General features: G+C 41.3%; 3 protein-coding genes across 4 annotated transcripts in view; 2 read left to right on the top strand and 1 right to left on the bottom strand.

The window, feature by feature from the left end:
* Nucleotides 1-15166, bottom strand: part of VKORC1L1 (vitamin K epoxide reductase complex subunit 1 like 1) — a 25448-nt gene extending 10282 nt beyond the window's left edge. The window contains exons 1-2 of the mRNA XM_075195021.1: nucleotides 14880-15166; nucleotides 3413-3522 (exon numbers count right to left, since the gene is read on the bottom strand). Coding sequence (XP_075051122.1) covers nucleotides 3413-3522; nucleotides 14880-15070 — 301 coding nt within the window. The 5' untranslated portion in view covers nucleotides 15071-15166. The remainder of the gene's footprint in view (nucleotides 1-3412; nucleotides 3523-14879) is intronic.
* Nucleotides 15167-73491: 58325 nt separating this feature from the next.
* Nucleotides 73492-80890, top strand: CHCHD2 (coiled-coil-helix-coiled-coil-helix domain containing 2). The gene is made up of 4 exons (XM_075195020.1): nucleotides 73492-73642; nucleotides 75490-75736; nucleotides 80276-80429; nucleotides 80572-80890. Exons 1-4 carry the CDS (start codon nucleotides 73596-73598, stop codon nucleotides 80577-80579), a joined length of 456 nt encoding a protein of 151 aa, XP_075051121.1. The 5' UTR covers nucleotides 73492-73595; the 3' UTR covers nucleotides 80580-80890.
* Nucleotides 80891-89568: 8678 nt separating this feature from the next.
* Nucleotides 89569-143792, top strand: PHKG1 (phosphorylase kinase catalytic subunit gamma 1). 2 transcript variants are annotated; one of them, XM_075195019.1, is made up of 11 exons: nucleotides 89569-89698; nucleotides 109356-109394; nucleotides 114247-114361; nucleotides 123527-123702; nucleotides 132448-132502; nucleotides 138301-138366; nucleotides 139359-139522; nucleotides 140145-140235; nucleotides 141182-141335; nucleotides 142016-142141; nucleotides 142828-143792. In XM_075195019.1, exons 3-11 carry the CDS (start codon nucleotides 114279-114281, stop codon nucleotides 143077-143079), a joined length of 1167 nt encoding a protein of 388 aa, XP_075051120.1. In that variant the 5' UTR covers nucleotides 89569-89698; nucleotides 109356-109394; nucleotides 114247-114278; the 3' UTR covers nucleotides 143080-143792. The 2 variants fall into 2 exon arrangements, with proteins under 2 accessions (XP_075051120.1, XP_075051119.1); XM_075195018.1 differs by lacking the exon at nucleotides 109356-109394.
* The last annotated feature ends 387 nt before the right edge of the window (nucleotides 143793-144179 follow it).

Raw genomic sequence — 144179 nt, 5'->3', positions numbered from 1 at the left:
TCCCTCCCCCCCCCCTCCAGCGCCTGTCTCTCTGTCCCCCCCCTCCAGCGCCTGTCTCTCTGTGTCCCCCCCTCCAGCGCCTGTCTCTCTGTGTCCCCCCCCTCCAGCGCCTGTCTCTCTGTGTCCCCCCCCTCCAGCGCCTGTCTCTCTGTGTCCCCCCCCCTCCAGCGCCTGTCTCTGTGTCCCCCCCTCCAGCGCCTGTCTCTGTGTCCCCCCTCCAGCGCCTGTCTCTCTGTCCCCCTCCTCCAGCGCCTGTCTCTCTGTCCCCCTCCTCCAGCGCCTGTCTCTCTGTCCCCCTCCTCCAGCGCCTGTCTCTCTGTCCCCCTCCTCCAGCGCCTGTCTCTGTCCCCTCCTCCAGCGCCTGTCTCTGTCCCCCTCCTCCAGCGCCTGTCTCTCTGTCCCCCTCCTCCAGCGCCTGTCTCTCTGTCCCCCTCCTCCAGCGCCTGTCTCTCTGTCCCCCCTCCTCCAGCGCCTGTCTCTCTGTCCCCCTCCTCCAGCGCCTGTCTCTCTCTCCCCCTCCTCCAGCGCCTGTCTCTCTCTCCCCCTCCTCCAGCGCCTGTCTCTCTGTCCCCTCCTCCAGCGCCTGTCTCTCTGTCCCCCTCCTCCAGCGCCTGTCTCTCTGTCCCCCTCCTCCAGCGCCTGTCTCTCTGTCCCCCTCCTCCAGCGCCTGTCTCTCTGTCCCCCTCCTCCAGCGCCTGTCTCTCTGTCCCCCTCCTCCAGCGCCTGTCTCTCTGTCCCCCTCCTCCAGCGCCTGTCTCTCTGTCCCCTCCTTCAGCGCCTGTCTCTCTGTCCCCCTCCTTCAGCGCCTGTCTCTCTGTCCCCCTCCTTCAGCGCCTGTCTCTCTGTCCCCTCCTTCAGCGCCTGTCTCTGTCCCCCTCCTTCAGCGCCTGTCTCTGTCCCCCCTGACGCTGTCGGACGTGATAAGGTCACGCCCAGCAGCCAGTGAGAACAGTGAGGAGGATCCGGTGGTGCTGGATGGGTAAGTTGTTTTTTTTTTTTTGGTGGGGGGGGGGGGGGGGGGGGGGGGGGGGGGGGGTTTCTTTTCCTTTTATTTATTTTTTTGGAGGGCGATCGCGGCACCCCAGGGAGCCGCGGCGCACACTTTGGGAACCGCTGCCATACGCAGTGCTTTGCGACCAGAGAAATACATTCACATCAGTTGCTACCCAAGTGGAGTTTACAATTCCTGCAACACACACTAGACCTAATTCACCTGTCACCACAATTTAGGACTGACATAACTGGAGCACATCCAAACAAACAAGGTCAGAATCAGACCCAGGAAACAAAGTATTGTACATTTTAAAAAAAAAAACTAATGCAAAGACATTTCAGGAGTATCCCTTTCAAGCAAATCTTAGATTATTACAGAGTAATGAATTTATACTCCAGCTGTTCACATGTACCCAACATGACCAATAAAAGGAATGCCCATGCTAAAAAATACATACAAAAACCACCTGGGTGAAAACTACACTGAATAGACATAAGATGTCTAATAAACTTACTATTCGGTCACAAAGTGCACACCACAAGTTGAACAGAAGGAAACCAGTATACAGATGTCATAAGAAATGGCCCAATTCTGTGCAAACTGAAGAACTTAAAATGGACACCAACCTAAAATATGTGCTTAATTTGTATTTACTGCAGGGGAAATATATACAATGGATAATGTTATGTTAATCCTCTGTGCAGGCTATGAGCAAACTTATGAGCTGTGTCTGTCAACTACTTTTGTAACTTTCTGGATCTGACCACACACACCAATGATGTCATAATCCCACCCCTAATTATGTCACATATCCTTTATAATTAGAACATGCCCCAACGCTATTGTATTGTGAGACCTGTCAGAACAGGACTATGACAGCTGTGGAGTTAAAATGTGTATTCTGGGGAAGAGCAGGTAAACAATGGAAGGGTACAATAGAACTGTACTAAATAGCACCATGGGAATGTTGTACTAATAGGGAATGACAAGACAAATACAAATTGCAACTACATTTTATATATCAGATACAAAGAGGAAGCATTGCTCACTTCAAAATAGATCAGGAAATAAAAAAAAAACTGTTCACTGGTAAGCAATAAAGAAAATAGTACAGTGCTGAGAGTTGTCTAAACCTGAACTGAAATTAAATCACCAGCACAGATGTTTGCTGTATAGGGAGGTTACTTTTCCCTTGTATAGCAGTGAGAGGTGGTTAGCCCACTATTGGAGTTTGGTGATCCAGTAGAAATTATTTATATTGATTTCATTATTATTATTATTCATATACAGTATATTTGCTTAATTGATTATTGGGTCCCACGGAGTGCCAATAGGAGGCTGCATGTTGTGTGTCCACTGGTAAGCAACCGAAAACATGATACCCCTATATAGAAAAACTATTCGGATGTCCGGCACAAACCCTTATTCGCAGCCTTTTACAACAAGGAACTCATCCAATAAAATCCCAAAGCTAAACATACAAAAATGGGCTTATTATATTACTTATTAGCGCCACCTTTCCACTTCAGTATGTTTTTGTAAACTGAAAACATGATTCTATCCCAAGGCATGCTTCATTTGAGAAACCCTAACAAAACACGGGACAAATTATTTTCTCTATCCAAGTATTGCAATCAGTTTGCACCTTAGGCCAGCAAACATTGGAGATATCTATAAGAAAGAAAAACTTGGGAGCAGGGGGAAAAAACAAAACAAAAAGACCCAACAAAAAACCAGCAAGCGGTCTAATCCCTTTCTGCCCAAGACAAAGAATTGGGGGTGTTACGTCAGAAGAGTGTTTTACGGACAAATGCAGGATTCCAATTAGCTGAAGGCCTAATGTTCTCTTACCCTTCTGATGGGTGAGGCTCTCTCCAGCTCTACTGGTGAAAGGGAAGTAGAAGTTATATTTTGCTGCAATTTGTTAGAATTCCAGGATGATTTCCCCCTTCTGTCAGCATAAAGGTTTGAAACCCTTTCATAAATCTAGTGCATAATGACTGGAGAAAGAGTTATCTAGGTTAAAAATACATTACACAGTTGTTAAGCTCAGGACACCAGCAAGTGTAAATACATATAAGCAGAGATCAACTAAGCAAAATACGACTTTATAAACTAATTTGCATTTCAGTAGACAAACGTTCCACTCATTTTAAGTTTACCAGTTTATGTTCAACCCACTTGTCTTCATGAACCTAACATAACCTAAACCTAACAGCAGTTCACACGTTATTCATAATGGAAAATGACATTAATAAATCATTGTTCAGCATTTCTTTAGCCCATTACAATACTATGATCATTTTCCCCCACAATAGTGTTTATATTTCCTTTTAAGTTTTACCATTACCCTATGTCAGATTATGCCAACACCACTCATACTGTAAAAATGACTAAGCTACATTTAACTGTACTCACCCAGCAGCATCTGTAGTAAATAAAAAATAAGTCCAAAGACACTGTTTGGTTGATTCATTACACTATCAGTTCCAAAGATGGAACCCAAAAGACCAAATCCACGACCCCATCTGCAGAACAGAAAACAAAAGCATAAGTTGAGCGGTCCCCATATTCTTTTAAGTGTGCTTAATTAAATATAGATTTTAATTTTTGTTACATACACACAAGTTATATTTATTACATACACACATTTTATTTTATATTCAAACACAAAATGCACTGCACTGAAAAAAACTGATCCAGGCATCTGAGTGAACAGGTTAAGAGAAAAGGGACCGTAAGTGACTTTGTTAATTTATGGCATAGTTTAAGCAATCTGCTATAGTAACAAAGAAGGTGACAAGCCACATGATTCATTGCCCTACCACATCATGTTTAAATTTGCTAGTTTTGCCCAAAAAGTTTCAGAAAGTTGACAATACAAAGATGTAAATAAGATGATTTAGTTTAACTTAAAGGACTGACAACTGGAAGCAGCAGAACAAATTGAACAAAGTAAAAGTTATACACTTTGGAAAAATATTATGGAGCAGCAACAGTAAAACTACAAAGACTTGGAAGTAATGTCAGACAATTCAAAACGAGTGCACTGGATAGCCAGCACAAGTTATTATTGGCTGCAGGGGCAATAGTCTAGCAACAATAAATGAAAAACAATACAAAAATATCACTCAAATATAGTCAGGTTCATTACAAGAAAATAATGGTACAAAACTTAGAGACATTATAACAGATTGATAATCCCAATCAAAAGGGTTTGTTCACATGGGCATTAGATAATTTGCTAATTCTCTATGATTATATTTTTTTTTATTATAGTTTTTTGTTTTTTTTTACGTGTGTATGGAAGAGAGACAAACTCCCAGAGGCGTTCACTGATTTCTTTGGAGAGATGTCAATGCAGTGCCCAAGTCTGTTTTAACAAGATGTGCCGGAACAAAGAGAAACCTGCAGCATGATCTTAGCTAGGAATAGTGACCGTACAATCAACTGGTTTCATACTGACTCATCTAAAAAGTCATAACTATGACATCACACCTAGCTAAATGATATATAAAAGCAGCCATATACCTGCTGATCCCGCCACTCAACCTTATATCGGATTTAGTCACACACGTGGCCAAATCTGAAAGATGCGGCTATCCATAGCTATTAAAGGTCTGGGATCAACTAGGCATCATTACACAGTGCAAAACAGTCAATGCAACGTTGAATGTACAATCCATCCCAACCGACAGCATCAGATCATGATTGTCTTTTTGGTCCCATACATCCTGCAATTAAGGCCTCTGGTCATGAGCAGCGCCCTATCTATTCTCTGTCTCACATCTGCACCTCCTTTCTTCAACCTTATATACTTGCTCTGTTTTTATTCATAACTGTGATGCTGCATATTATCAAATATAACAATGAGGTGGGATTGTGAGCTATCCTTTAGTAAGTCTTTTTTTATGATTCTATTCTCTTTGATAAGAATTTTTCATTTGATCGTTCGATTTTTATTAGTCTTTGTCCCAATAATTGGATGAGCACAAGGACTATTGATCACTCTGAAATGCAGTCAGACTAGTGAGAGTCAGAAGCAAAATTATTTTTAATTACACCACCACTCCAGTGGCAAAAACCAAGTCAGAAACAGAATGGAACAATAGTAACCGAAATATTCACTGAAGACAAGTCAAGACTGATTTTGTTTGAAATAAGGCCTGCATAGAAAAGGGCTAAAAAATAAAAAAAAAATATAGAGCCAGAGTCTTCAAAACTTTTAGATTAGTTGACAATTTCTCCACTTTTTCATCCGCACAAATGTTTGATAGTGGAGAAGGCAATGTCCTTTATGCTGGCTGCGTACAGTGAAATATCAGGCACTTGGCCTCAATGCCCAATGAAGACCCTATAAAATGATCAGGCTAGTAGGTTAATGCAGGTGGACAATGACCACCTGGCCTGGGTGTGGTCAGCTGGTGGCCAAGCATTAGATATGTGGTGCACCAAATTGGTCCCCTCACACGTGTAGCTAAACTGAACATTGTTCCTAAATATGGCCAGCTTTACCCCCGTTACAGTTCCTGAAGGAAATCCCACCCCCCAGTTTCCTAGCACTGCAGTGAAGTTTAAATGGATAAAGCGTTCAAGTCTGTCATCTGATCTTGCATTATACTGCTGTATAAAAGAGTCCACCAAAAACTTATCTTGGGGTAAGAACACTAGTTGTGCTCAAACATTCTAACAAAAAGTGCACAAGTAATTTCAGCCCGGACAGCAAAAAGAAAATGACACAGCGATGCTCCTGCAGAGGGCATGTCTGCTTGTTCTCATCACTGCGTAGATGTATCTGGGACTCCACAATCCAGGGCTGTTGAAACATGAAACCCCTGCCTAAATAGCGAGACCAAAACTGTCCCTTTCAGTGTATAGTAAGGATGTTCACCGTGGAGAAAAGGACATTAAAGATTCCGCCCCCAAGACTCAATCGTTTCAATTAACTTAAGTGAAATCTGAAACACTGAATTGTACAGAGACAGCAGAAACAGAATGGTCAGTATTCAACAGCATGAACTGTGCGTACCATTGTGATTAACTAAAAAGCTGTAGAAGCACTGTTCAAGCACACCAAACATTACACAATATGCAGCATTTTTTATTTTTAAAGACACACTACACACCCAGCCCACTGAAGGTGGACAACTCTGCAGGAGAGGTACATGATTAATACAACATATTAAGCTTGTAGCTCACAGAAGGTGGATGTGTCCTTTAAATAGCCTTCACACTGTGCAATAAACCAAATAGGAGGTATCTACAATCAAAACCCATGCTAGTATTTTACAATATTTAGAACCCTGTACTGAGAATAACTCTCAGACTGAGACATAAAGGCTCTGCTTAGTTCTGGAGGGCTACAGTAGAAACAGAACCCAGCCTCAGAGAGCAGATGCATATATGCTCAAATCAGATAAGTATAAGTGAACATGACTGGAAGAGGTTTTGGAGATAGGATCATTTACTACCTGCTAAACACTCCAACAAAGTAATAAAACTAGTGTTTTCGAATAACTATTTACTCCTTGTAATGAAGCAAAATAAGACTAATGGGGTAATATTATTGCAGTATTTTCAGCTTCACAGTTGTATTAAAACTTCACACAAATTTCAAAAGCCATTTTGGCTCAAAATCACTTAGGTGCATGGGCCTATAATGACCAGCAATGTTGATCAGATACGTATCATAAATGCCTGAAAATTCAGTCAGTCAGTTGATTATCAACATTTAACATCTGTCAAAATCTGCACACAAGACCATGCTCCCTGAGAGCACAGGCTAAGCAAGTGGATTAACCAAAATGTTGGCAGAGCCTAGCACTCCCAATAACACCAATGGCATTTGTTTTCATTCCATTATCTCATCCCAAAGTTCTTCTGTCAATCTTACTCATGTTTAATAATCTTCTCACAATATAGTGTCTTAGCAGTGTAGCCTAATTTTATGGTTATTATTGTAAGCATGAAATGTGACAAAAGGGATGCAGCCATAAGCCCCACAGATGCTGAATAACCTGCACAGAGAAATTAAATTATGGCTAGCATATACATTCCCTGTATCAAGCATAAAACAGTAATGTCAAACTTTCAGTTGAACACTCCATAGGGACTATGAAAACATCACAGCTACAACATATGCTTTTAAAAAGCAGTTTTTAAGTTTAGAAAAAATAAAAATAAAAACAAAAACATTGGTGTAGTGTCAAATGAACAAATCTCTGTAGGAGCAGCATGAGTAATCTAAGCTTAAAATCTATTTATCTTATTATGTTAAATAGTGAATGCCCTTAAAGGATAACTTCACCCAAAAGTAACAGTTGTAAGCTGTATGCACCGTTCACTAGATCCACCAGCGTCCCAAATGGCTGTACTCCTGTCTATAATCAACAGTTATAGGTAAAATGTTTGAAATCTTCTAAAAAGAAAAAGTGGAGATGTTGCACACAGCCCAGATACTAGCATTTTCTAGAATGTACTATATAAAATGATAGCTACACTCTGATTAGTTGCTATGGGCAACATCTCAACTTTTCCTTTTTAGAAGATATGATGATACATTTAGCCATTTGAAAAAGACTAAACAGGCTAGGAGGGTGTGTTCCTTCCCCATGAGCTTTCCATTAACGATGAAGGGAAATTCAATGGAGGAGCATTGCCACCCATTCAGCTTGCAGCTTAGAAGTGGAAATGTTATAACCCAGCAAATTTTAGTTTCATGTCCTCAACCCAAAGCTTTCAAGGTATTACTTCATCACAAAAAAGGAAGCTATTCAGTTGATCTCTGCACATTACAGCAAGAAAATGATAAAATGTCACAATGCAGAAAAACTACACAAGAACTCTAGAAACACCATGCATGCAATTCTAGTCAGAAAACAAACGAAGACCAAAGGCACAAGCTAAACTTAGACAACACTGAAGCCAAAAGTCTCATCCATGTGAATATGACTCAGCTGAGCTCATGGGAAGGAAAGTGTGTACAGTTGATAAACTAGCTGCAATGTTCACGTATACATTGGACATAAGAACACACCTTTTATATAGAGGACTTTGAACTAGTGGAGAGATTAGAATGACCAGGAAACAAACATCCAGCAATGAATGCTAATTTACTGATTTCACACAATTTCTTATATTAAAAAGAAACATCATGTAAATATCTAATCCAAACATACACACATTATAGTTGACTGCATAATGGATAACCAGAGGTCTATCCCTCATTTTACAAATGTTATGGCCTGCAATATTCAAGGGGTGCGACTATACAATATTGATTTATACTCTGAAAAGCACAAGCAAGGTTCATTCACCCTCTTAAGCCTCATATACATTGAAGTTTGTTTTGCATTACAAAAAAAATGAGTTCAAATACCAGTGTAACTGCATGTCAAAAGCAACGGACGTCTGCAGCAAATGAAACTACTGCAGTGCTCCCAAATGTGCATGACACCACAGACCCATTTACTTGCGTTGTACTAGGGTATTATAACTTGCGTTGTACTAGGGTTGACGCCAGTGGGTATAAGCCCTTTTCATGTATTTGATTTGGCAGTCATTTTGTTCTAGTAGGGAAACAAGACACTAATTGCCCTGCTGTTCAAAAGTCCCTGAGAGACAAAAGTCTAAAAGCTCTGGAGCCGACACCTACATCCTCCTGGGTCTGTGAGATTAAGGGCTAGATTTACTAAACTGCGGGTTTGAAAAAGTGGGGATGTTGCCTATAGCAACCAATCAGATTCTAGCTATCATTTTGTAGAAGGTACTAAATAAATGAAAGCTAGAATCTGATTGGTTGCTATAGGCAACATCCCCACTTTTTCAAACCCGCAGCTTAGTAAATTTAGCCCTAAGACCCAAGTGTACCAAGCAACATAATGGGAGTTGAAAAAAGGTTTCTGTTTTATTGAAAGCCAAGAAATTAATTTTCTTACAATGCATATAAGCCATTATAAATATTTTAGCTTCATATTATAACTTATGCAATTAATCATTTATTTGCTATGAATGTGATATATTGTGAGAAGGCAAGATCTGCAGGAGAGACTACTTCCATGCATCAATTACTACATTTGCACAAGTTGTAGCTCAGTGTTTATATATCTCCCCTTTCACTCTCAGCAAACAGGTGCAAACAGCATCTTGAATATGGAAACAGTTCCACAGTGCAAGTAGTGAAACACGGATTTGCAGATACCAACAAATTAAATATACATTTCAAAATGCTACTAGGATGACCAAACATCCTTTTACATAAGACGTGTCCTCCAGATATTAAAAAAAAATAATTAAGTTGTGAGGATTAAAGTACGAGTATATTTTTTCAAAGTTCATCTGAATCTAGAAGTCTTCTGCTTCTATAAAAGAGGCTTCAGAATTTCCTCACAAAACCAAATATTGCATCCAATTGTACACAAAACACTCAATATCTTCATTTATAGGCAAGGTGACACTTAAGATCAGAAAAAAATGTGACCAATCTCTTGCAGGAGGTATATATTCTGGGACACCAGCGTTAACTGAAAACACATAATAAATGGAAGCTTTTAAATTGTAGTGTAAGAAAAACAGAACTTGACGTCTCCAGGATTCAGCAGCCGAACTTACGGGAGATTCTAAAGCCAGTTTACGCAGCAATCACAGTATCTCAAACAAACAGTGCTCTTCTCTCAGACAGTCATATGGTCCAGAGAAAGCCACCAGTTGTTGAGAATCAAAGTGTCACTCCTCCAACTATAAAAGGAGGAAAATTTGGTTGCCAGGGGTATAGCAGAGTACCATTCTGCATTCCTGGACCAGATAAGGGGGCAAGGCCTTTGCATGATACAGCATCTGAGAACTCTTGCTTCATCATCACCATTTATATAGCGCCACTGATTCCGCAGTGCTGTACAGAGAACTCATTCACATCAGTCCCTGCCCCATTGGAGCTTACAGTCTAAATTCCCTAATATACACACACAGCGACAGAGAGACTAGGGTCAATTTTGATAGCAGCCAATTAACCTACTAGTATGTTTTTGGAGTGTGGGAGGAAACCAAAGCACCTGGAGGAAACCCACGCAAACACAGGGAGAACATACAGACTCCACACAGATAAGGCCATGGTCGGGAATTGAACTTTTTAGGTATTAAAAATGTCACTACACCACCCCCATAATACCAGATAGTCAAAGTACTACTGATGCGCTCAGAAGTAAATCACATCCACCAATTACCGCCATAGGAGCACGTGGGAGGTCATCAGCCCACCAGTAAGAAGAGTATAGAACAGCCTGATGCATAGTGTACATTGTTGCTCAGCCTAGTGCCTAAAATGTGCTTTTTGGACACTAAATATGCCCATAGCTCACTTCACTCTTTCAAGTAATACAGTGCAGATATAGGATTACAACAGCTTGTCGGAAGTCTCCTTATAGAATTATTGTTTAATAGGTAAGCTGCTCTGGTCACAGGCAACCAATAGTGAAGCTATATGTCAAAAATTTAGCAGGAAGAAGTAGTGAGTCAAGAACTTACCAAGAGTACCAGTTGGTAAGGAATATTTGCACTAGATGTGCAGATTTCTTTTTCTTAAAGACTGATTAGTATATAAAATTAACTGAAGTACATGAAATAAGAGGAGAAACAAATACTTTGAGATGCTTATCACTTAGTACTGGGCAAGTATTATGATACAATTGGGGGTTAGCTGACATTTATTAAAACAAATATGGCTCTGGTGTAAGCTGGAAAGGTATGAGAGTAACCATAGGCAATACATTCATTTTGAATTTCCCTGAATCACAGAAAGCATCCGTTTTTAAACTAAACCACTTTTTTAAATGACAAATCCACTTTTAGAAGTGTCACAGACATTGTGTCTGAACCATTGTCATGACAAATGGGTGTGTACATGTGGGGAGAAGTTATTTCAATCAAGGAGCTGAACGCACAGTAAGCATGAATTCATACAAATGGGGTTTGAAAGGAAGGATATTGTCCAAAAAGTGTTGCATCCCTTTGAAATAGTGATCATCTGCATATTTAGATTTCTCTTGTTCTGCAAGTTGTAGAAAAATCTGTATCTGCTTTTATTTTCTATATGTGGACTACTGCAATTCACCAATTAGCTGGTTATGTATGTAATTCTTGGTGTCCATTTATTTAAATATTTATGGTATAGGACAGAGGTTTCCAAAGCGTGCGCCGTGGTTTTCTGGAGGCGTGTGCACCGTGGCCAGTACAGAAAAAAAAAAAAAAAAAAATACCAATCTGGCGGCACCCGGGACCCAGCATTCTCCTCCCTGAATGTTGGCGTAGTGTCATCACGCCCAACATATTCAGAGAGGAGCTGCGCAGAGAGGAGCTGGAAGTAAGAAGATAGAAGAAAGCAAGTTAAGTAAAGGAACGGAGGGGAAATAGTGATAGGAAACACCAATGGAGGGCGAAAACAAAGAAGAGGGGCACAGTGCGATCATTTTTGTACATATGGTTTTATTTTGTTACATCTTATTCTTTTTAACAATAGCTGTAAAATGTCCTTTGATAGAAATATCATTGAAAAAAATACTAAAACATTTTTTTCCCTTGGATTTATGTATAATATTTTTGCAAACAACTTCATAAGTATTTCTGTCCTGACCTAAATACTTATAACGTTATTTTGACCCAACTACTTATAAAACGGGAATTATTTTGGAGGGGTTTGGGAAGCACTGGAACAGGAGCATTTAAAAAGTAAAGAAATTGTGTTATGCTCATGTCCATAAGTCCAGGGGAGGGCTGGCAAATTTTAGCCTAGGGAACAAGACTAGACTCAGCCTATTTTAAAGGGAAAAATGAAGGTGGCCCAGTGTCCCAGCCCGAGGACTGATGCCCCCCCCCTGCCCCAGCATAAGTCCATTGCAGAGTGAAGTGTTCATAAATAGTATTTAGAAGCAAAAATCTTCCTCAAAAGTATTTTTCTATATTTTAGTGTCTGAAACGTAGTAGGATCTTTTTTAGCAGTTTCTAAAGCTACAAAACAAAAGCAATTGCAGTCTTGGCTGTGGTCAGCACAACTCTATTGTCTTGCTAACAGATAGTTTATCTAAGAAAGGAGTACATTCAGTTCAAAGCAAGAGTTTGGAAAGATGAAGTGAGAAACGGGAGCAGCTACAGCCACAATACTCAGAAAATAGCTCACTTATTTTACACTTTAAAATGGTCCCAAACAAATTCATCTGAGAAACTTCCAGTGCTGGGAATGTCTGTTAGTTTAATGTTGCCTTGAGTAAAGATAGGTGCTTGTCTTGATTGCTTCCCATTGCAACCAGGTCAAAAGTTTGAAATGACTGCCTGGTCAGCTAGTGTCTTGATAGGGCATATGTAATAACGACTTACTACTGTAACTTTCTAATGTTTCACCTGGTTGCAATGGGAAGTAATCAAGACAAGCTTACCTATTTGTACTCAAGGCAACATTAAACTAACAGACATTCACAGCACCGGTCCCTATTCATAGCTGCCTAGCTGAGGCTTAACTCTTTTCCCTGGCTACCAGGAGGAACAAGGTCTGGTCAGACAGTGGTTAGTGGGAGCAAATTATCTTATTGTACAGGAATCCAAACTTAAAACATGCCTTGTTTTATTCACCATTAGGAGTGCTTCAAACAATGTTTTCTTAGTAAAATTAATAATGCTGCTACGTGACATTAATTTAGAAACAATGAATACTCACTCCAGTTAAGAGGGGTATCCATTTATGTAAGTTAGTGATAAAATGTTATTTTACATTGACTTGCATCATTTCTACAATCTCAATTTTGCTGACAGAGCACAGCAATGCTGATCTCCATCAATGGCAGGAGGGGCAAGTTATTCTATATAGACTTGTTAAATGAAGCCACTATACAATTTTACATTAGTCTTCTCTTATTTCACTGGCATAATGTAATGAAAATATTTCACAGAACAGTTATCTATAGTAATTTCTACATGAATAAAGCTTAACAAAAGGAAAAAAAAAAAGACAAACACTCCCTATTCTTTAATGGCTTGTTCACACACAAGCCCTGGAAAGTATAAATGCATTAAAACTATCATGCGCTTACCACGTTTTCCAAGCAGTCAAATATATTGCACACTGTGTGTCTCAATGCAAGAGGGGTAGGCTATGCCCATTTCAAAATTTTAAACAGTTAACATTTTAGAATGCAGTGGTAAGAACAGCACTATCCACTTAACGTGTACTCTACAAGTAACTGTTTATTCTGGTGTTAATAAAACCATGCACACATTTTACTTAATAGTACTAGAGGTGGAAGTGGTGCAAAAAATAGCTAAATATTTAACAAAAAAATGAAAATTCTGAAGATAGTTTGAGGTATCGAGATTTCTCCTCTTATAAAGATCCCTCAAAATGTGTGGCATGATTGAACTCACACAAAACACTAGCACCACAGAGTACATAGATACAGGTGACGGACTTCTACCTTAGCTTTGTTGCTGCTGGTCTCTATTAACAGCATAGTGAAAGGAATGCTAATGCCTATGTCAAGTGGAAAGTTGATTACCAAGTTCTCACATGACAAACCTTTGACACTATTTTGGACTGTCAACTTTAAAAACAAAAATAAAAGTTTATTCATTGTATAACACATGCAAAAACCTGAAAACTGATCTAATTATTAAGGCACAATGGAGCCTAGATGCAAAAAAATTACATATCAAAATTAGGAAATTCCCCTTGGTGGCAGATGTTAGGTGTCAAAGAATAAACATGAGCATCTCTAAATGAAACACTAAAGAATAATTAGTAAATTAAAATCATGTAAGTCGTCATGCATAATTGTACACGCTAAACATGAATTTTCTAAACCTTTTTCTCTTGAAGTTCACAAGAAAGCCTTAACAAGCTCAGTAATTATTAACTATCGATATTATAAACTAGAACTGTGTATAGTGACAGTTGTATCAACTGTTTTATATTGATTTATTTCTAAAGCAGAGTTGCAAATCAAGTCAATGCACTAAGATTACTTCCTGCTTTGAAGGTATTAGGGGAAAGTCCAGTGTACACACAATATGTGGCTTCCCTAGAAATAAATGCGGACATCTCCAAATAACCTGTCTAAGGGGGTGCGGCTCTACGTGGCACTAAGCCAAGACAACGTGTGTTCCTCCTTTTCAGCACATCTATTGGATCGGATGACACTAAACACTCTGGAATGTAGATTACAGCATAGGTCTGGGAGCTGTCATACAACGTGCCCATTCGGGTGGGTACACTGGTGAACCCAACAGGAAATTCCACATCCCTAATAAGACCTTTGCAACATTATTAATACAATCACCACCTGCCCGGGGGCAGAGGTCACAACACTTATCAGATGACAAGCTTAATATTACACAGAGGGACACTTAGCTGTCGTAAAATATACAATAGAAAGACTGGCTACGTGGCCCTGATAGCAAACCCACTCAGCACTTCTGACACTTGGCAGCTAAGGCACGCACTTCATTGTGATTGACAGTGATATCTATATTTATACCCCTAATGAGACATGTCCAGCCCCAAACCCACAAAGTGTACAAGAAGCACCTCTCTGTCTCCAAACTGCCCCCATTCAACGAAAGTCTCTATAAACATAGGAAGTATAACACCGGACATAATGACATTACATACAACGCCTACAGGACTAGATCCCGTCACACCCTCCAGTGCCAGCCTCAGTGCCAGCTATCTATGTGCCAACCAGATGTAGTGCTTCCCCCCACTGACTCATACCCCAGTGTGACAGGAGTAATGAATGAAACACACATCTAACCCCCTTTGTGTCCAGTAACACATAGTCCCCTCCACGGGCTGCTCTGCCCCTCTACGTGTCTACCCGGTGTATGGTGCCTCCCGGACCGGTACCTGGAAGACAGGACTGTGGAGCAGCGCATCCACTGGATGAGGTCGCACATGGCCTGGTAACCGGGGTCCTTCTCCTTCTCTCTCTCTACGTGGAAGGCGTAGAGAGACAAAACGATGCCCAAGACGCAAACCGCGTACCGGGCCCCGCTCTCCCACCGCGGCACGGACACTCTCAGCACGGGCGCCGCCATCTTTACCCCGGCCAGCTCTAATCTCGCGCGGGAGCGAGACACACGCAACGCGCGCTCCAGCTGCAGCAGTGACGTTTCCACCGGCTAGTGGACCGAGGGGCGGAGCCGAGACGCGAGACAGAGGCAGGGTCACCGTATTAAGCAGAGCCAATGAGATGCGGCCTGCTCGGTGACGTCACGGGAAGCCGATAACAATGTAGTTAGTCTGTCATAATGCTGTGCGGTCGGGCAGGGCTGCAACAAGTTGCCTTTTCCAGGATGGAAATACGTGTTCACACATGTTAACACCTCTGTCGCTCTTGGTAGATCAAATGCCGCTAAATAAAGCGTTGTACTATATTCATGCACACTTTATTATCTACACTTGCTTTAATTCACCAGGACTTGAAACATTAAAGGGGGTATTCAATTGTTAGCGAGAGCCGCTAAAATCCCAACTCGAAAAATATTACCGTTAATACGGTAATATTGCGCGTAAATACTGTTAATACGGTACTCAGGGAGCTGTGAGCTGAAATCCAGCGAGAAATTACCATATTAACGGTAATATTTTCGAGCGCGGGACTTTAGCGGTTCTGGCTAACAATTGAATACCCCGTATTCAATTGACGGCGGGATCGTCGAAAATCCCGCGCTCGATAAATATTACCGTTAATACGGTAATCCTCAGGGAGCCGCGAGCTGAAATCCAGCTAGATATTACCGTATTAACGGTAATATCTTTTGAGCGCGGGATTTTCGGCGATCCCGCCGTCAATTGAATACCCCCCTAAGGGGCATATTCGATTGTCGGCGGGATCGCCGAAAATCCCGCGGTCCGCACACAATTACCGTTATTACGGTAATTGTGCGCGGAAAACCAGTTAATACGGTAATTTACTCGCTGGATTTCAGCTCACAGCTCCCTAAGGGGCATATTCAAATGTTTGTTTTCCGCGCCGCATTAATACGGTAATAGCTGGATTTCAGCTCGCGGCTCAGGGAGCTGCGAGCTGAAATCCAGCGAGTAAATTACCGTATTAACGTTTTTTCCAGCACACGATTACCTTAATAATGGTAATCGTGCGCAGACCACGAGATTTTCTGTGTTTCCGCTGAGAATTGAATATGCTCCTAAGGGGGTATTAAATTATGTATCCGGTACGCGGTAACGTGCGTTACTGTGAAAAGTGCGCAGTATTGACGGTAATACGGTACCACAATAACGCAGATTTTCCTTTTCAACCCTAAGGGTTGAGCACGAAAATTCACATTATTGCAGTACTGTGGATTGCCTTCGCGGCCCGTTCCTGCACAAGAAACCTAATTGAATACCCCCCTAAAAATCATTAGTGATGCTTGGATCAGGGCAGGCACTACCATTAGCCAAAGGCAGGGGCTGGTCCCATAGTGGGCCATCTTAGGCAGAATAACTTGGTAACCTGCTTTTTTTCCCTTTAAAATAGACTAATGAGTGGAGTCTTGCCCCCGGGGCTAAAGTTTGCCAGCTTCCCCCCCTGGTTAGAGGGTGTCTGAAATACTGAATAAGTGACATAATGTCATTCAGTGATTTTAATGTCCCTTTGGTGTCACCACATGAAGTACTGGACTGACATAAAGAAGAATCAGCCTGCACTTTTTACAAGTAAATCTGGTTGCTTCCTTTCATGTCAAGCTAGGAGTGTGGTGCTTGGCTATGATGTCAACCGCCAAGTATCATCCTCCAGTCTGAGGAGCAGTGGATATACCTCCACCTGCCATCTGAGTGTGGGAAGCCATTTGCGTGTGTGGGGTAGGGTTCCCTAGGGGCTTGTCCCATCTCCCTTTTGGATATAGAAATAAGACCTTGTGAAATATAAGGGCCAACAGTATTTCTACTGACATATTACTTGTTATATTAAGACTGGGGGGTTATGTTTAGTTGGATTTGTCTGGTTTTTTCTTTTTTTATAAAATGCACATTTCTGTATTGTGCATGTACACCAAAATGTGCATGCATACATCCTTATGCAGTTTTGGTCGCATCAATTTCGACTCCTCATGCTTGAGATGCCAAGTGTAGTCCGCGTACAGTAATGGCTTTTCAATCTAATTGCAACTTAGGTAGACCTGGATGCGAACACATACAGTCAGCAGGTCTATTGTGGGTGCTGGAGGGCTGGTGTCACGATATGCGATTATGGTGATGACAATCAGTAGCACTTGTTAGCCACTTATTAGTAAATCTAAGAAAAAAGCTTGATATCTGAGTCCTTATGGTCTATGAAGTAAAAAATATAAATTAGGAAGTTAGCGAACAAAGGGACGGAAGCGGACAGGCAGGGGAAGATGTGAATGTCTAAGGTATGGTATTAAATATAGTGTACAGTGTATATAAACCCCTCTTGTAAATTGGTTACCTTAAATATATTATTACTTAAGAACAGTATGAAAACAACATTTAAGAGAGCTGAGGCTCTCTATGGGAACTAACGCCACAAGGTCATTAAAACATTTGATTCTCACTACTATTGTTCAAAATAAGCAATATATAAATAACAGTCCAGCAGGAAAATATCTCTAGATCAAATCCTAGTAAAAGGATTTAAGATAAGAAGAATATCTCATATACAATATACTGAAGCTATCTTCTTTTAAAAACGACTTTCAAATTAAAACCACAGTAAACCATATAGCAATCAATTCTATCAAAACTTGTAAAGGATGCATATAAAGTTAATTATGTTTTCCAGCAGTTGTTAGAATTCAATATTGCTTTGTTGAGTCCTGATCAAAGCACAGAGTGAAAGTCCTTAGGTCAAAGCACTCAGAGTAATCCTTAGAGCTTCATGATAATTCGTTGTCTTTTAATGATCTACAAACAGAGTTCCTGATCACAACACAGCCATGCTCCCCAATGGGCTCGTGACTATGCAGAGGATGCGGACATGAATAGATATGGACATGCAGGCTGTGGACGTACAGTGATGATGCAAGCCCTTTCTTGATGTTTCTCAGGCTTCAGCAGCTCACCACCAGCTTAAGAAAATAGGGTATGGAGCGTTTTTTTTTTATACAGTACTTTTTATACAATGCTTCACGCCTTTTAGTTTCGGACGGCGGGTGTCCTGTTGCTAAGCAACAGGCATGCAGTGTCCCCAGCCCCCCTCGCTAGTGAACGGGATGCTGTCGTTGTTTTGGCAGTCAGTGTGTCTAACTGCACACTCCTTTTCCCCCAATTAGATTCACAATTCCTCTATTTAAACTGTGTTCCGGCACTATTAGGATACCAGAGTATCAGGTCTCCTGTCTCCAGCAGTGTTGTTTGTTTATTGTTACTTCCTTGGTTTCACCTGACTTTCCTTGACTACTCTTCTGGATTGTGCTTGTTTCTGCCTTCTGTTGTGACCTCAGCTTTCTGACCATTCTCCTGGATTGCGCTACTCTCGTCAGCCTGTAGTCTGACCGCTCTTTGGATCATGCCCTCGTACCACCTCCTCCTGATTTGGCTAGACTCGGACAGTCCTTCTCTTATCCATCACTACACTAGTAACTGTCTTGGAGGACCGCAACCTGCGTATCCCTTGCAGCCAAGTCCAAACCTCCTTGCAGGGTTCCCTGGTGAATACTCCGCACCTCCTTGTTCAGTAGTGACAATGCCAGTTAATTGTTCCTGCTTATTCAAGAGTGTGACAGTTTGACCTAGCAATGGTTCGCAATACATCTAATTTAATCTGGTTTCTCTTGTAACTTGGTACATTCAGGTTCAAGAGTGTGTGTTATCTCTCTCTTTCTTAGAAAGCAGCTTGAGAAGACTATACCTTCTGCAAACTATTAACTCTTATTAACTCTTTAAGCATAAGTATATGTACACATTTATTATTTATATTCATCCAAGCTCCATAAGATTCATAACAGTCTGTCCTCTGAGGATTCTAAACAAACCAAGACCTAGTCATAGTAGAAGTGACAGGTAGGTTTAATTACATGCTCTTACACAATAGAGGTCCTACAACAAAGGAGGGTAGGGAAAACAAACAATGCAAGGAGATGGGTGTGTGAAAAGGATTGTTTGCTTGTGTTAAGATCAGGAGACAAGACAATGATCCAATTCATGGCAGAGCCCATTCTGAGCCCACAGTAGAAGCCTGTTGCTGTGTGAAATTTCGGGGTGTTATATCCCCAAAAGGGCCTAGGTGGTTTCTTTTCATCATCTACAGCAGAACTGCGCGACTCTTGACTGTCTGACAGGACCTCATTCAGTTATAGCTGCTGGTTTAGGAGTAGTTACCTTCTTACAGTAAGAGGCATGTATTCACATCAGCTTCTCTTTAACATTCACAGTAGTTGGTGACATCAGTAACACCTGGTATGGTCCTTCCCATCGATCTGCTAAAGAGCCATAACATAAGAAACTTCATATTATTACCATGTATCCTGCTTTAATGGAGTGGCATGTGGAAGGCAGCTCTCTTTGTGTGCCTATGTCACACATTGCACCAGCTAACCTGCATTTTGGTCACTGTTCTTACCTGTCTCCCTTGGTTCTCACTCCCTGCATGCACTTGGTCTGAACTGAGCATACGCACAACTGGTCTTTTCAAAACTTTCTGCATTCTCTTGATTGGCTAATTGCCTGTCAGCTCTGTCTATTTAAAGCCCTGCTTCTATACCAAGTTGCCAGATCTTTAGGTCTCCTTACCGGTTAGGACGCTGTTCTCTCTGGCTTCTGTCTGCACATCGGTATCCTGTGGTATTATTGCAAGAACCTTGTGCCTTATCATCGGTCCTGTTCTCAGCTATTTGCTTTCTAAAGATCTTAATGCTTTGGTTCACTGACGTTCACCTGAACCTGTGCATTTATCTTCCAGCAGGCCTGCTCCACTCCACGGTTCCGTCTCACTCTGCTCTAATCCCCCTTAGAGGACCGCTACCTGCGGCTAGAGAGCAACTAAGTCCATATTCCCTTGCGGGGATCCTTGGTGAATACCTCTCTACCGTTAGACTCTGCACCTCTCTGGGGGTAAGTATCTAGAACGGGGCTTCGAGGTCTATTCTAAACTCAGGCTTCGTGACAACCTATCACAGATGCTTGCAACTCTTTCAATTGATTAGTCATTTTATCAGATATTTCATTGTCACATCTTGGACTGTAGCTAAAGTGGGTACACACTGAAAATTTTTTCCGACTAACGTGCTATCTCAAATGATTATACCTACGACTGAAGGTCCGATCAGTTTGGCTATTCATCCATACACACTGACACGATTTACCTTCAGATCTGTGCTCTTCATCTGGTCTTTTATCTAGTCCGGAGAATGACAGCAAAATATTAATTCATTCACTACTGTCACATTGTCACACTGATTAAAACCGCCTTGTTATAGCTATCGACATGTCCTAACGAATTTCGTTAGCTTCTGTGACTCTGAAATGAAATATTCTGTCTCAGAACGAACAAATGAATTATTCCTTCTACAGCACTCTCTACATTTATTCACTCTGACATTCAATGCTAACATCGGCTGAAAAGAGCCCGACCCTGTAAACTCTATGGAGATTGTCAGCATGAGTGCAGACGCACTACATGATCATTAGGTGATTGATCGGAAAATATTGAACGGTACAACCAACCAAATGAGGCAACAATCGTTCATTTGGGCAGACTTTCGACCATCGTATCACTACACACACTGACCCGACTTTTGAACGAGCGGTCGTATGTCGGCTGGTTGAGCCGATTATTGGACAAAAACCCTGTAGTGTGTACCCAGCTTAAGTCAATGATTGGGCCGAACACCAGATTAGGTAGTTTCCCAAATGAGACTTTGTATAGGGAGATGTTCAGAGCCCCTTGGTGTTGTTCCAAAGGCGTGCAACACAAGAGGTAAGGCCTCTGGCTATTGTAGGTCAGTCTGTTAAGTGACTTCAGCAAGTTTAACTTTGATAATGCCATTGTACATTTCAACTTTTGCATCAGCCTGTGGGTGGTAAGGGGTATGCAGTTGTTGTTTAATCCCTTTAAGATCACACATCATTTTACACACAAGTCCAGTAATGTGGGTGCTTTGATCAGAGGAGCTATCTGTATGCATAGTGGGCCTGATTCACCAAGTCACGCATCTGGCTATTTTGAGCATATTGTACACAAAATCATTCTGCTCATGCCAGAACTGGGAGATACATCTGTCAACGCAGCCCTGTCCACTCCGTCTTCGAACGCAAAGGACACTTACTACAGCCTACGATTTTGGAGAGTGAACTGGGTGGGGAAGGGCTGTTTTGCCTCAGTCAATTTATCAAAGTTACTTGTTTTTCTGCCGTATCTCTTGCTCCAGCTACAGGACTAGTCTAAGTCCTGAGTACTAGTGATGACAGTCTTATAGGCATGCTATAGCATGTGTATGCAATCAGGAGCAACTGTAAAAATGTAGTTTATGCTCAGTAGACATTGAGAATATCCTAATAAATGTGTTTCATGGGGGGGGGGAACACTTTTTTTAGATTGTATGATTGCGGTGACATTTTTAAAAGATGGAATCCACAAGACAAATTAACTTGAGTTTTTGAGTTTTGGAATCAGATATTTTACAGCGCTCCTGTGCTCCCAATTTTGTGATATCCTCTGGGAGAGAGTGTGCCCCCTCCGTTTCTTTGTGTTAGAAAGAAGAAAAGAGAACCCTGCAAGAGAAACGGGTTCAATTCCCGGGTCTGACCCGAGTAGATGCCAATGTGAGCGGTGAGACCCAGGTTTTTCAACCTGGGTCTCACCGACACCAATTAAAAAGTTTTAAAAAAACAAATCACAAGAGGAGCCAATCAGAGCTCCTCCTGTGATGTTGTCATGGAGACCTGGGCAATGTGAACACGGGTATTTGGCAGAGTGGGAGGCACTGTCTCCGTGCAATATCCCTGGTATATGAACCCGGGGTGGCAGTGTGAAAAGGGTATTTAACACATAGGACCTGACTCATTAAGGAATGTTAAACAAAAGTAAGTAAGTAAGGCAAAACCAGGTTGCATTGGAGAGGGAGGTATATTTAAAATGTGATGGCAGATTTATATTTGGGGTAGGGCATGTCCTACACCAACCACCCCCGGGTGCAATACTGGGCAAATGCTACCGTCGCCGCATCACTTGTCACGAGATGCGGGCACGTCAGCGTACAGGCGGCCGCATCATATGACACACGATGCTGCCGCGTCTTAATGACGCGGCCGCATTGCGTATCATGTGATGCAGCCGCCTGTGCGCCACCCGGGCTGCAACCTGCCAGCTCGCGCCTGTTTCCATCCCTTGCATTGCAACATGGTTTTGTCCAGGAGACTTGAGTAAGAAATCTTACTCAATTTTTTGCTTAACTTTCCTTAATGAATTAGGCCCAGAGTTTCTCATAAAAAAAAATAAACATTCACACACAGCTGCAATAGAACCAAGAATCCTAGTTGGAATTTCAGCACTGTATCAGAGTGTATACTCACACAAATTTAGAACACAATCAATTACATCTCTCTGTCTATACATATAAAATATGAAAGCAACTCTCTAAGAACTATTGTGAAGTAAAAGTAGAGACACTCACCAACTCACTAAAACAGGGGAAAAAAATAAAAAAATAAAAGATAAAAAAAAAATACTAATTTCCCACAGCCTACAGCTGGGGTACAAGTCCCAGCATGCTTAAAATACTGATTTAATTCAATTTAAGCTTTTGTTTTTAGTACTCAGGAGACATTTTAATTACTCTTGAATTATTGAAGTATACTATGTGTGGAAAGTAACGGTGGCTTAGTAGTTAGCACTTCTGCCACTAGGGTCATGAGTTTGATTTTCTACCATGACCTTATCTGTGCGGAGTTTGTATGTTCTCCCCGTGTTTGCATGGGTTTCCTCCGGGTACTCCGGTTTCCTCCCACAATCCAAAAACATACTAGTAGGTTAATAGGCTGCTATCAAATTGACCCTAGTCTGTCTGTGTGTGTATGTTAGGGAATTTAGACTGTAAGCTCTATTGGAGCAGGGACTGATGTGAGTGACTTCTTTATACTGCACTGCGGAATTAGTGGCGCTATATAAATAAATGATGATGTATATAGGAGTTCAGCAGCATCAATTCCCCAAACAGCCCTCTTTTCTTCTTTCTAACACAAAGAAACGGAGGGGGCACACTCTCTCCCAGAGGATATCACAAAATTGGGAGCACAGGACCGCTGTAAAATATCTGATTCCAAAACTCAAAAACTCAAGTTAATTTGTCTTGTGGATTCCATCTTTTAAAAAATGTCACCGCAATCATACAATCTATTAGATCTCTGGTCCGCTTCCATAGCCAGGGCCGGACTGGCCATCTGGCACTTCTGGCATTTGCCAGAAGGGCCGATGGCTGTATGGGCCGGTACCCCGCGCAGCGATCATGTGAGTATTTGTATACTCACATGATCGCTGCCCCTTAGCTCCCACGCCTTCACTCTCGATTTTTTTTTTCTTTTTAACTATTTATTTTTCGGCAGCAGGGGGGGGGGTGCGCGCGAGCGAGATCATGTGGGTCACACGATCGCAGTGCCTGTTTCCATCTCCCCCCTCCACTTGCACTGAATGATGGGCGTGACGTCATCACGTCACGCCCGACATTCAGTGAGGAGTGGCGACACGGAAGATAGAAGAAAGAAGACAGAAGACAGAAAAGAGAAGAAAAGAAGATAAAGATCAAAGAAAGCAATTCAGAGGTAAGTAAAAAAGTGGAGAAACAAAGAGAGGCACAAGCTGATGAAGAAGTGGAGAGGGGGATAAAAGGCACACAGGGATAAAAAAGGGGGTATAAGAGGGACACATGGATGAAGAAGGGGGTATAAGAGGCACACAGGGATGAAGAAGGGGGATAAAAGGCACAGAGGGAGGATGAAAGTGGGGGTGATAAAAGGCACAGGGGGACGAAGAAAGGGGATGAGGGATACAAGGCACAGGGGGTTGAAGAAGTGGGGGGGATAAAAGGCACAGGGGGATGAAGAAGTGGGGGTGATAAAAGGCACAGGGGGAGGAAGAAAGGGGGAGAGAGAGATACAAGGCACAGGGGGAGGAAGAAAGGGGGAGAGAGATACAAGGCACAGGTGGAGGAAGAAAGGGGGAGAGAGATACAAGGCACAGGGGGATAAAGAAAGGGGGGAGAGATAAAAGGCACAGGGGGATGAAGAAAGGGGGGAGAGATAAAAGGCACAGGGGGAGAGATAAAAGGCATAGGGGGATTAAGAAAGGGGGGAGCAGCATGGCACAGGGTGATGAAGAGGGGCAAAAGCAGCATGGCAGAGTGTGAGAAGGGGCAAAAGCAACATGGAGGGCACATTGCGATCATAAGGGGGCATAGCGTGGTGATGAAGGGGCACTGTAATCTGTGTGTGATTGCACAGGGAGCTTTTGGCAATGTAGTGTTTGTGAGGTAGATGGTGGCTAATTAATGGGTGCTATTTTGTTTGCGGGGTAATGGTGGGGCAATGTAATAGTAGGGACTATTAATTTAAGATGGGGTGGTTTGGGGGCTATTGAATGTGAGGCTGAGTTTGGGGAGAATGAGGTCTCTTTATTAAATGTGACTATGAATTTAATGGCAGTGATGGTTGCAGGAAATAGGTATATTTATGAAATGTAAATACTATTAATTTAATGCTGGGGCTGTATGTAGGGAGGGAAATAGGTTTATTTATTAAATGGGAATACTATTATTTTAATGTTGGTGCTGGAGTGAGGTCTAATTTTAAAACGTGGGTGCTATATTGGTTTAACAGTGGTGCTGGTTGGAGTTTTCTAAATTTCATGTACCTATTTTTTATCCAAATAGGGACCCCAACATTTCAGGATCCAGACAAGCAGCAACTGATCTAAAGACACCAGCAGCCACAAGCGGTGACAATGACAAAACAGGTAGGAGACAGCAGGACAGTCTGCCAACTGTCCTGAATTTGGTGGGTGACTGTCCCGCTTAGTCAGGATTTGGTCTGACTGCAAGGACAGTTGGGAGGTATGTCCTACTTCACATTATACTGCTTGTGAAGGCAGAACTGTGTGCACCTAACAGAAGTGCTCATAGTATTGCCTGTTTATTTGTTGAAAATGTGTTTAATAACTATATTACAGCATAGGAGCCCCCTGTCTTAAGTGCCTAGGGCCCCCCCGAGCCTTAATCCAGTTCTGGTTAGCAGGAACAATCTGATCGTTGCTCCCAGTTCCCTGACAGGACACAGCCTGCACAGCAAGCCGAGGAGCTCTAAGTCGCATGAGATTTCTTAATCTTGTGAGACTAAGAGCTTCCCTGCTCCCTCAACAGGAAGTTCCCACCCTGATGGATGTCAGCAGCAGCAGAAGCATAGATAAGTACAGTAGATTGGGGTGTTGTAATGTGTTTCTGGGGTGGGAGGTGGCGTGATGTGGATGGGGAGGACCTGAATAATGTAATGTTTTATTATAATGTATGTATCAATTCCCCATGTTGACCACGCCCTCAACATAATGTGGCCACGCCCTTGGCACCATTGCACCGCAGTAACACAGTTTTTTCCTGCTCATCAACAGAGGTGGGCCTGTCTGCTTCAAATGCCAGGGCTGATTTTTAGCCCCAGTCCGGCCCTTCCCATAGCCATAATTTGTGCTACATGTGGGGAAGGAAAGAGTCTATTAGCTTCCTCAAGCCAACTAGCATAAGCTCATTGCCAAACACAGTCTGTAATTGCCCCAACATGCAGTTTAAAATAGCCAGACATAGGAAAGTTAACATGGTCTAGAGTAGTTTTGTTCCATTTGTACAAATATCTCACAGAATTCAGAATGTGTCTTATTTCCTTATTTGTTTGATTCCAACTTGAGAAGAGATTCCTTCTGAATACTATTAACTCTTATTAACTCTTTAAGTTTAAGTATATGTACACATTTATTTTGGGAATTCATCCAAGTTCCAAAAATATGAAGTAGTATGAAACGGTTGGTTAGACAACTAGTTTGTGCAAAATCCATTTTTCTCCAGTCAAATAAGTTGTAATGTACATTGTATGTCAGAGAATTGGTTATCATTCCACACATCCTATATCTCATTCAATCTACAGACTGCTGTAGATATAAACATTCATGGTTACATACATCTGGTAAATATTGGTAATAATGCCAGAAAATAAAAGATAACCGTTTGAGTTGATACAGTATGTTTTCTTGCAATCCATATAATTTATTTTATTATATTAAAGTAGTAGTGCAGAGCTGGTTGTATGTTAGAGTAGTACAAAGTCATGCTGGACCATATAAACCTCAGCCCACCTGGACCCTGACTGTGCAATCCAGCACAATAATGTTTAGTTGCACCTTTAACTGGAACCTTAACCTAAGTTGCGACTGTCAACTATTGACATTGCGGAGAGGAGCAGAGAAGAGCCCAACTGATTGCAGACAAGAGATATTTTACTACCAAGTTATCAAGAGGATGACTGACCTGCAGGAGCCAGGAAGTTTATCTGACCCCAGATTCTGGCAGTTGCTTACCTGCATGAGTTTTCCTTACCTATCCAGTCCTGCTGGTCTTCGCTTCTTCCAGTTTCAGTTACAGAGGTAAGTTAGTTTAATGTTACTATTTATTTGATGTGCGTTAACTCTTTTGAAAGACTAATTTTTAGGGACATGGCAAATTTTGAGGGGGGGAGGGGGTGATTTTAATGTAATGTAGGTGGGGCTAATAATTTAACAGTGTGTGGGAGATATTAATTTATTGGTGGGGTGATGGCGGGGGCTATTTAATGGTGATGCCTTTTAATTTAAAGTCAGGTTATGGGATAATTTAATGCTAGGGTGGTTTGGGGGGTTAGTAATTAAATGTGGGCTATTTGGGGAGGAGGTTGGCTATTTATTTAAAGTGAATACTAATTATCTAGTGTTCTGGATGTTTAGGGAGGGAAATAGGTTTATTTATAGACTGTAAATACTATGGGGGGAATTCAAGTGCCCATGATGTGCTAGCGAACATCACAGCGATGTTCAGCTGCACATATTTCCAGGTACTACGGTACCCTGACATTGCAGATTTTCCTGTGCACCTCTATGAAGTGCTAAATAAAATCTGCGATGTTGCATCGCCACGGAGTGCTTTTGCAACCATTCCGGAGGCACTTCACAGGACATCACAGACAATTGAATTACCTCCTATTATTCTAATGTCTGGGCTGGTTGGAGAGGGGAGTAGGTGTATTTATTATATGTAAATACTATTTATTTAATGTCTGGGGGTGAAATAGGTTTGTTTATTAGATGTGAATGCTATTAATTCAATGTTGGGGCTCATTGCAGGGACTGAGGCCTAAATTTTAAATGTGAGTGCTATTGATTTAACACCAGGGGGGCTGGTTGCGGAGGGGGCTAGAGTGTTCACTCATTACTGAGCTTTCCATATTTCCTGTACCTTTTTCTGTTTCCAAACAGGGGCCCAACACTCCAGGATCTGGACAAGCAGCTACTGAGATTAAGACATGAGCAGCAACAATTATTGAAAGCTGCAATAACATATTGGAGAGAGCAGGACGGTCTGCCAACTGTTTTCTGGTTGGGCAGTCCCAATATTGGGTGACTGTTCTGCTCAATCAGGACTTTGTCGCAATCTAAGGGGCAGACCTAAACGGCATACTCTTTATATGCACTGTATTCTTCATATACTACACTATGGTGCTAGCCATGTCCTTTTGGGGCTGACCACACCCCCACTAGTGGCTGGCCACGCCTCCCTGGTTTTGGCTTTAACCCAGTAGCTCAGCTTTGTCATTGCTCATTCACATGTATAGAAAGTAGAAGAAATTGAGCAATATAGTGAAGAACTGTTTAACCATTTAATGAAACAATAAAAATAACACACAATGTTAAAATTGTCACATGCTCATCACAGACTTGTGTATTCCTCGTTCAGGAAACCTGGTATTATGGTGAGCATCTTTGCGGGGGAGGCCTCAGTGTTCTTCCTTCCCCATGTTACGAGGTACTTGATTTTTTTCAACTGTGCTAATATAGGATCCATGATTAAATATTTATTTAAAGTTAAATTGTAAACTTATGTAGATCAATGTCCGTCTGAAATTTGTTCATCCTATAGTTTTATCCTGCTCACCTATTTATTATACATTGCTTATTTTGAACAATAGTAGTGAGAGTAAAGTGTTTTAATGACCTTGTGGTGCTAGCTCCCTCAGAGAGCCTAAGGTCTCTTACCTCTCTTCACGCAGCACATCTAACTTGCATCTTGACCCCTCCCACTAATAATATTAGCGTGGCTGCTATATTTATTTACATTTATTAATAATACTGTCCAGACACTATCCGCTCTTATACATTTGTCACTCCATTACAGTATTATATTGTGCACAAATATGGTATTTGGCATTTACTACTAGCACTGTCAAGCTACATCTCTACGCTAGCTGTATGATATCCCTATGCTTTCTCTACACTATTGTGGTAGGCAAGTGTACACAGTTGTTACTACTGCCTAAGCCTGGCACATATGCTGCTGATGTACAGCTGTACACATTCTGAACATATTCATGTAAGTTTGCCTTTTCATATGTGTGTGTTTTCCTGCATATGCGTCCAGCTCTACAATCATGGCCACAAGTTTTGAGAATGACACAAGTATTGGTTTTCACAAAGTTTGCTGCTTCAGTGTTTTTAGACCTTTTTGTCAGATGTTGCTATGGTATACTGAAGTAAAATTACAAGCATTTCATAAGTGTCAAAGGCTTTTATTGACAATTATATTATGTTTATGCAAAGAGTCAATATTTGCAGAGGACTTCTGTTTGAAGACCTCTGCAATTCTCCCTGGTATGCTGTCAATCAAGTTCTGGGCCACATACTGACGGCTGCCCATTCTTGCCTAATCAATGCCTGGAGTTTGTCAGAATTTGAGGGTTTTTGTTTTCCACCCGCCTCTTGAGGATTGACCACAAGTTCTCAATGGGACTAAGGTCTGGGGAGTTTCCTGGCCATTGACCCAAAAGTTTGATGATTTGATCCCTGATCCACTTAGTTATCACTTTTGCCTTATGGCAAGGTGCTCCATCATGCTGGAGAAGGTATTGTTCATCACCAAACTGTTCTTGGATGGTTGGGAGAAGTTGCTCTTGAGGATGTTTTGGTACCATTCTTTATTCATGGCTGTGTTCTTAGGCAAATTTGTGAGTGAGCCCAATCCCTTAGCTAAGAAGCAACCCCACACATGAATGGTCTCAGAATGCTTTACTGTTGGCATGACACAAGACTGATGGTAGCTCTCACCTTTCCTTCTCCTGACAAGCGTTTTTTCAGATACCCCAAACAACCTGAAAGGGAATTCAGCAGAGAAAATTACTTACCCTAGTCCTCAGCAGTCCATTCGCTGTACCTTTTGCAAAATATCAGTCTGTCCCAGATGTTTTTCCTGGAGAAAAGGGGCTTCTTTGCTGGCCTTCTTGACACCAGGCCATACTCCAAAAGTCTTTGCCTCAGTATGTGTGCAGATGCACTCACACCTGCCTGCTGCATTCCTGAGCAAGCTCTGCACTGGTGGTGCCCCGATCCTGCAGCTAAATCAACTTTAGGAGATGGTTATGGCGCTTGCAGGACAATATTGAGCACCCTGAAGCCTTCCTCACAACCACTGAACCTCTCTATTTGAAATTCTTGATGATCCGATAAATGGCTGATTTAGGTGCAATCTTACTAGCAGCAATACCCTTGCCTGTGAAGCCCTTTTTGTGCAAAGCAATGATGACTGCACATGTTTTCTTGCAGGTAACCATGATTAACAGAGGAAGAACAATGATTTCAAGCACAACCCTCCTTTTAAAACTTCCAGTCTGTTATTCTAACTCAATCAGTATTAAAGAGTGATCTCCAGCCTTGTCCTCATCAACACTCTCACCTGTGTTAACGAGAGAATCACTGACCTGATGTGAGCTGGTCCTTTTGTAGCAGGGCTAAAATGCAGTGGAAATGTTGTTATTGGGATAAAGTTCATTGTCATGGCAAAAAGGTACTTTGAAATTAATTGCAATTCATCTGATCACTCTTCATGAAATTCTGGAGTATATGCAAATTGCCATCATAAAACTTGAGGTAGCAGCCTTTGTGAAAAATAATATTTGTGTCATTCTCAAAACTTTTGGCCATGACTTTACATGAGCCCCTGTGTTTGTACAATAGGATATCATATCTTTTTCTTTGGTTTTCTATGTTCTTAACTAGTGTCTATTGCCCAATTAAAAACTTGAATCTTACTTGCTACATGATAAACATTTATCCATAGGAAGTATCAAAAATTGAAATTGACTACATGGATTCAACCAGACACCCTAGAACCCAGGGCTTTACTGCTTTGGACAAATTAAATGGCTTAAGCAGTATATTATGGGGCAATTCAATTCAGATTAATTGCTATGGTAAACTCTCCATGTGGGCAAAAAACAGTCTGAATTAAAAGGTGTGAATTTTCAGCAGTGAAAAAAAATGTGCAAAATTGGGCATTAAAGATAACGCCACAGAAAATAAAATATTGCTCCGAATTGCATCACCCAGGTGGAGTCATTTCATTGTACAATATTTCTTCCATGCTTACAATCACTGTCATCCACCTTACAGCTGCATTTACGAAAGTCTCACCCAACACATTACCTTACTTTACAGCTAGGATTAACAGATCTCATTTCTCCTTCGTACAGTCTATTATTTGCAGCTCTGTGGTCAGTATCTTCCAAACTAAACTATCTGGATCCTCTGGCAGTGATCTCAGACATTGTCATCCCGTAGTTAATCAACATGCTGCTTTTAGAGCAAGACTAGCAATCTTTGAAATATTTACCCAACCTATAGCTGCTAAGTAGACTGGATTATACAACAGTCTTAACTGAAATTATGTTTTCGAACAGTTGCAGTATAGTACTAAATGTAAGCAGAACATGTCAGGACAGAAATTAGCAGGAACATCCATATTCAACAACAAGAGGATGTCAAGAAACGTTTCTAGTTGAATACAGGTATAAGTACACTCTTTTCTATACGTTACTTGCCGAATGCAGACAGACTCAACTCACTGCAGGATACAAACAATACATGTTTACATAAAGTCCCATCAGAATGCACAGATTTTAAAAAAAATACATTAACATATGTTAATAATAAATTCATTAATAAAATAAATTAAAAGATTTTTCATTTATCAGGATTTTATTATTGTCTGTTGTGCATACAAATAAATAATAAATTTGTTTTTGATTGCAAACACATGTTCTAGTATCTACACAACTGTCATCACTATCAGTCGACACTCACAACTGTCTTGTAGGTGGTGCAAGTGAGACGGCTAAAAATCAAGTACCTCAGAGATGCCCAGAGCTTGAATCAGACGGATGTGGGTGCGCTCAACCTTGGCACTCCCTTACTGTACATTGACTACGTGCATACGTTCCTTCCCTTCTCCTTTCCACCCTTGAAATCTTAGCTGCCAAAAGTGTCCTTTGCATTCGATAATGAATTGGATCCACTTGCATTCACTGGCATATAGTCTGTTTTTTAGAATGCGCAGAGCACATTAACATATGACAGTTAAAACAAGTGACAGTACAATTAAGAGAACAGGGTTTTAAAAGTAGTTACCACCACAGGCTGCAGTTTTTGGATTCTCAAACTATATGCTCCAAATATAGTCAAATTTATCAGGGCAACAGTAAACTAAAAACAGGTGCTACAGGTTTTGCATCACTGCAAATTTCAGCAAGTGCAATACGTGGATCTCCTGTGGGCATCAAGGAAATTGGCTGGCAGAAAACATCTTCAAGACATGCGGGTAGCATAAAAATATGCTCCAGCTGTAAGGCCAGGACAGAAATATGATCAGACCACAATGCAAGGAACAAAACAGGTCTGCACGGCAGACAAGACAAGTCGCTCAAACCTGGGGGAACAGAACTTCATCCAGTATGGCTGTGCATCATTTCCTCAGCAGTGATTAGTAGAAACTCCTGTGCATGTCAGGTAGCATCACCAAGGCAGGATGGTTGTGAAACCTGCAGGGCTGCCAAGAGGAAATTTGGGCCCCAGTACAATGGCATTTGGGGCCCTTGATGCTTCCAACATGCAACCTCAGCAAAAGCCAGACATTTGTTGCTTCTAGCAAGGCAGTGTTATTACACCTAATTCTTACCCTTATCCAAGATAACCAGTACTGCCTCAGAAGAATCCTTCTTGGATCCTGTTTCCTGTTTGGGCCTATAAATAGGCATTCCCCGATTGCAGGAGCGCACGCAGGATTGTTAGGGGGGGGGGGGGGGGTTTCACCCCCACCGGAAAAACAAACAAACCAGCGAGAGCATTAAGCTGCGTTTCGGCAGCACTGTACTAAACAGCAGCTGCGGCGCTGTCAAAGAGGCGTCCACGGCGCCGCTGCGGACGCTTCTTTGACAGCGCCTCGGCTGCTGTATAGTACAGTGCCGTATGTAGGAGCACTTTGTTAGCGGAGGGGAGGGGCTTCTGGAGACCCAGAAACTCCCCCTGCGTGTGCCACTGGATTGAAGCATTTGCTTGAGTATTTTCTTCCGATACCAATGTTTTAGTCCAATGGTCTATATTGCCAATTGCATAGTAAGTATACTGAAGTAACTCTAGAGTGTCCTGAATATATATTGGCCCACTATCTGCTCCATCAGATGCACTTGTGTCAGCGGTGTTTCACCATTCAGATTGACAGTTTATTCTTGCTCCAGCACCTTCCCTTGCACTGTGTTGCTCCCCAGCTCCATTCTCTACGCTGCCAAACTGTTATACTGGTAGAGCCTGGTACTGCATCCTATTGCGAGTCCTCTGTGGTGCCAACTTGCCTGAGTTAAGTTATCAGTACCCGAGATTAAGTACTGTTGACAACCGAGTACCAGTGAACACATCTGGTTCCATGAGAAAGGGAGTTGCTAAAGGTGAAGTTCTCATCAACAACATGTTTTGATAACTTAACTAATAGGGTGATTAGCGACAATGAGAAGAGTTGAGTTCCTTTACAGCACTTTAAAAGAAATTCTTTCTCTCGGACTGGGAATTCTGGTAATAAATGTAGCTGTAACACTCTATAAAACCTAAGAGAGAAGCAAGGACTTTTGAGAGGGACGTGTCCCAGTTTGAGACCATTTGTGCTACACATATAACCCCTACACATACCATATCTGATGTCTAGAAAAATTCTCTTAGATTAACTGTTTGAGCACAAAAGCATGAGAAGGAGACGTGGCCTTCTCTTTGGTCAGGGTTACCTGGACCAAAGCCTTTTATGCCACTTGTAGGTACTCTCTTAGCATCTTGGTAGTAGAAACGCAGTATTAAATCCTAACCAGATGGTGTAGATGCCTAGAGACCTCGCACAATTATCAGAGGGTCTTGGCTACTTGCTGGAGGTGCAACCGGGCAACTGGCTCCCTTTATCATATCTTGTGGGAATGTGTCGCCATTGCTTCCTTCTGGAAAGAGGTGGTTGAGCTATCTGGGAAGATAGTTAGCCGTGAAGTCACGTGTGACCCTGGTTTCTGGTTCCTACAACATAAGAATACCACAATATCCAAATACCTTACCAAAAAAAAAAACCTTACCAAAACACTTGAACAATGTGGCTAGGGCTGTTATCCCAGTACATTGGTTATCTCAGACACTCCGTCGATTGGGGAATTACGTCGATAGATGACATAATTTTATCAGCAATGGACAGATACTCGGTCTTTATATTTACATGGTTTAGATGGCTGGAGGTTAAGGGCTCATGTGAATATGACATTGCAGTTCCCTCCCTTTCATCTATTTAGAAAGGCTACACACATGCTTATGGCACCCCAACCTTATTTCTTGGGAAACTCTCTCTGGTATGCTCACCCTGTCCTGAAACTGTTGCTGAAACTCAACTCCATCCCTCATTTCCACATCCTTGCCACCTCCTCATGTAAACTCCTATACCTTCCCACACCCCCTCTTTCCCCTGCCCCCCTCCCTCTTATTTGAAGCAAAGTCAAAACACCAGGGTAAAATGTCATTGTCTACATATTAAAGTTCAACTAACTAACTAATGTCTTTAAAATGTTGCTATTGTGTTGATAATACCATGTATGTTTCGCTTTTTCCCTAAATTTATTTAAAAAATTACATTTAAATAACAATAAAATTATATTTCATGAACACTACTCAAAATAAATTTAAAAGCCTCATGTAAAAGGCAATATTACCATAAAGAAAAATAAATACATTATGGTTTGCCATGCTATGTACAAATGAGTGAGATAAAATCAGAGTGAAAGTGTTAAATCAGCAATACAAATAATGGCATGAGCATAGAATGACTCATGCCATTCCATACTTAGAAGGGCGGAATGGGGTAGGTAGGAGTGGGCAAGCAAATGCTGAGTACAGTAAAGTCGTATTCACATATATATCTGGTATGAGGCATATCTCTTGCAGGTTCTTGATCCCTGGTGCAAATTGCGCATTGATTATTATGACGATCGGCAGCCGCTTCTGATTAGCTCTGGACCCCTCACTCTGACAGTAAATAAAGCATTAGTATATTATATGAAGTGACATCCATCTCTTCACAGTAGTCAATTGATATATCCATCCAGACTGTGGCAGGAAAGAAGATTCCAGGCCTGAGTCTACTGCTTTTGTGCATATCATCGCTTAGAAAAATCACGCTGCGCATGCTTAGAATTGGACGATAGGCAACAGGATGTAGCCACGTCCAAGTCAGCTTTGAGCCTACAATTTAGGGGAGTAAACAGGGGGGTGAATGGGTGGATTCACGTAGGCAATATAGATAAGGGAGTTCCCGTGCAGCCACTTCCAAGTGAACCTCAGACGTACACAAAAGTAGGCTGGTTTTCTGCCGTATCTCTTGCTCCAACTGGGGGACTAGTTTAAGTTCTGAATAGTAGTGCTGACAGCTTAGTATGTATGCAAAAACATGTGTTTGCAATCAGGAGAAACTGTAAAAAATATATTTTATGTAAAGTAGACATTAAGGACAGCCTAATAAATGTTTTTCCAAGGGATGTATACAAATAAAATTAAATTTTTTAAAAAAAATGTAATCATAAATGACTATATTATTGACAGGTAACATCAATTGCTTAATATTTTTGTTTCTTTGCGTTCTTTTGAGAGTTTATATTCCACACTGTACGTATCCTGCAGTGTCTGGTCTAGAGCAGAGTAAACCTACACCCATAGTCAAATGTATCTTTAGATCCGTTCGTTGTTGACATCGGGAGTATGCAGAGCCGAGTTACGCTCAGTTTAAAACAAACGCTCATTATGCGTGCCTTAATGACTCAGGCCACCCAACTTCTTCACAGAAATCAACAGCAGATAAACTGTCTATGCAGGTTTAATTAGATAGCAGGGGTAGGCTGCACACCATTGGGTATGACTGAAAATAAAATGTCTGCTGTATTCATGGATAAAAGACATTCATCCATTTTATGAAACTGTGGTTTGTGAATCTCGTGATTGTTATTTATATATAATTCCACAATCCAGAATTAGGAAATAATTTATTAGAATATATCAGTGAGGTAGGGGCTGTACAATGAGTTTCTTGAAGTCCTACTATGTGGGCCTTATGCAGTGCAATGTCAGTGACGTTTATTGGGTGAATTAAGGCATCTGCCATTTATGGACATTGGGCCTGATTCATTAAGGAACTTAGGCAAGAAATTTCTTACTTAAGTCTCCTGGACAAAACCATGTTAAAATACAAGGGGTGAAAATTAGTTTTCTATTTTGCACATAAGTTAAATACTGTCTGTTTTTTTCATGTAGCAGTTGGAGTAGAGGAAAGTAACAACCCCTCCTATCCCACAGCTGGGTTCCTGAGAGAAGTGAGCACTATTACACCGTAAGCTTGAGATCATGGCCAGTAAATACAATAGCTTAGTTCTCAGTTCATCCACTTCTCAGTTAAATTTTCCCAATTAAGGGGAGATCATGTGACAGGTGCATTAGGGACTTGGATCTGCCCCCTGCTAGGAAATAGCCAAACAAAACAGCACTGCCTAGCAGGGGGTAGGGCTTAATAACGCAATTTGCGCCATTAAGCCCCACCCCCACAACGGTCCAGGGGATGCCTATTTATCCTGGAGGACTCCCAGAAATTCTCCCGGAAATTCTGGGAGAGTAGGCAAGTATGTGTCCCTCCTGAAGATATGTCTGTACCCAGACTGGGTTGTGTCTCTGGAGTTAGGCTGGGGACTACGTACACAAAGCTGGGTGGCCTGATTATGTTCCTTTGCATGTACATAAAAGGACAGGAACAGGTGGTGATAAACTAGCAGAGAAGACCAGAACTTAATTGCTGAACCAGGAATGGATCCGGAATGTTGGAACTAAAATGCTGAATTACAGAACTGGAATGCAGACTGCACTGTCTGAGCTGGTAGGACAGAAAGACTGCAGACTGCTGGGAACCATGTTGGCATTTGGAAATACAACATTGCACTGAAAACAGCTGAGAGCTCAAGGAAGTCCTTTTATAGTAGTTGCTGATTCCTGATTTTAGACTGCGGTCAGCTGGGAAGAAGCAGCACTCTGAGTTGCTGAGATGGATCAGGGGACTATATTCAAGATGGCAGCTCCCAGGAATTGGTTTTGGAGGGAAGCCTTGAGAGGAGACTGCTATCCCGATTGGTATGAGAGTATAAAACAATGAATAGTTATTAAAGGTACAAATATATGTGTGAAATACCTTAAATAGCTATAACTACAGATATGAGAATTACACCCTTGACAAAAGAGTCAAAGAAAAATCAAGTGTTTCCCTTGGAACAGAGACAATAACAGGATGCAAAAGTAAAAACAACGGCCTGAAAGACATTTCGCAGTACTGGACAAAGGATATTGCCTTATATGTACTTATTGTTGCAAAGAAAGATTTGTTGAGCTAAAGAAATTTCCTTATGTGTTCTTGTTTTTAACCAGTTAATGCTCAAGCTTACGTATAAATAAAGAAACAGTGTGAGAAGTTCCTCAGAGCTGATTCTGAAACTACAACTACTCATCTGTATTTCATTTCATCCTCTCCAGGCGACTGAAGGAAATCAGGTTATCAGAGATAAATAATAGCGGCACCAAGCCTTGGTACCCCCACATTTACTAGGGGCTTTGTCCGGAATACCCCAAGTACCAGCCCAGGACTGACCAGATACCTCCTCAATCTTCGGGAATGGCAGACAAATCCATACGGTGAGTAGTTGAAGTTTTGTGCATTTGCACCTCTCTACTCTATCTGCTCTTCCTGTAAGATATAAGGTGGGGTTCAGTAGGGGATGGTATAATGGGTATTTGAACAATTACTGAATAACCTGTTTTCCTGACTTATTAATTAATTGCTTTTGTGAAAAATAGATGAGTGAATGAATGTGTTTGTGTCGATACAGGATGTATATAAAAGGATACAAATAAATAACTTATTAATTGACCTCGATAATCAAAGGCATTCCTCTATATTCGCAACTGAGACTTGTCCCTGGTTTGAGAGGTCATTATAAGAAATTCTTTGCACCTGTAAAGACTGAATGACATTGTACTAATAAGAGATGTATAAGGGGACAACATAACCTTGAAAAGACTGACTTGATCAAAGACTGTCTGACTGACACACTAGGGGCTGGTATTCCCATAACTGCAGTAATGGGTTCCCAGGGCAGTAAAGGTATGATGGTACATACATCATGCCCTCCTGTGGATCTAGTAAAGAGAAAGAGAAGGTAATGTTAGAGGAAACCCTATTATCTTTAGGAAGGCAGGAATGCCAGATATAGGGTCATTGGATTCTAGAAGATGGGAGACTTTTCAGAAAGAACATAGTATATGGATTACTAGGAAAAAGAAAGAACACCAAGTATCAGCATGGGTAAGGGCATGTAGACAAATAGAACAAGAACAAATGGTAAAGGAGGAGATGTTAGAAGGGACATCCAGAGACATACAACCGTAAAAATGCCTCCTACTCAGCCACCCCCAAGTACACCACCATCAGCCTTACATAATCACCCATTAGAAGGGACGTCAGGACAATTGTCCCTCGATAGTCCATTTGTAACACCAGTAAGATACCCCAGTCTTAGAACATGGCGTGTGAGAGGGGATAGAAAGTGTTCAGCTTGTGGATTCTGTGTACCTGCCCAAACTGTGATAATCAGGTATCAGATGAAGGAGAACCATGTGACTTCCTCCCACGAAACTCAAATAGTAAACCTCCACTGTGGTCACCCTCATCACACTGGACTAGGAGTAAGGTTAATATCTGCAATTGTGGTCAGGTTGACTCCAAGGGTACCAAATGTAATTGCGAGAAGACTACAATGTATCCAGTGGAAGTAGGGCCACCCCCATATCCTCATAGTAATGTCCCCAGTTACCCAGTTACTATACAGACTGTGCACAAACCAAATCCACAATTTGGTCAATTAAACCACCCCGATGCATCTAGATTAACAGTAACTCGAAGACAGGAACAATATAGACCCTGGACACTGGCAGAATTAACTGATATAGTAAGGAAAGCCCCGGATTACAGGAAGAATTCCCTGGCCTTACATAGACATATAGAAAGACTGGTGACAATTTGGGCCGCCACGTGGAGGAAGACTTTGAGGAAGTTTGTAAAATGATAATTGTAATGGTCAGTGTAAATTACATACTTAATGGAATAGTGGCAGCCCCATTAGGAATAGAACAGAAATCAGAAGAGTCTGGTAACCTATTCCTAACCAGATTGAGAAGCTGGTGTGAGGCGCAACAGAATGCCAGTTGTCCCAGAAGGTAGACAGAGAAGGACCAGTCAGTGAAAGATTATTATGATCAAGTCCACCAGGCACATCTAGATAGGGGATTCCAGGAAGATAACCTTACCCATCAGTGGCTACTTCGCACCGCTTTCCTACAGGAACTCGAAGAGTCTCTAAGGAGTAAGTTAATGGCTAAAAGGCAGTATCATGACAGTACCTTCCCTGTTAGAAGTTTTAAGGGCTATAGAGGATCAGAGAGAAGAGAAAAAGAGAAAGAGCCAAGAAAAGTCCTCCCGGGTTACTGTCCATGTGGTCCAGGAGACTCCCCGACCAAAGGTCTTTAATCAGAAAGAGAGAGTCACCGGGGAAGAGGCAAAAAGAAAGGGATTAGGTTTCTTTTGCAACCAACCTGGACATATGAAAAGGGATTGTCAGAAATATAACGTTTGGCAGCAGAAAAATACCCACCAAAACCCAGAAGTCTCAGCAATCAATACCTCCACACCCAACCCCAACCCATAGGAAATAGGCTACCCAGTGTCAGGCCCCCAGCAACCCACTATTAATACCCCAGGGCCCACAGGAAAAATTCAGTTGGAATTACCCCAAGGGGAAATTATTGACTGCATAGTGGATACTGGAGCAAGCCGCACTGTATTGAGGGCCTCAGAAATACCAAATAAATACATGAGTAAAGTAAAATTCACTGGCACAGGTTTATCAAGGGATGGAGTTCAGCTTAAACAAAGTGAACCAGTATTTATTAAATTGCAGGATATGACTTTGATGGTACCTGTACAATTTCTAACCTAAACTACCTGTTAGGGGCCGATATACTGTCAGCAATCCAACCCAAAATAAACAAGGAAGGGAGGGTCCAGATTACTTCCCTGACAGAAAATCAGAGTTGCCAGCTGCCATATATTTGGTTCAAAGTATTCCCCCAGAAAAACCAAGCTCAATACACCTGTGGCTCAGTGAAAAAGTGCCACAAGAAGTGTGGTCAAGGGGAAAGACAGATTATTGGCAGTAAAGCCTGTACATTTAAAAATAAAACCAAATACCACCCCTGTTAAGATTAGGCAATATCCTCTGTCTCAACAACAAGAGGCAGCTATAACCAAACAGATAGTAGCATACCAACAGGCTAAAGTTCTCAGGGAATGCAGGTCTCCCGGGAACATGCCCTTTTTCCCAGTGAAAAAGAAGTTAGAACTTGGAAAACCACAGAAATATAGAATGGTTCACGATCTTAGAGAAATTAACAAAAGGATGGTGATTGATGCACATATTGTACCCAAACCACATACCCTCCTCAATCAGATCCCTGCAGAAGCAAAGTATTTTACTGTTATAGATCTGGAAAATGCATTATTCTCTGTCCCTCTTACAGAGGACAGCCAGCTTTGCTTAGCATTTACACATCAGGGAAAACAATACTATTGGACATTGATTTCCACAGGGGGAAGCCACCTCGCCCTCAGCATTTTCAGAAGCAATGATCCTCATATTACAGGGATGGAGACCACAATATCCAGCCACACAACTGTTCCAATATGTAGATAGTTACTACTGTGTTCCCAAACGATTGAGGGGTGTCAAGAAGAGACTATATCATTAATTAACTTCTTAGGGCAGCAACATTGCAAGGTATCACCCACAAAAATACAAGCAGCACAGAGTAAGGTAATATTTTTAGGTCATTACACCTAACAAAGTACCAGACACCTCACACAGGACAGGATAACTGCAATCCAGCAGGAAAAGCCACCACAGAATACCAAGGAATTAAGAGCATTCCTAGGTTTGGTAGGGTACTGCAGGGAATGGATTGCCAGACCATCCCTCCTAATGCAACCCCTCTATGATGCCCTTAGTGAGGTAAAATTGTCCAGGATATAACTAACTGAATCACAACTAACAACGTTTGAAATATTGAAACAAGCCATTGTGCAGGCACCAGCGTTAGGATTACCACAATATGATAAGCCATTTACCTTGTTCAGCAATGAATCTAAGGGACATGCACAAAGAGTCCTTTCACAGGAACACACACATAAACAGAGACCGCTGGCTTACTACGCACTACAGCTAGACAGTATCATAAGAGGAACCCCATCCAGCTTAAGGGCGGTGACACCTGCAGCCTTGCTAAAAGATAAAGCGGCAGAAATAGTACTAGACCATCCCTTAACTATACAGGTCCCACATGCAGTTACAGAAATACTAAACCAAGCAAGAACGAAGCATCTGTCCACGGCAAGGCTCACTAAATATGAGGTGTCATTATTAAGTCCCGCACATGTAACAATTAAAAGGTGCAGTTTTGAATCCTGCACATGTAACAATTAAAAGGAGCACAGTTTTGAATCCTGCTACACTGTTCCCAGTTGAAGCAGATTCAACAGAGGGGAGAGAGGTGGGTGGGGACCTACACACCCTTGGTGAATCAGGAAGGAAGGAATGTATCAGCAACAGACAAAATACAAATGGAAAGTTTTCCGTTTCTGAGTCACATGACTGTGCCGAACTAATGAAACTAGAAATGAAGGAGTTAGAAAATGTGACAGATATCCCTATACCTAATGCAGATTGGAACTTATTTGTTGACGGTTCCAGGTATTATTATGAAGGGTCACCACGCACAGGGTATGCTGTGACCACCCTGGAAGAGAACTTGATACAACACCACTCACACTCTCCTGCTCAAAGCAGGAGGCGGAGTTGCAGGCACTTACTGAGGCATGTATAATGGCTAAAAATCAAACAACTAACATATACACAGACTCCTGCTACGCATATGGGGTGGCCCATGACTATGAAGAGCAGGGATTTTTGGGGTCAGCAGGAAAACCCATCAAGCATGCAAAACAAATAAGGGTTCTGTTTAGAGCTTTGCAGCTACCTAGAAAGGTAGCCATATTGAAAGTCCAGGCACACACTAAAGAAAACACTAGGGAGGCTATGGGAAATGCCAAGGCAGATGTTGCTGCTAAACAGGCAGCCCTTTGCCCAGAGTGCAGGTCTGTCACGTGATGCAGGGTGAAAACCCTGTAGAGCCTGTAGCCCTTGAAATACCAGTTCCAGGAACAAGTCTCCCCAATAGACAAAAAAGCCTGGGAAAAGGAAGGTGCCACATGTCAGGGAGGGCTCTGGAGAACAGATGATAAGTATTATCTACCTGGAAGCCTATACCCTATGATGACTCAATTGGTACACGGCCTGGTCCACAATTCTAAAGAAGCTATGACCAATATTGTGTTAGGACATTGGATAGCACCAGGATTCAATGCAGCTGCTACAGCATATGCAGCAGCCTGTGCGATATGCAGAAAATACAATCCAGCTTAGGTAGTGAAAACACCCCAGAAGAACACACCAAAGCCATTTGTCGAAGTCAGCAAATTGGATAAAGTCATTTCAATTAAAGTCGAGCAAACTTGGTTGTCTTTGTCTGAAAAGATACGTACGGTACGCTACGACGTACAAGGGCACGCTACGGCGTGAAATGGCGTACGCATCCACTACACGTGGCAGCAACAGTAATTGGTCTTTTACCATGCATTCGCACAAACACGCATACTTATAAAATAGTACACATTAATGGTAGTTGCAACACATAGTCAGTTATGTCGAAATATAGTAGTATTTATATGTTATATCAGAGTTACATGCATATTAGTGAAATACACGGAACAGGTTGAAGGAATCACATCATGAGTGGTATCATAATGAACCTCATTACATATCCTACTGTTTGGTTCACTCTGCGAGGGAATCACAGAGTGCATACACAAGTTATGAATAATAGGGAATTATGAACTACTTAAGACTAAGGAATCTTGGCGGGAAGAGCCGAGCATACCCCCTGGAGAGGTGACCCCCTCCTTTGGATTGCTTAGGATGAACTAGCCAATGATTGACAACCCCTTGGACCTTCCTGAGACCTGGACCAATAGATGCAAGCTATACCATCTTCATTGTATTACTGTATTTCATTGTGTATATAAGCAGCAGCTTCACATCCAGTGTTCAGACATCTTGTCCCCAGACTTCAGGATTGAATGACTGCACTGGATCCAGAGCGCCTGCGATAAGTAACGGCTGTATTTATTATTACTTCGCTTGAGCATTTTATTCTACTTATTGCGAATAAATCTTTGTGCGTTGGAAACACAAATCGAGGTTCGACAATCGTTATTGGTTAGCGACAATACGCACATAACACATTGTACCCATTTCAGAGATTGCAGATTGCCTATATACAGCTACCTAGGGTAGGAACATATGAGTATGTCCTTGTATGTACAGATCTATTCTCAAATTGGCCAGAGGCCTGGGTAGTGGCTAAGGCAACAGCTAAAAACAAAGCCTAGAAACTGATAAGTGAAGTAATTTGCAGGTATGGAATACCTGAAACAATAGAATCAGACCGAGGATCACACTTTACGAGGGAAGCAATGCAAAATTTAATGAAGGACATGGGGATACAACAAGACTTTCATACCCAGGGCCTGATCAACCACTAGGCTGATCAGGCTGCAGCCTGGAGCACTGAGTCCTGGGGGGGCGCAGCGCGGAACACTGACAAGCTGTTGGTTTTTTTGGGGTTTTTTTTTTCTTCAAGTGCCGGTGATCGGCTTCTTTCTCCTCTAATGGGGCCACCCCTGGCCTCAAGGGGGCGGTCCCGCATGTTCCTGTGCCCAATCACGCAGCTAACAGCATCCAACGCTGTTAGCTGCCCTATCAGTGTATTGCTTAGTGTGGTCACGTGAGATCTCACATCTCACGTGACCACACTAATCCCACAGAGCGCGCCTGCAGCTAACAGCGTTGGATGCTGTTAGCTGCGTGTGAAGATGACAGAAGCGCCGGCATCTGGTCAGAGGAGAACAGAAGACAGCAAGGTAAGTGCTTGTTAAATGTCAGTGGAGTGACACATCGGATGTGGAGGGGGGGAGATGACTGGGGGGGATTTTATAAATTGGATATGGGGGGATTAATGATCTACTTGTATGGATTGGATAGGGGGGATTAATGGAGTGAAAATGGGGAGGTAATGAACTGGCTAGAGGGGGGCTTATGAATTGGATGGGGGAGTTAATGAAATGGCTAGAGGGGGGGATTAATGAAGTGAAAATGGGGAAAATTGAAGCACCATGAATCCTTTTCTTGTGATAATGTGCATAGCACTAGTAACAGTACAAATAATGCTTATACAGATGTATATGCCAGGAAATAAAGTCCAGAAGGCAGACTTATCCAAATGTGCAGGGATGATATGGAATAAAAAAAGTAATCGAAAAGAATGTGTGAAGGTAAACGTAGTGACAGGAAGAAGCAGAAGAAAGATTCCATATCCCTGTTGTAGGTTAAACTTTACATTTACTGGTGGCCTTAGCTTTGTAGAAACAGCAGAGAAGAATGAACCCCATTATTTTTGGGCACCAGGGAAAATGATACTATGATCATGACTAATAGTACTCCCATCATATGCTGCACTGAACCGATTGTCAAATTAAAAGGTTATAACCAAGCATGGATAGGAGCCCTCAAGTGTGTAAATGGCTATAATAATAATACAGTATCAACAGGAAGGGCATGGAAGGGAATAGGGGATTTGATGATGATGTGTACCAACAGTATAGGCAGCACGGTGGCTACGTGGTTAGCACTTCTGCCTCACAGCACTGGGGTCATGAGTTTGTATGTTCTACCCGTGTTTGCGTGGGTTTCCTCCGGGTGCTCCTGTTTCCTCCCACACTCCAAAAACATACTAGTAGGTTAATTGGCTGCTATCAGATTGACCCTAGTCTCTCTCTCTATGTCTGTCTGTGTGTGTGTTAGTAAATTTAGACTGTAAGCTCCAATGGGGCAGGGACTGATGTGAATGAGTTCTCTATACAGCGCTACGGAATTAGCGGTGCTATATAAATAAATGATGATGATGAACAGTACTGAGATACCAGGGGAGTATGACTCATGGAAAAACTATACATATTAGACCCCAAGCCAAGAGTAGTTAATGATACTCTAATCAAGGTGCTCTCTACTTGCAGAAATATAGGTACTAGGGAATATGCAACCCAGCACACTTTCAATATCACATTTCCCTCTTGATCCCAAATTCCAAAATAGGAAGAAAAGGGAGTGGTATGATACATTTTTGGGGACAGCCGGTACTGGAATGGGGGGTACTTAACAGTATAGACATAGAAACATTCATTAACAAGATGAGTGCAGCAGGAGAAGATATAAACAAGGTAATCACCATGCAGGCACAGTGGATGCCCACAGTTTTCACGCCTTTGCAGAAACTAATGTTATGGGTCAAAGAATATATGCAGATATTTAATACAACGTTTTTCAATTCCTTAGGAACAGATGTAAATATCTCCCTGATGTTTAACTGGACTGAATGCTCAATTAAGACACCGTATCAGAAAATACAAAAGAATACCGCTCAAACTCAATTAATGACTAACAATGAACTGGTATATAGAAATATGTTTAATGTAACTACGCAGTTATGGATCCAAACCAATGGAATGGGTGTGAAGTGTATAGAAAACTGGTGCACAGGTTTTCAGACATACTAGTATACTGAGGACCGAGATAATGTGTAAATTCTTCATATTACCTGTCCCACTTTATGCCCAGGTCGCTGGAACACAATTATGGACCCCACAGATAAAAGAGGAGTATATAGATGATAAAAACAACACACATAACTTAGGATTGTGTGTGTTCAAATACAGACACTGGAATAGTGTGCTCTCAAAACACTCAAGTTTATGAACCTTGTAAGTTAGAACATCTGATTAGTGTCAGTATGTCACTCACCGGACTGTGAGTGCTTCTTCCCGGACTATTAGGAACCGTGGACGTCCTCTATCCTGAGGGACTGCGCATGCGCAGCCCTTTCCAAACCTTCAGTGTATGTTCCTTTAACTTAATTGGCAGATCAGGCAACCTCCCTATATTAAGCACCTGTGGTCAACACCACGTTGCCTGATCTTGGAGTCTCATTCCCCATGAGCCTCTGAAGGTGTTCCTGTGTTTCCTTGTTTATTCAGCCCTGCTGATTCCTGTGGTTTCCAAACCACTTCTACCTCTGTGGTTTCCAAACCACTTCTACTACTGTGGTTCCCATACCACTTCTACCATCTACTGTATCATCGTGACTGTGAGCTGATTCCTATCCGCTGCCTCCGTGCACTACAGTCTTCTAATCACTTCAACTCTACCATTTATCATTGGGACTGTTAGCTGATGCCTATCCGCTGCCTCCGTGCACTACAGGCTTCAACCACATCCACTCACCTGTTCATGATTGTGACTGCCAGCTGATTCCTATCCGCTGCCTCCGTGCACTACAGGCTTCAACCTGCAACTCGTCTGTGTTTCATCATCGTGACTGTTTGGCTGATTCCTATCCGCTGCCTCCGTGCACTACAGTCTTCAACCTGCAACTCGTCTGTGTTTCATCATCGTGACTGCTAGCTGATTCCTATCCGCTGCCTCTGTGCGCTTCAGTCTTCAGTCCTTGTCAACTCTACCGTGTTTCCTTGAGTCTGCTGCTACTATTGCTACCCGCTACTCTCCGTGATCATCTGTTCCAGTTCAACTCTGCTCCGGGGTCCCATCGTTACTGCACCTGCTGGTTGCTATTGGTTACCTCCGTGTTCCCGCAGAGACCCGCTGCTGTTACTTCTCAGCGCTACTCATCCATCTACTGCTGATCCGCTCTCCACGCCTTCCTGTGCTCCCTGCTGGTCTACCTACCTGTGCGCTGCACCTGCTAGACCCCCGCTTCACCCATCCAGGGACTTGTATCCTGCTGGCCTCCTGCCCTTCAGGTATCTCTGCACTCCTGTCTGACTGCCTTCTCCTGAACCACGGTATGCATACTTCCCATTGACTGTGCTGTGTATTGCATACCTTGCTGGACTGTGTTGGTTCTCCTCTGGAGTGTACTATCTGCTGACTCTACTGCCATCATTGACTGTGTTATCTCATGCTGGATTACTTCAAGAGACTTTCTATATTGGCAGTGTTGTTCAGTCATTTATACATTTATATTGTGCATATTACTGTGGATCAAAGTCAAGGTGCCCGTGTATATATTGTGTTGCAGTCTCTCCCCGTGCACCTCCTCACATATATATTCAGTGGTACAACTTGCTAGTGGCAGACCACTGACTCCTGTTTACAGTTTCACCTGTTCCAGTATCCTCTCACATAGCAGTGGTACAACTTGCTACGCAGACCACTGACTCCCCGGATACCTCCACTTGGATTCCATTCCTTCACTCAGACAGCGGTACAACTTGCTATCCGCAGACCGCTGACTCTCATCACCTCCTCGTTTCTGTTGGACATTCCTCCTCACTATAGCAGTGGTACAACTTGCTACCGCAGACCACTGACTACCTTCACGTGTCCTTTGTCCATACAGTTCCTCGTGTATTACTACCTCCATATTGCCAGTGCTGCTAGTCATAGACTTTCCTGAGCATCTCATCATCTGCTATTTCCTGTTCCGTGATCACCCTGCTACCAGAGTACCATATTACCACCTATACTGCTCTGGTAAGCCTATCACCTGGTGATCCCTGGGTAAAGACTCCTAGTGCCCGTGACAGTAAGATCAGGCCATGACAGACCCAGATACGGAACCTACCGCTAAGGAGATGCTGCAGCATCTGGTCAGCCGTGTGGAGCAACAGGATGCTCGCCAACAGCTGTTACTTCAATGTTACCAATCGTTAACCTCCCAAGGAACATCTGGACAGACTGTTACAGCTAGTATTGAAGCTCCTGTGCTTTCCTCCGTTTCCCCAGTGCCATCCCAGGTGTCTACAGCTCCTACGCTTCACCTGCCTACTCCGTCAAAATATGACGGGGACCCCAAAACTTGTAGAGGTTTCCTTAACCAATGTTCAGTCCATTTTGAACTCCAACCTCAAAATTTTTCTACCCATCGTTCCAGAGTGGCCTATCTTATCTCATTGTTTTCTGGACAAGCCCTGGCTTGGGCCTCCCCTCTGTGGGAAAGAAACGATCCAATTCTACAAGATAGTGCCAAATTCATTTCCACGTTCCGAAGTGTGTTCGATGAACCAGGTCGGGTGACCTCCGCTGCTTCCAGCATTCTTCGTTTGCGACAAGGCTCCCATACAGTAGGACAGTATGTCATTCAATTTAGGATCTTAGCCTCTGAACTTCAGTGGAACACTGAAGCATTAGTTGCCGCCTTCTGGCAGGGGCTCTCCGATAAAATTAAAGATGCACTGACTACCCAAGAGCTTCCTTCGTCACTAGAAGATTTGATCTCTCTTTGCCATCGTGCAGACATGAGATTTCGTGAAAGAGAATCTGAGAAAACAACTTCTGCTAAAGCACCTCTTCGTTTAAACCCTCAATTTCGTCCAGTTTCACCTTCTGTGATTCCCATGGAGATAGGACGTTCCAAATTATCTTTAGAAGAGAGGAAACGAAGAGTAAAGAATAGACTCTGTATCTATTGTGCTGATTCCACACATATGCTCAGTTCTTGCCCTAAGAAATCGGGAAATGCCAGGCCCTAACTAGTTCTGGAGAGGTGAAGTTAGGGTCCCTGGAGTCCTCTCCATTGTCTATGAAATCTAAAGTCTGCGCTTTCGATGTTACGATTTCCTTTGCTACTAAATCCTTTGAGTCACAGGCATTGATTGATTCCGGAGCAGCAGGAAATTTCATTTCTAAATCACTAGTGAATCAATGGTCCCTACCAGTGATCACTTTAAAAACACCCATTACTGTGACGGCTATAGATGGATCACGTCTCATCAATGGTCTCATCACCCAGAGTACGTCTCCAGTAACCCTTCAGATTGGTGTACTACACCATGAAGAAATTTCGTTTTTAATTCTTCCTGTTACGACAAGTCCGATTGTCTTAGGCCTTCCATGGCTTCAATGTCACTCTCCCCAGATTGACTGGCGCACCCCTCAAGTTACGTCTTGGGGGCCTGAATGTCACCATCGTTGTCTCTCTCAAGTTATTCCTCTTAAAGTACAGCAATCTTCCATCTCATCTTCCTCCCCGGGACTCCCTCCTCAGTATGCTTCATTTGCCGATGTGTTTGATAAAGCTCAGTCTGAACGTCTTCCTCCTCATCGTTCTTGGGATTGTCCGATCGACCTTCTACCTGGCAAGACTCCTCCCAGGGGTCGGGTCTATCCTCTCTCGTTACCTGAAACTCAAGCCACATCTGAGTACATACGGGAGAATCTCCAGCGTGGGTTCATTCGACCTTCCACCTCTCCCGCTGGAGCTGGGTTCTTCTTCGTCAAAAAGAAGGATGGATCATTACGCCCTTGTATAGATTTTCGTGGACTCAACGCCATTACTATCAAGAATCGGTATCCCATTCCGCTGATCACTGAGCTATTTGATCGCATCAAGGGAGCTCGGATATTTACTAAGTTGGATCTTCGTGGTGCCTACAATTTAATTAGAATCCGTTCCGGTGACGAATGGAAGACCGCGTTTAACACCAGAGATGGGCATTACGAATATTTAGTAATGCCCTTCGGGCTGTGTAATGCCCCCGCGGTTTTCCAGGGTTTCATCAATGAGATCTTTCGGGACTTATTATATGTATGTGTCGTTGTCTACCTGGACGACATATTGATCTTCTCACAGGACCTGCCTTCTCATCACCAACATGTGGCAGAGGTCCTCTCCAGACTACGGAAAAACTCATTGTTCTGTAAATTGGAAAAATGTTCATTCGAGTTACCCCAGATTCCATTCTTGGGGTATATAGTTTCCGGAGTTGGCCTGAAGATGGATCCAGACAAAGTAAATGCTGTACTACATTGGCCTCAGCCAACTACTCTTCGTGCCATCCAGCGTTTTTTAGGTTTTGCCAATTACTATAGACGCTTCATTCAAGACTTCTCATCCATTGCATCTCCCATTGTGGCCTTAACTCGGAAAGGGGCTAATACTAAGCAATGGTCATCTGAGGCTCTCCAAGCCTTTCAAATCCTCAAAGAGTCCTTCTCGTCTGCTCCCATTCTGCGACAACCTGATGTGACACTCCCCTTCTTCCTAGAAGTAGATGCCTCTAATGTGGGCTTAGGAGCTATTCTCTCCCAACGCTCGGAGCAACAAAAATTACATCCTTGTGCCTTCTACTCTCGGGGTCTTCTGCCCGCAGAGAAAAACTATACTATCGGGGACAAGGAGTTGCTGGCCATCAAAGCTGCATTAGAGGAATGGAGATACTTGTTGGAAGGAGCTCGCCATCCGGTGACGATCTTCACGGATCATAAGAACTTGTCATATTTGCAATCTGCTCAATGCTTGAACCCTCGTCAAGCAAGATGGTCTCTTTTCTTTTCCCGTTTTGAATTAATTATAACCTTCAAACCAGCTGCTAAGAACAAGAAAGCTGACGCTCTATCTCGAGCTTTTGTGACGTCCTCTGATGTAGAAGAGGTTCCCAACCATGCTATTCTAGACCCCAAATGTATTTCTCTGGCTGCTTCATCCACCAAAATGCTACCATTTGGGAAGACCCTCGTGCCTCCTACTCTGAGGAGGAAAATCCTTTCGTGGTTCCATGCCTCTCGTTTTTCTGGACACGCCGGTGAACATAAGACCTTTGAGATTCTCTCTCGTAGTTACTGGTGGCCTTCAATGAGGAGAGACGTCAAAGAGTTTATTGCTTCCTGTGATTTATGTTCTCAGTTCAAATCCTCCCGCAGAACTCCAGCAGGGTTGCTGCGACCACTACCCATTCCGTCCAAGCCTTGGACCCATATTAGTATGGATTTCGTTACTGATTTGCCACCAAGTAAGAATCACAATACTATTTGGGTAGTGGTAGACAGATTTTCGAAGATGGCTCATTTCGTCCCTCTGTCCGGTTTACCTTCCTCGTCTACTCTGGCTGAACATTTCATTAAAGAAATCTTCCGCATCCATGGATGTCCGTCTGAGATTGTGTCAGATAGAGGAGTACAATTCGTTTCCAGATTCTGGCGGGCCCTTTGTAAAACCTTGGGCATACGATTAGCACTCTCATCATCGTACCATCCGCAATCTAACGGACAAACGGAACGAGTCAATCAAGATCTTGAGACTTTTATTAGGATGTTCTCTTCAGCCAACCAAGACAACTGGGTAGAATTGCTCCCTTGGGCTGAATTCGCCCATAACAACATGTACCATGAGTCATCATCCAAAACTCCATTCTTTGTGGTTTACGGTCACCATCCGTCTTTTCCGGAATTTCCTGCCCTCCCACCCACCCAAGTTCCTGCTGTGGAGACTGCTTGTCAGACCTTCAAAAATATCTGGTCTCAGGTCAAAACCTGTTTAAAGAAGACATCTAACAAATATAAGTCTTTCGCAGATAAGAAGAGGCGGGCTATTCCACCACTAAAAATTGGAGATCGGGTTTGGTTATCTACCAAAAATATTCGTTTGAAGGTTCCATCTATGAAATTCGCCCCTCGTTTTATTGGTCCATATAGGATCATTCAAGTTATCAATCCAGTATGTGTTAAACTTCTTCTTCCTAAGAATCTTCGGATTTCCAATGCCTTCCATGTGTCCTTACTCAAACCTCTTATTATCAATCGTTTCTCGACTCCTCCCTCAGCACCGCAGCCAGTTCAAGTTCATCAGGAGGAGGATTTCGAGATTACTGAGGTATTGGATGCAAAAATTGCGCGAGGAGTCCTCCGTTTCCTCGTTCATTGGAAGGGCTTTGGTCCTGAAGAGCGTTCATGGATCAAAGCTGAAGATCTTAATGCTCCTGCCCTTCTGAAGAAGTTTTATTCCAAAAATCCGGACAAGCCCGGTTCCAGGCGTTCTGTGCCCACCTTTAAAAGGGGGGGTACTGTCACTCACCGGACTGTGAGTGCTTCTTCCCGGACTATTAGGAACCGTGGACGTCCTCTATCCTGAGGGACTGCGCATGCGCAGCCCTTTCCAAACCTTCAGTGTATGTTCCTTTAACTTAATTGGCAGATCAGGCAACCTCCCTATATTAAGCACCTGTGGTCAACACCACGTTGCCTGATCTTGGAGTCTCATTCCCCATGAGCCTCTGAAGGTGTTCCTGTGTTTCCTTGTTTATTCAGCCCTGCTGATTCCTGTGGTTTCCAAACCACTTCTACCTCTGTGGTTTCCAAACCACTTCTACTACTGTGGTTCCCATACCACTTCTACCATCTACTGTATCATCGTGACTGTGAGCTGATTCCTATCCGCTGCCTCCGTGCACTACAGTCTTCTAATCACTTCAACTCTACCATTTATCATTGGGACTGTTAGCTGATGCCTATCCGCTGCCTCCGTGCACTACAGGCTTCAACCACATCCACTCACCTGTTCATGATTGTGACTGCCAGCTGATTCCTATCCGCTGCCTCCGTGCACTACAGGCTTCAACCTGCAACTCGTCTGTGTTTCATCATCGTGACTGTTTGGCTGATTCCTATCCGCTGCCTCCGTGCACTACAGTCTTCAACCTGCAACTCGTCTGTGTTTCATCATCGTGACTGCTAGCTGATTCCTATCCGCTGCCTCTGTGCGCTTCAGTCTTCAGTCCTTGTCAACTCTACCGTGTTTCCTTGAGTCTGCTGCTACTATTGCTACCCGCTACTCTCCGTGATCATCTGTTCCAGTTCAACTCTGCTCCGGGGTCCCATCGTTACTGCACCTGCTGGTTGCTATTGGTTACCTCCGTGTTCCCGCAGAGACCCGCTGCTGTTACTTCTCAGCGCTACTCATCCATCTACTGCTGATCCGCTCTCCACGCCTTCCTGTGCTCCCTGCTGGTCTACCTACCTGTGCGCTGCACCTGCTAGACCCCCGCTTCACCCATCCAGGGACTTGTATCCTGCTGGCCTCCTGCCCTTCAGGTATCTCTGCACTCCTGTCTGACTGCCTTCTCCTGAACCACGGTATGCATACTTCCCATTGACTGTGCTGTGTATTGCATACCTTGCTGGACTGTGTTGGTTCTCCTCTGGAGTGTACTATCTGCTGACTCTACTGCCATCATTGACTGTGTTATCTCATGCTGGATTACTTCAAGAGACTTTCTATATTGGCAGTGTTGTTCAGTCATTTATACATTTATATTGTGCATATTACTGTGGATCAAAGTCAAGGTGCCCGTGTATATATTGTGTTGCAGTCTCTCCCCGTGCACCTCCTCACATATATATTCAGTGGTACAACTTGCTAGTGGCAGACCACTGACTCCTGTTTACAGTTTCACCTGTTCCAGTATCCTCTCACATAGCAGTGGTACAACTTGCTACGCAGACCACTGACTCCCCGGATACCTCCACTTGGATTCCATTCCTTCACTCAGACAGCGGTACAACTTGCTATCCGCAGACCGCTGACTCTCATCACCTCCTCGTTTCTGTTGGACATTCCTCCTCACTATAGCAGTGGTACAACTTGCTACCGCAGACCACTGACTACCTTCACGTGTCCTTTGTCCATACAGTTCCTCGTGTATTACTACCTCCATATTGCCAGTGCTGCTAGTCATAGACTTTCCTGAGCATCTCATCATCTGCTATTTCCTGTTCCGTGATCACCCTGCTACCAGAGTACCATATTACCACCTATACTGCTCTGGTAAGCCTATCACCTGGTGATCCCTGGGTAAAGACTCCTAGTGCCCGTGACACAGTAATTGGGAGCTCCATAACAGGAGAAATGACATGTTTATAGAAGTAGCACCACAAATAGTATGCTTAGTAACCCATGATAAACAAACTACAGAAATGTATAACTTGACTAATCCATTCTCATGATGCATCCAAAATGTTACTTATCTAATATGGAGAAATGAGACCTATATATTCTACAAGGATAGGAAAGACAATATATATATATATATATATATATATATATATATATATATATATATATATATATATAAGCAATTTATCCCAATTAAACTACCCTCCCATAACGTGACTATTAATCTTCAGGAGATAATCAAGGCTATAAACAACACCCAGAGCCTGGCAGAGCATTTGGCACAGGTAAACTATTCAGCTCATCATGCACAAATGCAGAAAATAATAGAAGCACAGGAATTAAAATATGTAACTCATCAATGAAAATATAACCTGCAACACCATTGGTGGGATGTGTTCACAGGTAACTCCCCCACTGCAACAGGAATTTTTAGGGTAATGCTCCATTCAATACTAGTAAGAATAGTGGTTTTGATCCTGTTGATTGTGTGGAATTGTTATTTGTCCTGTAAGTTTAGAAAAATGGTTAATCAGGCTATGACTCCAGCACCAACATATTTTAATCAAATTTAAAAAGTATGTACCTCATGTAAATTAAATAACCCCTATCAAGCAAAAATGACATGTGTATACTGCAGTGAAATACTGTTAGGGAAAGAATAAATGATGCAAGGATACCTTCTCTGGTAAATGATTGATTCTCTACTCACATGGAGACGTTTGGTCAAAATCTGGGTAAAAGTAGCTGGAGGAATAAAAATGTAACCCTGTATCATGACATGAAAGGAAGGGTCAGGAAACACATGTATATTTGTTTAGTGGAATAAAAATAGGGGATTGTGAGAGTATAAAACAATGAATAGTTATTAAAGGTACAAATATATGTGTGAAATACCTTAAAAAGCTATAACTACAGATATGACAACTACGCCCTTGACATAAGAGTCGAAGAAAAAAACAAGTGTTTCCCATGGAACAGAAACAATAACAGGATGCAAGAGTAAAAACAACGGTCTAAAAGACATTTCGCAGTACTGGACAAAGGATATTGCCTTATATGTACTTATTGTTGCAAAGAAAGATTTGCTGAGCTAAAGAAATGTCCTTATATGTACTTGTTTTTAACCAGTTAATGCTCAAGCTTAGGTATAAATAAAGGAACAGTCTGAGAAGTCCCTCAGAGCTGATTCTGAAACTACAACTACTCGTCTGTGTTTCATTTCATACTCTCCAGTTGACTGTAAAAAATAGGTTATCAGAGATCAATAATAGGGGCACCAAGCCTCGATACCCCCACATTGGCTGAGAGGAATCATGTAACCGAATCCAATATTGCTGCACCCATACACTGATTCTGGAGGGATCTCTGGAGTGGAGATAGACTGGGCAGCATCTTGCAGAGAGATCTGAAACCAACAGAGCGAGGACCGCAGAGGCAATACCACTCTACATGGCTTCCATCACATTATGAATAGCATTGCTCAGATATACAAGATGGTATAAAAAGTACACTAAGCTGTGACATAGTTGACCCAAGTCTAAAGCTGGGTACATACTACAGGTTTTTCACCAGATTATCGTGCCAAGCATCCACGATCATGTTTTATCGTACAAAAGCACATTGTATCATTTAGTTTGATTTTATAACCAGACTAAAATCACTATGAATGATGTCAGACAAATTCTGAAGTGTGCATGCACTCACAACCAGCAATGCAGGCAGATCTCCATAGTTTACAAAGTCACAATCTTTTCAGCAGATGGTTATGACACATGAAGAGCACATATCTGAAGGTAAATCATGTAATTGTTTACGCATGAATCGGCATGCTGATCGGGATTTTCAGTCATTGGTGAAATCGTTAAACATATTACATTGGGAGAAATGTTCTCTAGTGTGTACCTAGCTTAAACATATTTGTGTCAAGTCTCATTAGCAGAACCATATCTGGTGTCTTGTCTAATATGCAGAGCAATACCTGGTGCCAAAACAAATATGCATAGCTATATCTGTTGCCCAGTCAAATATGCAGACACATATCTGGTGCCTTGTTAAAATTTAGACCCATATCTAGTGCCCAGTCCAATATGCAGAGCTGTATCTGGCAACAAATCTAAAACGCAAAACCATGTCTTTTCACAAGCTTAGTATGCAGAACCATATCTGGTGCCAGTTTTAAATGCAGAACTATATATGGTGCCCAGTCTCATATTCAGGTCCATATTTTATGCCAAACCTAAGATGCAGAAACATATCTTTTCCAGTCTAATATGCAGAACCATACCTTGGTGCCAGGTCTAAAAAATATCTGGTACCAGGGGCAGGCTGGTCTGGGGGGCATCTGCCCCACTGGCTGGTCCCAAAGTGGGCTATCTTGGGCTGGGTCACCAGTATTTTTTTTCCCTTTAAAATGTTACTAATAGACTTCTGAGTCAAATCTTGCCCCCCAGGCTAAAATTTGGCAGCCCTCCCCTGTCTGGTACCCAGTCTTATATGCAGGCATATATTTGGTGCAAAGTCTAATAGGCAATACCTTATCTGGTAGCATAGTTAGTTATCTTGAACACAGGCTTGTTCCGGTGACCAGTGGAAGAGTGAGCAGGAGGGAGAGGTAGCTGGGGGAGAATCAAGACAGTTGTTCAGCAGTATGCGCAGATGAACTTTTTTCTTTTTTTTTTTTTAAAGCAAAGAAAAAAATAATAAAGAATCTTTGGGGCCTTGAAACTTAAGACAGGACAAGGTCAATATGTTGCAGACAAAACCACTAACTACAAGCTAACCATATCTCTTCAATAGAGCTCTTTGGCATTTAGGAGGTATGAACTTATTCCAGATTCCTGTGGTTTAATATTAATAAATCAACTTGGGTTGACATTTTATTCAAAGCAGCAGTCCCACATAGTTTTTTGCTTTAAACAGCAAGTTAAGTACATTTTGAGCATACATCTGTCCTCCTACAAACCATTATCTCCTTTTCAAAGTCTATCTGGAGGGTTGTCCAGTGTGACTGCCTATCACACACGCAGACTCACTGCTCTCGACATGTTATTTGAAGGCAGACAGGGTTTTAAGGAATAGGATCTTAAAGTGTGCAGAGCAGACAGAGCTCAGAGGGGTGATCCAAAGCCTCTCTGCTCACTACATCATGTCACTATGGTTGCTACATGATAGTCACATTACACTATAGACACTGCAAAATTACAGATCATTAATAGCAGCCTGGTATTTACTAAGATATTTCTGATAACCTTTCAGTTATTTATGTTAAAAAAAACCCTATATTTTTCATGGGATTATTACTTGAATATGCTACTCTCCAAAACACACTTTGGGGCATATTCAATTGTCGGCGGAACGCCGAAAATCTTGCGCTCCGTGCACTGTAATAGTGCGCGTAAAACCCGTTATTACGGTAGTTTTCTCGCTGGATTTCAGCTCGCAGCTCCCTGAGCCGCAACCTGAAATCCAGCTTACTATTACCGTAATAACAGTAATAGTTTTAAAGCGGCGGGATATTCAAACAATTGAATATGCCCCTTTGTGTGTAAAACGCATGTCAATATGAATTAACGTTCATAAATTCAATTTGTTCTGTGTCAGAAGGAAAGGCAAAATACAGTTTTGTTGTAAAACATTTTACAGGGTACTTTGCATTCCTGCCAAATAGTCTGTTTCTCTCCCAATTGCAAAAATAAATAAACACCAGTTAATTGGTTAATCCCATATTATTGCACTGTAAAATAAATAAATAGGAAAAGCAGAAGCAGACTACACTAAGGGGCATATTCAATTAGCTTTTTGATTCGCGGTAACGCGCGTTGCCGCGAAAAGTGCGCGTTCTTGCGGGTATTACGGTACCGCATTAACGCGGATTTTCGTTCGCAACCCTATGGGCTGCGAACAAAAATCCACGTTATTGCGGTACCGTGTATTACGTTTCGCGGCTGTTCCGGCGCGTTACCGCGAATCTAAAAGCTAATTGAATATGCCCCAAAGAATAGGTCTGAATCAGTATGACTTTTTCAATGACAACGAATAAGAAAACCAATACACTCATCTAGTCTATTAGAAAAAGCGGACTCATCCTCTACACTTTTCCTCCACTGAGCACCACGAACAGCGGACAATATGAACATCACACAGTGTCATCCACATCACCAGCAGTTACAGTGGGCTGGCAACGCAGACTCCTGATTGGTCCAAAATATTCTGCTAAACCCCTCCCTGATGTCTCACAAACGTCACCGCGGCCCAATAGCCGTGCATGTCGCCTTGTTTACCTCTATGGTGCCAGCTGCCGGAGCTCTATTACCTGCCGACATGTCCGCCAACATAGAGAGCCTGCTGGTGTTTGAGCGCGACCACTACGATGAGTACGAGTACTACAACCTGCGGGAGTACGGCTGCGGGGCTGGGGGAAAGGGCAGGACGAAGAAAGAGATCGAGCAGAACGGCAACCGCCATGTCCCCGCCGGGCACGAGAGGAAGATTGTGGAGAAGCTGCACAACAGCGAAGTAAAGCGCAGGAGAAGCCGGAGCTCGACCAACTAACAGCTGCTTCCTATAGGTGAAGCCTCCTGTGTTACATTAGGAGTGAAGCACATACTGCACCATAACACCAACTAATCTAGGGAGCAGTGTGCTCAAAAGTAGTTTCAAGGGACACTGTTCCGAAAACTATATCATTATGTTGTATGCTTAGTCTTGTCTTAATGTCCCCGTTAAGGAGCCTATTTCAGTAGCACTGCATATTATGAAAAATACTTTGCAATCCTCAGCACATAGATGAGGATTGAAAGATATCTCATATTTATTAAAAAAAAACAAAAACAACAACACTGGAACAGCTGTTTCGAAATGTGACAGGGAGGGATCACATGATCCCTCCACACATGCGTTGTGCTGCTCCGCTCTTTGGAGTGGAGCTGTCTTCAGTGAAAGTTTTCAATTATGCTAATGTATGCCAGCTTGAGCTACAGAAATACTGTATGATCAACATGATGAATTTCTCCTTTTACCTGTTACATCGCCTTTGCTACTGTTTCGGAGGCACTCTGCAGCTAATCGAATATGCCCCATAGTTTTTAATGTTTAACTATAAAATTTAATCTCCACCCAGCATATGTCATACGTTTTTAATTCCATTTTTTTTTGATCTACAGATTATGGGGCACATTTATCAATATTCACATAAAGTGAAAAGTAGTTTTCAATCCTTATCGCAATGATAAGGATTGAACTACTTCTCACATTTATGTACAGCCCTGCACAGAAACAGCAGTTCCGAAAAACTACTGTTTCAGTGATAAAAAAAATCATACTTACCCCCCTCTTCGGAAGCGCTGTCTTCGGGTCTTCTCTTCACTCTTCAATTGCGCATGTCCAGTTCCAAGAACTGGATATGCGCACACAGATCCCCTCTCTGTCTCTGCAACAATAGTTGCAGAGAGAGAGCTGTGAGTGACAGGGAGGGATCATGTGATCCCTCCACACATGCGCTGTCCAGCTCTGCTCTCCGGAGCAGAGCTGACAGCATTAGATTTCCTCAATTCGGATGATGTACGCCAGCTTCAGCTGGCGTACATTAACATGACAAGTTCCCGAAAAAAAAGTTTTTTCGGGACTTGTTAGATTGCGGCCAGGAGCAGTCACCATTCTGTTGAATGGTGACTGCTCCCAAAAACGAAGAGGAATGCAAAGCAGCAGCTATCCATGATATCTGCTGCGATGCCCCCTTAATAAATTTGCGGAGGACACTGTGGGACCTTAATTACCCGTTAAAAGCACTATCGTGCTTTATTAAATATGCCCCTAAGCCCTGCTTGTGCTTAATCTGTAGATATTTAATGGGGGAGATTCAATATATTGCGATATGTCTCTGGAGTGTCCGCAGACACATTGTGCTGATGTTCTGGTTATAATCTCCACTCACTTATCCTCGCACCTATAAATAAGCGGCGATTCTCTACCGTATTGGCCGACAATGTGCGCAGCCAAACATGCAGTGATGTCCGATGGCACGTAGCGGCAATTGAATTGTCCATAATACTCCCCGTAATACTCAGTTATGTTTTGTATAGGATTACCGTTTATAAATTGTGCAGACATCATTGACATGTAGTGTGATTGCTTGTCAGATAATGTGTATGTGTGTACATGTCCACTTATTTGCATTATTGTTTATATGATTTAACTGTAAGATAAAAATGTAAAATTAACACCCACATATAAGGGCTCTTATATCTTTTACTTTGTAAGTTGCTGTTCCGTTTACTGGTCATTGTAATTTACGTTACAGATTTACACTTTGCTTTTAAACTTGTCTGTTGTGTATTTTTAAGTTTGACGAAACATCTACACATTTATTTTGAGAATACATATTTCTGCCATTAATATATCATTGTAGCTCATGAAAAATGATAGAAACCAAGCACTAGATTTACTAAACTGTGGGTTTGAAAAAGTGGAGATGTTGCCCATAGCAACCAATCAGATTCTAGCTGTAATTTGTTTAGTACATTCTACAAAATGACAAAACAAACGAACCCCTAAGTGATCACCCCTGCGCTAATAGTCAATAAAACTATTTTTCAAGGTAAATGTGATAATGTAGAGGTGACCCTGCAGCTTGCACACGGTTCACCAGACCGTAAAAGCAGAAAACATAAACAGAACAGCAAGCGCTGGGACAACCAATAATATTATCAATTATTCTCACTATATGAGGTCCAAGTATTCCTGAGACTAATCCACAGTCACATTTTATTAAACAGCATACAGTACATCAAGGGTAGTCACTACAAAAATGATACTGAATAGATACATAAACATCATTTGGTAATATTTCAACTCCATGAAATTTTAGTATTCCCTAGTGTAAACAGATGTATATAAAACACACTCCTCCCTCAAAATGCCTCCAGATAGGAAGAAGTCTTATCGAAATTGATACAGCATCGGCCGATAGAATAATTGCCTATGCATACAAAGGTATCACCATATCACATTGGATTAACAGTGTATAGAAGAGCCAGAGTAAATATAAATAAATATAAAAATCAAAAATATATAAGTGCTTCTTCAAAAAACGAATACATGCATGATTCAGAAAAAATTAATGACTGTAGAGATAAAAATAAAAATATATTCTACTAAAAATAGATAAAAAAATAGCATCCACAGTCACTGTTATCTTCTTGATTAACAAGCCATAGAAATTTGTCCAAGGAGTATATTAATAGTCTCCAAATACTTGGGCATAGAGGTAAACTGCATTCCCGGAATTCCCAGAAAAATCAAGGAAAGAGTTCTTCTATACTTTTAGACGGGACTATATCACAACGTTAATATTATGCTCTATATTATAGTCTGAACGGGTAACTTCCATTATTATATGCCTCTTCTGAAATTTACTGAATATGACAAGATCGATATATGGGACCATCTTCAAGTAGAAATTTTATGGTAAACGAGGTTTATCAATGACCACATAATATTAAGGAGGTTGAGATAATAGTTCTGCCTGGATAAGGATGCGGTTTACCTCTATGCCCAAGTATTTGGAGACTATCAATATACTCCTTGGACATTTCTATGGCTTGTTAATCAAGAAGATAACAGTGACTGTGGATGCTATTTTTTATCTATTTTTAGTAGAATATATTTTTATTTTTATCTCTACAGTCATTAATTTTTTCTGAATCATGCATGTATTCGTTTTTTGAAGAAGCACTTATATATTTTTGATTTTTATATTTATTTATATTTACTCTGGCTCTTCTATACACTGTTAATCCAATGTGATATGGTGATACCTCTGTATGCATAGGCAATTATTCTATCGGCCGATGCTGTATCAATTTCGATAAGACTTCTTCCTATCTGGAGGCATTTTGAGGGAGGAGTGTGTTTTATATACATCTGTTTACACTAGGGAATACTAAAATTTCATGGAGTTGAAATATTACCAAATGATGTTTATGTATCTATTCAGTATCATTTTTATAGTGACTACCCTTGATGTACTGTATGCTGTTTAATAAAATTTGACTGTGGAGTAGTCTCAGGAATAATTCTACAAAATGACAGCTAGAATCTGATTGGTTGCTATAGGCAACATCTCCACTTTTTCAAACCCGCAATTTAGTAAATATAGCCCCAAGTTTCTTCTTCAATCCTCCATGGCTTCCAATTTGGAAGAGACATGTTAAAAACGCCCCCAGATGGTATATAAGGCAGCTTCTCCTCTTCGCTTATTCCTTTTCCTATTTGTAGTAATGGGTAGGGCAGGTAGTATTATTTTTTCAGTAGTGCAGGGACTTACCTTCTTTTGGGTCCTGTGGAAGCACCATCTGGTGGTAAGCTGACGACTGCGCTGGCTACCCAAGGAAACAATGAGGTTTGCTACCTCCAAGAGCAGATCTGGGGGTAAATGTATGAAAGAGCGATTTCTGCAAGTCGCCGTAAATCGGCGACTTTGCAGGGAATATTTAAAGCGGCGATGGCTTGTAAAGGCACACTTGCCTTTACAAGCCAATTAGTTGGGTAGTAATGTCGGATATATTGAGTACTCTTGTACAGCATGTGGGGAAGGACCATAAGATACAACACCATAAAGTTTATGAGCCTGTGATGAGCCTCTAATGATTGAGTATGAAGAAGTCTTTTGCATTATATGCAGTTTTCAGCCCAAGGATAAAACTCAGCCTCCTGAGCAACATGACAAACTTATAGCTGAGATGAGGGAATGTTTTGTGACTAAAAAAAGATGTCTCTAAAAGAACATGACTGGATTGTGAACAGGGCAAAAAGTCCTCTCATCCCATCACAACCAAAAAAAGTTTCTTGGGGGTAAGATAAACAGAACAAAGTGTCTCTGTCAGAAGAGAGGTGTATCCAGTCCCTGGCATATTGAGGTTATTTTCCTAAACCATAGGGATCAACCCTTGGACAAGACTGCACATGCAAGATCTCCAGTTGGAACTTAATAAAGTTAAAAAAAGTGGGATCGTAAACAGACGTCTCAAACATGTCATCATCTGAAGTCATCAGGAATTCTCTCAGGTGGTGGCGAAGCCCGAAGTTAAACGAGATGTCTCTTTTGGTGCAAAAATGGATGATACTCTTGACAGATGTCACTGTCACAGGCTCAGGGACAAAGGGCATGTGGTCACAAAGCGAAAAAAGTCTTTAAGTGAATGTTTTGGAAATGAGAGTATGGTGGATAGTAATTCAGCACTTTCGACTTTATCTAAGAGAGGTTTCTCCAAATATTTTAGTACATCAGGACAGTGGTAGTTTTGCTAAACCACCATGGTGGTACCAGAAGCGGAACCATGATGGTAGAAGTAGCAAGAGTTATGTCTTTGGGAGAGAGAATTCCCAGGTTCTTCTCTCTGTGAACAGATGCCCCTAGCGTTCTATGGACATTTCACCTGGGGTATGTCTTCCCTCTGTTTCCTGTCATCGCAGTCCTTCTGTTTTGGCCTCATCGAAAATGGATTCCTGTAGCCTTGGAAACGCTCTTGGAGCAGCCTTGCCTCTACCTCTTTTGGCCAGAACTCCTTTCTCAAGGCCCAATTCTTCATCCAAATCCAGAGCAACTATGGCTTAATGGCATGGAGATTGAGCAGAAACTGTTTATAAATAAGGGAGTCTAAGAATAAGTAATCAGCACACTGTTAGAAACAAGAAAGAGTAATTCTTCCGTTATCCATTACATAATCTGGAGGAAGTTTATCGCATGGTGTGACTGTAAATTAAATGCAACTACTCTATTACTCTGCTACTCTGATACTAGCTATGCTTGGGGTGTCTGGAGTTTTAGTGGTTTTGTTTATTGTTTTGTGCTGTTGTACCTTGTATGGTCCATTGTTTGTATGTTGTACGGCGCTACAGACACTTTGTCTTTGTGGCACCTTATTATTTAATTTATTATCCTTTAATTATAAACTGTTCCTTAAAGATGACTTCAGCAAAGATCTAGCTTTATCTACATACAAATACAAGTGCGTTCTTGGATACAAAGTTATCAGTTATAACTATTCGCTTTTTCCAACCAGTGAAGAGGATCTGTCCTTCTATCAGATTCTATGTAGCTCCATGAGTTATCTATTTAGTCCTCAACATTGTTGCCTGACTCTTTCGAACCACTACAAGAAGTCTCTGAGATAGATGACACTGAAACTGGTGTTCTTAGTGGCAATTAATTCTGCTCTCAGAGTTGAAGAATTACAAGCACAGTGGTAAAGGAGTCTTTTTTGAATGTCTGTGCAGATGAAGTGTTGCTTAGATCCAATCCAGAGTTTCTGCCTAAATAGTATCTATTTTTTACATTAATCAGGACGTTGTACTGCAATCCTTTTGTCCACAATCTAAATACAAAAAAGAACTTGGTAAGAGCATTTTCTATTTATTTGTCCAGGACAGAAGTCAGGAATACAGAACAACTCTCTGTGGTTCTGGCTGGGCCTTGGAAAGAGCATGTCCTTTTTAAACAAGTCCTTCAAGAGGTATGGGCGGAAGGTGCTACAGATCCTGAGCGCCCACTCAACAAGAGCAGTGGCAACATCTTGGGCAAGTTAGGCTCAGGCTTCTGCAACAAATTTGTAAAGTAGCTTAATGTATGTCATATACATATACCTTTACTAGTCCTTTCATTCCTAATCCTTTGGCTGTCTTATCTTCCTCCGATTCTCAGGGGGGGGGATATATTTTCTGCTCAGCCCCTAAATATATGTATGATTCTGCAACATATGTGACTGGTTTGTTTTATGTGTCTCTAATACAAAAAGCAGATTGCGCATATGATGGCCTAGTATCAGATGGTAGCTATATATAATAAACAGAAACAACATTGATATATAGAAAAACTAATATTTACTCCATCCATATAAGCAAAACAATTAAAAATGGTACCAATATATCACATAAGATCAGTGCACAGGCTCATATAACCTATATATGGAAAAGTTCCAACAGATGTCTCTCTATATTTAAAAGAGATCCCGATGTATCCAAAAGTATCAGAAGCTAGGAAGTGGGTGTTCTTAGTAGAAGTGTACAAAAAAAGGTTCCATTGTACCGTATTTATAGCTAATAGCTTCAATTAGCAGTTTCCACATAATAGAAGAAGCAATGAAAAAGTGATTAGTGTAACTTCCTGGTATAAATCACATCACATTCATTAAGCCGCAGCGGAGTATGAAACTTCTCCGTTATATAATGTTCAAGTGTCCAATAAAGCCAACAGTAGATAATCATACAGGGCTTACCCGCTTCGGGGATATACAGGTTCAAATGCCGGTCCTGCCGCATGTGCAGCTAATGAGTCCAGGCTGAGTCTTTCGTGATGCACACCAGCAAAGTCCGTCCGGACGGTAACAAAGCTGTGTAGAAAAGTTTCTTCTTGAGGGTAGAATGTTCGTAGCGCCTCTGGAGACACTGTATCAAAGTCTTCACGATAAATGAGGCCAGAAAAAGAGGACAAATACTCTGTGGAGCCAGCAGTACCTTGCAATGCGTTTCGTCTATTGAGACAGACTTTATCAAGCAATTTTCTCCGGGTGCTCCGGTTTTCTTCCAGATTCAAAAACATACTAGTAGGTTAATTGGCTGCTTTCAAATTGACCATAGTCTCTCTGTCTGTCTGTGTGTGTGTATGTTAGGGAATTTGGACTAAGCTCCAATGGGGCAGGGACTGATGTGAGCGAGTTCTCTGTACAGCGCTGCTGTATTAGTAGTGCTATATAAATAACTGATGAAGTGGAAGACTTAATTCCTAGTTTAATTGGGAGCCATGTTTTCCTTTACTAACAGTCCCACAAACCATGCAAGCTTTCCAGGCGCATTTCCTAACTGTCTGTCTCTTTAAAACGGCAGTTAAGTGGTTTTCTTATTCTGAGCTGCTATTTAAACCAGCAGGCAGAAAATGTTTACTGCACTCTTCTGAGAGCATTGGCACCGCTAGTCCCTGCTATTAACAAATTTTAGCCCAGGGGGTGAGACACGGCTCAGCAGTTTATTAGGAACATTTTAATAGAAAAAAAAACCTGTACGTGGCCCAGCCTAAGGTAACCCACCGGCCCCTGGCGATCAGTGACAGCTGGGGCATTCAGAGAGTGCTTTTTTGTTTTTTTCAAAAATCAGAACACTGACAGTTCAAAGTGAACTTGAAAACAAAAATCTGGTACATCACTACAGTAAAGTAACAAGGCAGTCCCAGTACAGTAGAGACCTGTATTGTGCATCTTTTCTGCCTTCTAGCACTATTAAATCTTGTAAACTCCCTGTAATAGGACAACCATGGCTGGTGGGTACCAGGATTAAAATGTTCAAATATAGTTCCTCAAAAGCAGGGCACTATAAGTGCCAGTATGCACATTGGTGCACTGCAAGTGTCTGCTGCCTTACTGTAATAATGAATCATGGTGTCCCCTTAGTCTTTGAAATAACTGATTTAATTTTGCCCTATTATTTTTAATATTATTTCCCCCTTATCTTCTTTAGTGCAGTGTCCCTTAGAAGTACTTACCTGGAATCCTTTTCTTATCTGGATCCGCTGTAATCCGTGAAAATCCTCCATAGACTCAACATATTGTTCCCGATGTCAAATGAGTTAATCACATTGGTGCTTCCAGTTTGAATGGCTCCAGATACGCAAACTGTTCATATAGAAGAGCTGTAACATTAATTCAGTGCTTGCACGTGTCAGAGTGGTTATTTATTTTTATCTTAAGAGATATTGACCTTACTCATCCATATATTTATGTAACAGTATACGTGAGTTTAAGTATTAAGGGTCATCCTATTATATATGGTATCATCCACTTACATAGAAGGCATATGCGGATTTATATGCCTGGTATTGTGCCCTTTTTTTTTTTTTTTTTAAATGAGTTAATGTCCACTAAATTAGAATACATTTTCATTCTTGCAAGTCAAAAAGTAAAAATACCTGTCTGTAACACACGACTGTTTTATATTCTTGATTCAAGCACTGAATAAATCTGTGTTTTTTAGTACCACAAAATATTGATCTCTTAAGTTTGATTTGCTAATGCAGACTTTATAAAAACTGCCCCGACTTGTAAAGCAAATTAAAAAATGGAGATGGGTAAGAGCATAGTGATGTAAGTGAGAACATTCCAAGCGCTGTCATACAACCCACATAATTACAGGGTGGATATAGGTAAATAATCACCTATACACTGACCCTGCTTTAGTCTATGCCATGGAGCAAGTAACATAGTTTTCAGATGGAGAAGTTGGATAAAGTCCGGTCTCCTCTACTACTGCTGTGGGATGACCTTACAAATCTGGCCATCGACTTCCACTCCAAGGAACATAGTACTGGCACAAGTTGGGGCAAATATTGATAATCTTCCAGTGGACCATTAGGTGTACAAAATCAACCCTATATATTTTGTGGCATAAATACACCTTGTCTGCAGTATTGTCTGTAAGTTTGAATCTAAAGCAGCTTTAATCCATTCCATGATCAGGATTCCATAAGCCTCCCTTATTCGTGTAAAACTAGTTTTGTATGTTTAAGATGGTATGTTTTAGCCTTTTGCAGTAGTAGAGAGTGGACAGATAACTGTCATTATATTCGAAGACTTGTGTTTCATTCAGTATATTGGTTACATAAAAGATTAGTTTACACAGAAAACCTCTTACCTCTGTCAAAATGCACATCAGTAAGATTTGCTTAATTATCAACAATCCATACTGTTTGTTTTCTTTGTTTTTATTTTGTCTGAATATTTTATGTGGCTCAAAACATGCTTGGTGAAACTGGCTAGGCTAAAAGGTTTTCTCCTCTTTTCCAGGTATTTGCTTTTCGCTCAATGACCTTGGACTTGTGTCCGGTGTTTTTGGTTCTTGTAATGAAATAAACCTTTGGAAGAATGCACAGCTGGCTCTACTGTGTCTGCAATCCAGTACTGTATTCCACAACACCTAAATATTGTCTGCATGTGACTTTATATGGAACTAAATAACTGGAGCTTTAACCAATGCGATGATTTTTATACTGTACATTGTAATGGTATTGGCCTTTTGTATGCAGTGATTTGTTTGTATAAATGGAATTTTAATTTCATGCCAAATAAAAGTTAATCTTTTTAACATTCTGATGGTAGTCTGTGTGTATTTAGGATTCAAGTGACTTATTGATGGAATCTGTACCAGTGCAGCGTATGTATCATGTATCGACTGTACTGTACTTATTTATTATTGAACTGTGATGCTTTTGCTAAATAAATTGCTTGTGTTTTGGAACCACACAAATCGCATAGACAATAATTATTGGAGAACGATGAAATTACTTTTAATAAATGCATAGAGAAATTTAATACATTCTACATGTGCAATTTGTGATTATTTTAATTTGCAAATTGTAAACGATATTTAGATGTTTATGATTTTTAAATAAAAAGAATGTAATTCACAAGGTGTGTAATCAGGGGAGGGCTAGCAAATTTTAGCCCAGGAGGCAAGACTCGACTCGGCAGCCAATTTTAAAGGGAAAAAAACGCAAGTGACCCAAACCCAAGGTAGCACACCATGGGGCCTGCCCAGGGGGACAGATACTGCCCTGCCCCCCAACCCAGGCTGCCCCTGCGTGTAATCCTTTGTTTACTTTTTGTGTCCTCACCATGTTTGGAGTTGAAAAGTAGCAAGGAAGGCCCAAAAGAATAGAATTAACTCACCATTATACAACTAAAGGTGAATGATCAGAACAAAGGAGAGAAGGTAAGAAAAATGAAACTTTCACCATAAAGACCTTATGCAATCTTCAATTAAGTAAGTACACACACAAAGGGGAATTGACAAAAAGCATCAAGTAATGAAAAAGTAAAGGGGGAAAAAAAAGAATTATTGACTTTCAGTTAATTTAATGTTGCATCATGTCTTATTCTGTATTCTGTATTCCCCCCCCCCCCCCCACACCTACGTACATGACAAACAACGTGCATCTAAATTGCCTGTCTCTTCTGTGCCTGTCTCTTCTGTGCAAGATGGAGCGCGGCTGCACGCGCTGGTGAATCCGCCCTGTTGAGATTCCTCTTCCCCACATGACTTAGACTTCTCTATAAAACTACCAGAACTTTTGCTAAAGGAGTGTGTACTTATCTTTATGGTGGGTAACGCTTAAAGCGTCTGTCTCCCCCTTTTATCTGATCCAGGACTATTTATAGCTGTGTACTGATTGAGCCTGAACCTTCTATTGCTAACCAGCAGCATACTGATTGGGACTCAAGACGACCAGCAGTGAGGTAAGCAGGGCCACACCAATGGTGCAGTTAATGAACTTGCTGAGAGAGGGAACCAGCCTAACTTTTGGACTGGGAAGGTATAGTTTCCGTTTTATCAAATGTTGCAGGCTGGAGTACCGGTAATAGGGAAAATTGCCGCCTGTTCACTCTAAAGAGGCATTAAGGACAAACTGCACATGTAATGAGGGGGAAAACTGGCCTGTGAAGGATTTGTTACTACAATTTTTGGATTGCCTGGGTGATCAGGAGACCATTGCTCTTATTTTAGTCTGATGAGTGACAAAATAAAATTGCATCCATCCATAATACATGTCCACACTTACACAAGATGGGATAATTTATCACATTTGGTGTCAAGCTATGAGTGCAGGCGTGGAACAACAAGCATTGGAGCAATTATCTGTGTCAAGACTGATGAAATTGTGCCAGAAAAGGTGACTGAACTTAAAAAGAGTGAGAAAAGCAGGACTAGTAGACCTATTATTTCAATCTAACATCCCTTGAACATTAGAGGAATAGACTGTATGGATACTGGTGTAATGTTAGATTCTTTTGCATTACCAGCTGACTCGTTTGCCTGAAAGCAACCTTATGTGTCAACCTAATACCACTAAGTGAGTACAAAATCACCTAGTTTATAAAGTAAAGCCCATTATTGTCAAACACAACAAACAGTATTATAGCACTTTACATGAACAAATACCAGCGGATTAGTGCACCAAACCTAGTATGCAATGCTAACTAAAAGGAGTTATGGTCGCCATCACATGGTATCGCTGTCAACAGGGCCTTCAGCCACAAGAGGAAGAAGTAAATGAGTCCTTGAATACAGCCCTCAAAGAGCTTCACCAATGAACCAAGTCCTAACTTTTTCCAAACCTGTTCTTGTTACAGGTCCTTTGCACAGCAGCAGATGAGCTGTCCTCAAGATTGTTTTATTAACTTTTTCTAGAGCTATCTGGTTATATTCTAGTTCGAAATTTAAGATAACTGCTCTCCAAAAACCTCAATATGGGACAATTCTGATTTCCTCCAGGCTCCCCTTATTTATGTAGCCATCCCTGGAGAAGAACTAGCGCAGGACCTAGGCTGATTTATGACCATTGATGGATAGACTTGGAGATCCTTGGACTCTCTTGTGGAAAAATATGGTATACCACCATCCAATGTTTGTGAATACTCACAAATTTGTTTGTCAGTTCTTGCCTAAATTACAGCTATTCAGAAACCTTACTCTAGTCGAGTGAATGTGTTATTACAATCCAGGAAGAGTATGATCCTTTATCACTTACTCTGGTCTGCTACTGCAGAACCTTTGATGAGACATGAGCTTGAATGGGAAAGGGAGCTGGGGCCACCAATAGAAGACATGTGGACGAGAATCAGAGGTGGGGTTGCGAAGGCTTCCATCTCCACTTTGATTAAAGAAAATTCATATAAAATATATACAAAATGGTACCTTGTACTAAGGGTTCAGGTCACCTTAGGCTAATACGCTCGTAGCAACCCCTCGCTTTCCACACCAGGCAGATACCAAGTAGGTAAAACTTTGTCCTTAATTTAAAATACGACTTCCACCCCCACCAATGTGTGACTCCGTATTAGATTTTGAAACCAGCTCCACTTGGCTTTTTAAAAGGGTCACAGTAATCATTGTCACTTTTGTTTTTATTAAAGTCAGAACTGTGTACAGTCATGGCCAAAAGTTTTGAGAATGATACATATTATTTTTCACAAAGTCTGCACTCTCTCATGCTGATTGAGGTAGAATAACAGACTGGAAGCTTATAAAGGAGGGTGGTGCTTGAAATCATTGGTCTTCCTCTGTTAACCAGATTATTATATGCAAGGAACACGTGCAGTCATCATTGCTTTGCACAAAAAGGGCTTCACAGGCAAGGATATTGCTGCTAGTAAGATTGCACCTAAATCAACAATTTATCGGATCATCAAGAACTTCATTAGTTGTAAAGAAGGCTTCAGGACTCCCAAGAACGTCCAGCAAGCGCCAAGATCGTCTCCTAAAGTTGATTCAGCTGTGGGATCGGGGCACCACCAGTGCAAAGCTTGCTCAGGAATGGCAGCAGGCAGGTGTGAGTGCATCTGCATGCACAGTGAGGCGAAGACTTTTGGAGGATGGCCTGGTGTCAAGAAGGCCAGCAAAGAAGCCACTTCTCTCCAGGAAAACATCAGGGACAGACTGATATTCTGTCAAAGGTACATGGATTGGGCTGCTGAGGACAGGGATAAAGTCATTTTTTTGATGATTTCCCCCTTCAGATTGTTTGGGGCATCTGTAAAAACGCTTGTCCGGTGAAGGAAAGGTAAGCGCTACCATCAGTCCTGTGTCATGCCAACAGTTAAGCATCCTGAGACCATTTATGTGTGGGGTTGCTTCTCAGCCAAGGGAGTGGGCTCACTCAAAATTTTGCCTAAGAACACAGCCATGAGTAAAGAATGGTACCAAAGCATCCTCTAAGAGCAACTTCTAACTATCGAAGAACAGTTTGGTGATGAACAATGCCTTTTACAGCATGATGGAGCACCTTGCCATAAGGCATAAGTGATAACTAAGTGGCTCCGTGATCAAAACATCAAAATTTTGGGTCCAAAGCCAGGAAACTCCACAGACCTTAATCCCATTGAGAACTTGTGATCAATCCTCAAGAGGTAGGTGGACAAACAGAAACCCACAAATTCTGACAAACTCCGAGCATTGAATAGGCAAGAATGGGTGGCCCAGAACTTGATTGACAGCATACCAGGGCGAATTGCAAAGGTCTTCAAAAAGAAGGGTCAACACTGCAAATATTGACTCTTTGCATTAACGTAATGTAATTGTCAATAAAAGTCTTTGACACTTATGAAATGCTTGTAATTTTACTTCAGTATACCATAGCAACATCTGACAAAAAGGTCTAAAAACACTGACGCAGCAAACTTTGTGAAAACCAAAAAACCAATACTTGTGTTATTCTCAAAACTTTTGGTCATGACTGTAACAAAACAGACATGAATGAGTGCTATTGAGGCAGAAGATGTGAATTGGGAGGAAACTAGTAAATGTAGTTTGTTTTCAGACCACTCCTCTCAGGTGCTTCAAACTTTCAAAATGGAGGCTAAGAGGTTTTAAAAGTGACATTCTTAATATACATTTGTTTTACATGCTAGGGACTCACCTACAGGAGATGGCAGGTGAGCTATCCCAATATAGTTATATTGTGCACAAAATTCTCCCTATTTCTGTATAGGCTGATACATAGTGATTTATATATTGCTTGTTTTAGAGCGCTGCACTATATTTTCTTTCATTCTCACATACACAGTGATCTTAATTGTTCTGACTCCACTTTTCAAATTATTTTTTTCACTTGTGCACATTTCATTAATGTAAAGAAGCACACCTTGTTTTCACTAATTTCTCATTTGTTTGAGACATTTTTGTAGATTTTGGTGTGGGTGTCTGTTAGTACTTGGCCTGTTAAGTTGTATTGTATTTCTTTTCTGCCACTTTTCTACCTGGCTCCTCTTGCACTCCTTCAATTAGATTTATCTGTCTCTAATTGTTTCCTTCTAGGGGGAGGTGATGTGGACACTGTGGAGGGGGGCCTGATGCAATTCACAGTGTCATGATCCCCCTCTACAGATGCCACTTCACCTTCCCTGTGAAGAGCTCAGAGGGTGGGGGACAGGGGAGGGTTGGCAAGACTCGACTCAGCAGCCTATTTTAAAGGAAAAAATGCTGTTGACCCAGTGGCTCAGCCCAAATAACCCATTATGGGACCAGACCGGGGGCAGATGCAGACCCTCCCCCTACACATGGTGGGGAATAGACTTGCCAAGTATGATTAGAATTGAACAAGTCCATTAATTTGGCACAAGTAACTGCCTGTAGTAATTTAGTGAAAAGTTTAGGAACGGAGGGCCTAAATCATTAAGGAGAGCAAAGCATTAAAAAGAGTAACTTTGCACCTGGGGAAAAACCATGTTGCATTGGATAGGGAGGTAAATTTAAAATGTGGGGATAGATTTATAGTTTAGGTAGGGCATGTCCTAAATTAACTTTAAATTTCAGTGTAAAAATAAAACTATCATGTACTTCTGTGTGACATAAAAAAACAGCCAGTTTTAAACTTATGTGCACAATAATAAACTAATTTGCACCCCTTGCATTATAACATGGTTTGTCCCAGAGAACATTTACTTTTTTTTCCCCTTACTTTCCTTAGTGACTCAGGCTCAGAGTATTTTGGCACAGGAATGGTCTGCATGTGCTTACATCCTGCTGAACAATCCAAATATCACTGATATCTTACTAATAGTCCCTCGAGAATTTATAGAACTAAAAAAAAGTAAATAAAACTTGAACCTATGTATATCACATGTTGACGTGGGGTAAGTTAAGGTCTCGTGTGTCTGTACGGCACGGCATACGTCACGCAGGTTATGCGGTTTACATAACAATTCTGCAGCGTCACGCAATGACCTTCATGACGCTGCCGAGTACAAATATTCCAGAACCCTGTACCCCAGCCAATAGGCGGATAATAGCACGCTGTCTGCTGCGTCATTACGTCGAGGGGCGTAATATCATGGATGCGGCAGAAGTTATATAAGCGTCTGGCAGACGTTATGACGCAATCAGATTGACACTGCCGTGGTGAAGGACGTACTGATAGCTGACATAGTGTAATCATGCCCAGGGGAAGCCGCAGCAGCTCACGGATGGCACCGCCCGCCAGGTAGGCTATAGAGTGACTCCGATGTCTGCGTGGTTAGATAGCTGAGTGGGTGACCTTCGGGCTGCGGCCTTGTCTCAGACAGAGGACAGCGTCACATGTTGCCCGGCACCCGTCACCCCACACACAGTCATTGGCTCATGTCTGTGCTGCCCGTGTAACCGCATTGTATTCATGTATTCTGTATTACGATCACCCCCAAATCTCACAAGGCGTGCGTGGAGTGACGTTTACAATTAGAATGGACAATGTCCTATGTCTGTAGTTCGTGATAATACGTTATCCTTAATAAAAAGCAGCAGCGTGTAACTACAATGTAAGAGAGGTCAATGATTAAGACTACATGTTAGGTTTTGTACCACATTCTCTGATATGTATTTCTTTAAAATACACGTTAGAATGGAAAGTCTAGAATCAGTCTCCTGAATACTAACGCTGGTGTCACTGTAATTAGTAATTAAAAATTAGTGTTTGTGAACACTGATTTTTCTAGGCAGGGAAATACAGAATTCAGTTAAAATGGAGAGAGAAAAATGCAGTTATTGTAATCAAAAACTGTCAACAAGAATTGTTAAAATAACAAAACAAATCCTTATCTAGCAGAACTGCATGCTACCTTTGCCACTACCCCATCCCTAAAACATTATTCTCCAGTTATGATTGTCACTCCTCTAATCTAAACAGGTACCACACACTATGTCCAGGCCCCTGTCAAATTTAAAAGGTGGACACTTTATAAAGAATTTTAAGTTGTATAAACAGATGTACTTTGCACACAATTTTAGATGTTCTTTCACTGGCTTTGTGATTGTGGCTTTCGTTCTGATGTAACATAGTAGCAACAAGAGATAGAGATCAGTCTCCACCATACAGTTATAGAACTGCTTCAAGAGCAGTTAAAGCCACTAAGGCTGGGTACACACTATACACAATATCTCCTGATGTGATATCCTTAACTATTATATCAATGATAAAAAATAAATAAATAAAGCCTCGATCAACACGCTGGTTCCTCTGTACACACTAAACACATTTTGCATGATTTGCTTTCATATCTATGCTCTTCATCTGTCATAACCATCAGCTGAAAAGATCGTGACTCTGCACACTCCGTAGAGATCTATGGACACTGCCAGTCATGAGTATATACACACTGCAGAATTGGAACAACATTGTTCATGTTCATTGTTGCAGCGTACACACTAATGCGACATCGAGCCAAACAGTCATTGATTGTTTGAATAGCGCAATAATCGACTGAAAACACTTTTGTGTGTACCCAGTCTTGCATTGAGTCAATGAGCTGTGTATATCTGAATTAAATAACAAACATTAATTTTTTTTTCTCTGTTTCACTGCTCTGCAGCTAGTTACAGTCTTAAGAGGTCTGTTAATGCAGCAAACAAGTGGGAATTACTTTGGTCTGGGGATCAGGCTTTCTTTGTAGAAATGCAATTTCCTTTATTACCAGGGCCAGTGGCAGTTATACACCCCTTTAGATGCTGCCTCTTTTACCTTGTGTCAAAAGTGTGGGAAGAGAGCTATCCTTTGTTCCAATGTAGTGTGTCTCCTGAATGCTGACATTTCTGCTTAATAGAAGCTGTTGTAACACTAGTGTCAGTACATTGGTTTCCAGACTGGAAACTGCAGAATTCCAAAGTTAAAATGGAGAGTGTCCGTTTTCAACCAGAGGTTACACTTGATAAAAACTTGATGAAATACATGGAGTGTCAGCAAATGTAAGGACGTAAACCATATTTATTTGGTAACATATTGAATATGCCCATTTTACTCATATACACCATTTGGTCTAGCTTGAAGTGCATTATTGATGTGTGTTTGTTTTTCAGACGGGCACCTGTAATGAGGCCAGCTCCTCCTCGTGCAGCGCCCCCGCCTGCTCCTGTAGCTGCTGCTCCTTCAGCACTTGGACCAGCAGCTGCCCCTAGACAACCAGGCCTAATGGCACAAATGGCTACTACAGCTGCGGGTGTAGCAGTCGGCTCTGCAGTGGGACACACCTTAGGACATGCCATGACTGGTGGGTTCGGTGGGGGAAGCAGTTCTGAGCCTGCCAGGTCCGAAAGCGCTTACCAGGTAATGTTTGAAAACTGCAAGATTTTAGCTCTTGCTGCGTTCAGTGCAACACTACTTTAATGGTGTTTTCCTTAAATAGGTTCTAGTTTATTTTCTGTATTTTATTTTGCCAAAATATTTTGTAATGCTAGCACAGGTAACATCATCATCATTTCATCATCATCATTTATTTATATAGCGCCACTAATTCCGCAGCGCTGTACAGAGAACTCATTCACATCAGTCCCTGCCATTGGGCTTACAGTCCTAATGGGGGAAAAAAATATTTGAGTCCCTTCTAATGTCAGTACAAAAGTGCCAAATATCTATATATTTTTTCTCCCTGACATTAAATTTAGAAAATTTCTTATCTTTGCTAATGAGCCAACATTTTTCTTGGTCTGAAGTACATTATGTAATAAATCTATATAAAAGGATATAATCCTGTAGGAGCAAACACTACCCACTGACCAAATATTGTTCAAAGGTAAAGCAAATGCAGCTTGCAGTAATACAGACAAAATACAAACAGGCGAGATGTCCATATATAGAATAGATAATGCAGAATTGTACATACATACAGAGGAAGAACATGTGCTCATTTAATAAACTTTTTTTTTCCCCATGAATTAAAATTGTTAGCGGCAGGTTCTAAATACCGCCTCCTGTTTTGCATTGACTGTCTGTCCATCATAATATACATATTATGACATGTATAGTGAGTGTAACCAGATGCATAGGTAGGCACTGAGACAATATACCTGATTTTAAAACTCAATTTAAGTTAAAAATACATGTATGGTACTATACCCCCACCCTACTCCATACAATATTCCCCTCCTCGTCACCCACCTGCTGCGGGGATGTGGCCACAGGGCTTTATGCCACACATCTGGTGAACTTGCCTAGCTGTCGCTCCCTTTTGGGATGCGGTCCATGGCTTTATCAATACCTCTTTTGAGGCTCCCATTGCAAAGGACCTCTGGGTCTTTCTCCTTGTTACCCACCCTCGGATCTCGATACATTTTCTAAAAAAGTGCACATATCCTCACAGCCGTCAAATCCCTTATAGGCCTTAAAAAAACAAATCTGGCACATGGCAGCCATGGAAGAGATTACTTACTACTTGCACAACAGAGGTTATGCTTTCAAACAAGTTTTGGCACCATGGCAGTTGCTCGTTCCCCTCTGACCCTTAACGTCCCCGTAAAGACCTATATGCGGTGAACCTGATGTTGCTCCCACTCTACGATCCTCCAATACCCACACACTATCTACTTTCCAAACACACTCCCGCCTTAACCTTCGTGGTCCCCCCTCCTAATTCTCCTTCCCCTCCACTTTACTCTTGTATTATAATTTGTAATATTTAAAGAAAAGCTAAAACAATGAACATCCGGTCAATTTATGTTAATGTCTTTTTATGTACACACTATAACTTCAATACCTTGTACTTTGTATGCCTTTAATTGTTTGACTAGTTAAATTAAAGAATTATATATACAAAAAAACAATGTATACCACAACAGTCCCTGATGTTCTTCTAATGAGTCCAAAAGATAGCAATATTACCCAAAGTCAATAAATCACTTCCTTTTAAGATTGTAAGGGCGACTGTTTTCTGTATACCTGTTGCTTAAAGGTTTTGCTCAGTGTGGAAAGATATATGCAGCAGAGGCATCCAATGGTGAAATGTTATAGGTATATGGTGTACCTGCTGAGTAAAACCAATGCACATACCTGAGGCTGCACTTGATAAAAACTTGTTAAGGTGAAAAACATCAAGGGTCTTTCTCAGTTTCAAATGTAGGGATGTCAGCCATATGTATTTGCTCATGCAGAAAGACCTCAAGCATATAAAGGTTTTAGAGGAACCATAACAGTGTAATATATCTAATCAGATAATTTATTTTAGAAATAAGATTAAAAGCATGTATACAATGTCAATAAAATTAACTGCTTATCTGTGCTAGTATCCGATGCTATGGGTCTACTCCCAGTATTGCCAGATATGACTCCTCTTTGCTTCTGTAGACGTTGAACAGATAAGTCAAGGAGAGAGGCAAAAGCACCTAATTATAGTAGCGCTCCTTCCCTATTCATTTAGTCAGGGCGATAACAAAGTCACATGATTGTGCACATCTTGCCATTGTGTACATGTTTTAAACCTTTATTTATAATGAAATATCTGTTTTTATATGCTACATTATTTTGATTCCTCTTAAACCTTTATATGCTCAAGGCCCCTCTAAGTTACTAAATACAGTACTTTACTTGAAATGTGTGAGTAGTATGGGCAAAGACATTTCTGATCTGTCCTTACATGCTTCCCTAGTTACCTGTCCTGTAAAGTATGTATCTCAGACTGACATGTGCCCAAGTTGTAGCATTGGCTTTTGCACATGGATAGGATTCAGCCATCATAAATACATATAAACGACTAGTACATATTTAAAGTTAAAATATCTTTTTGTTTGAGATCAGTTTGCAGATTTCCAAATAGACTTCAGGGAGGGTCCAGTGTGGTGTGTTTTATATTTCTGGATTTAAAAACGTTCTATACTTAGTATATAGGACAAGATTGACAATACTGTTGCACAACAGAAGTAAATTGTAGAGTAAACCAGTCTTGGTTCATGGAAGAAATCATCCCTCCTTTGCTGATGTGTACTGTTCCATAGTACATGTAAGGAAAATATGGGAGTAGTACACATGGAGCCATCAGGTCCCCTTCGGAGGTTATCTGATTGCAAAATGCGGCCAATCGTTCTCCATGTAGTTGCTTTTGACTCCGGAGTGAAGTGTAGCAAGATCCTCTAGAGTGGCCAGAGGAGGAGTAGGCTGTACTGTAAACTAGATATGTCCATTATCCTGAGAGATAACGGAAAGGGCCACTGACTGAGCCAATGCATTTCCATAAGAGACGGAAGTGTGAGCTGAACATTTGATGACTGCTATCTTAGAGAGTAACATGGTGGTGCTTAGTTGTTTATCCACATTAGAACCATTCTGCAGTCCTGCTGTGATGTCAGGTAATCTTTGTTTCCAGAGCTGTATATAATCATAAACACCATCACCAAAGGCATATCTGGTCTGCAAAGATATTTTCGACTTTTGTAGGCTCTTTTCTATCTATACCACATCTCTTGGAAAATGAATAAGCACTTGTGAGTTTTGGTATCGCCACTATGCAAATTATACCAAAATGTATCTATCCTCTCCATATCTTCCACCGTTTATCTTGCTCACATTACTGAATATCTTACAAAACAAGAAATGAAAAGCTATCAAGTATTTGTCAGTCCTTTGCATAGGCCGATACAAGTATTCTACACTCCTATTATACAAGTATACTAATGTAATTTGTAAGGGTAATGGGAATCACTGTGGAAGTCTTATGCTATTAAAAGAATCGTAAGTTTAAAAGGCTTTTTTCCACATTCAGACAAATCTCTTTAATTTTGTCTCTTCCAACATCATTTACTAAATATATCACTTTATCTCTCTGTTCACTTACAAACTTTTGTATCAAATTAGCCTAAGTTTTTTTTGTTGCCTTTGGATACAGCACACAAGCTCTGCAGATAACATTGTATTGAGCAGTGATGGGAAACCTGATACATTCCATGGTGCAGCCCTCTAACCTTCCTAAGGGTCCCTCATACTCTTAGGGGGCTATTCAATTGTTAGCGAGATCCCCGGAAAAACGAGCGCTCAAAATATATTAGCGTTAATACGGTAATATGCGCGTAAATACCGTTAATACGGTAGTTTACTCGCTGAATTTCATATCGCAGCTCAGGGAGCTGCGAGATGAAATTCAGCGAGTAATTACCGTATTAACGCTAATATTTTTAGAGTGCTCGTTTTCCGGGGATCTCGCTAACAATTGAATACCCCCCTTAGTCTCAGTAATAAGGTAAAATGATACATTTTAGCAAAGAAAGAGATCCCTATCTGCAGTGGTGAAAGTGAAAATTTAGTAGTGGCATTATGGAAAATGTAAGTGACTGGAATTTGATAGCTTTACGATGAAGGCAGTAGAAGTGGGGCATGGCATATCACCGTATACCAGCAGGCATTTTAAACAGGTATTACAAGCTATAGTAATTCAGAAAGGAGCAGGAGGGACGTAGGTAAAGATGGGAGAGCTACATGTGACCTCTTGGGGATGTCCATTCCCTTCACTGTCTTGCAGCCTACCTGTGTCATACAAGGGCAAATTCACAAGACAACTTTGCATAGATGATATAATATCTTTAGTGAAAGACACATGAATGTCAAATCAGTTTGGTAAAAGTTGTAGAATTATACCCCAAACTTAAAGTCTGAAAAAAAAGGAGAAAATGCCTTTAACGCCGTGTATATTATACACGGCTATTATACCCTCTGTATTCTAAGGCTATGGCACCAAGCACCAGTTATACAAATGTAGGTAGATCTTGCATACATTTATTGCTGTAACTTATGTAGGTGTAATTCTAGAGTGCTTTTGATGTTTCTTTGTTGACTGAGTGACTTTGTGCTCAGAAATGTTTATAAATACCTGTTTACTTGTAGGATCCTGCTGCTTCCCAACCAATGTATCAACAGCCTCAGAACTCAGTGTGCCAGTATGAGCTCCGGCAGTTCATGGAGTGTGCTCAGAATCAGAGTGACCTAAAGCTCTGTGAGGGATTCAGCGAGGTGCTCAAACAGTGCCGCTTTGCAAATGGTAACTTCCTAAATATTGATACAACTACCCAGTTACAAATTTATATTACTTATATATTCATTTTTCCCTGTTATTCTAAAAATGTTTTTGGTTTCTCCAAATTTACAAATGTGTTTTTTTGTTTTTGTTTTGCCTGTTGTAGGATACTAATGAACTTATGCCTCAACATGAAAAATGTGCATGTTGCTGGATGGAATGCACTGGACGTGAAGGCATACCATGATCCAGCGAACACTCAGTGGGCTCATTCCACACTGAACAGGCGTTCACCTGTTTCTGTGACTGATAGAGAGATGTGCTGTCTGAGTGAAATGAATGTATGTGAAGATGAAATAGCTTCCTCCGATCACAGCAACACACAACTTGAAAGATCATGGATTTGGAGAAGGAGTTCTGCGCCATTATTGTTCGTCACTAGTTTTTGGGGGTGTTTCTATTTAAATAAATCCTTTCCAAATCTGGATTCTTGTATTTTTATTTTCAATAATTTGGTAAAATTACAAATTGTGAACAAAGTAACATTGCTTAGTAAATAGCAGCAAATACATTGGAACACTGCATTTTTAGCTTGTTTATGTATGGTATAGTCCTATTGATGTAAAGATAAAATATATTTTTCGAGTAGAATAACACTCTTTTTTTGTTTACATGTAAATGATCTTGCTGAGTGTGAAACTGTCATGAGACATTTTTTTTTAAAGGATGTAACATCTACTCTTAAGAGCCATGTTACAGATCTTACAGGACAGGAGCTGTAACTATTCCAGTCAGCTGCTGTATACACTGCACACCATTGCAGGCCTTGAATGTAGTTGATAAGCTGTTATTACAGTTTTTTACATATCCTGAATAGCAGCTGGGGTAGTCAAAATGACTGCTCTCACTTACACTGGACCCTGCGGATTCCCCTCTCCCCTCTTCCACCCTTGCCTGCCCCAACAAGGCTGCATCTCTGTAGTACAGTACCCTCACCACTGCTCTTGACTCTGCTGGCCCCTCCTATTCGGTCCACCTTCACCTCTCTAAACCTCAACCTTGCAACTCCAAATGTACCTGGTTCCTTAAAAAATGCTTATCAAATTGAGGCCATTGAAAAACGAAAACGCCCATCGCTTTTCTGCCACCCATACCACTCGCCCTCCTCTTCCACCACCTCTTGTGCCCCTTCTGCCTCTGAAGTCCATTCTCTTATATCTTCCTCTCCTCCCTCAACCTGCCCCTTGGATCCCATCCACTGGCTCCCCTTCCCCCACATAATCCTCTTCAAACTCCTCACTCTCACGTACAAGGCCCTCTCCAACTCCACTGCTCCCTAAATCTCCTACCTCATCTCTGTATATACTCCCACCATCTTCTTTCCTCCCCTCTGGTAACCACATCTCACTCCCTTATCCAATAATTCTCGTGTGCTGCCTCCCACCACTGGAACGATCTCCCTCATTCTATCCCCTAGCCCAGACTTTGCTAACCTGTGGCACTACAGGTGTTGTGAAACTACAAGTCCCAGCATACTCTTCCAGCAATAAGCTGCTATATATTGACAAAGCATGCTGGGGCTTGTAGATTCACAACACCTGTTGTGCCACAGGTTAGCCAAGCCTGCCCTAGCCTGTATAACTTCAAACGGTCATTGAAAACCCACCTGTTTAGAAAAGCCTACAAGTCCTACATTTAACTATTTCACCCTCTTTTGTTCTCCAGCTCTCCCTTACTTGCTTCTTTCCTCAGGTCCCCGTAGATTGGCTAATACCCATGTGTGAACTGTTTGCCCCTTTCCTGGTCACCTACCAAGATTTTTTTTTTTTTATGTATTTATTTGCATATTAATTGAAAGTAATGCATAAATATGTATAGTGTTGAACGTTTAATAATTGGAGTAATTCACAAAGAAATAAGCTATACAAGAGCTGCCCAAACTCAGTTCTCTAGAGCTACCTTCAGTTCATGTTTTCAGGATTTCTTTAGTGAATATATTTTGCTGGGCCAGTGATTATACCAACTGTTTCTACAGACAGCCTGAAAACATTACCTGTTGGTAGCTCTTTAGGACTGGATTTGAGCAACTCTGAGCTGTACAATAAAATAGCTTTCACTAGTTTGGTCCACTATAATTTCTTTAAGATATATAACTCCACATCGCAGATTGGCTATGGGTCTGTCAGATATTAAGTGTCCTAAATGTGGGATGGTAGGGACTGACTTGTTTCATTGTTTCTGGGGATGTCCAGTTATTAAAGGGTTCTGGATGCGCGTGTGGAGGTTCGCTACTACTGATCTGGTAAATTATCTCCCTTTCACACCAGACTGGGCTATATTGGGCATTTTCCCACCGAATACCCATACATCCAGGGGTGGTAGACGTCTGCTGCTGATTATTTTGGCAGTGGCAAGAAAATGCATCCTCCACATGTGAATCCAGAGCACATCCCCCACACTGTACCTCTTTAAAGAAAAATTGTTCTTTGCCATGGACTGGTTGGAAGCCTCGCTCCAAAAAACAAAATACACAGGGAGATTTTTTTGACACTTAGGAGAGCTTTGTTGGCACTTTGTCAGTCCTGCTGAGAGACAAATACAAAAATGTTTTCAACACACCCTTTAGTAGGAAACTAGAATATTCATGCAAGACCCACCTATCTTTCTGTACTAGGAGAGTGCTTGTGTTGTCCTGGTTTCCCCAGGCGTTTGTATCTTGTGTGTGATATATATTTATAGTTCACTTCAGAAACTCACAGATGACGGCTTTCCTCGTACTATGTGTCATGGTTCGTGATTATTATGTATAAACATATCTTTGTTCTAATTTATTTACTGATGTGTACATGTTTGACATTCTTCAATAATGACATTTTGAAGAAGAAAAAAAAGAATATGCAAGTAAGAAATTGCAATAGCCTTCATTTCATGTAAGGCTGATGTAGTTATTTGTTTTCCACAATGTATCCCAGAAGAGGTTTTCAAGTTTTACCTGCTAAGTATGCCATTTCTGTGTATTTTGCTTAGCAATTTTTTCTGCTTTGTAAATGAACAAAGCTGGGAGACTGGTATTACAAGGAAAATGAAACTGTACTTAATAGCACGGTGGCCTTACATGAAAAGGGCTCTAAAAATATTGTGAGTATTACCACTAGGTGGAGCTTTTGTAGCTGAAACTTCCAGTGTTGTGTTTCTTGCCCTTCTCTATAAGAGCAACTTAAATTCAAGTTGCAGTCTTGACAGCTTGAAAGTTTGGTAAAAAATAGAATTTATTGACCTTTGAAAGTAATGGGATGTCCTTACATACTGGCAATTTCCTGAATGCTTGAGTGTAAACCTTGAATGTAAAAACCATTGTGTACTAAAATCACAATTGCTGTACAGTCATGGCCAAAAGTTTTGAGAATGACACAAATATTGGTTTTCACAAAGTTTGCTGCTTCACTGTTTGTAGACCTTTTTGGCAGATGAAGTAAAATTACAAGCATTTCATAAGTGTCCAAGGCTTTTATTGACAATTACTTTAAGTTTCTGCAAAGAGTCAATATTTGCAGTGTTGACCCTTCTTTTTGAAGACCTCTGCAATTCACCCTGGCATGCTGTCAATCAACTTCTGGGCCACATACTGACTAATGGCCGCCCATTCTTGCCTAATCAATGTTTGTAGTATGTCAGAATTTGTGGGTTTTTGTTTGTCCACCCACCGCTTGAGGATTGACCACAAGTTCTCAATGGGATTTAGGTCCGGGGAGTTTCCTGGCCATGGCCCCAAAATTCTGATGTTTTGATCACTGAGCCTTATGACAAGGTTCTCCATCATGCTGGAAAAGGCATTGTTCATCACCAAACTGGTTGGTTGGGAGAAGTTGCTGTTGGAGGATGTTTTGGTACCATTCTTTAGTCATGGCTGTGTTCTTAAGCAAAATTGTGAGTGCGCCCACTCCTTTGGCTGAGAAGCAACTCCACACATGAATGGTCTCAGGATTATTATTATTTAAAAGGCGCCACAAGGTTTCCGCAGCGCTGAACACAGTACAAACAATGGACAGTACAGGGAATAACAGTACAGAACAATAAACGAGTAATACCAAGACTTCAGAGGCTGCAGGCAAAGCAAATATAATGGAGTTGGAGCAGAAGAGAAGGTAGATAGACAGGAGGGAGAAGGGCCCTGCTCATAAGAGCGTATATCCTAAAGGGAGGGGAAACAGACAGCCGGCACAAAGGGAGTAAGCGCACACCTCTACAGAGGAGGAGCCAGGAGATGAGATCGAGCATGGAGAGAGGGTTAGGTGGAAGGCTGGTAGGCTTTAAGGAAGAGATGAGTTTTGCGTGCCTGTTTGAAGGAGCACAAGTTAGGGGACAAACGGATGGAGCGTGGGAGGTCATTCCAATGCAGGGGGGCAGCTCGAGAGAAGTCTTGAATTCTGGAGTGGGATTAGGTGATCAGAGTGGACAAGAGGCGACGGTCATTGGCCGAACGCAGGGACCGGGCGGAAGTGTGGATGGAGAGGAGATTGGAGATATAGGGGGCAGTAGAGTGGGAGAGGGCCTTGTAGGTGAGGGTAAGAAGTTTGAAAAGGATACGGTAGGGGAAGGGGAGCCAGTGAAGGGCAAGACAGAGAGCTGAGGCAGAAGAGGAGCGGCGGGAAAGGAAGATGAGGCTCACAGCTGTATTGAGTATAGAACGAAGGAAGGCGAGGCGAGAGCGGGGCAGGCCGCTGAGGAGAAGGTTGCAGTAGTCCAGCCGGGAGATGGTAAGCGCGTGAACAATGGTTTTGGTTGCTTCATGAGAAAGGAAAGGCCGGATGCGGGCGATATTACGAAGTTGGAAGCAACAGTATTGGGCAAGGGATTGAATGTGGGGGGCAAAAGAGAGGAAGGAGTCGAGGGTGACACCCAGGCAGCGGAGTTGGGGAACAGAGGAGATGGTGGAGTTGTTAACAGTGATGGAGAGATCCAGATGAGATGAGGATTGAGTCGGAGGGAAAACAATGAGTTTGGTTTTAGCGATGTTAATTTTGAGAAAACATGATGGCATCCAAGAGGAGTTGGCAGAGAGGCGGTCAGATACACGAGAGAGGAGGGGGGGGGGATCAGGAGAAGAGATGTAAAGTTGAATATTATCGGCGTATAGGTGATACTGAATGCCAAATGAGGTGATGAGAGCACCGAGGGAGGAAGTGTAGAGTGAGAAGAGTAGAGGGCCAAGAACAGAGCCCTCAGGGACTCCTACTGGGAGGGCAGAGGGAGGGGGGATGAACCGGAAATGGATACAGAAAAAGCGGTTGGTGAGGTATGAGGTGAACCAAGTAAAGACAGAACCAGAGAGGCCTAGAGAGTGAAGGGTCGGCAAGAGGAGGGGGTGGTCTACGGTGTCAAAAGCTGCAGATAGGTCCAGGAGGATGAGCAGGGAGAAGTGACCCTTGGATTTAGCAGAGAGGAGATCATTAGTTACACTGGTCAGGGTGGTTTCAGTAGGGTGGAGGGGGCAGAAGCCAGATTGGGGGGGTCAAGGAGGGAATAGTCAGAGAGGTGACGGGTGAGGCGATTGAGAAATGGGGCGGTAATTGGCGAGTGAGGTGGGATCAAGATTAGGTTTTTTGAGAATAGGAGAGATAAGGGCATGTTTGAAGGAGGAGGGGACAGTGCCAGTGGAGAGAGACAAGTTGAAGAGGTGAGCTAAGTAGTGACAGACAGTGTGGGAGAGGGAGCAAAGAAGGTGAGAGGGGATGGGATCCAGGTGGCAGGTAGACGGGGGAGAGGAAAGAATGAGGGAGTGGACTTCATCGCCCGAAGTAGGGCGGAAGGAGCACCAGGGAGGGAAGCAGAGGGAGGAGCGGAGAGGGGGGCAAGATAGGAAAGGGAGGAGGAGATATCAAGATGGATGGCCTCAATTTTGGAGGAGAAAAAGGAGGCAAAATCAGCAGCAGAGAGGGAGAGTGGGATAGGAGGAGGGGTGAGGAGAGAGGTGAATGTGGCAAGGAGGCGACGGGGATTAGAGGACTGGGAAGAAATGAGGGACTTAAAGAAAGATTGTTTAGCAAGGGAGAGGGCGGAGCAGTAGGAGGAGAGGATGAACTTGAAGTGCAGGAAGTCAGCCAGGGAGCGAGATTTCCTCCAGAGGCGTTCACCAGCACAGGTGCACTTCTTGAGGAAGCGGGTGAATTTGGAGTGCCAGGGTTGGGGAATTAGGCAGCGGTGGTGGACAGAAGTGGCAGGGTAGACAGCGTCCAAGGCAGTGGTGAGAGAGTGGTTATAGAGAGAGGTGGCTTGGTCAGGGCAGACCAGGGAGGGAAGAGGGGATAGAAGAGTTTCAAGAGAGGAGGAAAAGGAAGTAGGGTCAACAGCATCAGGATGCTTTACTGTTGGCATGACACATGACTGATGGTAGCGCTCACCTTTCCTTCTCCGAACAAGTGTATTTCCAGATGCCCCCAAACAATCTGAAAGGAGATTTATCAGAGAAAATTACTCAGCAGTCCAATTCCTGTACCGTTTACAGAATAACAGTCTGTCCCTGATGTTTATCCTGGAGAGAAGTGGTTTCTTTGCTGGCATTTTTGACACCAGACCATCCTCCAAAGGTTTTCGACTCACTGTGCGTGGAGATGCACTCACATCTGCCTGCTGCCATTCCTGAGCAAGATCTGCACTGGTGGTGCCCCGTACCCGCAGGTGAATCAACCTTAGGAGATGGTCCTGGCGCTTACTGGACATTCTTGGGCGCCCTGAAGCCTTCACAACTATTAAACCTCTCTCCTTGAAGTTCATGATGATCCGATAAATGGTTGATTTTGATGCAATCTTACTAGCAGCCATATCCTAGCATGTGAAGCCCTTTTTGTGCAAATCAATGATGACTGCACGTTTCCTTGCAGATAACCATGATTAACAGAGGAAGAACAAAGATTTCAAGCACTACCCTCCTTTTAAAACTTCCAGTCTGTTATTCTAACTCAGTCAGCATTACAAAGTGATCTCCAGCCTTGTCCTCATCAACACTCTCACCTGTCTTAACGAGAGAATCACTGACCTGATGTCAGCTGGTCCATTTGTGGCTGAGCTGAAATGCAGTGGAAAGTTGTTTTTGGGATAAAGTTCATTGTCATGGCAAAGAGAGAATTAATTGCAATTCATCTGATCACTTTTCATACCATTCTGGAGTATATGCAAATTGCCATTATAAAAACTGAGGCAGCAGACTTTGTGAAAAATAATATTTGTGTAATTCTCAAAACTTTTGGCCATAACTAGAGGTCAAATGTTTCTATTTTCCCAGCTGTTCTAACTGCAGCTTTGAATGTACGGCTGCACAACAAGCTCCTGTTTCTATTTCCCCCTAAACATTATGGGGTCTATGTATTAAGGCAAATAAGAAGGGCACATTTCCATTCCTTCCTCTATATTTGCCTTCTCATGGCTTCAATGCACAGCCATCTGCTGGTGGTGTGCCTGTAGGAGGAATCGGGCAGAGCTGGAGCAAGCAGCATAATAGGATTAGTTATTTCTATGCAGATTGTGTCCTGCTATCTCCTCCTTTGTGAATCAAAATACGCTGTATTACATGGAGAACCACTCAGCTCCCAAAAACTGAGCAATGTCCCATGTAAATCTGATAAAAAAAAAATAACTAAATATAGTTTAAGCCTGCTTACAATGCACATAGCAAGGCCAATTGAAACAGCTGTCTAATGCTATGGGCTTTGGGGGCAGTAAAATGTAAGGACTTATAATTTTTGCCGCAAAAGTGCTCAATCAGGGGGTTTACCTTGTGTAAAATCCAACAATGATTAAGATCCAATAATGATTGCAATAATAGGCAAGATAAAATGTTTATATTGTTTGTCCAAGGGATGAGAAGGATGCTAGCTTAGCTGCTTATCAGGAAGCAGATTGGCAAAGCATAAACCTAACTGTTTATTACTGTAATAAGTATGTTTATACCAATTTACAACAAATCTTCAGTTATTTATACAGCAAGGAAAGTAAATATGTCAACGTAATAATGAAATTCATCATGCCAGTAGACACTAGATTTAAAAAAATATATATACCGTCCAACATTTATATTCCTGAAAACAGGGCAAAAAAAGCCCTACCCACCCCCTTTTCATTCAAACTCCACCCTCAAATGGACATATTGATACAAAATGCTGTCCACTTTCCTGTCAAGCCCCACCCCTTTTGTGACCCGCTAATCAGGATGTCCATCAAAATCAGGACAGCTAAAAAGTTACTGCAATACTATTTTTTTTGTCATAATAGTTTATTTTCTCAGCAGAAGCCTCTTGTGATATGTTGAAAACTGAGATGTCATTTACAACACACCGACTCTTTAAATCAAATAGCATGGGTTTGGGGGGCAAGATGGCAGTGTTTGCAGTGTTTGCACCAGCTGACGAGAGGAGTTGGGCAGAGAATGGGTTTCTTGCTTAGTGCTTTTGTCGACCTGTGTTAAAAAAACCTAGATTTGATTTTTAGGTACAAGATCATTAAAATGAGATAGGGTGGTGGAGGATGTGCAGTTTATGGAAGAATGCAAAGCTGATTTCACTCAGCAAAAACTACAGTTACAAAAGACGCATGATAGCAAGTTGCCAATTTGATGGTAGACACTGCTAATTACAAAATCTGCGCCCAAACTTCCATCCATATTCAGGCGAATGGGTGCCAATAGAATTTTTCGGGTTTCGGTCATTTCTATCAGCAACTATCTTTTGCAAAAAAAAATGCACAAGGCATCATTGTGTAAATTGATAGCATGGCAGTTTTTTCAGTGGCACTCCCTATTGATATTTACTTTATTCTGGCATCAATGCCAAAGTCTCACTTATCCAGTTGCCGTGCCCACTTCAGTCTCTACATTGCCTTGGTAAGTTGGACACCACAATGATATTTGCAGCCTGGCAAATGCTGCAGTGCAGTAGCTTTTAATGAACCCCATTGCTCTATAAAAACGGAAGGGTACAGTATGTATCAAGGTTTGTTTACTAGCAGTGGATTAATATTCACCTTTGCTTAGGTCACATGTTGCTCTGACTACATAACAGGCACATGGGCAGCCCAGTGTTAACAGCACATGTTGAGACTTGGGTGTGTTGGTTTTATTCCAATAGGAATAGCAATGTATTTTTGGCAGGCTACTTGCTTAGATCTGCAGCGTACAGAACACAAGCTCAGACTATCATCAGCTCTGACAGGGAGTGTATATGCTGGATCCTAGGCTTCTTGCTTCTAGTGTACATGGGAACATTCTCAGGGAAGAACTGGTGGGATTGGCTTCACTAGAGGTAAGAGAGGCTTTATAAATATAGAGGAAGGAATACGCTGTTTTTATACTCCTATGTCAAGGTACAAAAGGTTCTGGCAGAACATATTTCTCTTTTAATGAACCTGTAATTCTGGAAAAAGAACAAGTTCTAAAACTAACAGATATCGTAATCATATTTTCTTTAAACTGGTTGAAAAAAAAAACAAGATATACATTTTATTATGTATATACCTTAGTATGGACCTGTTGTTTATTATAATTTATAATCACAAAAGCAATTTGAGGATTCCATTCACTACTATGGCTTGATATGTTCAATGTGTTTGCTTTTTCCATTACAGGCAAGGTACCAGATAATAACAAAACATAACATGTGAATTATTTTTATTTATGTTTTGATACAGAGCTTTAATAGAACAGAAAAAAATGAACCACATATACCACATAAATTATTCCCAAATGTATTTCCATATAATCTGTTATGTAATATGTTATGTAACCTGATTGTTATTGTTTAGATTTCTAGTTTTATCATAGTCGTAATCCTGGCAGTATGTAAGCTGATTAAACTGCCAAGCAGACAAGAAACCAGGGATTGGAATGATATGGCAAATAAACTAAAAACTGTAATGTACTATCACTTATCAGATCTTGGCATTGACAATAAGTTAGGACAAGTTTTGGAAGAATATGTAGATAAAACCCAGAGTATTACAACTGTTATGCAGTAGTTAGCAGGCATGTTATAATACTACTGACAATGACACCCTAAGCATGAGTAACAACTATAATTCCTAGATCCACAGCAAGAGGCTATATGTCACGTCATACCACCTGTGTTCTGTCATTTCTGAAAGTCAGAGGGACTTGAATCAATGAGCAACAGCGTTTTTACCCAACTGCCTTCTCACATACAGTAGCCAACATAGGGGCCAATTCAATTTAGGACTTTATTCTAGGAATAACACAGCCTGTGCACTATTACTGTTACTACTGTAATAGTGCACAGTATTACCATTAGTACAATAATTTTAACGCTGATTTTGGCTTGCCGCCCTCGGGGCCACAAGCAAAAATCTGGGTTAAAAATTACCGTATTAACGGTAATACTATTAGCGCCGTGTTATTTCTAGGCTAACGAGGCCGAATTGAATCGGCCCCATAGACTCCTAAAATACAGTTTACAGCACAATACTGCCCATTTTGAGAAAGGTTATCATAGCACCAATTAGTCAGCAAAAGCTCACTTCATTTGCTGTCATTTGTTGGGTTTAGTTCCACCATAAATATATTGTAAACAATTATACACAACTCAGTCCTTTAGATTGTAAGCTGTAGCAAGCTGAGCCCTTCATGCTTTTGTACTGCGTGGTTCTTAAAATGTAATGTCTGTTTGTATTAAATATTGTACATCACTGAGAAGAGAAGCAGGAACTTCAGTCAGGAGAGACCATTTGTCAAACACGTGTATTGTTTTCAAATGGATCAAAAGATAAAAATAAAAAAGCAAAGCCTCTCATCTCAACAGCCCCTGACCACATCAGAAAAGACCCCGTACATTGCATGTTGAAATGACATTGTTTATCAAAGAGAACAATAGCACCAGTGTTCTGACATAGCACTACCTGTAGTTACTTTTGCTTTCTCAGAGACTGATAAAATATAAAAAGTAATCATTAACATCTTGTGATTACAACTTAACTTTCCATTTAGCAATAGCTTTACTGGGCATGATTGTAGATAAGGATAGAAACACTCTGCACAACGCAGATTATAGTTACCATTGTTTCCTTTTCCTCAAGATACACCATGGCAGCCATTACAAATGACAAGTTCCCTTCTAGTTTAGGAACATAGTATATAAATGCATCGCTTCCACTTCCCCTGTGTCTTAGTGTAACTTATCAAGCTGTCTCTGAAAAATACAAACATATTAACATGGGTGGTAAATTGGGCTGCCATGGAGTATCTCAAGGAAATGGAATCAATGGTAACTAATTCATTATTTTTTCTCTTCAGTCCCCCATGACAGCCATTAGAATGGGATGTACCCAAGCAATCATCATTATCAACAATTATATATATATAGCGCCAGCAAGTTTTTGGGTGGGAATATTATTTATTCAGTTTTTGAAAGATTGAGCTTGAGTTGGCGAGAAGACATCCAAGATAAAATGGCAGAAAGACAGTAATGCGAGACAACACAGACGGTGAAAGATCAGGAGAGGATAGATAGATTTGTGTATCATCCGCATAGAAATGATACTGAAATCCAAAAGAGCTTATTAGTTTTCCAAGAGAAGTGGAGTAGATAGAGAATAGCAGAGGACCTACGACAGAGCCTTGTGGTACTCAAACTGATAAAGGAAGCGGAGCAGAGGTGGATCCAGAGAAATTAACATTGAAAGAGCGATTAGATAAGTAGGATGAGAACCAGGATAGGACAGTGTCTTCAAGACCTAGGGATTGTAGCGTTTGTATGAGGAGAGAGTGGTTAACAGTATCAAATGCAGCAGAGAGATCCAGGAGAATTAGAAGAGAGTAATGGCCCTCACTTTTTGCTATGATCAAATCATTGACAACTTTGGTCAGCGCAGTCTCTGTGGAGTGTTGAGAGCGAAAGCCTGACTGAATAGAATCCAGTAGGTTGTTTGCTGTAAGAAAGAGACGAGTGTAGGCTATTCTCTCGAGAAGCTTGGAGGGGCATGGGAGCTGAGAGATGGGGCGGTAATTTGAGAGAGAGTTTGGGTGAGAATTTTGTTTTTTTAAAATAGGAGTAATCACTGCATGCTTGAATAGTGATAAATATAAATACTAGTAGAGAGAGAGAAATTGCAGATTTTAGTTAGAGGTGGAATAAGCACAAGAGACAGGGACCTAGCAATTTGTGAGGGAATGGAATCAAGAGGACAGGAGGTAGAGTAGGAAGATGAGAAGAGAATAGAAACTTGCTCTTCATTTGTGGGAACAAATGAGAGAGTGTCAGAAGGTGCCACGAACGAATTGAGCTGATTGCTTGTCGAGGGAGATGATACTATTTCAAGTCTGATCTTATCTATTTTGTCCTTGAAATAGGAAGCAAGATCCTGGGCACTGATGGTAGTCGGAGGGTTTGGGGTGGGAGGATTGAGAAGAGATTTAAATGTGTTAAAAAGGCGTTTGGGTTAGAAGCCTGAGCATAGATGAGAGATTGGAAGTATGTTTGTTTTGCAATGTCCAGAGAAGCAATGCAGTAGGGAAGGCTACAAAAGAACAGATTAGCAACATATGCTGCATAATCAAGAATTTATTTAAAGGCTGTGTCGCGGGTCTCCTAAACTGAGAGTCAACAGAAGATAAGACATCCAGATGATAATGACTAGCAAAAGTATTGATAGATGTACGCTTTGAAAAAGTCACCAATTGTGATTAAACGCATTAGGGCAAGCCTCCTCACAGTAGATGTCAAACAGGAACTGTTCATGCGCTCCAAAGTGGATGCATGCTGGAACTTTGATTGTTCTCATATAGGATCCTCTACGGGAAAGCATTCACTACACAGCTATAAGGACCTGTTGGACCGCAAAATAGTAAGTATCCGGTATCCACCACTTGGGTAATTCTTTTTATGTGTATTTGCCCTCCGTTAAAGCGGCTGCTATGGACTAAGACATGCAATTAGTTGTTTATTAATGGTTGCTAAATAATTTATATCACTGTACCGCCATTGTATATGGTGCAACATAGTGAGCTTTGGGGTACATGTAAGTGTCAGCACTTGTGGTAAAATCGGGTGCTTTTAACATTCTCACTCTATATACATTGATCTTCCCACTTATTTACTGCCGATCACGTACATTTTTCATATACATTTTCACTTCCGCTTAAACTAGTTTGTGAAGTACGCGATCATTCTTCTATATACACTATATGGAAAAAAGTGTTGTCCATATAGTGAATTATTGAATTGAGGTGTTTCAATCAGACATGTTGCCAGAAGTGTATAAAATCAAGCACCTAGCCATGCAGTCTCCATTTGCAAACATTTGTGATACAAATTGGATCGTTCTTAAGAGCTCAGTGACTTCAAGCGTGGTACTGTGATAGGATGCCACCTTTGCAATAAGACGGTTCATGAAATTTCATCCCTGCTGGATATCCCACAGTCAACTGTAAGTGATATTATAAGAAAATGGGAGCGTTTAGGAACAACAGCCATGAAGCGGAAGACCGCATAAAATCACAGAGCGGGGTCAATGACTGCTAAGGCGCATAAAAGTCGCCAATGCTCTGCTGATTCCATAGCTGAAGAGTGCCGAACTTTCACCGGCATTATTGTAAGGACAAAAACTGTGCATCGAGAGCTTAATGGAATGGGTTTCCATTGCCGAGCAGCTGCATGCAAGCCTCACATCAACAAGATCAATGCCAAGTCTCGGATGGAGTGGTGTAATGTAAAGCACACAGACCCTGGACTGTGGAGCGTGGAAATGTGTGCTGTGAAGTGATGAATCACGCTTCTCTGTTTGGCAGTCAGTTGGGGAGTCTGAGTTTGACGGATGTCGGGAGAATGTTACCTGCCTGACTGCATTATGTCAACTGTGAAGTTTGGTGGAGGAGGGATAATGGTATGGGGCTGTTTTTCACGGTTTGGGCTAGGCCCCTTATCTCAAGTAAAGGGCAATCTTAATGCTTCAACATACCAAGTCATTTTGAACAATGCTATGCTTCAAACTTTGTGGCAACAGTTTGGGGAAGGCCATTTTCTATTCCAACATGACTGTGCCCCAGTGCACAAAGCAAGGACTACAAAGACATGGATTGATGAGTTCGGTGTGGAAGAACTTGACTGGCCCGCACAGAGCCCTGACCAACCCCATCAAACTCCTTTGGGATGAACTGGAACGGAGATCCAGGCCTTCTTGTCCAACATCAGTCCCTGACCTCATAAATGCTCTACAGAATGAATGGGTACAAATTCCCTCAGAAACACTCCAACATCTTGTGGAAAGCCTTCCAAGAAGAGTGGAAGTTGTTATCGCTGCAAAAGGGGGACCAACTCCATATTAAAGTATATGTATTTGAACACAATGTCATTACAGTCCCTGTTGGTGTAATGGTCAAGCGTCCGAATACTTCTGTCCATATAGTATATATTGTTTGAAAGGCTTGGACATCCAATAGATCCGCAGCTGCTCCTACCCTATTTACACACATCAACCTTGGTTATAACCTGTGCACACAAATACCTATTTTTGCCATGGATAGATGTCCATCAAGCTCCTTTACAAAGTTTTGTTGCTAAATCCCTTCTAGCCTAAGCTCTTGCTACCTCTGTTTAGTGGGCCCACAGAATCTCTGGCACCTACGCCCATTCTTCTTGTATGTCTATATAATTACTTCTCAGATCCATATGGAAATGGATGATTTTGAAGGGGCACACCCTTTCCACAGTCCTATTGGAATCACAAAAAGTTGATCCATGCTTCTAAATCCTCTGTCCTGGACAAACATATAGAAATTGCTCTAACCAAGTACAAGGAGTGCAGCTTCCTTACCTTTTCACAAATAGGTTGTAGCCAAAAGGATGGCAGTACAACCTCCTGATAAATGTGTAATGTAGATACTACTTTTTGGGCTAAACTTTGGTTTGTTTAGTATGGATACCTTTCATGATAGTGCTTGCACTTCTCCAACCATGTGATAAACCTCTTGTAGTTAAAAAGGGTCAGACATCAGAGTGTTGAGCACTAAATTAAGGTCCCACTGACCCACAAAGGACCTAATGGAGGGATAGATCCACTTGATTGCTAAGAAGAAATTAATAATCTATTTTTCTGAAGCTAATTTGGTATCTAAGAAGACACTCAGTGTCGATACTTGTACCTTTAGTGTAGATAAGGCAAGACCTTTGCTGAATGAATCTTTTGCTAAATTATTGAAGGGTTATTTTTTCTCACTAAAAGTATGCTGTTCACTGGCTCCAAGATTCCCTTCTCTCTGAGCAGCTGATGAACTTCCTCCATGCCATTAAAGCTAGTCACTCCAGATTGGATGAAGAATTGGGCCTTGGTGCAGGAGATCTGCTAGAGGTCAGGGGCGGATCCAGAAGTTAATTGTACCGGGGAAGATTTAGGGGGGGCGATTTAGCCCCGCCCCCTTTTGACACCTAAGGCTGCTGACGGCTGCACACTATGTGCAGATCCGTTCAGCAGAGAGAGTTAGGGAGAGAGTCCTGCCCGGCTGCTCTGATTGTGTCAATCTGCTGAACGGATCTGCACATAGTGTGCAGCCGCCGGCAGCAAGCCCCTGCTAGGGGGCCCCGATCGCCCCCCCCCCCCCCCTGATCCACCACTGGTAGAGGTAGAGGCCCTGGTTGTTACTAGAGCATCTTCCTGGCTACTGGAGACCAAGGACGAAGTGGTCAAAATGGAAAGATTGAGATCACCCTGGATGAACTTATGTTCAATTGAAGTAATTGGCTATTATGCTCTGTTTGTCAGCTGCATGCTATGTTGAGAGTGACTTCAGATTATTTCTGCCCAAGATATAATCTCTATTACTTCCACCTTTATGGTTTTGCTTCTGCTACCTTGTAGGCGAATTAGGAAGGCCACAACCGTCCTAATGCCTGAGAATATTCTGAGGTGTTTCCCTTTAAATTGATGAACTTCCTCCATGCCATTAAAGCTAGTCACTCCAGATTGGGCCTTGGTGCAGGAGATCTGGTAGAGGTAGAGGCCCTGTTTATTCCTAGAGCATATTCCTGGCTACTGGAGACCAAGGACGAAGTGGTCAAAATGGAAAGATTGAGATCACCCTGGATGAACTTATGTTCAATTGAAGTAATTGGCTATTATGCTCTGTTTGTCAGCTGCATGCAATGTTGAGAGTGACTTCAGATTATTTCTGCCCAAGATAGAATCTCTATTACTTCCACCTTTATGGTTTTGCTTATGCTACCTTCTAGGCGAATTAAGAAGGCCACAACCGTCCTAATGCCTGAGAATATTCTGAGGTGTTTCCCTTTAAATTAAATGCTCTTCTTACACCTAGCACCTACCCTTGAGTTGTCCCATTTCACCCTTTTCATCCAATTTAGCAAAATCCATTGATTTAGGAAACAGGATTCTCTTTGTCCTGGTTACTCTCTTTATTTGCAACCACTACCTATGCATGAACCCCCCTCACACACCCTCAACACCTTTCCCACCCTATCCCCCAGCCGCACCCATCTTGTCCCAGTTTATAGTTTGGGGGAAATGGACCATGTACTATGTGTTATTTTATTTTTGTATCATTATACCATTTTTAGCTCTTACTTGTGTTAGTTGAAAATAAAAGTTTACAAATAAAAATAAGTTACACTCCTCTTGCCTTTAACTTTGGACTTTGCCATCAGCTAAGAGACTTTTTGGTGGTTCTTGACAGTGTAGTGGTATGATTCAAAGAATCTGTTTGTGATCCCACTGGGTTAGTAGTTCCAGCAGGAGACTCTGAATGGCCACCTTGTCCAGGGGATTATTCCTATGGTGGAGGAACACTATAGTTGATGTGCCAGGGACTGGATCTTGATACAGCTTTCTTCTGATAGACATCAGAGATGCCTTGTTTTATATGGCGTTTATCTGGTCCCCCAGAAACTTTATTTGATGCGATGAGATGAGTGTTTGCCCTGTTCATAATCCAGCCATGTACTTGCAAAAATGCTGTCAACTGAGCTGTATTGCAGTTGACAATGTGCTTTGAACTCCCCACCACAAGGATGTCATCCAAATAGGGTCATATATTGACATCTCACTTTCTTAATTCCTCCACTATTGTAACTAGCACTTTGGTAAAAGTTTTTGGAGACATTGCCAGGCCAATGAACAGAAGCTGCCAACCCAACACCCAGAACCTGAGGAATTTCTTCTTATGAACTGCAACATGGATAAGAAAATAGGCATCCTGAAGGTCTATGGAGGTGTGAAAATTCCCTTCGCTGATGGTCGTGGATAGAATTCACAAATTGACATGCAAAAGTGACTGACATGGACAAACCTGTTGAGTCTCTTTAAGTCCAGAACATTGTGAAAAGGCTCCTGATGCTACTCTGACGAGACTGGGATAGAGCAAGAGAAATTAGTCTTTCTTAAAGACTGTTGTGTAAGGATGCAAAATCTGCTGGGTCTGATGAAGTCGTGGATTGGACAAAGGACTGATGGAACTTTGATGAATCCTGTATCAATTTCTTACAATGTCCAAAACCAATTGATCTGTGATAGAATGGGTCCATCTTTCTGCTTATGATATGATTCTGCCCCTTCTAGGGGTAAATGTATTAACCTCTGGTTTCTTCAACCCCCGTGAGTTCGGCGTCTTCAGCGCTTAAATTTAAAGCGGCGCTGCCTTGTAGAGGGAAGTTTCCCTTTACAAGGCAGCGCCGCTTTAAATTTAAGGGCCGAAGACGCCGAACTCGCGGGGGTTGAAGAAACAGGAGGTTAATACATTTACCCCCTAGTGTTAATTGGGGAATGATCCTCGCAATAGTTATTGTGGATTCCTCTGATTTGGTGTCTCTTCTTTAAATCTGAAAGCTCAAAAAGACTGTTTGAATGCAGTAGGAATATTCTGTTTAGTGCACTCTTTTTCTGGTCTATAACTTCTCATTTCTTTGATTTGTTGACAAGACGAGGAAGAGGAGAAGAAAGTTGATGTATCCTGTAGCAAGTGGTTAGAGATAGCCAAAATTTGCTTGTCTAATTGGTCTCCGAATAGTAGGAACACTTAAAATTGGATATTGTCTAGACAATTTTTTTTACTGAGCATCTGCTGCTCAAGGACGAAACCAGAGGGCTCTCCTGACCACCACCAAAAGCAATACTGTACGAAAATGTTTCACACAAAAAAGCTATGCCTCTCTGCATAATCTCAATATTTTTCAGCAAGTATTGCCTGCGCTCTTTCACTGAGTAAAGTTTCTCTTTCCTTAGTCTGAGAGCTTTGGCTACTGAGCCAATGCCCACGTCTGACTTCAATGTGGTTCCACTTTGCCTCTTCTACACTGAATGGATACATACAATCTAATCTCTTTGAGTTAGACTGAAGCTTTTCCACCTGCACCCATTCCTGAATAAGTTCTTTATCAACTTGGTGTACTGGGTAAACAATATCCTTTTTACTGCTATTCTCAGTGGAAAATAGCAGGTTCGAGTTACAGTGGATTAATAACACGTAACACTAAGGCTGTCAAACAAGTGTATTGTTTATTTTTTGTGAAGAATATGCAAAGAGTAAGTGTAAAACAAAGAGTGAAATAATACAAAGAGTAAAACAAAAGTGTTACTTATCTGCCAATGAAATGTTCCAGTAGAAATATGTTTAGTCATCGGTTATCCTAGGACCTTTCCAAATCAGAAAGCTAGGATGAACAAACTGGAAACAAACAGAGTACTTGGCATCCCTGCAGTGGTTCAAGCTGAGGCAGGATTATGTCTCAGTTTCCTAGCTTGTATTGATCAGGAAACAAGGGTCCCTGGAATCATTTACATATAAGGTATAAACTTGATTTGTCAGACTTTCTATTGGTATAATACTAATAAGAAGCTTGCACATGAGCAGTAGGCACAGGGACACCACCCTTGCAAAATATGTGGAGATGTCCTCGGTTATCTAAATTTTGCAAATTCACTTGGTTAATACACACATGAAAGTACAGAACAACAAAATTGTGTTTCAGCAGTCATTTTGTTAGATTTGCCACAACTGCTATCCTCAAACAGATTATTGAACTGGTGTGGAAGTTGTCTCCTCACTCATTCCAATAGATTTGCATATGTGATTGAGCAAAATTTCCAAATCCTAAACATCCTAGGTGTTTCTTCAATTTCTCCAGAATAATCCCATTCTGAGTGAGAATATCTATCTTCAAAATGCATACTTGTCTGAGACCTTGCTCTCTTTATGCATTGAATAGCACACAAATCCTCATTGGTCACAAAAGACTCCTTCATTCAGACTACTAAGTTCTTTAAACTGTTTAAGGGACTATTTTTTTGCTTGAGAGTAACCTATTGCACAACACAAAAGAAACCTTTATATTTATTTTTAAAGGTCTTTCACAGGCTCCACAAACTTTATGTTCTTGTACTTTGCTTTTCATCTTCCCTTCCACAGACTCTACAAGGGCATTGAAAGAAAAGGATATTACTAACAGATAACTAACTACCCCTTCCCCCCAATTCTTAACCCTTACAGCCATTTCATCAACTCCCAGTGGACCATTCATGACCCACCGCACCCAGTCATTTCATCACACACACCCCAGCCATAATTCCCCACAGGCAATTTATCACTTCCTCTTCCCCCCAGCTATTTCAGCAGCACATGTCCCTTACCTTCTTCTCCAGTAGCAATCTTCAGGCCCTGCTCCTCCCTCTTTTTTGATTGGTCAGGCCCTATTTGGATGCTGATTTATTTTGTTTTTTAAAGTGGTTTTAATTTTCTAACTCTTTGCTTTTCCATTGCTTAGTTTATAAAGTAAAATTTGGATAAATCTACGCTGATATTAGACTGCAGCCACTTATTGACCTACATTCATTCCATCCAAGTATGTTAAAACATCAACTACACACAATTTGGACAATAAGTACGGATCTTAATACACAATGTTAGTTCATAAGTTTCAAGAGCCAAAGATGATATTCTCCTTAGGACTGATTAAAAAAACAATGTTGAATTCTGGGTTTCCACAGTGCATAGAATAATATGTCTCTGCCCTCTTCCAAAAAGCTCAGAGGGAAAGTGTTTTTCTCTCGCAAATTTTCATATACATAGGAGAGATCAAAGAAAAAGCACATCTTAGTGTTATCTAAAACAATGCAGAAGCTCCATACACCGGCAACTATCAATGTAAGTGGTTTTTATAGTTGATGTTGTCACCACGTAAATAATGGGCACCCACTCAGGAAATACACTTACATAAAGTAGTTTTCCAGCAGTTGCCCACACATGTATCGGGGATACACTGAAACGTCTTTATGGTGTGTTATATAAGTCCTCTCGGGATATCACCTCATTATGAATGCCAAATAGAAAAAATAAAAGCAATATGGTGCATTATCCCAATATAAATCACGTATTTAATGACAGCCAGTAAAACATAAAAACATAAAAGTTGCTTCTCCTTCATATAAAACAAACTACGGGACACCTCTCTGTGAGGTTGGACTCTTACCCCGTTCCGAATAAAAACAGGCACGTACGGATAGACTTTAACACCCTCTCAAAAACGTTCAGGCGCCAGCTGAGAAAATCCACGCACCGCTGATATGTGATCTAAGTCCAAACACTTGCAGATGAGTGTCTCTCTGTTAGTAACCGACCCTTGCCGACGCGTTTCAATTCTGTGAATCTTTATCGAGGCTTAGTTTGCCTGCATTGCTCTGTGTTATATTACCATATTTTTACTTATAAATTTAAGATAGTTAATAATGAGTGGGAGGTGTAGCTGCAAAGCACGGTCAAAACCCTAAAAGCTTTACTGATTATCTTAGTAGATGTACTTGCTTGTTTGAATGGCAGTGAATTACAGATATTGTAAAATCTCTATGCAGTCATGGCCATAAGTTTTGAGAATGACACAAGTATTTGTTTTCACAAAGTTTGCTGCTTCAATTGTTTTTAGACCTTTTTGTCAGATTTTGCTATGGTATAATGAAGTAAAATTACAAGCATTTCATCATCATCATCATCATCACCATTTATTTATATAGCTCCACTATATATATATATATATATATATATATATATATATATATGCTGTAATACAAAGACAGGCAGGGCGCCTCTAAGTGGAATATCAAATATACAAGGTGGAAATGCGTAATAATATGCGTACCGTAAGGTAAGCAGCAATGGGTCTCCAGGAAAAAATGGAGCAGTCTCTGCTGTTCTTTTAGTCCTCCAAATCTCCACCAATCAGTCATACAATATAAAAAGAGCAAACATAGTGTAACACTGAAATGTAATTGGTAAGGGCCGTTCACCAAATACCCCACAATCCTATGGAGTGTCTGAGATTATTGTCTCAGATTATCATATACAGGACACCCAAATGAGTGCAATAAATATGTAATAAAACCTGCGTACCAAAAATCATGTAGATCTCCCGTCTAGGAACTTAAGACATGTGCAACATCAGTGACTTCACAGTCCCAGCCTCATACACGTGGCGAAAATGCAATATATATATATATATAGTATATATATACTCCGCAGCGCTATACAGAGAACTCATTCACATCAGTCCCTGCTCCATTGGAGCTTACAGTCTAAATTTCCTAACATACACACACAGACAGACATAGAGAAAGACTAGGGTCAATTTGATAGCAGTCAATTAACCTACTAGTATGTTTTTGGAGTGTGGGAGGAAACCAGAGCACCCGGAGGAAACCCACGCAAACACAGGGAGAACATACAAACTCAACACAGATAAGGCCATGGTCAAAGGCTTTTATTGACAATTACATTAAGTTTATGCAAAGAGTCAATATTTGCAGTGTTGCCCCTTCTTTTTGAAGACCTCTGCAAGACCTCTGCAGTTCGTCTTGGCATGCTATCAACCAACTTCTGGGCCACATACTGACTGATGGTCGCCCATTCTTGCCTAATCAATGCTTGGAGTTTGTCAGAATTTGTGGGTTTTGTTTGTCCACCTACCTCTTGAGGATTGACCACAAGTTCTCAATGGGATTAAGGTTTGGGGAGTTGTCTGGCCATGGACCCAAAATTTCGATTTTTGATCTCTGAGCCACTTAGTTATCACTTTTGCCTTATGGCAAGCTGCAAAATTGTGAGTGAGCCCACTTTCTTGGCTGAGAAGCAATCCCACGCATGAATGATCTCAGGATACTTTACAGTTGGCATGACATAGGACTGACTGTAGCACTCACGTTTCCTTTCCGAACAATTGTTTTTCCAGATGCCCCAAACAATCTGAAAGGGGATTCATCAGAGAAAATGACTTTATCCTAGTCCTCAGCAGTCCAATCCCTGTACCTTTTGCAGAATATCAGTCTGTCCCTGATGTTTGTCCTGGAGAGAAGTGGTGTCTTTGCTGGCCTCCTTCACACCAGGCCATCCTCCAAAAGTCTTTACCTCACTGTGCGTGCAATTGCACTCACAACTGCCTGTTGCCATTCCTGAGCAAGCTCTGCACTGGTAGTGTCCCAATCCCGCAGCTGAATCAACTTTAGGAGATGGTCCTGGCGCTTGCTGGACGTTCTTGGGAGCCCTGTAGCCTTCTTCACAACTATTGAACCTCTCTCCTTGAAGTTCTTGATGATCCGATATATGGGTGATTTAGCTGCAATCTTACTAGCAGCAATATCCTTGCCTGTGAAGCTCTTTTTTGTAAAAAGCAATGATGACTGTACATGTTTCCTTGCAGATAACCATAGTTAACAGAGGAAGAACAATGATTTCAAGCACCACCCTCCTTTTAAAGCTTCCAGTCTGTTATTCTAACTCAATCAGCATGACAGAGTGATCTCTAGCCTTGTCCTTGTCAACATTCTCACCTGTGTTAACGATAGAGATGAGCGCACTCGGATTTCCTGAATCCGAGCCCACCCGAACGTTGCCGATCCGAGTCGGATCCGAGACAGATCCGGGTATTGGCGCCAAATTCAAATCTGAAACTGAGGCTCTGACTCATAATCCCGTTGTCGGATCTCGCGATACTCGGATCCTATAAATTCCCAGCTAGTCGCCGCCATCTTCACTCGGGCATTGATCAGGGTAGAGGGAGGGTGTGTTAGGTGGTCCTCTGTCCTGGTAGATCTCGTGCTGTGCTGTTTAGTTCTGTGCTGTGCTGTTTAGTTCTGTGCTGTTGCTGTGCTGTGCTGTGTTCTGCAGTATCAGTCCAGTGGTGCTGTGTGCTGTGCTCTGTCCTTCTGAGGTCAGTGGTGCTGCTGGGTCCTGTGCTGTGTCCTGTTCAGTCCAGTGGTGCTGTGTCCTGTGCTCTGTGCTTCTAAGGGCATAGTTATTTCCCCAATATTCCCCTGTGTTTAAAAAAATAAAAAAAAGTTATTTAAAAAAATACCAAAAACTAATTTAATTTTTTTTAATTACCACAAAATTTGCACAACCAATCCTGCAGTATAAGCCCATTGGTACTGCAATATTACCAAGTTCACACATTCAGCAGTAAAAGTCCAGTGGTACTGCAATATTACAAAGTTCACACATTCTGCAGTATCAGTCCAGTGGTGCTGTGTCCTGTGCTCTGTCCTGCTGAGTTCCGTAGTGCTGCTGGGTCCTGTGCCGTGTCCTGTTCAGTCCAGTGGTGCTGTGTCCTGTGCTCTGTGCTTCTAAGGGCATAGTTATTTCCCCATTATTCCCAAGTTTTTAAAAAATAAAAAAAAAGTTAAAAAAAATAAAAAATTAAAAATTAAAAAAAAAATATATAATTATAACCAAATTTGCAAAACCAATCCAGCAGTATAAGTCCATTGGTACTGCAATATTACAAAGTTCACAAATTCTGCAGTATCAGTCCAGTGGTGCTGTGTCCTGTGCTCTGTCCTGCTGAGTTCCGTAGTGCTGCTGGGTCCTGTGCCGTGTCCTGTTCAGTCCAGTGGTGCTGTGTCCTGTGCTCTGTGCTTCTAAGGGCATAGTTATTTCCCCATTATTCCCAAGTTTTTAAAAAAAAAAAAAGTTATAAAAAAAATTAAAATAAAAAAAAATAAATAATAATAATTATAACCAAATTTGCAAAGCCAATCCAGCAGTATATAAGCCCATTGGTACTGCAATATTACCAAGTTCACACATTCAGCAGTAAAAGTCCAGTGGTACTGCTATTACAAAGTTCACTGATTCAGCAGTATAAGTCCAGTGCAACTCTCCTGTGCCGCATATAATTTTTAAAGGCTTTGCCGAGTGTGTGTGGCTTAGGGTTACGCTCTCTTGTGCTACATATAATGGAAAACCAAAATTTGGAGGATAAAGTAGGGAAAGATCAAGACTCACTTCCTCCTAATGCTGAAGCTGCTGCCACTAGTCATGACATAGACGATGAAATGCCATCAACGTCGTCTGGCAAGCCCGATGCCCAATCTCCTAGTACAGGGCATGTAAAATCCAAAAAGCCCAAGTTCTCAAATAATAGCAAAAAGAGAAACTTAAAATCATCTGAGGAGAAACATAAAGTTGGCAATATGCCATTTACGACACGTAGTGGCAAGGAACGGCTTAGGCCCTGGCCCGTGTTCATGACTAGTGGTCCAGCTTCACCCAAGGATCTAAGCCCTCCTCCCCCCCCCTACAAAAAATTTAAGAGAGTTATGCTGTCAGCAACAACAACAAAACAGCAAAGAACTCTGCCTTCTAAACAGATGACATCACAAATCCCCAAGGCGAGTCCAAGGGTGTTGTTGGTTGTGAACCCTGACCTTCCCATCACTGTACGGGAAGAGGTGACTCCATCCAGCATTTGCAGCACGCCCTCTGCATTTGCTGGAAGGATCACCCACAGTCCAGTTACAGATTTGGCTAATGAAGGTGTGAATGTTGTACACTGGGAGGAGGATATTGATGTAGCTGGCGCTGAGGAGGATGTTGATGATTATGATGCAGACAGATACCAAATTGCCTTTCTCAATTTCTATTTATATTCTAGATTATATAACGGCTGAAAAGTTTCCTGTTTTACTCCTAGTGGAGAGGGGATCTGATGCAGACAGATACCAAACTGCCTTTGTCCATTTCTTTGTATATTTGAATTTCTAGTTCTACAGTCTATGCAGGCTGCTTTATTTATATTCAACTACAAGTGTAGGGCGGGGGGGGGGGGGGGGGGGGAGGGCATAGATAGCCACCAAAGTAACGTGGTCCATTTAATTTCACTTTCTAGCTCAACAGTCTGTGCAGCCTGCTTTTTTTATCTTCAAAGTATTTATATTTACAAGCCTTGCAATCTAAATTAACTAGAGGTAGTGACATGGTAGAACTCCAAAAGGCAGTTTGGAAGCCCCTGTACAAGCTGGCTCTATTTTTTAACTGAGTTGTCCCCTCTCCAGTGTGTACTCGGAAAGAGTTTTTAGTGCAGCGGGGAACCTGGTCAGTGAGCGGCGAAGGAGGTTGCTTCCTCACAACGTTGAAAAAATGATGTTTATAAAAATGAATAATCAATTCCTCAATGAAGTACAGCACTGCCCTCCAGACAGTACAGAGGGACTGTGGTTGTGGAGTCCAGCGGGGACGAATTGATAATGTGTGAGGAGGAGGAAGTACACACTGTAGGGAGAGAGGAATCAGAGGTTGAGGATGAGGACGACATCTTTCCTCAGTAGAGCCTGTTTAGTTTGTACAGGGAGAGATGAATTGTTTTATTGGTGTGGGGGCCCAAACAAACCAATCATTTCAGCCACAGTTGTTTGGTAGGCCCTGTAGCTGAAATGATTGGTTTGTTAAACTGTGCATGTCCTATTTCAACAACATAAGGGTGGGTGGGAGGGCCCAAGGACAATTCCATCTTGCAACTTTTTTTTTTGGCTTTATGTGACCATTCAACAGTCGTTTGCCATGTTCAAAAAGTAAAAGAAAATGCCAACAAATTCAATAAATTAAATCAAAAGTTAAATGCCCTGTCATTATTTAAAACAAGAGGTTTTGACGTGCTAGAATTAGTGTAGTGTTAAGATGTTATAAACACTACACTTGGAAATTGGAGGAGGTATTGTGGCCCCGGTATCAAATTGGGTACCGGGGCCACCCCACTACGCAGTCCAGATACTTGTTTGGTGGAATTCAGACCAGTTGAGGGTGTATTTATTTTATTGTGGCCCCGGTATCAAATTGGGTACCGGGGCCACCCCACTACGCAGTCCAGATACTTGTTTGGTGGAATTCAGACCAGTTGAGGGTGTATTTATTTTATTGTGGCCCCGGTATCAAATTGGGTACCGGGGCCACCCCACTACGCAGTCCAGATACTTGTTTGGTGGAATTCAGACCAGTTGAGGGTTTTATTATTATATTGTGGGGACCACTCTATCTATACCACACTACAACTCTATGCCACTCTATTTAATACTTTAATTCTATTTAATACTTTAATTCTATTACTAATTCCCATAAAGAGGAACTGCCGCTTCTATTTAATACTTTAATTCTATTAGTAGTTACCATAAAGAGGAACAAAATAAACCAATTTTACCAAAAGTATAATATGACTTAGACTTACAAACACTACACTTGAAAGATGGTGCCTTTAAATGAAAAAGTCAGTCTTCATTGCACGACTATGTGCAACAGGGACAGTTTTTTGGTTTACAAAGTCAACCAATAACACTTCGACCCTGTCTGTCTTTAACATACTTGATGGGATCTCAATGACGAATGGTCTGTACCATGTTTGGAGGAGGTATTGTGGCCCCGGTACCAAATTGGGTACCGGGGCCACTCCACTATGCAGTCCAGATAGAGGTGTATCAGATATTAAACAATGTTGACTGTTGCTGCAAAAATTTTAAATAATATTGTGGGGAACACTACACTACGCAGTCCATAAACTTTTTGGGTGGAATTCAGACCTGTGTAGGGTTTTTTAATAATATTGTGGTGACCCACTCCTCTACGCAGTCCAGGTACATTTATTGGTGCGAATCATACAAGTTCAGGGTTTTTAATATATATTGTGGTGACCCACTCCTCTACGCAGTCCAGGTACATTTATTGGTGCGAATCATACAAGTTCAGGGTTTTTAAGTTATATTGTGGTGACCCACTCCTCTACGCAGTCCAGGTACATTTATTGGTGCGAATCATACAAGTTCAGGGTTTTTAAGTTATATTGTGGTGACCCACTCCTCTACGCAGTCCAGGTACATTTATTGGTGCGAATCATACAAGTTCAGGGTTTTTAATATATATTGTGGTGACCCACTCCTCTACGCAGTCCAGGTACATTTATTGGTGCGAATCATACAAGTTCAGGGTTTTTAATATATATTGTGGTGACCCACTCCTCTACGCAGTCCAGGTACATTTATTGGTGCGAATCATACAAGTTCAGGGTTTTTAATATATATTGTGGTGACCCACTCCTCTACGCAGTCCAGGTACATTTATTGGTGCGAATCATACAAGTTGATGGTTTTCTTGTTATATATATTGTGGTGACCCACTCCTCTACGCAGTCCAGGTACATTTATTGGTGTGAATCATACAAGTTCAGGGTTTTTAATATATATTGTGGTGACCCACTCCTCTACGCAGTCCAGGTACATTTATTGGTGCGAATCATACAAGTTGATGGTTTTCTTGTTATATATATTGTGGTGACCCACTCCTCTACGCAGTCCAGGTACATTTATTGCTGCGAATCATACAAGTTGGTGGTTTTCTTATTATATATATTGTGGTGACCCACTCTTCTACGCAGTCCAGAAAGATACCTCGTTGCAACGTTTTGGACTAATAACTATATTTTGAGGTGTTCAGAATACACTGTAAATTAGTGGAAATGCTTGTTATTGAATGTTATTGAGGTTAATAATAGCGTAGGAGTGAAAATAAGCCCAAAAACTTGATTTTTAAACTTTTTATGTTTTTTTCAAAAAAAAATCCGAATCCAAAACCTTAAATCCGAACCGAGATCTTTCGTCAAGTGTTTTGCGAGACAAATCCGAACCCCAAAAATAATGAAAATCCGGATACAAAACACAAAACACGAGACCTCAAAAGTCGCCGGTGCACATCCCTAGTAAACGAGAGAATCACTGACCTGATGTCAGCTGGTCCTTTTATGGCAGGGCTGAAATGCAGTGGGAATGTTGTTGTTGGGATGAAGTTCATTGTCCTGGCAAAGAGGGACTTTGAAATTAATTGCAATTCAACTAATCATTCTTCATGACATTCTGGAGCATATGCAAATTGCCATCATAAAAACTGAGACAGCAGACTTTGTGGAATATAACATTTGTGTCAGTCTCAAAACTTTTGGCCATGACTGTATATCTTATTATTTATATACACAAGGGTATTTGTGTGTGTATGGAGTGCAAGGAAATTGTCCCCGTTTGACCATTGCAACCTGTGTCATAGGATTTGCTGCTGCACAAGTATTACATACTTGCCAACTCTCCCGGAATGTCCGGGAGACTCCCGCATTTCGTGTGAGTCTCCCGGACTCCCGGGAGAGTGTGGCAATCACTTCCAAGTGAAGTGGGCAGAATTTGGTTCAAACGCCGCAATTTGGCCCCACACCCGCTGTAAAATGATGTGTTTTGCGTCATTACGAAATGACACGATTTTCGGAGCCCCCGTCCCCTGCACACCCACCCCGGCAGCTCCCGAAAGCCAAATCTAAAATGTTGGCAAGTATGAAGTATTACATGTTAAACTGTGTGTGAGATTTTTCAGCTGATATTTCTTTGAATTAAAAGGTCTTGCAAAGATCGAAAAGTATTGTGGATCATTAAATCATCATGAGATGTGCTGAGAGAAGTAACTGTATATGTCTCTTGCTGTCTTACACTGTGTATTCTGCTCTCAGGAACAGGGATGATGTAACATCCTTCTAGGGAACTACTTATGTAACATTAAAAACTGAGCTGCATAGATATCCAGCTTAGTCATCCATCAAGAGCAGAAAATGAAAATGTAACATGCACAGCTTGTTCCAATGCAATTTTCTTTGTCCAAAGAACGTTTACCAGGAACGCAATGCAGTCTTGAACGAAAAGGTAAGATAAAAATCAGGACCAGGCGATGCAATGCTTGTAGTATTTTACAGGGAGGCACAATGAGCACAAAGCACACTGCATGATTGTGGCCTGATCTGTTTGTTGTGTCATTTCCTTGACCAGCACTATGCAGACTCTTTTGTGTCAAAATCGGCAACATTTACTTGGCTCCTCAGGCTGGATGCAAATCATTGCTTTCTAAGTTAATAGTTAGGCTATGACAGGATTGCTTTTGTTTTCATGTTTACTTTACTTTCTAATACTTTTTCTAACATTATAAGCTTTTTAAAATGTTCTTACATTTTTCTTTAACATATTTTATCTTGCATTGGCTTTTGCTGCCTCTCCATTGCAGCTTTCCTCATGATCTCCCTATATGAAGCAATATTCCCCTTGGCATACCACATAATATTTAAAAAGCCTCCAATATAGACATGGGCAGGCTGGGCTAGGGGCAGGGGGGCATCTGCACCCCGGGCCAGTCCCATAGTGGGCTACATTGGGCTGGGTCACTGGATCACCTGCATTTTTTTTTCCTTTAAAATGTTCCTAATAGGCTGCTGAGTCGAGTCTTTTTCCCCGGACTAAACCTTGCCAGCACTCCCCTGAACATAGGGTAGGAGAAGTGCTGTCTCATAAAGACAATGAAGAAACTGCTGCTGCTGACTTTGGGGAAACCCCTTCACTGCCACAGTGGAACGAATATAATAAGGAGAAGGCAGAACGCTCAAAAAACAAAGTAAAGGCTCCAATAGATCAAGTGTGTCAAATATATTATTATAATCTAAAATAAAAGATGGCGCGTACAGAGCCATAAGCAATATGATCATATCAACCCTTTCTGTGTCCTCTTGCAAAGCGGTTAGGATAGGTGATCCTTCAACAGGCAGAGAACACTTCTTAATGACCCAATGTTACAGAGACAGATTATATAGAGCAGGCCTGGCCAACCTGTGGCTCTCCAGCTGTTGTGAGACTACAAGTCCCAGCATGCTTTGCCAGTAGATCGTCAGTTGAAAAACTGACAGGGCACAACATCTGGAGAGCCACAGGTTGGCCAGGCCTGATATAGAGTATACACAGATGTTTAGGTTAGTGATGTCACATCCAACCACACCCGCAGATCGAAGAGACCTATTGATAATATATTTTAAATAGCGATTTAACTCATCATTATATCATTTATGCTTTTGCACTGACTGTACCTTAATGTTTTAATTTTCCATAGTTTGATAAGTTTGACAAATAAAAATTGGCGTTACACTTTTATAAATATTATATATTTCACAGTGTAGAATCTCCAGACCTGGAACTACAATTAATCCTTTCCCCATCATCTTTGGTATGCCTTCTGGCAAAATCATTACTACTACATTTTTCAAGCAATTGGATTATAAGAAATATTCCCTAAAATCAGTAGATGAATGTGTTGAAATGTGTTATAATGCCAGGAATCCACTGGGGTTAAGTTAATGTTTTTAAAATGGCAAGTGAAACTGCATGTAAAATGCTTTGATATGCATTTGTTGCTAGCGTTTTTGCTGGTGTTTGCAGCTCCCTGAAAGATTCACCAATGTGCTTATCTGTATCTCCGTGGCTAATAAACATGTAAATGGCCTGTAAGGGCTCTATGTCCTGAAGTCTTGAAACTTGACCTTATGTTAATAAATAAACTTAACTTTCTGCCAAACCATGTAGTGCCTAGTCTGTTGATCATATCATGTTCCATTCTGATGATTTCTGCATGTCATTTGAGAGCACACCAGGACAACCATCTAGGACATAAATCCATCCCAGCGTTTAATCCAGGGGAGAACCATTCTAAATCGCGTTCATATGCGCAGTTTTGTATAGATCTCATATTGTACTCACTTCTCACTTGTCTTATTTCCAGTCCCCACGCGCATCAATGAGCCTTGGGCGCCCATGACTCTGTCGCCGATTCACTGGTTGTCCTTCCTTGTACAACTTTTGGTAGATACTAACCACTGCATACGAGGAACACCCCACAAGACCTACTATTTTGGAGATGCTCTGACCCAGTCGTCTAGCCGTCACAATTTAGCCCTTGTCGGAGTGTTTCAGATCCTTATGCTTGCCCATTTTTCCTGCTTCCAACACATCAACTTCAAGAACTGACCGTTCACTTTCTGTCTAATATATCCCACCCCTTGACAAGTGTCATTGTAACAAGATAATGAATGTTATTCCCTTCACTTGTCAGTGGTTTTAATATTGTGGCTGATCGGTGTATATGATAATGTACATATCTGTGGACTAGCTTTGCCACCAGGCAACATGGGTATGTGTTGTAGTTCAGATTCTGCAGCTTAAGCGAACTGAATCCTTTTTCTGAACAATATTAATTGTAGAATTTTCCAAGGCAGAATATATATGTATCTATAGATTGTAAGCTTGCAAACAGAGTTCTCTTACCTCTCTGTATGTATTACCCAGCATTGTCTTATTAATGTTTGCTCTCAATTGTAAAGCGCTACGGAATTTGCTGGCGCTATATAAATAAATGTTGTTGATGATGATGATATGTAATGTATATTTGCTATAGATCTTGCATCTGATGTAGGCTACATATATACCATAGATTGTAAGAGTTTGAAAACTAAACATTACATATTAGAGACAGTAGATCACAACAAAACTGTTTAATATATAGTTGCAAAAATAATAATTACAAACAAATCAAAATGATAACTAACAAAAACAAGCAGCTATTCAATTTTATAACCTACCAAACTCTTCTAAGTATACACAAAGTCATGAGGTAATAGCTTATTTTTAAATATATTTACAAATTAAAAACTAAAAGTACCACAATGATCTAACTGCAGTACAACATACCTTTTATGCACCTACACTCAATCTACAAACTCACTCCTCCTCCCAAACCATCAATCCCCTTTCGCCCTCTAGTACATTATCTCACCACACATACTTCCACTGTTTTCTGTGTCTCACCACTCCAGTGCCTTTCTCTCTGCTCCGATTTCCCACTGGACAATGACCGGGTCACTTTTGATAGTTCATTAAAAATACACTTCAAAAACTAGAAACAATTTGATAAATGATCCCATGTCACTTCACAGATGCAGAGGCGGAACGATTCCCAGTAGCTGGAGACAGATGGGCAACTAGGTACATAGTTGAGGATGAAGCCAAAGAGTGTAAATCAAATTGGGTACTCGTACATGCCAGGGAATCAGAGCCAGGAGTCGGTGCACAGGTAGTCCATGAGAGGGAAAGGCAGGAATGCAAGACATAAACCCAACAGTCTGACAGTGGACTGCCAGACTTCTATACCCCCAGAATGCAGGAGATTGGCTGTGAACATGTAGGGCCTGATTCATTAAGGAGAGCAAAGCAAAAAAAAAGGAGTAAATTTACTCCTGGACAAACCATGCTACAATGCAAGAGGTTCAAATTAGTTTATTGTTTTGCAGGTAAGGAAAATACTGGCTGCTTTTTCATGTAGCACACATTTATTTGATAGATTTATTTTTACATTGACATTTAAAGTTAATCTAGGACATGCCTTATCCCAACTATAAATCTGTCCCCACATTTTAAATTTATCTCCCCCTACAAGGCAACATGGTTTTGCCAAGATGCAAACTTATTCCTGTTTTTGCTTTCCTTTCCTCAATGAATCAGGCCCCTAGTGTACAGATGACTGAACTTCGCATGATCAGGCAAATTCATAAGGTGCAAGTTCCATAGTCTAGAAAAGAGGTGCTCAAAATCAGTCCTACAGAGATACCAATAGGTCATGTTTTCAGGATTTCTATAATCACTTACAGGTCCCACTTGTTTCTACAGACAGAAGCCCTAAAAACATGACCTGTTGATAGCTCTTGAGTACTGGGTTTGTGCACCTCTGGCCTAAAATGTGACTCGCCAATCTCTGCAAAACCACATGACCAGGGATCAAGTCCCGCAGAATATAACTACATTTTACTTTCTTTCCAGGGTTTGTGCTAGACTGGTAAATGTCAAGGAATCACATTTCTTAGCAAGTATTTACTGGATTTAACAGCACAAGAAACTAAGGGTACAGGAAACACAGACCCAGGCTGTAGCAGCAGATCATGACACCCCTATTTTCTGCTGATTTTCTGCTTACTGCTCTGTAAGTCAGGGTGCTAAACTTCCTCTCTATACTTCCCCGTTTGACCACATTTTATGCTGCAGTAGGTTTATGTAAAATAGCCACAACCTAGCAACATTGTGGTTGAAATATAATTCTCTGTCAAGCGTTTAAAATAAATGCATGATTACCACATTCCACGCCAGAATTCAAGATTTCTCCTGTGCTGCCCCCTTCCACTGGAATGACTTCCAATGCTCTATCCGACTGTCCCATAATCTGTGCTCCTTAAACGGGCACTTAAAACTCATCTATTCCTCAATGCCTGCCAGCCATCTACCTAAGCATCTCCATGCTTGGTCTCCTCACCTCTCTCCTCCCCTGTCCCTGTACGCGCTCCTCTTCCATGAGATCCGCTCCACTGACTCCCCATTGTGCCTGTATCTGTTTGCCCTCCCTTTAGTATGTAAGCTCTTGCGAGCAGGGTCCTCTTCCCTCCTATCTCTTTACCATTTTTTCTCCTCAAACTTCACTGTATTAGCTGTGTGGAGCTATTGGAATATTGGTTTTACTGGTTCATTGTTCTCTGCTGTATACCCTGTATGGTCAACTGTTTGTATTCTGTACGGTGCTGCGGAAACCTTGTGGCGCCATATAAAGGATAATAATAATTATAATTGCTGACTTGTTGGTGCTGACCATTATACTCTTTTCACAGCTCTGTCTAAGATATGGACTTTGTGATTCTAGGTCCGTAAAGCGAACATTGCAAATAACAAAAAATGACACGTGAAGAGGAACTACCGGACTGGCAGACTTCTCAAGATTTTTATGAAAAATATGAACCCAAAGAAATCTTGGGAAGGTAAATATCTATTTTAAATACTAGAGCAGGGGTTGGCAACCCTTTTCTGTCAGTGTGCCAGCTAAAACCTCGTCAAGCCCAGATGTGCCAATATATATATGTATATACACACAAAGGACAAATATTTTGTGTTACATAGGCTTCACTATGCAAAAGCCTCCTCTAGGGGTTCCCTCAAACAATAGCAGTATTATACCCAGAGGTACCCTCTGAAAAAAAAGCCCATACGATTTATTAAAGGAAAGTTTTGCTTACCCGCCAGCCTCAGGTTACAATTTTCAGGTTCAGTTATGTGGTGCTGGATGCGGTTTTGCTTTTGTTCCTTTACGTTGCTTCAGATCGGCAGCTATCAACGCTGCCTACCACATTCGAGGAGCAGAAGAAAAGGTGAGAAAAGTGGAGATGTGGAAGACAAGTTGGTAGAAGGTGTTGTGCAATAGGACTGTGGATTGTGGGGGCACATAGGAAAAAAGGGGAAACAAATGGGATGGGGGGGACAAGGGAGGCATGCACACAAAGAGGGAGAGAGAAAGGAACAGGCAGCCACAATGTAAGACAGGTACACACAAACAGTTTGGGCACACATGGGCAGGGAGGACAAAGGCACATATGGTGCAGGGGAGACAGAGGCACATATGGTGCAGGGGGGACACAGGCACGCATGGGGCAGGGAGGCCACAGGCACACATGGGGCAGGGAGGACACAGGCACATATGGGGCAGGGAGGACAGAGGCACACATGGGTCAGGAGGGACAGAGGCACACATGGGGCAGCGGGGACAGAGGCACACATTGGTCAGGAGGGACACAGGCACACATGGATCAGGAGGGACAGAGGCACACATGGGGCAGCAGGGACAGAGGCACATATTGGCTGGGGAGACAGAGGCACATATGGGCAGGGGGACACAGGCACACATGGGTCAGGAGGGACAGAGGCACTCATGGGGCAGAGACATGCAAGTGGGGGCAGAGGCACACATTGGGAGGAAAAAATGGAGGCAGGAAAAGGCAGGGTTGTAATGCAGATGGGAGATCTAACTTACTTCAGGCTCCGCTTTTACACTGCACCGTGAGAGAGGCACTCAATGATAATGAGTCAGAAGGGAGGCGAAGAGGGGAGGTAGAAGCAGGCGGCTGTAAGTAGAGAATGTAGCGCTGCGGTACCTGTATAAATGACCGCACGCGCTCTACAGTTCAAATGGAAACTACCTGTTCCCCAGAGACACCAGCGGCGGAAGCTTGGAGCTCCCGCAAACAGCGTTCCCCCTTGATGTCAGGACGTGACCCGCGGGGCGGCGTGCCAGTGAAAACGGCTCCGCGTGCCACGTCTGGCACGCGTGCCGGGGGTTGCCGACCCCTGTACTAGAGTATGACACTGGTTGTATCTTGTGCAGTGTTGAAAGACTGTATTGAAACATCATAAATATATATATATATATATATTTTTTTATATAACAATATTTTAGAAATCATGAAGAAAATCACCTTTGTTCTTTTTATAGGTAGAAAGAAGTTTTTAATAAAATAGATGTCTACACATGCACATGCTCTATAAGTATACAATAATGCTTAAATACATCAGTATTCACCTCTTTGGCATTTTATACAATTTATTTTCTTTCTTCATGAAACCAAATGGATTTTTTTTCTGGGATTTTTATCACTGATTAACACTAAATACTCTTGAATGGCAAATAATTTAAATGCAAAAAAGTTAATAATTGATTACATACTGTAAGTGTTCACCACTTTTGCTAGAATGCACCTTAATAAACCCTGGCACAAGCAGAAGTCACATCATTATTTTATTGGAATCCACCGCTGTACAATTACAGTGTTTCAAAATGATTTAAAAATTAAATACATTGATCTGTGAGAGGTCCCACATTTGGTTACTGTATTTCCAAAGAAGAGATTCATAATGAGTAAATAGTATTGAAAGTAAATCACAAAAAAGTATATTGGAAAGCACCAATCGGGGGCGTATATATGAAGACTTCAAAATCTTTTACTATCTTCTGAAATACTGTCAAGTCCTTTATAGAAAAAAATGGGGAGAATAACTTAGAATAACTCCAATTTGTCTAGAAAAAGCTGTCCTCCAAATTTGGGCATCCATGTGAGAAGGGCACTTGTCAGAAGAACTGTCAGAACACATGTTGAAGACTCACATACCAAGTCCAGCAAGGGTTATAGTCTGATAAGACCAACATTGAACTTTTTGTTCTCAACACTAGGCATGTTTGGCACAAGTCTAAAACCGTGCATCATCCCAAGAAAACTATCCTAACATGATATGTGGTGGCAGGAACACAATGCTATAGAGGAAAACCTGTTGTACCACATTGGAGCAGCTAAACTACTAAAAAAAAACTGCAGTGGTCTAGTAAAAGTCCAGACCCTAAACCCATTGATATGTGGGATGAGTTGAAAACTGCTGTTCACCAGAAGTCCATATTTAACCAGATGGAACTTAAGCAGTATTGCAAAGAAAATGTCAGTATCCAGATGTGTAATATTGGTAGAGACCCACTGAAACAGATTCACAGCTGTAATTGGTAAAGATGCTTATACCAAGTTTTAAATCATGTGAGTTGGGCTGTTACACACTACAAATAATTTCTTGCGATGCGAAATCGTTAACGATTTTACCAACGACTGAAAGTCCCGATCAGCATGCCGATTCATCCGTACACACTTACATGATTTGCTCTTTATCGGTCATAACCATCTGCTGAAAAGATTGTGGCTCTGATATCTGCCTACACCGCTGGCCATGAGGGCAAACACACTGCAGAATTGGCACGACATTGTTTCATCGTTTATAGAGATTTTTAGTCCATTTATTAAATCAAATGAAATAAATCCATGTGCTTTGGTACTATAAAACATGACCGTGGGAGCGTACACACTAATGCGATACCCAATGGTAGTTTATTGTGTGATTGGCATGGTAATTGGGTGAAAAACCTGTAGTCTTTCTAAAACCTGTAATCTTTCTAAAACAGAGTTAATATTATTGCCACCCACCAACAAGAGCATACCTGACATTTCTATCTCTGTTGATAACATGACCTTAAACCCCACCTCTCAAGCTCGCTGCCTAGGTGTGATCTTTGACTCAGAACTATCCTTTGTTTCTCACATCGACTCTATACCTAAATCATGTTATATACAGTCAAGTCCATAAATATTGGGACATCGACACAATTCTCATATCTTGGGCTCTATTCACCACCACAATGGATTTGAAATGAAACAAACAACTGCAGACTTTCAGCTTTAATTTGAGGGTATTTAAATCCAAATCAGGTGAATGGTGTAGGAATTACAACAGTTTCTATATGTGCCTCCCACTTTTTAAGGGACAAAAAGTAATGGGACAATCGACTCAAAAGCTATTTCATGGACATGTGTGGGCTATTGCCTCGATATTTCATCATCAATTAAGCGGGTAAAAGGTCTGGAGGTGATTCTAGGTGTGACATTTGCATTTGAAATCTGTTGCTGTCGACTCTCAATATATAGATCCAAAGAGCTATCACTATCAGTGAAGCAAGCCATTATTAGGCTCAAAAATCAAAACAAACCCATCAGAGAGATAGCAAAAACATTAGGTGTGGCCAAATCAACTGTTTGGAACATTCTTAAAAAGAAAGAACGCAACTGTGGAGGATGACAGAAGATTTTTTTCCCTTGTGAAGAAAAACCCCTTCACAACAGTTGGCCAAATCGAGAACACTCTCCAGGAGGTAGGTGTATATGTGTCAAAGTCAACAATCAAGAGAAAACTTCACAAGAGTGAATATAGAGGGTTCACCACAAGATGTAAACCATTTGTGAGCCACAAAAATAGGAAGACCAAATTAGAGTTTGGCAAACAACATCTAAAAAAGACATTACAGTTCTGGAACAACATCCTATGGACAGATGAGACAAAGATCAACTTGTACCAGAGTGATGGGAAGAGAAGAGTATGAAGAAGGAAAAGAACTGCTCATGATCCAAAACATACCACCTCATCGGTGAAGCATGGTGGTAGTAGTGTCATGGCGTGGGGATGTATGGCTGCCAATGGAACTGGTTCCCTTTATTGATGATGTGTCTGCTGACAAAAGCAGCAGGATGAATTCTGAAGTGTTTTTCGGGCAGTATTATCTGCTCATATTCAGTCAAATGCTTCAGAACTCATTGGACGGCGCTTCACAGTGCAGATGGACAATGACCCGAAGCATACTGCAAAAGCAACCAAAGAGGTTTTTTTTATGGCTAACAAGTAGAATGTTATGCAATGGCCAAGTCAATCATCTGACCTGAATCCGATTGAACATGCATCATCATCATCAACATTTATTCATATAGTGCCAGCAGATTCCGTAGCGCTTTACAATTTGGAACAAACATTAATAAGACAATACTGGGTAATACATACAGACAGAGAGGTAAGAGAACCCTGCTCACAAGCTTACAATGCATTTCACTTGATGAAGACAAAACTGAAAGGAAAATGCCCCAAGAACAAGCAGGAACTGAAGACATTTGCAGTAGAGGCCTGGCAGAGCATCACCAGGGATGAAACCCAGCATCTGATGATGTCTATGCATTCCAGACTTCAGGCTGTAATTGACTGCAAAGGATTTGCAACAAAGTATTAAAAAGTGAAAGTTTGATGTAGGATTGTTTAGTTTGTCCCATTATTTTTGGTCCCTTAAAAAGTAGGAGGCACATATAGAAATCGTTGTAATTCCTACACTGTTCACCTGATTTGGATGTAAATACCCTCAAATTAAAGCTGAAAGTCTGCAGTTAAAGCACATCTTGTTAGTTTCATTTCAAATCCATTGTGGTGGTGTATAGAGTCTAAAATATGAGAATTGTGTCGATGTCCCAATATTTATGGACTTGACTGTACATCTAAAAAACATTTGCAGAATACGCACATATCTTACACAAGACACTGCAAAAACCTTAATTCATGCACTTATCATTCCCCAAAACAGACTCAAACCTCTACAATCTATTTTGCACTCAGCGGCAAGATTGATTTTCCATGCAAATTGTTATTCCTCTGCTGAATCACTCTGTATGTTTCTATACTGGTTGCCTGTTTTTTACTGAATCCAATATAAAATACTTTTACTAACCTACAAGGCCATCAACAAAGCTGCACCTACATACATCTCCTCTCTTGTCTCAAAATATCTCCCAACTCGCCAACTCCGTTCTGCACAAGATCTGCGTGTCTCATCCACCCTCATTACATCATCCCATTCCCGGTTACAGGACTTTTTTCGGGCTGCACCCATTAGATGAAATTCTCTCCCTCGCACAATAAAATTCTCCTCTGGTCTACAAACTTTCAAGCGTTCTCTGAAAACCCACCTCTTCAGACAAGCTTATAATATTCCTCAACCACCCTCTTAACCTCACTAGATTACCCTATTACCAACCATTACACAATTTCACACAAGACAACTACCCCCTGACCGACATTGTTGTGTGAAGGGATCATTTAGCTTACAAATCACTTTTACCTTTGTAGTCTGGCTGGACTGAAATGCAAAATGTAGACTTAACCTCATGTATCAAACTCCCATTGCCCCATAGATTGTAGGCTTATGAGCAGGGCCTTCTCACCTCTTTGTCTGTTTTAACCAGTTTGTTTCTTACTGTATTTGTCCCCAATTGTAAAGCGCTACGGAATATGTTGGCGCTATATAAATAAATGATGATGATAGTGTGTATCCAGCCTTAGTGGGTGAATACATATGTATTCAATTATTATCTGTGTCTATTTGTAATTCATTTAGAATGCGCATTAGTAGGTGACCTGTTCTAAACATAAAGTAAGTAGGAGTATATGGGTGGAAATGTCTGTTCTTACCAGCAGGGTATCCCATCTGAATTTCCATTAGAAATTTATAAATAACACCTACCTAAACCTATTAGCCCAACTGATGAGGGACTTTAAAGCGGATGAGGAGTGTTATGACCTCACACATAATCCCAATGATGGTGTTTTATTGGGACAGCATGTTAGAAGCAATCAAGTGGCCCATTCCAAGCTAGACACTGGCAGAGGCAGGCTGGCATGGGGGGCAGGGGAGCATCTGTCCCCCAGGCTGGTCCCATAGTGGGCTACCTTGGGCTGGGTCACCGAGCTACCTGCATTTTTTTTTTTCATTTAAAATAGGCTACTAAATTTAGTCTTGGCCCCCCGGGCTAAAGCTTGCCAACCCTCCCCTGATGTGACTGCACGCTACACAAAGCAAGAGATGAGAAAAAAATCAAAGGAGCCAAAAGGGATGAAGAGAAGAGTGAAATAGACAATCTTAAATAATTTAGAACTAGTATATTTGGGCTCATTGCAAGAAGCATATTATGTTGTGCTTTACATTACCCTTGAGACCCGTTGTTGATGTCCAGTTCAGTTTTCACCTGTGCAAGACATACAGAGTGGGGCAGCTGATACAACATCAGTTTTAGCGGATTATGACAGGTGGGGGCACTTTCTTTGTTTGGGGCCCCCTGATTTTCAGATATTCAAAATATTTACTAAGAGCCACTTCTGTTGGGTCATCAAACAATAACACATTAATACTTGGGTTGCAAAAAAAATAAAGCACCAGCATTGACCTAGGCCTGTTATTATTTGTTAGATATTATGGGATAGGAAACTCACCGTCTATATATTGGGTTCCTGTCACACTACCGTGGATAGGCTCTATGAATGTGCCACCACTCTAAGGTATATAAATGTAAGCTCAGCATGATGAAATACATTGATTGTGAAACAGCTAGAAGTCAGAATGTTTGAACTCTTGTGTACAGTTGGAATAGGTTCAATGTGTGAAATCAAGCTTGAATCAAGATGTATTTATACACTGTGCAAAAATTGTGGGGTCAGATAAATTATAATAATTGAGGTGCTGGCTATAATATGTTTAACCAACACATTTTGTTAATATCTTGTGGCTCATGTAGAGTTGTATACATTTGTGCCCTGACCGTACACAGGAAAGGTCACGCGTAAGGAAAAGTGTATTTATATGCATACGTTCATCCGGACACATCTCAAAATACATCCAACTAAACAACAGTGGTAGTTAATAAGTGCGAAAATTGCATTTGCAATATAAAATGTAACAAAATACAAATGCAAATTACATTAAACAAATACAATCATCTGTTGTTTTCCCCTTTAATACCTAATGCAAGCAGACAACCATGACTTATAATATAGATGCCTCACTAATAATTGAGACATTATCAGCTGGAGGGGTCAATACACAAGATGTCAATCAGAAGCTGCAAGATAGTGTTGCTGACAGTCATTGGCATCATTACGTTTTGTTGCAGCAGCTCTCCAACACCCATAAGAGATACTCCTCCTAATAGACGTCCGCATGTACTCTGCCTTCTCCAGTGGTAAGGAGTCATAACTGTATGATGTGCAGAAATCTAGATACTGACGTATGAATATGTTTTTTTGGTGCATGTACGCCGTACTAAAGTGTGTATATTACACAAATAAAACAGACGTATGGCCAACTCTACATTACATCCACCCTTTCTGCACATAAAGCTCAGTATCTTGCTCACAATTAAACATTTTGTGTACAATTCTAATAAGGAAGAGTTTTTAACAAAACATATTTCTTGCACAAGACTAATATTGTATTGTGCTGTTAAATATTGAAAAACTACATTTAATTTCAGCTTTTAAATAAATTAATGAGTGCAATCAATTTTGACTTATATGTATCTTTAGAATACACCTTTTAAGAGTTGTACCTCTGTACGCACCATAGGCCTAGTGAAAGTAAACCTGTTGATGATGATTACTGTCACATATAAGCTCTAACTTCATTTGTGCGCTATATTTAAAGTTGTACTTATAAGATATGTGTCTAAACATATTTTGTGACATTATTATTATGCATCTATTTTGTGCATTTTAGTGATCAACTGTATATCAGGCACTTTTTAATAGGCATCATGCTCAAACGCATGCTATCTATCCAGCCCCTCCGATGAGAACCATGTCTAAGAAATTAGCAATAGTTTGTGTGATTTACTAAACTGCCTCTTGCTTGCATCATTTCTATGGATCCAAGGTCACCAATTCAGCATTGTGTTTTGTAATCTGCCCATTTGATGAAATGCAGTTTAATATATGTGCTTGTTCCTATGATAAATTACACTGTTAGAAAACTGCACAAACAGACATATTATGGTTTGGAAAAACACACTGTGATAAATCTTCCCTTCAGTGAGAAACAACTTAAGTTTATCTAATTTAAATGTATCCAATTTATCTAATCAAAGCTTCAAAGTTACTTCAGAGCTTTTCATACATACATTCCTAGCTCAGAAATTGAGATTATTTTAAAATGCTTTAAAGAAACCAGCTAAAGTAAAACAAAAAACAACCAGGCAGAGATTTGTAGGCAAATCAGCAGGGTAGTTAGAGATATGAAGAACAAAAAAACATGTTATCAACATAAAGAACATGGCTGCTAGATTAGAAGATAGTTTTCTAGTTAAAGAAACAGTGCAAACAAAGATTATTGCTCATTAAACAATCACTGCTAAATCCCCCAATCCTCAGACCTTACTCCCAGTGACCACCTGTGAGGTGACATGGACAGAAAGGACTCATCTGTGTTACAAAGAGACTGAACTTTTTGGTGACATCTGAGACCAAACCACATATATCACAGAAACCAGCAAGTATAATCAATTAACAGCCGGTATGAAAGGCAAAAATGGATCAACCAAATACTAATACTTAGTTATTATCAGCTTATTTCTTCATTATTGTCTGTTGTCCCAATGTTAGTTTTGTGTAAAAATTGGTGATCCTTTGGTAAAAGCAACTGATTCTTTTTAAGCTCCTAAATATGTTGATAAAAAAAGTTAAAATATCCATAAGTGCTCAAAACTGTAACACAACATGCTGAGTAAAATATTATAAACACCTAATTTGTTATAGTAACACCACCCTCCCCCATCAAATTATTTGCCACAGTTTTTACATTATTGAGTAACTATTCATGCTTCCTAATTAGGAGAGTAACTAGAGATAGGCATGGTATACAGTTTGGGAAAAGTTAATAAATAATCTGTTCTTTGTATTGCCAATTTGTGTGCTTCCTGCAGAGGAGTTAGCAGTGTGGTGCGGAGATGCATCCACAAGCCCACCAGAGATGACTTTGCTGTCAAGATTATTGACATCACTGGTGATCACTTGACGCAACAGGAAATCGAGGAGCTACGAGACGCTACTGTCAAAGAGATTGACATCTTGAAGAAGGTTTCTGGACACGGGAATGTCAGTGAGTAATATTTCCCTTTTTTAATCATGGTAAAAGAATTTGTACATGAAAATCCACAATGTAACACAACTACCCCATTTGCTCTATTGTAATATCACTGTCCCTATGTTAGCATTTATTTACACACATGCATCATCATCATCATCTATTTATATAGCGCTACTAATTCCACAGCGCTGTACAGAGAACTCATTCATATCAGTCCCTGCCCCATAGGAGCTTACACTCTAAATTCCCTAACATACACACACACACACACACACACACAGACAGACAGAGAGAGACTAGGGTCAATTTGATGGATGCATTAATGATGCTATCAAAAGCTGGAAGAAATGAATGAATGAATAAAAACTAAAACAATGGTTTTCTCAGTTCTCTTATCCACTCTTACAGTGCAGGTTTTATTCATACAATTAACTATTGGGGATGATTGAGCTCCCGCTTAGTAAAGAACTGAGTTAAGTTGAAACTGGACTTGCTAACTGGTTGTCTCTACTGCAAAACAAAATAATCAGTTGTTTGTTTGGTTTTCTACTTTAGTAGATTGTTTGCTTGTTATAATAATGTGCAAACAGTTATTATTTTCCTTTAGTGAGTGATTGGGTTGTTATTTTGAGTGTGAAGTTTATTCCATGATTATTTGATACAGTTGAGTAATGCTTTAAATTTGTTAATACGTTCTATTATAAAAAAGACTCTCACTGCATAATTTATAGTAGAAGGATAGTAGATTCTTTGTAGCCAACCTAATGATTATGTTAGTGGTTTACCTGTTTGGATACACTTCAATCCCTACAGAGAAGAAGCCATTGGTCCACATCTTGCACTGATGAGTTTTAACAAGGATAAAATAATTGTCCACTAGTTAAACGCGTGCCTTTACATCAATGGCAGTATCTGTGCTAGTAAAGGAGCTATCAGCACGTCTCTAAATACAGACAATTCTTTCCTTCTGGGAATAATGCTAAACGTTTTAAAGAGGCATATTGTTAGCTCAAGGCTCTCACTGTATTATTTGTAGTGAAGAGTTATTAGGCTCCATGTACCTTACCTCACTACAACCCTGATAGGGGCATTGTTCAGTTTGTGGTTCATCAAGACATATGAGGGTGCATTTTCTTTGTGAGGAGATCCAGACAAGTGGGTTATTCCAAGAAATTGTTCCAAGAAATAAGCAGTATTTTATGTAGGTTTCTTGTCTGTGGATAGATTCTAGCGAACGCAATTATATATTTGCTGATTTAAAGGCCCTCTAGTACACTTTCTAATGTTTTAAAAAAGTTACCTGTCCTTTGCAAGTCTTATCCAATATACTGTTACATGTAAGTTATATAAATAAAAGGGCATCAAAAACACCTGTCTTGCTCACTACACTAACAAATGATTGTTAGATGTATCCCTTATAATTATTTACTTTAGGGCATAACACAAGTCATTTATCTAATGACTCAGTAAGGGACTATGTAACTCTATCGGGGGAGACAGGAGTACAGCAACTGGTTGTTATACCCAAAGTAAACTCTCAGTCTTGTGCAGAGGTTTTCATAAACTTTGCTGTGAAGCAAAATAAACAGGGGAACCTACTGGTCTATGGCTGTACATAGAGCACCTTCAACCTAAACTACAGGTTTCCTTATTTAAAAGTTATTAATAAGCTATAGAGATTTTTAGATCTGCAAATATTGACAGAAATAGATTTTTGAGATTGAAAATCTACAGGGGGCAAAGGAAAACATGACAATTGTGACTTAATTGTCCTTTGATGTCACAAAATCGTTAACCAAATTTGACCATAATTGTGGAATATTGTGTGTTTATGGTATAAAATGTGCAAATATGTATAATAGATATAAAAAAAACTATTTAGTATTCCCTAGCTTGACCCTATTTTCCACAATCACAACTCTATAACCTTTTATTTATTTTTTAGGTCTGTTAATTAACGGTATCAAAAATGTGGTGAAAGCAACAGGAAAATATAGTGAGCAAACATATGGAATTAAGGATATATACGGGTTGATTTACTAACCTGTGTTTTGTTTAAATTGCATCTTGCTCCCCTTCGATCTGTACTTAACGCAGCTGCTAGGCTTATCTTTCTTTCTCGACGTTCCTCGTCTGTTTCCCCCCTCTACCAATCCCTTCACTGGCTCCCCTTCCCCTACAGAATCCTCTTCAAGCTCCTCACTCTTACATACAAGGCCCTCGCCAACTCCACTGCACCCTACATCTCCACCCTCCTCTCTATTCACGCTCCATCCCGCCCCCTCCGATCTGCCAATGACCCTCGCCTCTCTTCCCCCCTGATCACCTCCTCCCATGCGCGTATTTAAGACTTCGCCCGCGCTGCCCCCCTCTACTGTAACAAGCTCCCTCCCTCCATCAGAACTTCCCCTAATCTGTCCAGTTTCAAACGGGCTTTAAAAACCCACCTTTTTCTTAAAGCCTTCCAGTCTCCCACTTAACTTCCTACCTTTTCTTCTGCCTCTTCATTCCCCTTCCCTTATCCTTATCCTCCGTTCTTCCTTTTCTCCCTCTCTCCCCCGAGTCTCTCTGTCTGTCTACCCCACCCCTTAGATTGTACGCTCCTTTGAGCAGGGTCATCGCTCCTCCTGTCTTCACCACTTTTAACTCTGCTCTCCAGCTACCTAGCCCTCCTCCTCGAGGACCCTCTTCCCCCGTCCCCTCTTGCTCCCTCCTCTCTCCTCTGGGGGTTTCCCTGTCATCCGTGCCCTCCCTACTGGGCTCCGTCGTATGCGGACCTTCCCCTCTCCCCTCCCCCCCGCCCCTAGCTGTGCTTTGAGCTCACTGAGTTACTGTGCTTATTGTTTACTGTACTGTGCTGTCTCACCTCGTATTGTAATTTTGTTTGTCCCTGTACGGCGCTACGGACACCTAGTGGCGCCCTATAAATAAAAATTAATAATAATAATAAAAATAATAATAATAATAATCTTTTCTGGTGTTTTTATGTGTGGTTTGTAGAATTAGCGATTTACTGAGGGCAAACCGCACATAAAAGTGTGTGGTTTTAAACAGCAAGATTTAAAGTCGTCATCTTGATTTATACATGGGAGGCATACAAACCATATATTAAATGGCAGTTTGTCAAATCACTTTTTTAGTAATAAAAAAATAGACAAGTTTCAGACAGGTGAGATAGCTCACACAGCATGCGGAGGATAGTAAATCTTGTGTTTTTGAATGAAAACCGCATTCAATGTGTGATGGTTTATAAACCACAAAAAAACTACCCCTTAGTATATCTACCCCATACAAGGGCAAACGCAGGATTTCAAGAAGGGGGTTTCCAAAAACTCCTACTTATGGAGTACGGGCCATATTGATAAATAGGTGTCTGTAATATAGTTTAAAGCTTAATAATAAGCTTAATTAATCTCAGCAGAAATCCTGTTGTCCGTGTTGTGGGGGTATAAGGGGTGCCATCTCTACTGTGTTATGCTCAGGCTGCGTCATGTCACGGGGATGAAATCATACATGCGCCCCTTTCTTTCTCACTGAACTCTCCACGGCCGCAGACAGCTTCAGTATACCGCACAGTTGCTTCAGCATACCGCGCAGTTGCTTCAGCATACCGCACAGGATGTTTTGATTTGAGTGCAAGGGGATGGGCAACAGAAAAATACCCCGAAGTGCACACCTGGCACACAGATGTAATGAGAGGGCAAAAGGAGGCAGTCATACACTCAAAGGGGAGGCAAATAAAGGGGCAGACATCCACAATGTAGCTAGAGACAGACAATCACAAGGAGAAGGGGGGGGGGGGCAGAGAAACACACCTAGAAAGTCACAGGCACATTAATGGGAATACAGAGATGGACATAAACACAAGGGGAGAGAGTATGCACACATACACAAAGGGGGGCACACATGGGGATACAGAGGGAGCTAAAGAGGGGTACACATGACACCACAGAGATAGAGGAAGCTGATAGAGACAGACACACAGTAGACACAAACATGGGGGGAGACAGAAGTCAGGAGTGGGCTGGGAAAAATTGTAGGTGAAGACAGTTGGCTGCTCCTCTGAGTAAAGGATATGCTGTGTTTAATAGCATACATAGACCATAGTATTGAGGAAGGGCATCCCCTTCCGTTCTATCATTATCCTTTATCTTCATCTAACTCTCTTTACCCCCCACCCCTCTCATTAAGTTATCCCTCTATCCATTCCTCTGTCTCTTCTCTTACTTAATATACTTTCACTTTCCTCTTGCAATTTTCAGTAGTGCAGTGTGGGAGCCACAATCTCCTTCCTCTGTTCCTGCAGGGCTGTCAGTAGGGTCCTTCCACTGCAACAATAAGCTGCACAGACCCTACAGTCACACAGTAAGAAGAAAGAACGGATTCCTGGTCCGCCCACTTTTTTTTAAAGAAGAAAAAAAAATGCAGCTTTCCGGCAGCCCCATGGGTGATTCTAACACAGTGACAGGGGGGTTTCTGGGCAACTAGAACCCCCCACCCCCCTAAGTGCACACATGCCATATTACATTCAAAGTAAATCCTGAAGATAAATACCTTGCAATAAAAAGTAAATGGCACAAGAGTAAGAGCCCATAAGTAAAACAGGACAATCAATGCAAGAAACGGTAAACAATAAAATAATGTGGTGGTGGTGGAGGGGGTGGAGATGGTTAGAGAATGAGCGTACAGGGAGAGAGGAGGAGGAAGCCAAAGAAAGGTGGGTGGGACATCCATTCAGAGGCTGAAGTGAGAGGGGTACTCCTAGGGAGAAATGCAAATCAGAAGTTAAGCATAGTGTGATTATGGAAAGAAACCCAGATTATCCAAGTTTTGTAAAGAGGAAGATGAGTCTCTCAAAATACTGGTCATGTATTCCATTTGGTATGTGTGACAATTTTGATTGATAGAGAAGGGATGATTTTCCAAGCCACAACAGTCAGGCACATTCTCAGCTCAATTACATGTCTAATGAGCTGGTTTTGGTATTTAGAAACCTCTAAAATGGGAAGAGACAGTAAAATGTATTTTGTATAAAATAGAATCAGAACCTGTGACTGAAAAAATGAAGGGTTTTATCTGCGAGCATAGGGGCTGTAGTTTAGGATAGCTCCACCAGATATGCAGGAAGGACCCTTCCTAAACACGCTTCCTACAGCAGTGATCAGAAACATTTATGGAGGATTTCATTACCCCTTCCCAAATATCAGTCCATTCTCCTGAATCGAGTTCCTTCCCAAAATACGCTCGACGATATTAGCATTCTATTGTATAGAGTTGAAGATGAGTGGTTGCTGAGATAGACAATCTCTGCAGGATTGATAGAAGTGCTAATCTTCAAGTATTGGTGAAACTGCCCCATTGAGGTCCCATATTATTCTTGAAGTTCTGAAAAAGATGGAAAGGACCCCAAGTTCGTAAGGTTGCTTAAACTTTAAGTCTAACTTTCATATTTGACCCCACAAAGGTATAAGGGTGTGGGGAGATATTCTATATCAACCCACACCTCCATATCAATCCAGGGTGGACTGCCATTGTGCACACTGGGCCATATAGGCTGCATAGTAATACTTAAGTATTAATAATGAATACATAGTGATACTCCACAACGCTATTTCAAATATGTTTAATATGCATATAACCATAAGTAACCATAAGTGTATTAGAAGTGCCCAGGGATTTCCATGACAATATAAAGTATATATGGGCAGCATGGGGGCTGTTACGAGCCGCCGCGGCTCGTCTCCTGGTTCTGCTAGCGTCCCGGCCGTCACCTTCACGACCGGGACGTCACCTCCGCTTCCTGGTCGGCCGTTGCCAAGGCAACGGTCCGACGCTGATAATCTAGCGCTGCGTCCCGGCGGTACTAGTGGCCGGGCGCATGCGCGTAATTTAACACAGCCTGTGGGCTGATTAATGTAATTATCATGGGGGCTGTGTGAGACTCAGAGCTAGGCTCTGATTGGTGGCTTGTGGTATTTAGGGCAGTGAGGTCTGCAGCCTCACTGCCGGTTATAGCGTTCTGTCCTCAGTACTGCTGCCTGCTTGTGCTATCCATTTTGGTTCCTGCTACCTTGGATTTGACTACCCGTGTTTTGACCCCTGCTTGTTATTGGACCTGTGACCCTTCTCTTCTGACCTTGACCTTTTGCCTGGAATTCGGATTTTGCTTCTCTGCCTGTGAGTTTGACCCTTCGCTTGCCCTTGGATATTGCATCTGTGCCTGTGACCTTTTGACCTAGGATTCTTCTTATACTACAGTCCACCAATCACTCCACTCCTGGGAACTCCTTTAAGTCAGTATACGTTACTCGACCCTCGGTCGGCCCGCAGCCCAGTCTGTCCCCACCACTAGGGGCTCCAGCGAACACCTGTCCTTCTGAGTAGTTCCCGAGTTTCACTGTACTGACTTGGGAGTTCCTAACAGGGGCTAAGTGGTTAGCACTTTTGCCTCACAGTGCTGGGGTCATGAACATTGTGTGTGTGTGTGTGTGTGTGTGTGTGTGTGTGTGTGTGTGTGTGTGTGTGTGTGTGTGTGTGTGTGTGTGTTGTAAGCTCCAATGGAGCAGGGACTGATGTGAATGAATTCTCTGTACAGCGCTGCGGAATCAGTGGCGCTATATATAAATAAATGGTGTTGATATATAGATCACATGCTTCTAAAGTGGTTTCTAATATTCTTATATTGCATAGTGCGGGGGTATATTATAACACTCGTATAAATACATGCACACAAATATACATATTTACCTAGTGTGGCAGCAGGGGTGAACACTTCTCTTTCTGGTTCAGTCCCGAGCTCCAAATTCAGCAAAACATGTTTTTCATTATTTGCAGTCAGACTCGCTAATAGGTAAACTGAGAGATATGGTCTACTCTACACACAATATGAAAAGTCACGATATTGCAAAATCCTGCATTATGAATAGAACGTATCACTCAACTTCACTATTGACGCCTCCAGCTGTAAGTGACTGAAAGCATGTCAGACAGGAGGGTGCCGATGGTTGTAAAATATACTTTTATAAATTTTATTAATTTCTTATACATATATTTTTATATATTGTAAGGGATTGTCAGTTTTCATGCTTGTTTTGATTTGACATGTGTGTTCAGCAAGCCTTATGTCTCCAATATAGAGTCTGGGATGGGGGCAGAGCTGTTGGTTATGTGGCAGGGAAATGGGCTTAAATTAGGAGTCAAGTTAGAGCCTGCAGCTCTGGTAAAAAAACATGTTACTAATTATGGCCACTGCTTTCAGCCTGTGGTAAAGACAGAGGTCTTGTGAGCAGGGCCGTCTTAACAACATTATAGACCCCCGGGCGAAGCAGTGCACTAAGGCCCTACCTACACAGCCACTCACCCACTTATATACAATTAGTATGTGTACGTTGTTTACGTCAAGGTCAAAATATGTATTCTGAACAGCAACATCGGATGTACAGATAACAGCTGATACTTAGGTGATTAGTCCACCTAAACGTTTTAACAAAGAGGGTTTGAAGGTTCTGAATAAATCTCCCGAAATGATACACTAAAAAGTTAGCAAGCCTATAGGGCCCCTATGCTCATGGGGTCCCTGGTCAACTGCCTAGCATGCCCATGCATTAAGAAAGCCCTGCCTGTAAGAGACAACCTGACCAAAGCCCTGTGCAGAGTGAGTTTGTGTTTTGTACCATGTGGACTAGGTACAAAGTCTTTCCACTTTAAGTTAGGGGCTACAGACAGCTATATTATAAAGTGCAAGTCTAGCAATACTTATTAGTATAATTTGTTATTATCTTGTCGTGCATCTGCAAAATAAAACCAGTTCCTAGTGATTACACTGAAATTTCTGAACTGTGTATATTTACTTATGTGCTAACTCCGGGAAAAGGCAAATACCCAAGTATGTATAGATATTTGTTCAACAGCTATTTCGTATTTTAGGATTAGTGGCACTTTAAAGTTTACTTGCCAGCACAAAGCACACATATCTTTGTATAAAGGGATCTGAATACCCTTCCTGGTATCTTGAAAATAATCTGCACTTAGTTCTATAGTCTATTTTAGCCTGTATGGAAAGACTTCGCCCCCCTTCCTCCCTCCTAACTGCAACAATAATTATGTGTTTCTCCTTTCCAGATTCAGGAACGTTCTGGATAACAGGGTCCAGATAACAGGCCCCATACCTGTATATGTGGAATAATAATGCACCGCGTACAAGTGTTCACAACATCTAGTGATAACTTTACTCTACATGTGTATTTCAAGCAGTACCATTTTATATGCTATAGATTATAAAGATATTTCATATTATCTTGGTGTTCCTTCTTTTATGAAGTCACAGAACTTATAATTTACATTATCCTCATATTGTATAATTAGCGGAACCTAAGTACTAGATGTAAAATATTAAAAACACAAATGTACAAAAACATTAAAATGTTTTCAAATGAAGACATTTTACAATATTATGTCCCATAAATGCTTTTCCTAAGATAGACCTAGGGGTAAATGTATCAATATGCGGGTTCTTCAACACCCGCATGTTCAGCCTCTTCCGCGATTAAATTTCAAGCGGCGCTGCATTGTAAAGGGAAGTTAACCCTTTACAATGCAGCGCCGCTTGAAATTTAATCGCGGAAGAGGCTGAACACGCGGGTGTTGAAGAACCCGCATATTGATACATTTACCCCCTAGACATGCAGATTTCCAGTACAGGAGAATGAAAGAAATATGAAGCCTATTAACATGTGGTCCTACTTTTATTCATTACAGTCCAGCTGAAGGACAGCTTTGAGTCCAACACATTCTTCTTTCTGGTTTTTGACCTGTAAGTACAGTATAATGTGTTGTTTGTTATACAGTGATTATTATTATTATTATTATTATTATTATTATTATTATTATTAACAAGTATTTATAACTTCCAATACATTCTACAACACAATAAATATTGTGAAGACAGTAAACATAAACAAAATTAAACAAAATAAAATAGAGGCTCATGTCCAACCTTGTAACCAACAAGAGGAATTGTGAGATATAACATGGTGTAGAAGTGTATCCAAGTTATGCTGGTCTTGTCTGCAGGACATGAAGGTTAAGAATAAGATCACATAACTATTGCAGAACAGGAGTGAAAATAAGAGGTGAAGACAATTACAAAGGGTAGATAGCTTGAGACACAGGGGTAAACTGCCTGGGCACACAGAGTCCAATCTGACCATGCACGTGGGTGACTAAATTGGAAGGTTTTGAATATTTCCAGCTTAAAAGTATTACACTAAACTGAAACCCATAGCACCATCACAGTAACTAATTTAATAGGGCATGCACCTTATGATAACGAGCAGTTAATTACTTAAGACTCAATCTGGCAGATTCAATTAGCCGCGATGTTCCTCAGAACGTAATTAGAACCAGCATTTGACAGCTAGAACTTTGTCTTTTGTCATATACATATTTAATGATAATTCTAATAATACAACACAAAGAAGTAAGAATACATATATCTTACTTTCTTACACACAGAGGACCTGATTTATTAAGGCACATAACAGCAGATTAATGCGGAATGTTGTGTAAAATCGCTCTGTGCATGCCCAGAAACAAACCATATGCCAGAGACCATAGCAACATCCAAGTAATCTTCAAGCACACAGGACCCTTACGACAGCCTATACTTTCATGTGCAGAACGGGGAGGGGAACGGGCGTATGCTCGTAGTCATTGTACAGTAAGGGCATGCCAAGCTCAAGTGTGCAGCAGCGTTGGATTCAAGCCTTGGGCATCTCAAAGGTACGTGGTTTTCTGTTGTATCACTTGCACCAACTACAGGTCTGGTGTAAGTGGTGATTACTAGTGATAACGGCTGTGTATGCAGTCAGGAGCAACTGTAATAATGCATTTTATGTATGGTAGACATTCATAACATCCTAATAAATATATTTTGTGGGGGGGAACAGAAAACATTTTTATTTTAGATTTTGTCATTAATGACTATATTATTAACGGGTGACAGCAATTGAGTAGTTTTTTTTCTGTGCATTCTTTTGGGACTTTATATCCCACATATGTATTGGGCAAATTTCTGCATTGTATTGTCTGTTAGAGCAGAACGGACCTAGATCCGTATTCATCAACAGACGTATCTGTTTAATACAGACGTGTGTATGCCAGATTTATGTGTGTTATTAAAAAAAAGCACAATACATTGGTTTTCCGTCCCTTAATGAATCAGGCCCTGAATATCTTGTGTCTTGATTCACTGCGATAATAAATGGAACAAGTCTCACAAACTCCTGACCAGTACAATGTCTAAACAGACATATTGCTTTTTGCAACTATGGAAATTAATTCACTAGGAGCATAGTCCTTCCTGAGCCAAACAATAATCTACATGTTGCAATTGTTTTTTGTGCTACAGCGCAACTCTGTATATAAAAAGGAAGTAAAAGTACTAGCATTTACACCTCAAGATTACAGTCATACTGTTGGGGAAACTTGAAGTGAATTTGAAATATGTTCATGCAATGAAAATACTTGTTATACTAACTTGTATACTTCAAATAATGGAACTTGTGTATTTACTGTGATTGAAGCAGTTAGTATGCGTGCTTACTACAATGGCCGGTTTTCTCTGCAGTGTCTGATACTTCCACAGGATCATGATAGTACTAGACTCATCCAGCAGCACTTCCTTCCAGAACATAGAGAATCTCTAGGACTTTACACATCAACAATTGAATGAGAAGTTTATGAATGTCCTTCTCATGAGTATATGCTATTTGCCAATGCCAAATTGTTCTGTACGATTCTCTCAAAGACATTCTACACATTGGTGGGTACAGCTCCTGCCTACTTGTCTGTATAACAGTTGTCCTTAGGGAACTCTCACTGTCAGCTATTACAAGCTCAGATGTCACTGTACCCTTCACAGGGACCTGTTAAACTTATCCGTCCATGTTATTTTTACATTCTGCTCTATCTGCCGGCTAGGATGCAAATGACAGCTTGTTATAAGAGCTCTGGGCACATTTAGTTCCTGACATTTTAGATGGCCTATGCAATGGCCTAGTAACATTAACATATCTATGTGTAGAAATTAGTGCACCTGCTACAGAGCTTAATTATACTGCTCAGCTTTTTTATGTGAAATCATCTAAATTGTACCAATTTTTCTTCATGTTATATACATGTGATTTCTTAGCATATTATGGGGTTCAAACAAACTGGCAGGGTTGATGGGAGAAGCCCCGGTGCTTTGGGTACAGGCTGTTTCTTCCATTTTTTTTGAGACCTCAATTTCGTAGGTATTCAGGCCCATGCTGAACAGGCTGGGATGTGTGACATTATGACATGGGGTCCTCTCGCTGCAGGATTCCCTTTCACAGCATCATCAGACCAGCCTGGCATAGCCTAGTGTTGGTTGCAGCTTTTGTGGAGGGACTATACGCTGTTCATAACACCACAGTTGCCACAACTGCCCTAAACTAAGAGCACTGGAGCTTGGATTACTTTTTTTTTCCACTATAAAATCATTATTCATTATCAAGTTGATGATCATGGATGGTGTCTTGAATATTCCTACGCATAATGATACAACTAAAGCCTATCTTAATGCACTTTAAATGTATCTTCATGTGGATGCATTTAAGTGTTTATTTTGAAATACATGTATTTTAAGATATGTGCATCTCAAAATAAACATGTAAATGCACTTTTTGCACAGTGTATTTTACGCCTGTGCTTTTGAAGCAAATGCGTGTAACTCTAAATGAGCCTCATATTGGAAACTATAGAACAATTTTCTTTTCTAAGAAGCAATAGGCCAAAATCAAAAGATGAAATATGTCACAAAATATAGAATTCTGATGTAATTGTTACTATTATTCTGTAAAGCACCAACATATTGTGCAACCCTGTACAAATGGGGAGATTACAAACTGTGAAATTCATAAACATATTAACCTACCTACACAAACCACTACAACAGTTAGATAGGCCCTGCGCCATAGTGTAGAAGAGTAGGCAGAAGGTCTTTCGGCAAGAGGTGCAGGAAAACAGAGAGAAGGGAAGTTGAAGAGGATTTAGAGGCTGAAGGACCATTGGAAGAATGTTAAATTAAAAGAGTCAAATGCCCAGAGGTATGGGGAGCCACAGAAAAGGCTCAGCGGAGAAAGTCTTGAAGATGTTGGTGAGAAGAGAACATAAGAGAAGATATTAGCAGTCATTGTTAAGCGGCGCACGCAGCGTTTTTAAGGGGGGGTTTCCCCCAAAAAAACATATAGAGAGAGCTGCTGCGCATGCGGCCACGCATGTGCAGCAGCTCCATTTCGGCGGCACTGCACTGAACAGCAGCCGCGGCGCTGTCAAAGAAGTGTCCACGGCGGTGCTGTATTGTACTACAATACAGCACTGCCACGGATGCTTCTTTGACAGCGTCGCGGCTGCTGTATAGTACACTGCCACTATGTAGGACACTGTTCTTTGCGGAGGAGAGGGGTTTCTGGAGAACCAGAAACCCCCCCCTGTGTGCTCCCCTGTTGTTGGAGTGCAATGGACAAGCAGGAAGGTTAGTGATGGACAGCTTTGGAAGTAATGAATAAAACTTTGAACTTGATTTGGGAGGCTAGTGTATGGGTAGGCATTGAGGAGAAGTGGATAAGGAGCAACTACACAAGTGTGGATGAGTGTGGTGACAGTGTGAAGGTAGACTGCAGAGAAGATCATTTTTGGAAGGGAAGGCTGATTAAGAGAAGGTTACAGTGATCAATGCCTAGTATTAGTTGGTTTGGAGAAACCAGCATGAGGAAGGAGTGTATTCTGGAAATGTTAAGCAGCGGTAAAGGAATGATCAGAGCCAAAAATGACTCAAAAACAACCGGTAAAATAAGTGGGTTCTGTAGTTACATTGTTGCCAGTCAATGAAATTATAGGATTACAAAAATACTTGACTAAACCACAGCAAGTAACAAACAGTAGCGTACGCCACAGGTTTACGTCAGATACACTTGTACACAACCAGGTCATAAGCACAAGAAAAGCATTCACTATTAGGTTTGTTGTAAATAAAAACACTACCTCTATAATAAAGCAAGTATAATCTTCCTTCTCATATAATAATGAAAGTAGCAAAGAAATATTTTTTTTAAAGCGTCCATAAAATCATATAAAATAGCCAAAGAAGAAAGCATCTTTCAACTTCAGAGAGTAATCCACAATTAGCCAGGCAGAGGCTGCTAGCTACTGCTGGGAACCATCATCATTGGTGCAAGTATCTTCACCTGCACGTTATACGACTACTGACAGGCATGTCTTGGGGGTAAATGTATCAAAGTGCGAGTTTGCCAGCGTATTTAAATCGCGGCAAATCGCAGGTGTTTACCCGCGAGTTTTGGAAAAAAAACTGGAAATGTATCAAGCTGCGATTTTGACACTCATGTTCAAAATCGCTGGTCATCTCTGGCGATTTTGTGCGATGTAAACACTCCCGAGTTTAGCTAACTCTCCTGTGTTTGGCAAACGCTCCTGTGTTGTAACAGTGAGTTGTAATCACATCACTGTTACACTGCCCCTGTCATACAGCTGCCGGAGCTCCGGCAGCTGTCAAAATGTTAAAGAACAGATAAAAGTTTTAAAAAAAAAAAAGCGTGAGGTCCCCCCGCTATTCAGGCTTAACCCTAGAGCTGCCTGACTAGTGCTGGTCCCATGAAAATCGGGGAAAAATTTTGCGTGGGGTCCCCCTGATTTTCACTTTACCAGCACTAGGCAAACCAGCCAGGGTTGGCGGCACTATAGCAGGGGGACGCGCGGCAGGGGTCCCCCTGCCATAATGACTAACCAACCCTAGGCTGTTCAGCGCTGGGCTGGATTCCCTAGGTCCCAGCAAGCCAGGGATGTCAGGGCATGTTGGCACTTGTGGTTCTCCAAGTGCCAACATGCCCTGGCTGCCGTGGGTATGCTGGTGCTTTTAGTTGCCACTGCCAGGGCAGTGTAACAGTGATGTGTTTCTACAACACGCTGCTATCAAGCAGCGTGTTGTATCTGGCGTGTTTTGAAGCAAACTCTCCTGAGTTTGCTTACTCGCAGCTTCATACATTGGAGACTTGTATAGCTGCAGTGGCAAACAGTCGGGAGTTTGATCTCTGGCGATTTTGCAAGTAGCGATTTTGACAGAAGCAAAACTCTGGTGATTTTGTATGAAAACTCAGCTTCATACATCGGCGAGTTTCAACTCTCCTGAGAAAATCACTGGAGTTGCAAAATCGCACTTTGATACATTTACCCCTTGGTCTCTGTGGGAGTCTGCATCAGTTGCAATGATGAGAACGCACCCTTACTGTAATCAGGATGTGTTTGACCACTCCCCCCCCCCTCCACATTCCACCTCGCAGTACAAATTTGCATATTTTATGCTAAACAAATGGCCAACTCGGCATCAGCCCCTTAATGTACATGTACATTTCCTGAAAGCTTTTTTGGATGTCTGTATGTGTGTTATTGTCATAAAGTGATTAATTTAATTGTAAATTAAACATATATTTCTGCTTTATATATAAATGAAATAGAAAGAAAATAAAGAATTAAAAATGGATTATTGAAGATGCTTTGGTTATCTGTTTTCAGGATGAAAAGAGGGGAATTGTTTGATTACCTGACAGAGAAAGTTACTATGAGTGAGAAGGAAACAAGGTATTTATCTCCTGGCTTATGTCAGCTGACACTACTAATTTCATGGTATAATGCTCTTGAATGAAAAACAACTCTAGGTTGTACCACTAATTTAAACAAAATGGATGTACGGAGTTCACATAACGATGTGTTCACTGATTGAGTATAGAAGTTGTGTATGTATACATACACTTACACAGTGGTGACAATGTATCATGTACTCTCTACCAGGATTATTTTAAGACATGGATAAAGCTAAATGTAGAGGTAAAATTAAAATGTTTTAAATTACTGAAGTTAATGGAGAAAGCAGTCCTAGAGTGGAAGTACACTGGATTTTGCAGTAATGTCTTTACTCTTTTTGCCATGTGCAGCTCCAGCAGGAAGTGGGAGCCTGTAAATGGTTGCGCGGAGTGTTTTTATGGGAGCAGTGACAATAACTATAATGTGTGCTGGATCTTTGTTGTGCGAGGCTGAATATAAGTTGTAATTGTGCAAATAGAAATGTATTACATACGTGCTTATTTATTGGTTCACACACCTTTAGTGTCAGGAAATGATTGATGGTTTGTAATCCTACTAACATTCTGGGCCTTAGTTACATTATATTCACCTATATACTAATCATATATCTGTGACAATTTAGCACAGAGGCAGGGTGCACTATTCCCTTTCTATACGCTCTGCTGCTTCTGTAACCACAGAGCTCAGATCTTATCCCAACAGCCAACCTTTTTATTATCATAGAACTGGCCCAATTTTAACAATTACATAAAAGCCCCAAACATATAGTCCACATACCAATGTTTAAATAATATCCAAACCTTGCAAGAATAAATAATTTGGCATTGTAGTTTTAATAATAGAAAATGATTAACAAAGTATTATGGTTTAGTTGGAATAATAGTAGATATGTATATGTAAATAAAATCAAGTCTCAGTGAAGCCATTGAAACAGAGATTAAGTTGTGATGATTATTTAAACCGTTAACTCTTAAAATGATGTCTGCCAGGAATATAATGCGAGCTCTGTTTGAAGTGGTCGCCTTCCTGCATTCAAAGAACATTGTTCACAGAGACCTAAAACCAGAGAATATTCTGCTGGATGACGACATGAACATTAAACTGACAGACTTTGGGTTCTCTTGTGAGATCCCTGAAGGACATAGACTAAAAGGTAAGCCCCAGTCCACTATTGCTCCTGAAATTTCATTAACGCACCATGCAAGTTACTACAGGCAATAATTGTCATAAAGATACACAGCTTTGTTGTGATTGTTGTTGGTTATGAAACCATTCTATACAATGTATTATGACATTGCAAAGAGGCTTAAAGGAGGATTTTTAAATTCTGCCACACAATTTTTCTCTTACATACAGGTAGTGTAAAATAACCCAATAGAAATACCAATATAAAGTTACTTAATATGGCTCAGGGACAATACAACCGCTATGCACCATGGCTTTGAGCCTAACAATCTCTGGAGTTGTGCAGTATTAATGCTACAACATTCCTCCACAAGAACGACACCAGGTTTATGGTGGTGGAAAATGCTCAATTGGGTTCAGATCTGGTGACTGAGGAGGGCATAACATATGAATAACATCAGTGTCATGCTCACAGAACCACACATACTTTGACCAAAGCATATTACACAATACTGTTCTAGCCAATTGTTTGTATTTTGTCTTCGCTGTGAAACAGACATATTTATCAGACACAACACCACTTTTAACTTCCAGAAATCTAGTTCTATTATAAATGGTAGTATATTATTGTTGGTTTTTTTTATATAAAGAAATATGTGGCACCCCAGGATACCTGGCCCCTGAAATTCTTCAGTGCTCTATGGATGAGAACCACCCAGGATATGGTAAAGAAATTGACATGTAAGTTAATGTTTTTTAATTGCGAGCTGCTGAATAAGTCTAAGTAAAATCAATTCAAGGAAATATATATGATGTTAATTAAATTAAGTAGAATAGATGGTGACTTTTTTATGCAATGTCAGCCGCATATTTAGGCCCTCATTTACGAAGTGGAAAGCAATCGAGCAAAATCTTGTTTGGTAACATCACATAATTCAGTTTGCTCTGGGCATCTAGTACAATGTGAACGTGCAGAGCAGTACAGCAGCGTTTACATAGCAGAGGTTTTCACCGGCTGTTGGGAGGAGTTGGCGGAGTGAGGACATACTTTATAAAGCAGAGAGTAGCCGCATAGGTGTCTAGTTTTGCATATCAGTCCAAAGAGGATTTCATTATGCTGAGTGAGGTAGAGTCCTTCCCACTCTGCAAAATGATTTATACATGCACCGGCTTGGAGCTGCCGGAGATTATGTCTTGCCCTATACTTAGATGAATTTTGCATATGTGTGAATTTTGCCTATTTTTATAGGCACACTCCAGGCACTGTACATAAAAATAAAATAAAAAAAAGAAGAAGCTTTACACAGACATGTATGAATGTCTCCTCACAATTATAATTAATTTAAGCCATATGCAGAATTTTAGGATAAAAAATTGATAATGTTAGTGTGTTGTACTAAAGTTATAGGAGGTTGGACTTTGACGTGATATTTATACTTTAGACAATGTGCCTCTTATATTTTTCTGTCTCCCAAGAAAATACTTGGAAAATAAGCATGTACCTTGAAGTGTGCTGTGCAGACCACATTTGTGAACCGGTGCACAGCTAGTACACTTTGTAAATGAGGCCAACAGTATGCTATAAATAACTTATTTAATGCAATATTAGTTAACATTTGGTAATGTGCTTCACTGTGCATGTTTATAAAACAGACATGAAATATAGTATTGACTTTCTCACCTGCAGGTGGAGCAGTGGAGTCATAATGTACACCCTGTTGGCTGGATCCCCGCCATTTTGGCACAGGAAACAGATGCTGATGTTACGGATGATTATGACTGGAGAGTACGAGTTTGGTTCTCCAGAATGGGACGATCGGTCGGACACTGTTAAAGACCTGGTACAACTCAAGTGTGATCTCTTATCATGGGCCTCATTTACTATTAGGTGCAAATCCAGCTAAAGGGTAAAAATATGCACCTTGGCAAACCATGCTGCGATGCAAGGAGTGTAAATACAATACTGTTTTGCATGCAGGAAAGATACTGGCTGTGTTTGCATGTAGCACAGAGAAGCTAGGCATCTTTATTTCATATTTGCCCTCTGTCACGTAATGTCCAGGAGACTCCCAAATTCTGGGTAGGTCTCCCAGACTCCCGGCACAGGCCATTCTCCGGACCCCTTCACTTCCTAGTGAAGTGGGCAGGTTAAGAGCCTCCATGACAGAATTTGCGTCATTTTGGCCCCGTCCACGCCTCGGGGATGGGGCCAAAATGACTGGTCCTGCCCCCCTCTGTGCTCACACTTCACCTGTTATCTCCCAGATGTGAACAATGAAAAGTCAGTAATTTTCACATTGGGATTTGGAATTGAGCCATGACACGCCCCTCACATCTAGACTAACCACATATTTTACATTAGGCCCTTTAACTCTATAGTGCAACATGGTTTTCTGCCTGGATTTACTCCTAACACTAAATGATGCGCCATGTATCTACAAATGATAGTGATTACCTATCACTACACTTACATTAGTATCAGAGACTATACATTAGTGAAACTAGCATCTTTTCTCTTCAGATAGCCAGACTCTTAGTGGTGAACCCCGAGAGACGTCTGACAGTAGATGAGGCCCTAGCTCATCCTTTCTTCCAGCAGTATGTAGTAGAAGAGGTGCGCCACTTCAGTCCATACAGAAAGTTTAAGGTAATTGTCATTTTCTTTCATACACACTTCTGACAACTGCATTGTGATGATAAAACAGTGGATTGTTGATGATGAGATATTTGCTCCTCACTTCAACCAATGCTTACCTCCCAATATTTAGAATCCCGAAAGCGGGACCAAATAAGCCACGCCCCCATTCCGAACAAACTTTGTCCACAAATGTGTAAATCACCGTAAAACTCCACCCTCTTTCCTGTTAAGCCACACCCCTTTTGTCATCCGCTAATCGGGATGTCCTTCCAATATTGGTGCATCCGCCTTTTACTTGGGTGCTTCCAATGTGGGCATACACCTTAGCAGACAGTTACGCACAAGAGATGTAGTGCAGGTTTGTAATTTTGTGAATGAGTCTAAGAGAATCTATAAAGGTGCTTATTTGAAATGGAAAAATTATTGTATGTAGTTATTTTAAACTTAGACCAGCGTCCATGGTTGCTAAATTTATTTAATTTTTCCTTAATAAAGCAACAAAACAAAAGTATTTGCAGTCTATACATATCTGTTGTAATAACTGCATAGTATGTAGTTTTTCAAGGCATATTCACTATTCATATACACTTTGCATTTCTTAATAATACTGTAAAATAATGAAATAGTTAAACATGGCAAAAATAGTTGGTGCACTGAAAGAAAGGTTAAATGAGTAAAATAATGTGTCTTTACAGGTGGTCTGCTTAACAGTCCTGGCCTCCGTCCGTATTTACCATTACTACCGTAGAGTGAAACCAGTTACCAAGGAGATCGTTGTAAGGGACCCGTATGCAATTAGGCCCATCCGGAAGATGATCGATGCCTGTGCATTCAGGATCTATGGACACTGGGTGAAGAAGGGAGAACAGCAGAACAGAGCCGCTCTCTTTGAAAACACTGCAAAAGCCATTCTACTATCCCTGGCTGCGGAGTCCAGTATATCTTAAGATGTTGCTTCATGTGGAAGAAACAAACTTGCCAGCACAATAGTACACACACAGTGGCTGCATTTTGAATACAAATACATGTATGTGTGTGTATGTAAATATATTTATGCAATATTTATGCAATACAACTTAACAAATCAAGGTAATAAAAACACAGCCTACTTTTTTTTTTAAATTACTATATGTTTGTGTATGAGTGCAAAAACCATAATAAACAATTCGTATGTAGACTTATATTGAGAATGTTGCAATCCAGCACATTTTCAGAATTAGCAAAAACTACCCAAAATAAAGTACGTATAACACAATGTAACTAATTTTAATATTTATGGTCATGAAAGCTTTCCAAAAGAAAGATATAAGCTTCCCAAACCATTTTGATTTTTCTTCCTTCAGTTGTGTACTACTTTACAAACTTTAGGCCTCATACACACTGGAATTAAAATACAAGCTTTTTTTAGTACTAGTAAAAGCATGTACATGGATATGAGAATGGAACACTTTGGTTAGAGTGATCCCAATCCCAATAGCATTTGCGGTGCGGCAGCATTTTTCTGATGTAGGTTAATACTTGTTAACGACCGCATGTCATATGTCATTGTGTTTGATCTGCATTGTCACAGGCGTTTACACAAGGTCAGTGGCTAAGGAACTTCATACAGGTGCTGCTTTGTAGTCTGTATTAAATTATTGGCTATATGGACAACAGTCTACACCTAGCTTATGGCTATTTTTTGTTGTTGTTGCTGACCGCACCCCCATTTTTAAACTATCCTCTACCAAACATTTGATGCACCCTTTTTTCTCTCCAATACGCCCCTCATTCTCTCTAGCCACCCCATCCGCTGTTCTATTTAACCCCTGCAGTAGTAACTTACCTCTCTGCTTCTCTTCTTCATCTCTGCATCTTCTTGCCGCCTTCTTTCAGCTCCTATAATTACTTACGTGACATCAACAATGCTGCAGGGAGCCAGGAGCCGCTCTGTCCGTGAGCTGGGCACCTCTCTCAAGGAGATGCACAGCTGAAGGGCTGGGACTGGAGTGAATGGCAGTAGCCATAGCGCCCCTCACATCTTGGGAGCAAGGTGGACATGCTGCCT

The sequence above is a fragment of the Mixophyes fleayi genome, chromosome 2 (genome assembly GCF_038048845.1).
Source record: "Mixophyes fleayi isolate aMixFle1 chromosome 2, aMixFle1.hap1, whole genome shotgun sequence".
NCBI lineage: Eukaryota > Metazoa > Chordata > Amphibia > Anura > Limnodynastidae > Mixophyes > Mixophyes fleayi.
This window is presented reverse-complemented; position numbering and strand designations above follow the sequence as displayed.

Bases quoted from the DNA above. Each gene is read 5' to 3' on its own strand.
- CHCHD2 (XM_075195020.1), top strand. From the start codon at position 73,596: ATGCCCAGGGGAAGCCGCAGCAGCTCACGGATGGCACCGCCCGCCAG. The intron at 73,643-75,489 runs GTAGGCTATAGA...TTTGTTTTTCAG, and splicing joins CGGATGGCACCGCCCGCCAG to ACGGGCACCTGTAATGAGGC. The intron at 75,737-80,275 runs GTAATGTTTGAA...GTTTACTTGTAG, and splicing joins GGTCCGAAAGCGCTTACCAG to GATCCTGCTGCTTCCCAACC.
- PHKG1 (XM_075195018.1), top strand. From the start codon at position 114,279: ATGACACGTGAAGAGGAACTACCGGACTGGCAGACTTCTCAAGATTTT. The intron at 114,362-123,526 runs GTAAATATCTAT...TGCTTCCTGCAG, and splicing joins CCCAAAGAAATCTTGGGAAG to AGGAGTTAGCAGTGTGGTGC. The intron at 142,142-142,827 runs GTAATTGTCATT...GTGTCTTTACAG, and splicing joins GTCCATACAGAAAGTTTAAG to GTGGTCTGCTTAACAGTCCT.